Below are 117,685 nucleotides of genomic sequence, written 5' to 3'. Positions count from 1 at the left end.
GACCCTCTGTTCCCCAGTTCCCCGCCCTATCTGTATCTTCCCGAGCTCACGGGGGTCTTGTGAGATTCCCTCATTAATATCTGTGAAGCCCGTTGAGATTCTCAGATGGGAGGTGCCACAGAAGTGAAAAATCTCATGATTACTGATCTGGAACAGCGCGGAAGCACTCTGGACTTGGAAATCCCCAGCTGTTCAATTGCTGCAGGCCAGCAGCCCGCCAGCTTGATTTCTGAGCCACACGGGGTTGGGGTTGCTTTGTGCAAGAAGGAAAGCTCCAGGGCTGACAAGTACGTGATCCCCGGGAACAAATGCGTGACGCTCAGACACCCCTCCTCCCCCGCCTCCAGTTACATCCCTGGCAGGGGACAGCAATTCTCAGCTTCTCTTTCCAGGGTTATTTTGGGCTGAGGCTGCGGCAAAGCTTTGGCAAGCCCCCGGTGTCCTTGTTCAAAAAGAGGAGCTAGTTCGCCGCCCAGCACGCAGTGGAGGGAGGCGAGCGGGCGGCGAGGAGCCCCGGCGTCTCCTCGGCTCCCAGCTAAGTGTCCCCAGGAGTTTTGGAGGCGAGAGCCCGCCAAGCGCGGGCCGGGGCAGGGTGAGCCCGAGGCGGCGGGGGCGGCGCTCGATGCCCAGGAGCTGAAGCGAGGCGAGCCCCGCTCTGGAGGCAGGCGGCTGAGGGGGCTGGATTAAGCCTCGGCGGGCGGTCCCGGGCAGGCCAGGGCGAGGGGAGCCACGTTCCTGCGGCGGGCAGCGATGGAGGGGAGCCCCATCCCGGTGCTCACGGTGCAGACCGCCCCCTACCAGGACCAGAAGCCGACGGGCGGTGGGGGGCTGCGGCGGCCCACGGGGCTCTTCGAGAGCCAGCGCAACTACCTGCCCAACTTCGTGCAGAGCCTGCTCTCCTCCATCGACCTGCGCGACCGCCAGGGCTGCACCATGGTGGTGGGGAGCGACGGCAGGTACTTCAGCCGGACGGCCACCGAGATCGTCGTGCAGATGGCCGCGGCCAACGGGGTGAGCCAGCCCGAGCTGCAGCTCCCAGCCCTCGGCACCGCCGCACGCACTCGCCGCCCCCCCGGGCCCTCAGCGCCCCCCCCCGACCCATTGCCCCACTGCTCCCCCGGGCCCTCAGCGCTCCGCCCCCCCGACCCATTGCCCCACTGCTCCCCCGGGCCCTCAGCGCTCCGCCCCCCCCCCGACCCATTGCCCCACTGCTCCCCCGGGCCCTCAGCGCTCCGCCCCCCCCCCCGACCCATTGCCCCACTGCTCCCCCGGGCCCTCAGCGCTCCGCCCCCCCCCCGACCCATTGCCCCACTGCTCCCCCGGGCCCTCAGCGCTCCGCCCCCCCCCCGACCCATTGCCCCACTGCTCCCCCGGGCCCTCAGCGTCCCCTCCCCCCCCCCGACCCATTGCCCCACTGCTCCCCCGGGCCCTTAGCGTCCCCTCCCGACCCATTGCCCCACTGCTCCCCGGGCCCTCAGCGCTCCGCCCTCCCCCCGACCCATTGCCCCACTGCTCCCCCGGGCCCTCAGCGCTCCGCCCTCCCCCCGACCCATTGCCCCACTGCTCCCCCGGGCCCTCAGCGCTCCGCCCTCCCCCCGACCCATTGCCCCACTGCTCCCCTGGGCCCTCAGCGTCCCCTCCCCCCCCGACCCATTGCCCCACTGCTCCCCCGGGCCCTCAGCGCTCCGCCCTCCCCCCGACCCATTGCCCCACTGCTCCCCCGGGCCCTCAGCGTCCCCTGCCCCCCCCCGACCCATTGCCCCACTGCTCCCCCGGGCCCTCAGCGTCCCCTCCCCCTCCCCGACCCATTGCCCCACTGCTCCCCCGGGCCCTCAGCGTCCCCTCCCGCCCCCGACCCATTGCCCCACTGCTCCCCCGGGCCCTCAGCGTCCCCTCCCGCCCCCGACCCATTGCCCCACTGCTCCCCCGGGCCCTCAGCGCTCCGCCCCCCCCGACCCATTGCCTCACTGCTCCCCCGGGCCCTCAGCGTCCCCTCCCCCCCGACCCATTGCCCCGCTGCTCCCCCGGGCCCTCAGCGCTCCGCCCCCCCCGACCCATTGCCCCACTACTCCCCCGGGCCCTCAGCGTCCCCTCCCCCCCCGACCCATTGCCTCACTGCTCCCCCGGGCCCTCAGCATCCCCTCCCCCCCCCGACCCATTGCCCCACTGCTCCCCCGGGCCCTCAGCGTCCCCTCCCCCCCCCCCGACCCATTGCCTCACTGCTCCCCCGGGCCCTCAGCGCTCCGCCCCCCCCGACCCATTGCCTCACTGCTCCCCCGAGCCCTCAGCGCCCCCTCCCCCCTCCCCATTGCCCCACTGCTCCCCCGGGCCCTCAGCGCTCCGCCCCCCCCGACCCATTGCCTCACTGCTCCCCCGGGCCCTCAGCGTCCCCTCCCCCCCCCCGACCCATTGCTCCACTGCTCCCCCGGGCCCTCAGCCCCCCCATGCACTCGACACTCCCCCCACCCATTGCCCCTCTGTGCCCTCTGCTCCCCTGAGCTCTCGGCATCTCCCACCCATTGTTTTCTGCTCCCTCGAGCCCTCCCCCTGCCCCGCCGCATTCTTCACTCATTGCCCCCCCCATACGCTCTGCATCCCCCACCCATTGCTCCTCTGTGCCCTCTGCTCTCCTGGGGCCTCAGCACCCCACCTCTCTGCATCCTCTCATTGCCCCCTGTGCCTTTGGTACTCCCTACCCTCAGCACCCCGTTGCTACATGCCCTCTGCTGCCCTGTGCCCTCTGAATCCCCCATACCCACCCACTGCTCCCCTGTACCCACTGACCCCCTTGCTTTCTGCATCCCCTTACCCATCCAGAGCTTCCCTATCCTCCCACTGAGTCTTTGGGTCCTCTGGTTCCCACCATCCACCTATTTGCTACAGCCCTGTGGCCTCTGCCTCTCCTTGCCCCACTCCTGGCCTGTGTCATTTGCACTACCAATCATGCCTTGATCCACCCACTGTACCCCATGCCTTCTGCTCTCCACTTGGCACTCACCCACTGCAGCCTGTATCCTCTGCTCCCCAGCATCCACCCATTGAGTCCTCATGCCCTCTGTGTCCTGATCGTGCTGTTGCAGGTCCATGCCCTCTGCATCCCCTGCAGCGAGGGTTACTAGATAGCAACTGTGAAAAAAACGGGATAAGGCTGGGGGGTAATAGGCGCCTATATAAGAAAAAGTCCCAAAAAACAGGACTGTCCCTTTAAAAACGGGACAGCTGGTCACCCTACCTGCAGCTTCTGTGCTCCCTCCATTCCCTTCTGTGGCCCCTTCCGGCACTCATCCACCAACAGCAAATCCATGTCCTTTGCTCCCCACATGAACCCACTGCACCCCTATGCCCTCCATTTCCCCATGCCGCCTACATGCTGCAGTCCCTTGCCCTCACCTCAGCCCCACATTACAGCCTCATGACCTCTGTCCCTCATGTGCCCACTGCACCTCCTTGCCCTCTGCTCCCTCCACCTTTTGCATTCACATGTCCCCTGCTTCCCCCAGCCAACTTGTGCAGTCCTGGGTACTCCACTTCCCCACCATTCACAATCCCATGCTGTCTGCTTCTTCCTCTGCTCCCCCACCTGCCCACTGCAGCTCTGTGGCTTCCATTCCCCACCCTGCATAACCTTGTCACCACTGCTCCCCACACCCATTCACTGCACCCACCCATCCTTGTGGCAGTCAGGGGTGCTGAGAGCCATTGAACCAAACTGTAAACCGTGTATATGATGGAAACCACTTCAAGCCGGGGGGTGCAGTAGCATCCCCAGCACCCCTAGTACCGGCACCTATGGTGGCAGTGTGCTGTATCACGCGCTCAGTACCACCAATCTATCTAATCTGTCCACTTACTGCTAGGGTTGCCAATCCTCCAGAATTGGCCTGGAGTCTCCAGGAATTAAAGATTAATCTTTAATTAAAGATTATGTCATGTGGTTAAATCTCCAGGAATACGTCCAACCAAAATTGGCAACCCTACTTACTGCACCCCCCATTTTCTCTATGCCCATCCACCAAGAGCATTCCCCAACTACACCCTTTTGACTGTCATCCCTATGCCCATCCACATAGCACATCTCTATACCTTCCTTTGCTCCTTCACACATTACAACCCCTTATCCCCCACCTTCATCCATCAGCCTACTGTAGTCTCACTCTCCTTTCCCCCCCGTGTCTGCACTCATCTATGATTTCCTCCTCTTACTTTTCATCCTCACCTCCCTACACTAACCCTCCATTCTTTCCCCCTTCTCCACATACTGCATCTGCCCATTCCCTCCCTTGTCTGCCCCACCACTCATTGCACCCACGTTCTCCCTTTTCTGAATCTACTCTTCCCTCTTTAGCACCCCATCACCACTACACTCTTCTCCCCACTTCTGCACCCATTGCATCAACACTTGTTTCTCCTTATGCCATCCTTTGCCCATCCGTGGTCACCCTTCTCCCACACCCTTCACATATTATACCCACATTTCCCTCCTTCTTGTCAAAGATCCAAGCCATATTTCTCATCCACCTCTTCCATGTTTAAAAGCCCCCTTTCTGCACATCTCCCCCTTATTTCCCATAGATTTTTGTCTCAAGATGACAAAATGTAGTGTCATGACTTTATGGGGCTAGCTATAATTTAACTGTAATTTACTACTTTAGTAACAAAGAAGCAGAGACATGCCCAGAAACCCACTTATCAAAGGTAGTAATTTCCTCTGGTTTACCATAGATGGTCTGATGAGCATGTATTGCTTTCTTTGTCTCTAAATGTTATGTTTAATTTTGTTGTGGATTTTAATATTTTATGTGCTGGCGATAAGACAGATGATTTAAAACTGAGAGGAAAACATTTCAGTTGTATTTGGCTTTTCATCATCCCAATCTAGAATGATTTATTTATTTATTATTATTTTATTATTATTGTAATTTGTATTGCGGTAGCACTCAGTTGTCCCACTCAGGGATCAAGGCCCCATTGTGCTAGATTCTGTAATACGTATGACGGAAAGGTGGGCCGTGCCTCAAAGCACTTTTAATCTAATATCCCAGGCAAGTGGTAATGAGAAAAAGGAGCAGTCAGAATTAGAGACATCATATAAGAAGTGGGAAAATGCTTTTAGATGTGGGTGGTATTGAACAGATATTAAAAATGTAAAGGATTGTTACTTTTAATCTGACCTTTTCATATGCATATCTCATGCCTGAGCTGTATGCCTAATGCTGTCTGATATGCCCTTTAGGATGTGCCATGAGACTTCAGCAGGGTAGAGATTTTTGATATATAACCAGGGTGATCCTGAAAAACCACAGAAGCAGTGTTATCATGTCTTTGACTCCTTATTTTAGACTGAGGTTGGTATGGAAGCTGAGAAATGCTTTTTGACTCTGCATGAGGAAATTGAACCTTGTGGAATAACTAAAGATTCAGTAGGTGTATATCAAGTTTGTACTTATTGCAGGATGGATATTTTTCAAGAATGCTCAAGTAAAGTAAGTTGTTTTTCACAGTGAGAGCACTTACATGTTTTGACTTTGTGCTGTGTGTATATCACTATGAAAATAATTTCTTCTCTACTGTTTTTAGTCCTCAATGTATGGGGAAAAGACAAGAGTGGCAAACAAATTATTTATATTGACTGTGTTGCAGTTGCTTGCAATACATTCTGCTCTGTTCTCAAAAATCTCAGAGAAGCATAAGATGATCAATTCTTCTTCTGATGAATTATTTCACATGTACAAATGGGTACATATATTTATTCTGGAGATATCGGTTATGTAGCCCTGGTTAATGTTGCCTTGAAATTTCCACTGAAAGTAGGACTAAAATCCCTCCATTTTATATTTTAATTATTTATTTGACTCTCCAAATTTGTCACAATAACTTTTCAAGAAAGAGTTTAATTTTCTATGTAATCTTTAGTAGTAATTTACTAATTTTGGAAGAGAAAATCCTTTATGAAAATTTTAAACCTGCTTTTCAGTCCTTTCTTTGGGTTCTTTTAACTTTGAAAGTAAACGTTGTACACATTTCAAATTGTACCCAGTAATTCATTTTTACAATATCTCTGATGTGACATTAATATTTAAAAGTTATTTTGGTGAAAACATATTTTAGAAATGAGATTAGCAATCATGAGCTGATAGACATGAGAGATTTTGAAACAGACAGGTATTATGTACAAAGAGCTTACTGGAGGAGGGCTCTGGGCAGCGAGGGATTTTATGCAGTGGCACAGGGAGTATAGGGTGTGAGCAGAACTCTGGGGAGGCATGAGGATGAAAGCATCTATGGTGGTTAGCCATGGAGGAGTGTGTAGGGCTATGGAGACAGGCGGAACAAGGCTATGGTTAGGCATTTAGGATGACTGCTGGAGGAGAAGGCCGCAGAAAGGAGCTCTCCCTACCATTGCTGCCCAGGTGACCTGTTAGGGCTCCCCAAGCAAGGGAGTCCTGGTGTTCTGAGTCAGGAGCAGGATGCTGCGGCAGGAGCTCTCCCCTGTGTAACCTAGCTGGCTGCGACAGCCCAGATCCACAAAGATCACCTACCTTTCATTGAAATCAATAGATATTAGGAGCCTAAACACCTTTGTGGATAAACACCTTTGTGGATCTGGGTCTAGCTCCTCAAACACTAGTGTGAGCAAGCTAGCACCTTTCCTTTGGGGGAACCAGAGAACCCAGAGGAGATGGGGGCCTTGAGGCCTAAGGGTCTGACGAACTAGGAGGGTGAGCACCAGGAAGCAGAGGAGCTGGAGGATCAAGGATTGGTGAGCCAATGGTCCAGGTAGCACCTGGGGTAAGCTTCCCTGTTGGCCAGATTCCTGTGTTCCTGACTGTTTCTCTCCCATCCCTTCAGTCTCCCTGTCACATTCCCCATTCTGCTGTCCCTTTCCCACCCCAGCATTCTTTGATCTGGTAAGAATGGCCAGTGGAGACCCAATTTGACAAACTTGCTGTGCTTTGTTGGAGCAGAGCTTCCTTGCTGAATTATGGGAAATTTTGTCAGACACAGAGTTTGCTCTGTTACTGTCGCTCAAAGCTGTGTTTATCAGAGGACAAATTGCTCCTCACGATTCCCACAAATCCTTAGGTTTAAGGTTACTCTGATACATTCTCTGACAATGCAGTCATTACTACTCAAGGAGACCAACAGGTAAGGCTACACTGGCATTCAAATACCTTCCTGTCTCCACACACAATGACTCTTCACCTCCAGAGCAACCTTACGCATCCACTTCTTCTAATATCACAGAAAGCTTAATTATTAGTTTAGATTTTTGAGCTAATACTAACAATATGCTGTATACTTTTACAGTGAAAATATGTCTGCTGGTAAAGTATCCTAATCTTCCTGAGGACATAGCTTCTTTTGTTATTAGCCATGAAAGCAGGGGAGAGAAAGGGATCACTCCTGAAGGCAGAAGAGCCCCTTCCTTGGGAGAGAAGGAACTCACTCAAAGGAGAGGCAGTGATGTTGCAGGGAGAGAAGTGAGCTGCCCCGAGAAGGATCAAAGGAAACCTAGGGACGCCTTGATGAAATTGTATTCAGAGCTTTTACCCAGGCCAGAGTTCCAGGAGGGTGATGGCCAAATTGTGCTGTCAAACTCAGCTTGTATCTCTGCCATGGAGGAGGCACATCCAATCCCTATGGTAAATCATGCCTCCGGTATGTAAAATAATAAAAGATTTTCTTTTATCAGCTTTAAATGTGTTGTCATTCCGTGGCCTGGATGCCCCCTTGTTCTTGTTTTGTGAGTCACCCAGCATTCCATCTGTGCGTCCCACTACAGGGCAGCCACAATCTGGCTCACTCAGTGTTGTAGCCAATGTATACTTCTTTTGATTCTGAATTGTGTGTGACCAGAGTAGGGATGGGTTAGCCAGCAGTGGCTAGCTGCTGGTTGTGCTCTTGAGCAGCATGGGGAAGGCCCACCTGGGGCTGGCTAGTAATCACATCCTGCAAAGATACCTGGCTGATGGGCTGGATAGGGGGAAAAGAGACCCCACAGAGCCAGGATGCTGTGATTTGGCCATAAAAGCGATTGCAGGAGCAGAGAGAATCGTGTCCTGCTTTCTGCACCTGCTTGCTGCCTCAATAGCCATGTGAAAGAAGCCGTCTTTGCACTGCTATGTGGTAGGAGAACACTTCGAGCATGATCTTGCTTTCCTGCTTAGTGTAAGGGGACTGTTGCCCCCTTACTAACATTCAGTGGGGGTGTTTTGGTTGGCTAGCTCCCAGTACTAAAAGGGGAACGTCTATGGGAAACCAGGACCCTGAGACTGATAGTCCCCAGGAACAATGGGGAGAGGCCAATGCTCCAGGTCAGCCTGAATGACAGGGCGGGCAGGCTAATCAGAGAGGCAGGAGGCCAGGGAGGTCCTGTCCTCCGTGTGAGCTGGATTTGCCTGGGTCAGACAGAGTGGGGCCGAGCTAAGGAGAAAGCAGGGGCCCGAGCTAAGCTGGGGAGCAGGGCTGTGCCAGATCCAGGGGGACCAGAAAAGCAGCTCAGAGAGAGCAGACCCTGTCCTGGGAGCAGAGCTGCAGCCCCAAAGCCAGAGGCACAGCCCAGAGAGAGCAGACTTGCCCTGGGAGGAGAGCTGCAGCAACCGGAGCCAGAAAAGCAGCCCATGAAGCAGGTCAGTGCTGGGAGCAGAGTCACAGAAGCAGCCTGCAGAGCAGACCTGTCCTGGAGGCAGAGCAGCAAGAGCAGTGCAGAGACAGAGTGGTGCAGCTGGGGCTGGAGCTGGGTGCGGTGAGCAGCTGGGGAGAGCGAGGGGGACCCTGGGCAGCAGGCCCAGCTCAGGGAGACACCTCAGCCAAGAGGCTCTGCAGGCCAGGCTTGGATTGTAACCCCGACAGGGTGGGGACGACACTGGGAAGAAGGATCCTTCCACTTAGAGCCTGAGAGCGTGAGGCCACCACCAGAGCAAGTGTCCAACCCACAGCATCCCTGCAGCACAGCCAGGGCCTCAGAAGAAGGCTTGGGACTTAAAAGGAACAGACTGTGAACTGCCCTGACATTCCAGAGACACTGTTTGTGAAGTTCCCTGCCACAGAGCGGGTTGATGTATTTCCTTTAACCCTTCCCATTTTTCCTTATTCTTTTTAAAATTAATTGTTGATTAAATAAATAGCATTTGCTTTAACTTGTATGTAATGATCAGTGGGTCAGAGAAGTGCCCAGTGCAGAGAGAGTACTCCGGAGTGGGGACACCCTAGCCCCTCTCCTAGGTGACCACAGCAGGGTTGGAGGTTGAGCCCCCCAGGAATCCTGGGCCCAGCCTGTCACACTTAGTAATGCTTGAGTTTAGCAGTTTAACTTTAACTTGCCTGCCTGCTGCCTTGGGTATTGGTTCCCTTCGTTTGACCCTTTTACCCCACTCCTGTCCCTGTTATTTCATTAATTGTCCCCCAGATTTATTTGGTGTCCAGGTCCTGTGGATCCCCCTCTTAGGCTGGGGGGGGATCCTTTAGCAGTGGGCAGGCTTTGCCCGCCCACTTCCCGGATCCCAATAGGATTACTCTTCGGTAGCCATCTGGCCCGACCCTGTCACAGACCCCAAACAGCAATTCAAAGTTGAATTCTTTAACCAGGTGCTAGATTGTGCCTTGGGTATTTTCCAGTTGTCTTTTTAATACAACATTGTTTGTATTTTCCATGATCTTTCATGTAAACCTAGCACCCTGCTGGTACTGTATAAATAATTAATACTATCTCTGCCCCTCGTTGTAGCATGCTGCTTCGCCATACAAAAGCAGGGGAGGCCATAGTAAAGGATATGAAAGCAGAGATCCACAGTGTTCAGGACATAATCTACTTGCTTCATGTGTTTTCAAGTTTAATTGACTGAAGCATGTGAGAGATTACTGGGAGAATAAAAAAAACATTAAGTGACTCCATGTTAATCTACTGTATTGTCTGAAAATGCACAGCTGCATGTGGTGGCAATGTTTAAAAGTAATCTGGCAAAATATTTGTTAGGGTAGCCATTCTTTCAGCCTTAAGTTTGCTAAAAGTCCGGTCTTTGTCCTGCTGCAGATGCTAAATACAAAATTACAGAAACTAATATGGAATACAGTACAGAGTGTAGTATTATAAAGAACTTTAAATGATTCTAGTCTTGCAGCAGTTGAAATCTTTGAGTGCCAGAGGTACGGTTTTCATGCCATAGCAGTATCAAGTGATGTGAGGGGCGTATTATCTGTGCTTTAATTAGAAATGGGTAAATGAGCACCGGTTTGACTTTTCCAAACCAGATTATTAAATGTCAGGTCAATAAATCTGAGAATCGATTATTTAAAGAGAATTAAATGTCAGTTTAATGTTTGCTTCTGACACACAACAGGCAACATCTGTGACAAGATATGGGGGTGTGTGTGTGTGCGCCTGAAATACCTGGATGAAGAGGCTCCATGGGGATGATTAGTATACGAGTGCTGTTTAGTTCTTCGCAGACTTCAGGCCCTTTTCATAGGGGCACTTCACTCAAGGATTCAAGAGATGAGTTCTTCGTAGGGGGATCATTATTGATATACAGCACAAATATTTAGCTATCAGCACTTGTATATTCACTTCAACATAATTAATGTAGAAATGAGATGCCTGTATTCAGGGGTGCTGGAACAATTTGTATAGTGGGGGTGCTGAGAGACATTGAACCAAACTGTAAACCCCATATATGATGGAAACCAGTTCAAGCCAGGGGGTGCAGCACCTGTCGATCCAGCACCTGTGCCTGTATTACTTCTTGAGAGTAAGGAATTTACTCAGATTAATGTTAATAATGGGAATTAAAGCATCCATTTCAATGGGAGAATAGAATCTGCAGTGTCAGGTAAACAGAAATACATATAAATGACAAAGACGTAAAAAGATCACACTGTATAATACATTAATTGTGCATTCATGTTGAATATATTTCCTTTGTTTAATATTAAAATAACTTGTTTTTGTGTACAAAAACAGCAAAACACAAAACTTCAGGAATATAGAACTGGACGTATATGTTGATGTAATCTACCCTGATCTGCAATAGATATGCACTCATAGTTGAACACTTCCATAGATTCAGCCTTGTTCTCATGCATTTTGTGAAGTATAATTCCTGTCAACTCCCTTTGGCTTGTATATATGCAACTCTGTTTAAAAGCTGGCACACATCTCTGACAGCTGTAGTTGGAAGATTGAATCATTGCCATAGATGGCAGCCTTTCTACCCGCTTCATTAGTTTTTAAAATAAAGGGGGGAGGGGGACTGAGATGCAAAACAGACAATTTTTAATATGTGTTTTCCACATGCCTCTGTGTTCCTTAAAGAAATATTCATACATAAAGATTGTGGAGGCTAGCAGAAAGTTTGTTGCAATCTGTCAAGCAATTCTGTGTATTTTCTCAAACCCCTCAGTGTTGTTTGGCAGTTGCGGTTAAGTGACAACACCAATATAAGGATCTTGAGAGAAGTGGCATGCTTTCTAAAAGCAGCCTTACAGACAGAAAAGAAGCCATAAAAGGACAGAATCTAATTCAAAACAACTCAGAATATTTCTCTATTTCTGCTTATAATTAGTTGCATGGTACTGGGTGGAATAAAGCAGTAGGTGGTCTAGCAGTAAATATGCTGGCCTTTCCTCTGGCAAACCTGGGTCTGAAATGTTTATTTAGATTCTGGTGGTTTCAACTTGTCTCCTGGTGGATGAAGTTTTTTAGCCTGTCTGTTTTCTAAGGGGAAAAAAAGCATCTGTCAAAAATCAGGCAACAATAAGTGGAAGCTATTTTGCAGGGCAAAATGGCTTCCTTGTTCTGTCCCAGAGGGATTGTATTTCAGCAGTTAAGCATAGGGAAAATGGAAAGTGTTCGTGAAGCAGTTTGAATTCCCAAACTGTTGAATGAAGGAAATGATAATATAGCACCTTTCACTTGAGGATCACAGAATGCCTTAAAAGGTGGGGAAAGTACTATATGGCCATAAAGTAGCTTTTGTCAGTTAGTGAAACATCCGTTTTGTTTCACATTGAGTGAACTAAAAGGTCCAACCTGGAAAAAATGTACTTTTAGTACTGCCCTCTATAGTTTGTTAATCAGCAGTGAAGTGATAGCATTTCAAATGATGGCACTTGGAAGAAGACTGTTTTATTCTGCCATCTGAAAGAGGTTGCAGGGGAGTCCAGCAGTGATGCAGTTAATTCAAAGGCTGATAGCGTCTGAGAGAATCCCACAAAAACAAATAGATTCATGTAACTCCAACAACATGCACCAATGACACTCACTGTAAGGTTTAGGAATAAATAAAGTTGTGTTCTCCCACTCTCTTGCTGATAGCACAAATGACCAGCTGTGTTTATATGTAGTACTTGCACGAAGTTCCACATTTGTGAAGGCTGATTTTAATTACTCAGTTTTAGGATCATGTATGGAAGGACTGATCTCATGAAGCTGGAATAGAAAGCACGTTGTTCAAAACATCTATTAAGCAGATACAAAATTCAGTATCATATTCATATTAAATGCACATATACTGCTTCCAGTATGGCTGGTTAAAAACAATTTTCAGTTGAAAAGCTGTTTTTCAACAGAAAATTGGGATTTTAACTAAATGAACATTTTCACAGCTAGTGTCTGCTTTCATGGAAACTTTTGACTTTACATTGAAAAAAATGAAAATCTCAGCACATGTGGTTTTTTGTTTTGTTTGTTTGGGGACAAAAGTGTTTGTTTATTTTTGTTTTCATCAGTATTTTCTGCAGTTCTAGTAGGGTAGATATGTATTTTGTTAAGGAATAAAACACTCCGTGAAGACTTTCTATAGTTAATAATCACAACTTTGAAATCTTTTTTCTTCCCCTGCCTCCCCCTCCCCCAACAAAAACATGTACGGTCTCCATGAATATCAGCAGCATAAAATTGTGGGGGGAAATGTGAAGTTAATATCCAAATCAAATCTCAAGATAGAAAGATCAGTTAATCAAATGTAAAGTTCTGAACAGTTTAAAAGCACAAAGCTGTGATGGACAGTGAAAAAGAAGTGTCAAACCACTTGTAAGAGTTGAAAAAAGTATCTTGTGCTTAGTTTAGCTGTTGAACATTCCAATTTACATAATCTGTTTTTTGCTAAAATAATCCACAGAAGCACACGTTAGGTGAGTGAATTTCTAAGCCTTATCAAAGTACATCTGCACAGATTTTATAGAGTTGAATGGTCCCAGCCTGTTGAACTGGGTCCAAAATGAATGAAGAGTCAGGGTTTTTCCACCTTCTACAAATAACTGACCTATCAACCAGTAGCAAAAGTTGAATTAGCATCCAATTATCTCTGTTACATTCCTCAGAGAGTTCAAATATTCCAAGATACAAAATTCCAGAGTGCTTGGCACTGAAAAGCTGGGGAATTTTTTTTCCCCAATGTGATATATAACCAAGGATCTCTGTTGAAAGAATTTCAGGCAGGACCAGAGTACAGGAAGCAAGGTTCCTTATGGAATACAGTGTATCCAACATCTGTAGTAGAAGTGACTTGCTATCCTGCTCACTTTACTGGTGTCTGATACTGTACCATGAATTACAATTCCCTATTGCAGCTCTAACTAATGCTATTGAAAAAGAATAAAGACATGATGGTGCCCACAACTTTGATTTGAAAAGCTGTGACAGCTTCATTTCCCATTTAATCATGAATTTTCATTTAAGAAGAAAAAGAGTACTTGTGGCACCTTAGAGACTAACAAATTTATTTGAGCATAAGCTTTCGTGAGCTACAGCTCACTTCATCGGATACATGAAAGCTTATGCTCAAATAAATTTGTTAGTCTCTAAGGTGCCACAAGTACTCCTTTTCTTTTTGCGGATACAGACTAACACGGCAGCTACTCTGAAGCCTTTAAGAAGAGACATTGCTTCGTATACTTTTCTCACAACCTTCTGAGGTTCATTACCTAAAACCAGGGTTTGTTCAGAAGGAAAAGTCTCACTAGTACTAGCAACCTTTAAAGTGTTTTGGACTATGCCTCTCAAATGTTTTGGGGGTGAAATTCTGGTTCCAGGATTTCAGCCCTCGTCTTTTGCCCATCCCGTCTGTCTACCTCTCTTTTCTTCTTTAATTTTTCATCTCTAGGAGTAAGTTTTCCATTACTTCCTCCATCAGAACTTCCTGTGGAAGAATAGACTGACTGCTGGCTTGCCCCCTTGTGGCTGGATTTGGTGTAGCAGTTCTGTGTTCTCTAGTGCCCCCGCCGACCATCGCTCCAGTCCTGCGGTGGTCTCTTGTCTTGTGACTTGGCCCTCTGGCCAGGTCATATTTAAGTCCCCACCTTCCAGGGTAATGGAAAGTCAAATAAACAAAAGTCCAACAAATAATTCCCAGACCTTCTGTCAGGTGACTCTGGACTCAGTCGTCACATCCTTCCTCTAGGCTTGGAATTGTCCTTCTCTCCTTATGTCAGGTGGCTTTACACCACTTTACACCCCATCACACCTGCCCTGTGTTCTTCACTTTCTCTATTCCTCTCCATATGCAGCACTCTCCATTTTTTACCTCTAGGCACTTCTGTATAGATCTGGTTGGAAAATTGAAAAATGCAGTTTCAGCAATTTTTTGTAGGAAAGGTCAGTTTTGACAAATTTCTTGACACAATTTTTAAAAAAGGTTTCAGAAGTGTTGAAACATACCATTTTAACATTTTTTGAATCAAAATGTTTGGTTTTCTCATTCAAACATAAAAATATGTTGAAATTATTGAAATGAAACTTTTCAATTGACCTGAACCAATTTTGCCCTCTGGATTTTTGGTTCATGAACATTTTTGAAATGTTGACTTTTCATCTTAATTCAGAATGGGAAACATTTCCAAAATTCTGAAAATGTTTCATGAGATTGGAGAATTGTTTCCCGCCCAGCTCTAGTTCTGTACTCTCCTTCCTTCCTTCCTTCCTCAATCACTCAATCCTACTGTACCCCACATTCTCCCCTTTGTCTCTCCAAAATTCAGTCTTCCATGCACGTACTGTGAACTGCCATGCAGGGAGAGGGAGCTGACAGGGCCATGACAGTTCTTTCCGCATGGAATGGTGGGCAAGCTAAGGGGGGCAAACTAAGGGAAGCATGTCTCCTCTTCTGTCCTTCTCTGCCTTTAGAGTGGGAGGGAAAGGGAGGGGAGAGGGAGGCAGGTGAGGGAACAGATCTTAATATAGAGGAGACAAGATAAGGGACATCTCTACTTCACTGTATGCTGCTGCTGCTTCCCATGCTGGTAGGAACGATGGGAGCCCCAGGAACTTCAATTGCTCCCACTTCAGGCAGGAGACTGGTGAGTTCCCATTTCAGCAGCTAGTTAGGATAGGTTATTTATACTTTCCCCAAGCCAGAGAAGGGGACAGGAGACAGAGCTCTCCTGCTTTTAGCAGGGGAGGGGGAGCTGTACTTCTTTGTACTACCTCTTCTTTCAGAGAGACACTGACTGGCATTTTTAAAATGAGTCAGTTTAAAAAAAAAAAATCAAGCTGGCAACATCCCTTTAATGTTCTGCATGCAAATGCCTCATTATTTGTCTGTGACATTAACCTCTTCCCACTGATTTTATCATCTGCCTGTTTTCCGTTGAATAGAACTCTTTTATAAAATGCCTGTACATATATTTATGATTGATTCCTGGATTATATTTCTAATGAGCTGAAACTGTGGTGTCTATCTAGGAATGAGAATAAGGTTTTTGAAATTGTAACCTTGGGGTGGATTTTCAGTTAATACTGACTGCGTTGAGTCCATGTTTAATAACTGCCCCCTGAAAAGTTGTTGTATTTTAAGAATGGACAGGAACTTCTTGTGTTCAAAGATAGCTTGGGGTTCACACTCTTTTCAGCAGGACTAGCCAAAGAGTGACCCCGCAGGCCAAATGCAGGTCACTGTGTTCTACAGCCAGGGCATTGGTGTCCTTATCTTCGATATAGAGGTATGACTCACAGAGATGTAGGCCCTAGCATGCCATGATCTCCTTGATCCAGCTGAAAGGCCACTTCGTGAAAGGCAGTTGCTATCTGCTCTCGATTATGCTAATTAAAGCCCCAGCCCTGCAATCGGATCCACACAGTTGACGTTTGCACTTGTGTGAGGCCCCATGGATTTTCTTGGGGTTCTGTGTAGGTGCATAGTTCTGCCTGTGTGAATCCAACAGCAGGAGTGGGGCCTAAATATTGTTCTTGGCAATGGCCAGTGTGACCCTCCAAAGTTTGGGTGTCCCTGCTTTACTGTCTACTTAAGACCAAATCCTGCTCATAGACTGCAGTGGAGTTACTCCAGCTTCCCAGCTGTGTAACTGAAAGCAGAATTTGGTCAATAGTGTCTAAAAAGTCTAATTTGTACATGTTTAGGTATAAGTATGCGATCCAAATAATGAAATAGTCATGCAAAAATACTTTACAATTTGTGTAAGTTAATTAAGTATTTCAGCAAATTACACAGGTGAAGTTAATGAATTTTTACTGAGGGTTACATATTTTTTAAGGTGAAGGTCAAATTCAGTCTTATCATGTATTAATTTAAGTTTTATCTTTGAAAGAAATATTTGTTTGCGAGGAGTCGCCAGTTTGACTACATATGGCTACTTCACACTGTAGAATTCAAAACGTTGTCTGTCATCAGCAGGGGTCTACAGATTTAACTTCCAAAATTCTTAGTTATACAGTAGTTGTTCCAGAGCTAGCTTAAATACTGGCATTATATGTCTTGCGCTTCCAGCCACGTTGGGAATTGAGTCATGTTTCTATATATTAGATATACATATATAGGTATAATTATTTAGCAAGTTGATATCATTCCGAGATGAAATGCCAGCATCACTCAAATGTAATTAGACTTATTTTTCTGGTTCATTTAGATTGGAAGATTGGTTATTGGCCAGAATGGCATCTTATCCACACCTGCTGTTTCATGTATTATCCGAAAGATCAAAGCAGCTGGCGGAATTATTCTAACAGCTAGTCACAGTCCTGGAGGACCTGGAGGAGAATTTGGAGTCAAGTTTAATGTTTCCAATGGAGGTAGGTGTTTTTATAACACATTACATCACTGTATCTCAGAAAGGTAGAAATACCTTGTGTGATGGGGCAAGGCCAGATGGCTATAGAAAAGTAGTGAGAGAGAGATCTATTAGCTCCAGGCTAAACAAATCCCTAGTACCAGGATAAGTGAAATGGCAGCTGCTCCAGGTCAATTAAGACACCTGGGGCCAATTAAGAACTTTCCAGAAGGCAGGGAGAAGGCTAGGTTGATTGGGATACCTGAAGCCAATCGGGCTGGCTGAAACTAGTTAAAAGCCTCCTAGTTAGTCAGGTGGGTATGCATGTCAGGAGCTGTGGGAGGAAGTTGCACTGTTGGAGAGGCTGAGTAGTACACACCATATCAGGCACAAGGAAGGAGGCCCTGAGGTAAAGGTGAAGTGGATTTGAGGAAGTGAGGGCTGCTATGGGGGAAGTAGCCCAGGGAATTGTACATGTTTCAAAAAGGTCAGTTACCATAGCTGATATTATTAGGGTCCCTGGGCTGGAGCCCGGAGTAGAGGGTGGGTCCGGGCTCCCCCCCCCCCGGCCACCTTTGTCCCCTGATTAATCACCGAGACTGGGAGACAACAGAGACTGTGCAAGGAAGGATAACTTCTCCTCACCTCCCTCGCTGGCTTATGATGAAAATGGCTCAGTAGACTGTGACCCTTGTCTCTAGAGAGAGAAGGGTTACATGCAGGGTCACAGTGAGCCTCTGAGGCTAGCAAAATCCACCAGGAAACGCGGGACCCACGGAGGCAAGGACAGAGCTTTGATAAGGATAGCCAGATTGTTATAACTATTTGTTTTCCTGTTATATGGATTTTTCAGTGTTAGTAGAATGCTAAATAGTTTTCAATATTAGGAGAGGTTTTGTGTATATATATTTTTATATGAAAAAAAAATCTAATATGTCCTGAACCTACACCTCTCAGTTAGTTCAGCTCCCTCTGAAGTCAATACGTGTTCTATGTACAGAAGGGCTGCTGGATTTGTCATCCTGTTTTTTAGACTGTACTTAGTCTGTCAGTGGATGTATGATAGGCCTGCCAAATTCATGGCTATGAAAAATGTGTCACGGACCGTGAAATCTGGTATCCCCCGTAAAATCTGTATAATATATGGTAAAAGCACACAAAAGACCAAATTTCACAGGGGAGACCAGTGTTTCTCAAATTGGGGGTCCTGACCCAAAAGGGAGTTGCAAGGTGTCTCAAGGTTATTTTAGGGGGGTTGCAATATTGCTACCATTACTGCTGTGCTGCCTTCGGAGCTGGGCAGCTTGAGAGCAGCAGCTGTTGGTCTGGCGCCCCACTCTGAAGGCAGTGCCCTGCCAGCAGCAGAGCAGAAGTAAGGGTGGCAATACCATACCATGCCACCCTTACTTCTGCGCTGCTGCCTTCAGAGCTGGGCATCCGGAAAGTAGCAGCTGTTGACTGAGGGCCCAGATCTGCAGGCAGCAGCGCGGAAGTAAGGGTGGCAATACCATACCATGCTATCCTTACCTCTGTGCTGCCTCTGGAAGTGGTGCTACTTTCAGAGCTGGGCTCCTGGCCAGCAGCCGGCGCTCTCCAGTTGCCCAGCTCTGAAGGCAGCGCTGCCGCCAGCAGCAGCGCGGAAGTAAGGGTAGCAGTATCGCAACCTTCCTGCAATAATCTTGTGACCCTGCCCCACAACTCCTTTTTGGGTCAGGACCCCTACAATTACAACACCATGAAATGTCAGATTTAAAAAACTTAAATCATGAAATTTATGATTTTTAAATCCTATGACCATGAAATTGACCAGAATGGACCATGAATTTGGTAGGGCCCTAGTGATAGGGTGTACCAAGTCTACTCTGCCCCCTGCTGGAGGATTTGTCACCCTGGCACCCCTCCTGCTTAGAAAAGCCATTCCGTCTCAGGTACCAACAAGACTGGGTCCTAGAAGGGCTGAGAGGAGGACACAGCCAATCAGGAACCACCAGTTGAAATTAAGAAGGCTTGCCTGCATTACCAAAGGGGAAGTAGTGGATGAAGCTGAGGTAGGAGAGGAAAATCTCAGTCCTAACACAAAGCCCCAGGCCTGCGTCTGGGCCAGGGCCTAACCATCAGACTGCATCTTCACTTAAGTGGTGCAACAGACTGGGTATTTTGTTTTGAAGTTTAAAGGGCCAGGTGGCCAATTCTTTGAGTTTAACTTTAATTTCTTTTTAGAAGAGTACTGAAAACTTGCAGCCTGAGACACCTTGCTCCAGGCGAGCTATCACTCACTTTATGGAACTTAACATTATGGAGTCCTATTCTACTCACATTTCCATCATACATATATTGGCATTTGCTTTAAGGTTGGGAGTTTCAAAAGCACCTAAGGGACTGTGCCCTTGTCTTCCTGTATGGGAACAAACTATATTGGTATAAGTACATTTAAACTAGTATAACTTCACCCACACAAAGGGTTGTACTGCTTTAAATACACTGGTACAGTTAAAGTGATATAATTTGTGTGTAGACAAGAGATGAGACTTTAGCTAGTACTGTCAGTCTAGTCCCTCATTTTCTTAAGCATGGACATTCACCTGTAAAGATCATTTTATTACTTTGTTTTATGCTTCCATAATACATCATAACAATGATTAATAATACTTTGTACTTTATAGTGCTTTTTCATCTGAAAATCTCCTATCCTTTACAAAAGTGAATGTTGTTATTAGAACTGGGCAAAATTTTCAACTGAAATTTGTTGGCAAAAAATGCAGATTCGGTGACACTGAAGTGATTCATGAATTTCTGTTTGTGTCGAAAGAAAGAGGGAAATTCTGAAAAAGTCAATATTTTGTTTCAACATTTGCAAACATTAGCATTTTGACTTTTCAATTTGAAACAACTTCTTGTTTAGAAATGTCCTTCAGTTTTATTATAAAACCCCCACAACTTTTAAAAATGCTCAAGATCAAAATGAAATGTTTGTGTCAGTTAGAATGAAACATTTAATTTGACCTGAAACAAATTTATTATTTATTTATTTTTGAACTGCCAGCAAGCTAAAATATCAGTTTGTTTACCCAGCTTTATTTATTATCTTCATGTTCAAGGTGGGGAAACTTAGGGCTTTTCTACGCACATCAGTTGAATCACACTAAAAGTGTGATGTAAAACCAGTTCAACTTTGTGCATAGCCCATGTCTGAATCCCAGAGAGGTTAAGTGGCTTGCCTAACATCAGACATCAAGTCAGTGGGAGCGTCAGGACTAAAGCACAAAAGTCTCATGCCTTAACCACTGGGCACACTGTCTCAGCAAACTGAAATCCTCTCCCCCGAGAATCTGCTTGACAGATGCATAACAGTTGGAGTTTTTTTCTTTTGCCTGCTTTGGTATTTTAAGCAAAATCCATATAGTTTATTAAGCTTTAAAAATAAAACTTTCCTCAAGAACAGATGAGACAGACCAATTATTCTCATTAGTCAACAAGGGCATAATAAAAAGTAATAGGCTTAAGTTGCAGCTGGGAAAATATAGGTTAAGTATTAAGAAAAACTTTCTAACTATGAGAACAGTTAGGCAGTAGAGCAAGCTGCCAGGGGAGGCTGTGGTATCACTTCAGCTGGAAATATTATCACTAGACACCCATCTATCAAGAGTGATTTAGGACTAATGAAATCTGTCCTGACTCTCCGGAGGGGTTGGAATGAAATGAGCAGAGGTCTCTTCCTAGCTAAATGATTGTATTATAACAAGAAGTTAAGCAATCATTGTCTGTATTGCTACCACAATCCCTTGTAGAATATTGTGCATTACACTTACCTTATGTGGCATGATTGATACCCTAATTTTATGGCAAAGCTGCACTGAATTCAACAACATTACTGGGAATGGTGTGCAATTAGAAGTAAAAGAGGTGTATGAAGGTGCTGAAGCAATGTCTTTAAGGGAGCAAAAAGCGTCATTTTTCAGAGCAGAACTATGCTTTAATATTATAGATTCATAGATTTTAAGACCATAAGTGACCATTGTGATAATAAAAACTGACCTGTATAAAAAAACAACAGAACCTCACCTAGCAATTTCTGCATTAAGCCCATGACTTCTGTTTGAGCTATAGTATATCTTTTTAAAATATACCTAGTTTTAAAAACTAGCAAATCAGTTAATATACAATTGCGATGTGAATTATATTCTTTGATTAACATGTTTACTCCAGATCAATTTGTATGTTAACAAATTAAGGAATTTTGAATTTCTAACACAAATGTGTGTTGTTGAACAGTCAGAGATGTTCTGCAGGTAAATGTTACTATAAAACTGGTGAACCAAATGCATTTTTTTAAATTTAGGCCAAAGGGCAATAAGGTTATTTAAAACTCTCAGATATTTGAGCTTCATACATGTGTCAAAATTGAACTGAGTTGGACAGAAGAAGTACATTGCACTCTGCTATCCTGGACCTGAATTTACTTTTGACTTTTTAAGCACATCTTTGCAGCATTTGCAAAAATGGATAAGCAATTCATGAAATACCAGTTTTATTTCAACACGCACATTGAGATTTACTGAAGAGTATCCACGAGTGGCAGATTTCTTTAGCAATACATCCAAATGATCATGGCTCCCCCCCCCCCCCCGAAAATGATTTATTTGTATGTTTTTTATTAGTAAAAAAAAAAAAATCAGAAAAATATATTCTGGTTTCAGTGTTCGGTTTCTTACAGAAACGTATTAACTCTGTGTTTTGCTTTAAGTGGAAAAAAAATCTGTATTTTACTCCAGCCATTTTTTCTGGGCTTATTTATTTTGAGCACATCAGAGCGGTTTGCAGTCGATTACAATAGAGAACAGATTCTTTTTGTATTTGGAAAGTGAGCCATTGTCAGATAAAAGCTTCTTAATGTTTGTCTTCCAGGACCTGCCCCAGATACTGTTTCAGACAAAATCTATCAAATCAGCAAAACCCTTGAAGAATATGCCATTTGCCCCGATCTCAGAGTTGACTTATCTCGGCTGGGAAGACAAGAATTTGATCTGGAGAACAAATTCAAACCTTTCCGAGGTACCAGTCTGTCTTTTTATCCAAGTTGTATGCTAAATCCATAGATTCTGTTTATAAAAAGAGTTGCCACAGAATGACAATAATGTAAGTATTTAAACAGTGCTTAGATTATTCTTCACAGTGCCTTAAAGACATTAATCCTCACAACACCCTGCAGAATAGGTAAGTAAATCTCATCTCTATTTTTACAGATGGGGAAATTGAGGCAAAGAGTCCTGTGGCACCTTATAGACTAACAGACGTATAGGAGCATGAGCTTTTTGCCACTTTTACAGATCCAGACTAACATGGCTACCCCTCTGAAGCTTGAGGCTAAGAGTTGGTGTATTAAAGCCCCAGTGCAGCAAAACACTGAAGCACATGCTTAACTTTAAGTGTGAGCATCCATTCTATTATGGTCAAACACATGCCTAAAGCAATTTGCTAGGTAGGCCCCAATTCAACAATTCTAAGTGCCAGAGGGACACTCTTATAGCCCCAGCTAGAGTGTTGTTTGACTACACTTCCCCCCCTGAAAAGGTTCATGTCTGAGAGCTGTGGCATGCCCTCCACTCTCAGACTCCAAATATGGAGGTGGTTCAGCACCACATGAGATCAGGTCTAAGTGTACTAGTTAATATCTAAGGCATTGATTCGGCACATGCTTAACTTTAAGCATGAGAGTAATCCCAATGGCCAAGTTGGATAGGATGTCCTGTTGTTAAACTGTTCTGTAAGTTATGAAGGAATGAGACATTTGGCTTGTGTATGGGATACCTGTACAGTTCGGACTGATGTGTTAAATAAGTCCCATTCCCTAGATGGGTCTTGGTGTGTCACATACAGCAGCATTTCCCAGTGGGTCATGGGAATGTTTTAGGTGAGCTGCAGGCCTAGTGCTCTGGGAAGGCCCCCTGTGTGGGTGTGTTTCAGGGCAAGCCCGCCGGCACCCACACTGCAACAGCAGGTCTTGTCCCCTGGGGCTGGGGCTAGAGCTGGGGCTGCAGTCTGGACATGGCTGCTTGGTGCACAGCATCGCAGTGCCAGTGGTGCCAATTCAGATATTTCTTGGGGGGAAAGGGGAGCAAATTTTCAGATTGGAATTTAAATATACAATAAAAAACAACTTGATGGACAATTTTTGAGTACTTCTACATAGTACTTCAAACCAGTTAGCTTCCCATTGAAAAACCACAGAGCATTAGAAACTACAGAGGAGCGCCACAAGCCCCTGTGCTCACCCCTTTCTGGGACCCCCCTTTCTATACCCTTCCCAGAGCCTCATCTCCCTTACCCCCCTCCCAGCTGGCTTCAGGCTTCCTTGAGGGAAGGAATTTTAGGGTCTTCCTCTCTGCCCCACAGCCAGGCCTGCTCCCCTGTGACCCAGGGACCTCTTGGTACTAATGGGCAGAGGGCACAGTGGTGCATAAGTGTTACTGGGATCCCCGGGGTCTGGGTATCTACATACTAATTCAACAAAGAGTGTCACAAAGTCTCTACTGAAAGCCTGTGTCACATTGATCATCATAATCATTAGAAAATGTATGTAGGGATAATATGGAAGGAGTTATGGATATATACGGAAGGTTATGTTCTTAAGGTCAGTGACTTGGGGCTGGTCACCAAAAGGTGATTAGTCAAGTTTTCTTTCAGGAAAGAGATGTCTGTCTGTCTGGCAATTAGTAAACTGCGTACTATATGGTTCACAGTGGATGCCCATATGCAGTTTGAGCTAAATGCTAATGAGGGGATTGTGACATCTTCCAGAGAGGGAGTTTACAGAAAGAAATAAACCGGCAGGAGGGATCTATAGTGAAAAATATGGATTTTTGGACTATAACTGTAGGTACCACGGCTCACTCTGCATCCTTCACTGAGGGGACAGGCAGGGCTTGTTTTATAGATGGAGGATCACAGCTGGTCTAGCTGTTTGATGCTGGGAGAGAGACTTTGAGTGAGCTACCCTTTATGAGATAGGGAAATGTCTTGCTAGTTAAGTTTAGCTCTCAAAAGCATGTGTGATTTTATTTTATATGTAACCATTTGTTTCCATTAATTCTACTTTCTTTGTCTTAAATCTCTGTTCTTTGTTAAATAAACTTCTTGTTTTTACTATAAACATATCTGAGTGCTGTGTGATCAATGGAGGCATAATTTAAGGTGTAACTGGTGCATAATCTAAGGTGTAACTGGTAAGAGAGGGTGTATTGTTCCCTTTGGAGCTGATCTGGGAATGCTGTGAGTGGTCCAGTGGATCAGGGGTGGGCACTCCAGGGGGATGCTTTGAGGACGCAGGGATTGGTGTGTGCCTATTGCTAACCTGTACAGAGGCCAAGGCAGTGCTTGTGTTACCAGAGGCTAGTGCTGTTGGGAATAGACTCACAACAGGCACAGACAAGGCTTCCTCACCCTAAGGGGAGGTGCTACGGAGGTACCTCACAACCCTGGGTACCCCCGGGGAAGCATCAGAGTGGCATAGTTGGCAGGATCTACACTCTGTTTGCTAGTTAGCTAAGGATCATGCTCCAGGCACTTTATATACCAAATAATACAGATACTGAGAGATTCACTCTTGCAGAGGTTGCAAACAAATAAAGAAAAAGGTTATGGTTTCTTATTTTCAATTTGTTTATTTTGGGCAAAGGAAACAGCACAAAAGAAGGACAACCCCCCTTCTGCCATACAGCCAGTTCTGCTCCCCACCCTTCCTCCTCATCTCCGGGAGGGAGTTGCTATTGTAACAGGCAGTAGTGCATGGACAGGGCATCTTTTCCCCAGTGGTGCCAGCACAGGCTCCGTCTTCCCCCCAGCCCCATGCTGCAGCTCCCTACCTTCCCCACCCCTCCATCACTTGCCACTGCAGAGTGAATGCAGGGCAGGCTTGATTTCAATTGCGCCCCTCCTCTGCACTGGGCTGGGATTAGTGGTGCCAAGGCAGAGGGTGCTGCCTTCGGGTGGTTGGTGCCCCCTTGGCAGAGTGAGGAGAAAGAGCAGGATGCTGGCTTATAATTCCCCTCCCACCCCCCCCAAGTTTGGACCTTAGGAAGTCAGATAAAAAGACAAATTTCAGTTGGTGGGTTGCCTTTTTCTTGGTGTCGTTCTTCTCTAGGATGATCAATACCTTCACAGCTTTAAGACCAGTCCTGTTTAGTTTGATCCATTTTTATTTGTTGATGCCAATGGAAAAAGTTGGCAAAATATATTTTGAATGTAAAACAAAGTTTTTATTTCTAAGTATTGTATTTTATTGAAATACATTCACAGTAATACAGACCCTTAATTCATTCTGGTCCTGCAGTTCTTAAGCAGGCAAAGCTCCATCGATTTACACGGGAGTTGAGGCCTTATCCAAACCCCATTGAAATCAATGGGAGTCTTTCAATTGACTTAAGCAGAATTTGGATCAAGCTTTTGATTCCAAGGTGTTGCATGATCTGGTCTTGTTTAGTGTGTAAATAGATTGTTTAGGTGTCTTTGGAGAGAGGTTAGTGCTCAGTTTGTCCATCTGTCTATGTGATCAACTCTAGTAATTTCTTCTATCTCCCCAGTTGAAATAGTGGATTCAGTGGATATCTACCTCAATCTGCTTCGAACTATCTTTGACTTTAACATGATCAGAAGCTTGCTGACTGGACCCAATCAGCTTAAGATAAGAATTGATGCCATGAACGGAGGTAGGACCGTGAGTCTCTGTGGCAAGAAAAGTTAAAACATACCCAATACTGTAAACTATTTCAGGGTATTTTATTATGATGTAGTGCTAGTATCCGCAAAAAGAAAAGGAGGACTTGTGGCACCTTAGAGACTAACAAATTTATTTGAGCGTAAGCTTTTGTGAGCTACAGCTCACTTCATCGGATGCATGCACTGCTGTAGCTCACGAAAGCTTATGCTCAAATAAATTTTTTTAGTCTCTAAGGTGCCACAAGTCCTCCTTTTCTTTTTGAGGATTTGGTTGATCACTGTAGCAAAAACAGCTTGTGGAATAAAGGTATCACAGTGCATATTAAAAAAGAGAGAACTTATTAAAGGAATGTGCTCTCTTGATAGTAATTGTTCATTACAGTCTATATATAGCATATTTGTTCAGAAATTATAATGTGGTTTATAAATCATTGCATATTGTGTTTAAAATTACAAGATATGGACCTTTTATATAATTGAAGGCTGTGAATAAGAAAGATATACTGTGTGTGTGGAGAGAGAGACTTTTTCATCTTTAGGTGACTAACTCAAATCTGTTGCAGGATTTTAGTGAATTCATCGCCGTCTGAATTTTTATGGGTTCTTTATGCACAGTTATAATAAACATTATGAACATACCATTACAATTTACATTAATTTGTACTCATTGGTCGTCTCAACAGAGGCAGAAGGCTGGATATGGCGACTGAACGACCTTCTTCAGGTCAAGGTGCAGGAAAGTTTACACTGATGTTGTTCAGTAGATATCGAAAACCTTGGGATTTATTTATGATTCCTTTAATGAGCATTAAGCTTAAAAGATTGTTCTCTCTTTATTTAGAAGAGAATGGTGGAGAGGAGCAGTTTGACAGGTGGCTGTGCATCACGCTCACTAGCTAATAAATGCAGTTTGTATTTTTAACAGCTCCATTTTCATTTAAAATTTTTTTCTGGGATTTGATGGTAGGGGATTTGGCATTAATATTTAATAATACTCAAGAGATTTTTTCAATACAAATTCTGTGGCTGAGGAATGGAGTTAGTAAAATTTTAGTTACTGGTTTAGATGGTCAAACTGTGCATAATGAAAGTGCATCAACACCAGGAAAAGGTGGCTTTTTATCACATTAGCTAGGATGTGATGACTAACGTGGTAAAATAATGTGGACAAGGCAATTATAATTTTAATGTGTGTTATCAGCTCAAGGTAAACACTCCCAATGTGTTTGTTCCCTTAATATTTACCTTGCGTTGATAACACATGTTAAAACTACAACTGCTTTGTCCAGGATTTTACCATGAGTTTGTTACTATGCATTAGCTAACACTATTTTTTCCTAGTGAAGACAAGGCCGAAGTATGTATGATAACTGTGTGTGGTTGACCAACATAGGGGATAAGAGCCTACTACTGTTACCAGCTAACAGAGTTACTCAGTAGCAAAAGCATGGATGTCTACTATCTGAGCTAACAGAGTTCCCACTGATAACCCTAGAGGGAGGAGGGGGAATTACACAGTGTTCAGTGAAATATTTGTTTTTCTGTCAGTTGGTATGACAGAGATGTGTGTACAATGCGAATGCACTAGTTAAGTCTTCTATTAAGTTTCCATGTTGCTGTGAATATTGGAATTTGAAGTGTGTATGCTCTTGAAAATCGATTGCAAATTCTTTTTGTAGTTATGGGACCCTATGTAAGGAAAGTCCTGTGTGATGAATTAGGAGCTCCTGCAAATTCTGCAATAAACTGTATTCCTCTGGAGGATTTTGGTGGGCAACTTCCTGACCCAAACTTAACATACGCAACTACCCTGCTGGAGGCTATGAAAGGAGGAGAATATGGATTTGGAGCTGCTTTTGATGCTGATGGAGTAAGTATTACAGCCAATCTGGGTTTTGGATCAAGGATGTCATCTTTGCTAGTGCATCTGTTAGACATTGAAGCATAATAGGCCCAATTTTGAGGATGCAGTTATTTGCATGCACAGATGATAGCAGTTGTTCCCACAAATCACGTCCAAATGATATCATTTGTGCCCTCAGTTGATTGCCCCTGCAAATTTGTAGGTCAGGCTGAGGGGACACTAAATATTTGGCCCAATTTGTCTTAGTGTTTGCATAACTTCACAGATAGTCTCCCTCATTTACATATGCTGAATTTTTTCTATCTTAGTAACTGGCAACTGAATGAAGTTAATTTTGGCTGAGATTCTAAAATTCCTTTTGTGCTTCAGCTAAGTGAATTTTCTGCACTTAAGACAGGCACTGAATCACAAGCTCTGTGTTTGTTTTTGTTTTTTAAATCTTGTGTTCTTGCTACCAGCAATATAAACAGCAAAGTATTATAGCAATAACTTGGTGTCCTCTCAAGACAGGTGTATATGTGGTGAGAGAGAGGTGGGGAGGAAAAGGACAAAGAGGCTATTGAGGTACAAAAGCTATATACTGTTGTCAATATTCAGTTGATACAAATTAACTGCCTGTCTCTGGCTTGTACATATCATCAGCAAAAAGATTATCTTACACTAGGGTAGCCACAAGCCCACCAAAATGCCATGTAGGAGACTGGAAACAGGGAGCATCTTGGAATTTTCATTCATTGGGCTGGAAGGAGATGTGGTTTGATAGGGAGATGATAAGCTTGCAGTGATGAGGTACTCCACCTGATTTCTCTCTGACATTTTCTCTTTCTTGTCTCTTCAGGACCGCTATATGATCCTAGGTCAAAATGGTTTCTTTGTGAACCCTTCTGATTCACTGGCAATTATTGCCGCCAATCTTTCTTGCATTCCATATTTCCGTCAGATGGGTGTTCGAGGGTTCGGTAGAAGCATGCCTACCAGCACAGCACTGGACAGGTAAGGGAGCAAGTTTTATTTTTATCACCATGGTCTTGACATTAGTTGTGACTTCTTAAATCTTTGATATTGTTGCCCCTTTTCAAGGCAAGCAGCTAGTCAAATTTTGGAGCCCTGGGGTTTTCCAGTTGGAAGTAGAAATTGATGGAGTCTGGTATTCTCTTTGATGCCATCTTGTTCATTTACAAGAAATGTGCAAAATTCTGCTTTTCTGAACGTGGGAGGAACTAATAACAAAAGGAGCAGTATTTTAGTTTATAGCCCCAAGTCTCTTTAGCCAACACACCTTGTCCAAAAACACTCTCTCCAGCTTTTCCCAGGGTCACTTTGTTCTCCTAGGTTACTGCTTGTCTTTTGTGCTTTTTAGCCTCTGCCTCTCTATCTGTTCTTGTCTGCTCTCAGTTTTTGTGTGTTCTCTCTCCCCCACCTACCCACACACCTGCTGTCAATACTAAGTGGAACCCAATGCCCACAAGGTGCTACTTTCTGGGCAAACTCTATTAGACCTTGTTTTAGGTGTGCCCACTTAACTGTCTCTTATAACTATCTTAAATGAAGGGCATCAGTTTGAATGAGGATTTAACACAACCCATAACAAATTTCACCAAGCTCATGTGGCAGCCTACAAAACTGTGAAATCTTGCGATCGGGCTTTCTAAAATTTTTGACAACTTTTGATTGAGGTTTTTAGGGTGAACTTATTGGTAAATAATTGCTTAACTGGAGAAACCAATGCACCTTTTTTTGCATTATGCATGTTCCCTGTGGCCAGTCATCCCTGCTTTTGGTCAGTATCCATGAATTGAGGATCTTTACAAGTTTTCAGTTTGAATAAACAACTAAACCATAACTGAATTACACAATCTCCTGCCTCTGCAAAACGGGATTGGGAATTAGTCTGTTCTTGGATATCTCCAGATATACTTGATACTGCCTGCTTCTGGTTAGACTGGAAATACGGTGATACCCAGAAACTTTGTGGTATTTTGGTGCTTCCATTTCCAAAAGGAAATCAAAAGTATGTAAAAATGAAAACGTATTTTAAGTTATAAAACCTTCACATATCTCAAAATTTTGCTTCAACTTTCAAGTAGCTTGGATAAAATAATAGTCTAGTTTGCCCGTCCTTCATTAGGACGGAAACAGCTCAAAACCTGAGGCAAAGCAGACAGGCAGGAAACAGGAAATAACCATTTGACTTCTTTCTGGATCAACAAGCATTTACCAGTAATTCCTGACCATAATTACTTTAGTCCATTTCCTAATAAATATTGGTTTAAGACTAAACCCGACAGTCCTACTTATAATATTTATAAAAGTTAGAGAGCGAGAGAAAGATGAAGGCCTAATGCAACACTAAGTGAACATTTAAAAAGATTATAAATAATCAGTTGTGATATAGCATTTATTATTCCAACCAGCTGGAATCTGAACAGGTGGTGTCCAAGCATATATTATCCTAGGACTGATAAATAAGTGGCTGTCTATACCAAATGGTGTCTAGTCGGGAAACAGTGGTTTTAAAAATGAAATATTAATAGCATGAAAAGATTAATGGCAATCCAAAAACCAAGGATAGTAATACAGTGTGGTCCCTACTCATGGGACTTTTGAAACTGACAACGGCTTTTAAAGTTGACAGTTCACATGCCCTTGATGGTTGATGGATTTTTCAAAGAAGTTTTCCCTACTGTACATAAATGTTGAGCCTTTAAGGAAATTACGCAGTATTTTCAGGTTTCCCTCTCTCCGGCCCCAAACACACACTCCGTGTAGGTCTCTGAAAATTCCCCTTGGTAAAATGGAATCTATCTTTTTCATGAGATACCATGGTTTCATTAAAAGGAAATAGAGAAGAGTCATGTTGGACCTACAGTTCGGGATTTCTAGGACATTTTAAACACATTTGCCCCCCCCCCCGCCCCCCCGGCTCCGCGCGCATGTAGTAGCTAAATGTATTAGAGGCTATGAACGTACTGAAGTCCACCTCAGCAACACTCTCAGCAGTTGATGTAGATTCTTGACCATGTTTACTTGATCTGTTGGTTTCCAGATGGTCTCAAGTGAGTTACTGCTTAATTTGTTTCAACATTACCAGTGTTATTTTTATGGGGCTAAGGCTTATTTTAAAAAATAGAACAGAGTGGTTGATAATGATGGAAGTTAGTTAAAGATGTACATATTTTCCCAGCCATTCCTACAAATGTTTATTAACATTAGGTCTAGTTACTGCATACATGGTGCATGTGATTTTTGTTTCTTGTTTGTTTGCTTTTGCTTTAGGGTTGTTTTTGTTTTCCTTGAAGATTGAAAGACTACAAGTGCTAGAAGCTGGAGTCCTCTAGTTCTCCACTTTCCATTGTGGCTTAAGACAGTCTAAATTGCTTGATTTCTCTTACTGACTTGCTAGAGCTCTGAGATCCTGTGGTTCAAGTGCGTTGTCCTGATTAATATGTGTGATTTTTTTTTAAAGGGCTACTTTACTGAGTGCACATGTTGAAACCGTTTCTTTAGGACTCCAAGCTAGACTTTAAAGTTGAACTGAGGTTTAATAATAAATGGTCATTACTTTATCTACTGCAAATCACTTTTTCCATGTGTGTGCTAAGTACGTGCATTGGAACACTGCAAGCAATATCACAAATGCCTTTTCCAAAGAAGAGTTCCCTGAATGAATGGCCAAGCCATCACTGATTCCAAGTTTTACAGTGAAACTTGCCTTAAATGACCACCCAAGTTACAGCAAAAATTGGTTGTATAGAAGAGGCAATCTTTACAATGTTTTAGAAAACTTGTATCTGAAATCTTTGTGCATACTCTGAAGTGGTTTTTAAGACTGGGGTTACTTAGGGAAGTAGTATTTTATGTAGATTTCACTGTGAGCCAGATTCTAATTTCATTTACAACCGTGTACGTTAGGAAAAATTCTGTTGAAGTCAATGGAATTATACCAATGTAAAATGGGTGGAAGAAAGTAGAGAATCAAGCCCTATATGTTTACAGCATGTTTACTTCCATTGTTGTGGGTTAAATGGCTAACTTGAAAGAAAAACTATAGAAACTCACCTATTGTGTAGCCTATGCATGATCATAGAACTGGGAAAGGTGTTGCCTTTTTGAAGGCAAAGTGCATTCCCTGTACAGTCACAAAAGAGAACCTAAAAATCAAATTTGTGCAGTTCTACATGGGAGTAGGGAAAAATATGGTATTTAATATTAATCTTTATTATCTTAGTATGTAAATAGAGAAGAAATTGCCATTCTTAATAAATTAATATTTAAAAGATGTAACTTTTTGTCTATTGTGGGAGATAGACTGTGCAGAATGAACAAATATATCTTTTGTTGGTCCTTTTTATGCCTTTCTGGTGGGCTGGCCTGCCATACTCAGGGGAGAACTCTGATAAAACCATGTTTCGTATTCACTCATAAAACTGTTTGTGTGCTCATGCACGGGAAAGGAAACCAGGAGTAATTAAAGTGTATACCATGAACATTAGTGCTGGCAGAAGATGAGGAAATGATCTCATGCCTGTCCTTAGAAGATGACAACTGTGTCATATGCTGTTAGTTACTATAAGAAATATGAATTGTTAAGGCTTAAGAGTAAAAGCTCCAAGATGGCCTTGTAGGTCTTGGTTAAAATAGGCTTCCACGTCTCTCCTGACACCTCCTTGATCCAGCAAGATCAGAATTCAGTGTCCACAAAGCGAATCTTGCATTTGTAATTAACATACACTTTTCATCTATATTGTTTGGGAGCAGAGGTTCACCACAGAGAATCCTCTGTGCTAAAAATGTGATAGCATAATATATTTTCTGTGAATATTCATCCTATCCCTATAATCAAAATGATGACTAAAACCAGAGCATAACACATGTATTCCCTTATATTCTGCACTGTGACTGTAATTATATATTCATTATCCTACCATCATAAACAAAAGACAGAACTGCAGCACCTCTTAAAATGATAGTCTCTCTCCACCAGTTTTTACAGGATGGGAAGAGAGAAAGGTCTGGGTCTTGGAAATGTTATGCAGAACTGGATATGCATGTCAAGAGAGAATGTGGAGTCAAAAAGATGATAGCCAGGGTCTGTAGCTGGGTCTGGTCGAAGCAGCAAAAGCAGCAGTGGGGAGAGCGTCAAGGTAAAAAAGAGAAGTTAGGAATAAGGGCCTGATTTTACTTCCACTGAAGTTTGTGGCAAAGCTCCCAGTGACTTCAGTGGAATCGGATCCTAAGAAAGGGACTTTCTAAACTGGTCCATGCTACAAAAAAAAGTGTGGATTTTGTTGAGGGGATGAAAGACAATTTGGGCTAATTCTTTTTTCATCCTAAATGGTTTGCCTATCTATACTAATAAGTAATATCTCTTCTTCCTGGTATCAACTAGAATGATTAGGTATAAAATAAAAAGAAAAGGAGTACTTGTGGCACCTTAGAGACTAACCAATTTATTTGAGCATAAGCTTTCGTGAGCTACAGCTCACTTCATCGGAATAATGAAGTAACAAAATGCTCGTTACATTGGCCAAGGAAAAGCACCAGGAGGCCTTGTAGCGCTACCCAGTTGCGCTGAGGATGTGTATGTGTGAATATATGCCTTCAGTTGGCCAACCATCTCTACTGTCCAGTTTATGGGAGGGGCGGAGCCATGGTGCTGTCTCCTCAGAGAGAGAGAGGATCAACTCAGTAGTACCCCTACACGTCTAGAACATGGGGACTGTGATTCTTGACAGCTCTTATGGAGGCAATGCTAACGTGTGATGGTGGGCAGTCCATAGTTCCTCTCTGTAATCACGTCTGTCCTTATGGTGCAGCCACATGAAGACCAGCCACAGTTTAGTGTAAATAATTACCTTTGAAGCATTCCTTTTATTTTATAAAGACCCCTTATGGTATGTGAAACATTCCAAAGGATTTAGAAAGTTAGATGCAGCCATGTTAATGTGTTCTCTTCTGTATGTGGAGCTGTGTTTAATAGTTTTTCACTGTGTATTATTAAACTTAAACAGAAGGAAGCGGTAATCCAGAGGACTTAATGTTGCTTAGGAATACGGTACTAACAAATGGAACACTGGATTACAAGAGAATTCAGTTAAGATGTTTAAATAGAGGCCCTTGACATATGTTTGGTTGAAGTGATTGTTTGAATACACTAATATGTACTTTGGGGAAAGTGTAGCAGTTGACAGGAAGCATCTGCTTTAATGTGATCCAACATCAACAGGATTGTGGCAGTGTCTACCTCCTGAGACTCCATACATCAGGCTTCATTTCTCTGGCAACACTTGCCTTGGTGTGCGTTGTGTATAAAATGAAGGTACACCCTGTTTACCAAACCTTTATCATAACAAAGTGTACTTCAGTGTCTAATTTCTGCACAGCCGGCAGATCCAAAGCAAACAGAACACTGACATTTAGCTAATGCTCTCTGAAATGAGTGCCTCCAGATAAGTAAAAGTGGTTTCTATATGAAAGAGAAAGTTGGGTAGATTTGAAAGGCAGAATAGACAGTCTAGTAGTTACAGCAGAAGAGCAAGGGTCAGGGAATTATGGAGTTAAAAGCACCATTGCAACCCTCTAGCACATCTGTAAAATGCCGTACGTCTGCACACAAGTGTTTGCAGTGATGCACAGAGGTTCACACTACCACGGTGCTTGCGTTTGCTCTGAGCAAAGCTAAGCGTGCCTCTGCAGCTGTTGAAGTGCCACTGTAGACAGCAAGTGCCAACGTGCCATGGCAAGGGTGCAGCTAAGCCTCCTAGTACAATCCCACAATGTTCCTACCCGCTGCTTAGTAATAGCTTTGGCAAAAATCTATCCAAGAGTTCTTCATTATACCTACCGTATGGGTTTTTGCTGTCTTTTGGTCCTTCTACAGCTTGTAGTTTCTTCATGATTCCTTTTTTCTGTCTTATTTCCTGTATATTTTAAGTATTATCTAGCTTTAATTAAGGAGAAAAGCTACCCAGCATAAAGGACACTGTTGAGACTGAGAATCCTAAACTCTAGCACCCTTCCCTGAATGGCATTTGATTTTAAAATGTCCTTTATGTTGAATAACGAGTGGGCCCTTCCCAAATTAAGACTGCAAGTAGGTTAAAATCCCACTTTCCATGTGCATGACATCTCAATGGAGATGTGAGTGTGATTTGAGTATATATGCAAGTCGGGACCTTGTTTCTGAACACACTACCAAAGAAAGATAAGTCAGTCTCACGCTCTCTCTCTTATCTGCAGTAGAGTTGCGGTACATTTTTTAAGATGTCTGTCTCCAGCTAAGTCAATTGTATAGTGCTTTTAAATTAGACTGAGCAGAAGCACTAATGGAAATATTACTGTCAGAAAGTTGGTTAATCAGAAGGACAATTGCACCAAGCCTTCAAAAACATAGTTCAGTACATTCAAGGAATAATGTATAAAAACTGGGGCCCCTAAAACTTGATATCACAAACTTTTATGTTAGCATATGTACTACTGATGCAAACTAGGTGCTGCTATTCTTTTTTTAAAGGGCACTAGAGCACTGAATTAAAAATATCTGCATAGTGCAAGTCCTATATACGCCTATATACCTTATAAACAAATGTAAAATTTCATTGTACCAGCTGTCATTCACATTAAGGAGATAATTGTTTTGGTTAGACAAAAATAACCTGTCAAAGAGGATTTAAAGAGAGAGAGAATTTCATTTCAACTAATTTCTTCTCTAGCAACGCATGTTGGTTTTGCTTGGTGGTATCTATCTGCCATTGTATGTTATATATTATGCTGGCAACAGATCCCATTATTGTTTCATCAGTGGATGTTTCTTAAATATGCAGATAGAGTGGTAATGATCTATATATTCTAAATGTGTCCAAGGGAGCAAATCCAACTCCTCTTTGATGCAGGATGTGATATGTGCAGTGTGATATGTGATAATGTGCAGTGATATGTGCAGTGTGTTACATCTAGTTAGATGTTTGCCTGGATAGGCCTGCTGTGTTTTTGGCTGTCTGTCCACAGCCTCATTATCCTAGTTTGTACTGATGAACACATTCCTTCATGCCATGGTCATGGCAGTGCACATTTCGGATGTATATGGGTTTTTTTCCCCTTCCTTAAGAGATTAGTTTTCAGGCAAATATTTAATGACCATGCCCTTTCAGTCAAGGACACTCCTTAAGTTTCAACTGCAAACTAATAGCCTTTCAGAACTGAAGAAACATATCTGCAGTGTGAGATTCCACGTGGAAACAGGACTTCTCACCCTGCTTCAGAGAAAGATGTTTTGATTTCTTTGTAATGTTGGTTTGAATGTTGATTCAAAGCAGCTGTAATAGGCCAAGAATTCCCTGGGCAACTGTTGACAGTTCCCTTGTACACTTGCCCAAGCCTCATAAAACCCAGAGCAGGCAGAATTTGTTCGAGTTCTTCTGCATTTCATCATAATTTTTTCTAAATCTGTAGTCACCTGTCACACATTAAAAGAGAGTGGAACAGCCTGAAGTCACAATTAGTCTGTTTTATGGTGAACTTTGGGTTTAGTTATTTTCTGACAAATGAAGAAAAAAATAATTTGAGAGCCAACTCCACAGAAGTGAATGGTATGAAAAAATAGGGTGTTTCCCCCTTTTATATTTTAGTTGTTACCATCTAACCATTCAGAATAATCCTTCTAGCACTGCTGTCCCCAATATCACAATGGACTGAGGGGGAGTGGTCATTGTGCTTGTGCAATTTAAGCTGTGCTGAGGATGAGGGTTTATTCATAACGTGGTCCAGGACAGTTGTAGGAATGCCACCAAATGTATTCTTAGTCAGAGGTGAGAATGAGTGTCTTTGAACATCTTGGAAATTTCCACAAGGAGTGGATTGTGATCAACTGTGCATCTTGGGTTCTGCAATGGCTGCACTATGCAGATGCAGCTCCTAGGAAGAAAGGGGCTGAATCCAAAGACAGCATACTGCAGGAGTGTATGATTTTTGGATTGTGTGCGTTACTAGGGCTAAGTTTTTTTTTTTTCATTTTTATTACCTAGCAGCAGAATAAGGAAGAGTAAGTCCCTCCCCTCCCACCAACCTCCCTACTTGGGTCTGAGTTTGGTGAAAAACAGACTTCATTGTAAGCAAGAGAGCAGGAGATGCTCCCTATGTGCTGGCCAGAATAGCTGGCTAGGTGTGAGGGGGAAGTAAGCTGGGCTTTTCCAGGGACTTCCATAAATTACTGTCTCTACCATTCTGCAAACCAATAGGGGAGCAGAGGAGGAACTGCTACTCTGAGGCACAATTCCTTCCTGGGCTGCGACCAGTGTGGTGCAGCCATCCAATGTCCCTTACTCAGAGCTGAGCCTGAACGTTCAGTCTAGCCCAGAATAATGATGTACTATCATTGGGCACTCCCAGCTTTCAGGACTGACCTCGGATATTAGATCATGGCGTGTACTCAAAAATTTCCTGAGTTAAGAGGCAAGGAAAGGGTTGAGACAGAGTAAATGTACGAGAAAACATGGACTTGATCTGCCTCAAGGTTAGGATTTGGATAGGGTCTGCTTATACACTTTAAATTCCTATAGGAGCAAGACTGGGCCGTCATTGGGACAGGAAATACAAAAAAGCTGTGTAAGGAGCTGTGTTTAAAACTAGCTGTGTAAGGAGCATGTTTTTTTCTCTAAATGCATTTTCTCAACCGTTAGCATGTTGCACTGTTAAGTGTGCCTGTATTAAGAAATGCTCCCCTTTGACCTTCCCACATACATTTTTCATTAGCTGTAATGGGCTGCACCTTGTATACATTAACTGGGAAAACCAGCCTTTCACTATGTATTCTGATGAGACTGCATATGGCAGTGGACGGATAGGTAGTTAATAGAAGATCTGTAATCTTCCTAATGCTGTACCTGTCTTATTGTCTTTCAGTAAATTTGTGTTACCATGAATGTACCGCAGGTGTTCCTATGGATCTACTGCCAAAAGGCCAATAGTGGTTTAATAAAAAAAAGACACAAATTAAGGAATGTAACAGAAAAGCAAATTGATATGCCAGCCCACCCTGTGTTTGTGAATAAAACAGAGGTTAAAACAAAGGGCCCCGCTCCTTCAAAGGCTTATTAACTCTTACTATGGACAGCTTGCTGTCACAAGCACTAGGGTTTTCTCCAATGAACAGAACAGAACAGATGGCAGCCTAGAGTGTCTCCCACTGCAGATAAACAATATTATTTGAAGAGGTTTTGGGAGTTGTCCCTAGGCCAAATCTTGCTTTACAGCCAGTTTACCCTGAAGGAAGGCTCTGTCCCTGCACGTTTGAGGCTCATTCCTTAGGAACAAGAAGTTGTCTGCTGCATCTCTTATGGGCTAAATCTGAGGAGGCCAAACAGCCACCCTGGTAGGGATGGAGCTATGAAAGGAGTCAGGGGAGTTGTAGCAGAAATTCTGTACTGAGAAGTTGCTGGTGAGAGGTCACTTTTTGTGGAGAATGGGTATCTCCTTTTTTAATTTGGGGTATGAGCTACCCATTACACTGTGTTTATGTGAGCCTGAAAAAAAGCTGATTCATTCTATAGTTTTGACTTCTTCATTTGTAATAAGTTACAATTAAAATCAAATCATTTTCCTCCTTTCCTTTCCAAACCGCGAACCTCCACAAGGATTCTGTTCAATTCACACAGAAACCTGTCTGTTTCATCTCTCTCTAAAATCCTCAGGATGTTTTCGTAAAGGAATAAATGGGCTAGTTTGATTTAAAGGCAGATAGTCCAGGTGGAACATCAAGTAGTACGGTATGGTCTTGCCGACACTGCTGATTATTCCAGTGCTCTTGTCGTCACTGTGATTTATGACAGGCGAGTTTATACAAAAGCATGAAGTTGTTTGTTCAAATGGTGTCCGTGTTTTTCTACCCTTTCCTCTTCTCTCTTCCTCCTCATGTGTTTGCTTCCAAGGCTGACTGACCTCCGGGGTTTGAGAAGCTGCAATGTGTTCTCCTATTCTTTATCCGAGCAGCCCTTGTTCTCTCTGAATCACAGGGTGGACAAACAAAGATTTCATATAATTTGAGAGGTAGTGGGGCAGAGATACTGTGGAACTAACCTTTAAGTGTATATCTAAATCTATAGATTTTTTTTTTAAGTATTCTACCCTAAAATATACTTCAGCTTACAGCACTCTTCCTACAGTGTTTTGGGCCACGTATTGTGGATTTGGTGGGATCTGTGCAGACTTATTCTGCATCTTTGTCAGGGTACACCTGGGCATGTTCCTTTTGGAACCAGCTGGCATCATCAAGGTATGTCTATACAAGCAAATAATTGTTGGTCATACATCCATTCCCAGTGTGAGGTCTTTTTCTTCTGATCGCTTCCTCTGGCTAAGACTTACAAATTTTTAAATGAAGCACCATTGGCCTTATCTGAAAAACTGATGATCTGGAGTTAAAAACGGAGGTTAAAGTACAGAGGGGTGGGGTGGGGGTAGAAAAGAGGGAACACAACTCTCCCCTCCTCTAAAAGGAAGGGGGAGTGCTTATGGTTTGGATAACCTCATATCTCCCTGTTTTCCTTTGCCAGCACAATGAGAGCTCCCCTCCTGTTTTCAATCTACTTTAGCCAGTTAGGCAAAAGAGTAAAGTGCTGTCAATATAATAATAAAACGTTTTTGTATTTATAGAGCACCTAGCTGCTGAGGATCTGAGAGTTTACAGTGAGTGACTCTGGCATAGAATATAAAATGATTTGTCTGTCTGACTTTGAGAGGTGAGAGGAATCTTCATGCACATACTGTTCCTAGCTAATGTTTTGTTTTCTTACAGTACAGATGCCCAGGTGGCCTCTGTGACCTCTCAGGAAAGCCCAGTATAGACAAAAACAAATATTTGCCAAGTTCTCAGCACCCCTTCACTTGAGTTAATGTATTGTTGTTCTTTAGTTTCTTCTATGCACGGATGACTCTTGTGTGCTTTCCAGAAGCCTTGAAATAGAAATTAAAGACACCTGCCAGCTTGCCTTTAACGAAAACATTCTTCTTTGCTGTTCTCTGCTTACATGCACTGGATTAACTCCTACATTGTGCCTGACACAGGAGTCCGCCACAGGAGAAAGGAATCTGAAAAGGATGCAGGGTGGTAGTCCAGCGGTGTGCAGTAGATTAGCAAAGACAGCCATTTTCTAGGTGTATGGGCCATAGAGCTAAGGCAGAGTCACAGACTGTGCTCTTGGGAATGGGGCAGTTATGGAATACCTAATCTAGCTGGTCACAGCGGCTAAAAGGGGGGGGTCACTTCTCTCTTAGAGCAGGGAGTAGCCTTTGTGCTGTGCAACCTAGGTGGTCCTCAGAGGTTGGAATGGGCCCAGAGCTCTTGAAGGACTTACGTTGTCATGCACTGGAATTTATGAATCACAGGCATCCGCTCTTCTTGTAATCCTTTCCCTTCCTGCCAGTAAGGGGTTAAAAGACTGCAACTAAGGGCAGAAATAGAAGTGAATGCTGTTGAAAAGTGATTCAAACGAATGGTCAATGAATGGCATAAAATAGCCTTAAGAATTACTGCTGAACAGCTATTGTACCCAGTTGCATCCCTGCCAAATGGTCAAATTTTGCTTCACTTGTGCTATGAACTCTGTGCAGTCAGACATCAGAGCCATTGTTGATCTATGGTACGTCTGTGCAGTTTTGCATAAGAGGAATGGTGAGCTCTGAACCAAGTGGTTTTATTGTCTGCAAACCACAAATGCTATTAGAAGATGTTTCTGCCAAAACACCTCTCTCTGTCTTGTTGTTTATTCTTATCAATGTTTGCATTTTCAATTTGTTTTTACCAAATTAACACATACTGTACCTTGTCTCCATCTGTGTCCTTGCTTTTGAAACCGCCATGTGCCTGTTACTGTATATGTCAACAGCTGCTTATAGTGGTTCTATAAGAGCTTTTGTGTATGGAATGATTCAGATTTCACAAGGCAGAGGGGCACAAGATCTCTGTCCTGAACGAAATACTCCCTTGGGGAGTCACTTCTAGTAACATTTATGGAAGAAGGCACAAAGTCATCCATTATGGAATTGAATCCTGAACCGGTGGCAAACGCAACTTGAGAATAGTGCTTGGTGTGGCACATCCCAATGACTCCACCTGTTGGGATCCCGCACACTTAACAAAACAAACCTCCAAGGAGAAAAAGCTAAATCCTGTACAAGCTGCACCTTGTGCAAAACTTTCCAATATGTTCATAAGCGAAACAGATTAAAATGCTCTTAGCTAACAAAATAGTTTTTGTTCTGGGTTTTCCAACTGAGAAATGGCAACCCTGGAAATATAGTATTGTAGAGAGGACCTCTCTATGGTATTTTCATTTATTTGCACGTTGTACCCCAGGGAGGCTTAATTGCATTGGAGGGATTGGAAGTAATTTACTGCACCCATTTAGGGATTTAGCCTACACACTCACCCTCCCGGCCTGGCCAGCCCACTCTCTCTGTGGCTCTACCTACTCTCCACCCAATTGCTCCTCCCAAAGGCAGCATCTAGCCTGCAGCCTCTGTGCTCTCTTGAATGCTGGGGGCTGCAATTGTGACAAGCCTGCATTACCACACAGGGGAGCCTTGCCCCTTCCTACTCCCTGCACAACTGCATAAAGGCTAGTCACAGTTTAGCCAGCAGCAATTATGCATGGTGGCATTTGCGGAATTGGTCATTATGCCCCAACCTCTTGATGTCTCTGAAAGATTCCCATTAATGCTTTAGGGACCTATGCATATCCCTCCTGGAGAAAATAAGACACTCTATGCCCAGCCCTCCTAATATGACTACAGTACACGCAGGCATAACAAGTGATCATATTAAAAACTGGTGGTCCACCAAAGGTTTGCTCGGGAAAGCACTTTTCAGAAGCACAAAGGTGGGAATGGGAAAGGAACCAGTTATCTTATTTTCATGAGAAGCCAAGTGGTAGTGGTTCATTTCCAGGTTCTTGGAATAGCAGGAAAAAGCAGTGTTCTTTGGAGTTAGACTTTGCATTTCCCTTAGGGGTTATTCATTCTTCTTTGAGTCTTTGTCCAGGATGATCCTACTAATGGTGCGCAAGTGCCGTTTGTGGTCGGGGCTGGAATCTTTTGACCTGCAGCATCTGCTGGGACTGTTGCCTGTTCCCTGTGTGTGCTTGTGCCTCTCTACCAGAAAGCCTATAGGGCAGCGTGGCCCAACCACCTTTCAGTGCCCGCTTACCTCCTGTGGCAGCGAGACAGAACTCAGCAGTGCCCACCTGCTACTCCATCACACCCTTTCATCAAATCAGTTTGTAAATATCAAAAACTAAACTAAACATGGTAATTAAGGAACTTTTTCTGCCCTGTTGGCAGCCTCTTTTTTGTTGTTCTTTTCTTCAAATTTATTAATAATTTTTTTCCTTCTTCTGACTACTACTCTGTGCTGAGGCACCTTCCTGCCTAATAGCTGAGCCTAAATCCTCCAGCTTCAACCCATGCCTGCTGTGTGACAGACTTATTCCTTAGCTGATAGACCCAGTCAATACCTTTTCTGTTTGCGTGTGAGCCATGTCCTTGACCATATCTCCGTATGCTTATTCTTCTCACAGAATTCACCGCTCCAGAGATGCAAAAGCTATCAGTGTAGAGTATTACTACTTTTGGCCTACTTACAGTTCCAGCAGTAGTGACTGACCATCTGAGATGGCAAGGCATATGCATCTACCAATATCTGGATGATAGTTTTTTCCAGGGGGAAATCCTCACAAAAAGTGTCCTGCACCCCGTGCACAGTCATCAGATTGGTTCACTCTCTAGAACTGAGAGTGAATTACAGGAACTCATCCCTCTCTTTCTTACCTAGCTCTAGAAACTATAGGGCTTGTCTAGATTTCAAGTTGACAATGAGATAGGAAACAATGAGCTGGCAGATCACCTCAGCAGATGGTACTCAGCCAGTCAGGAGTAGTTGCTGAAGGACTCCATTGTCAAACTTGTATTCCACAGATGGGGCTTCCCTGTGATAGACCTCTTTGCCAACAGGAACAAAAAATGCTGTCTTTTCTGCTCCAGGCCAGGTACCAACCCAGGATACCAACATGCTTTCCTCATACAAGGTTTTCTTTCCTCCTCTCCCCCTAATGCCCAAGATCATAAGGAAGATCAGGCAGGATGCAGCTACAACAGTACCTATAGCCCTTTATTGGCTTACAGGCCACAGCACTTATCCACACAGTTGTCAGTCTCTCTCTTCAATCTGTCAGACTTACTCTCCCAAAATCAGGGACGAATTCTCCACCCAGACCCCATGTCTCTACATCTGACTATTTGGAAGTTGGCTGGTTGAGCACAACAAACAGGGATTGTTTCATAGAAGTCCAAAAAAACCTGAGACAAAGCAGGAAACCTTCTACAAGATCAGTCTACAGATCAAAGTGGAAGAGAGTTTCCATCTGGGCTTCACAACAAAGACCTATTGGAAAATTGTCTATGACCAAGATTATGGACTATATCTTCCAGGTCAAGCTCTCAGGCCTCACCCTCAGCTCTACAAGGGTCCTTTTAGCTACCATTTCAGCATGTCACCCTTGCATCCAAATTTATATGGTTTTTTCTCATCCCCCTATTTCCAAATTGCTCTAAAAGGTCTGGTTCAAGCCTATTTTCCCCCCCTCTTCCATTTGGGAGTCTCACTATCCTGGGATCTTAATGTAGTTCTTATGGGCCTTGTGGAACTCCATTGATCCCCATCTCTTAGTGTTGTTTCTACCATCACACTCACAAAACTGGCTTCCTAGTAGCTATCACTTCAGCCAGGAAAGTTAACAAGATTCAAGCACTAATGGCAGACCCTGTTATACTCTTTTCCATGGGGATAAAGTTGTTCTGAGACACCACCCTAAGTTCATCACCAAATAGTGTCTGACCTTTGTTTAAACCAAATAATCAACCTCCCTGTTTTCTTCCCCAAACTACACTCAAATGTGGAAAAAAAAATCCCCGTACTTTGGATGTTTCCAGAACCCTTCTTTATTATTTAGAAAGGACAAAGACTTGAAGGAGAGAACAGCTAGTTACCTTACAGTAATTGGTTCTCCAAGATGCTTTTTCTATGTGGATCCCCCACCTGCCCTCCATCCCTGCTCCTTCAGAGTCCATATCTGCTCAGATCCTGAGTTAGTGAAGGAACTGAAAAGCAGTTGGGTCACTCTTCCCTATATGCCCTCAGCTGTGAGGGAGGTACAGGGATGTTCAGGGCATGGATACTATTAGTCAAAAGATTCTGATCTCATGTTCATGAGGTGCATGCGCACCTAGAGTGGAATCCACATGGACAAATATCTTGAGGAACCACAGTTTTCATTAGGTAAATAACTGTTCTTTTCTGGGTGTGTTCATAGCATGCTGTTTTTCTATATAAACTTGCACATTGTTCAAGTTTCCTCAAATCTATTTCTACACATCAAAAATGTTTTCCCTCCCCTAAAAAAAGCAAAGCTTTTCAGCTTATCGTTATTTACACAGATCTGTCTGACTTGGCATCAGATTTTTTTTTTCTCCCTCAGTAAGCAATAGTGTTTGTGTCTATGAGATGCCAGACTGGGTGATGAATTCCTTGGAAGTACGTGTTTAGCACAACATAATACTTTTTCTCGATTTTTTTTTAAACATTTATTTGTTTTGTTTGTTTAATCAAATGGCTGACTTTTATTCATTGTGGCCTCAATTCAAGCAAGGTACTAAAGTATATGTCTAGCTTTAGGCATATGAAATGTCCTATTGATTTGAACATGCTTACATACTTTGCTGAATTGGGCCCTGTCTGCTTTTTTTACCATTGGCCCTATTTTCAGTTAGAAAATTGTAAGACGTAGGAAGAAATTAAATTTTACATAAGTTGTTGGTGCATTGCAATAGCTCTTCCAACCCTTCCTTTCTTCTTTCTTCTCCCATTGTATTAGGTGGCATCCTCATGCACACTCCACCCCCTGTGCCCTACCTAAAAGACTTCTAGTGCTGAAAAGAAGTCCTAAAAATTTCAGGTGGAGCCAGGGGAGGATTCCCCTGGTACAGGCACTGCAGAAACCAGCTATAAGGCTACCGCAGGAGAACCTGTTTGTAAACCCCAGCATAGGGAATTAGCTGGGATGGGATAGGGGTGGGAGAGTCATAGGAGAAGGAATGCACTGTGCAGCGCCTGTGGAGATTCTGGACAGAGATGCAGCCCATAGCACAACCCAGGGAGGCTGCCAGAATTTAGAGAGCCCCTCAGGGATATCCAAGTTATGCTGGGGGCACCTTACCCCTGCCTGACCATACATACCTAGTCTGGACTGGGAGTTCTGTGCTGTGCCTCCTAGACACAACACAGAATCTCGTCCCTGGTCTCTTTTCTCATTCCTTGTTCTATCATGTCTGATTCTCCTACCTGTGCTCATATTGAATAGTGCATACATAGCAAATAATTCCTTTGAAATGGATGGGGGTACCCAGGGTGTCAAAGATTGCTCAATGTGACTAAGGGTGGCAGAATCTGACCTTTCCTGATCAATGTGTAATATTAATGTAAAGGGATTTTTCTGTAATTTAAAATAATTTATAATTAAAAAGATACAATAAGTTAAAATGAACTAATTCGTTACGGTTGAATGACAAATGTATTTATTACTGTGCTGAGATAATTAAAATGCTAGAAGTAATTTCCAAAAAACTGGGTTTTTTTTAATTCTTAAACACAAGTAAGTCAGCATTTTTTAAAATTATATTTCTATTCTGGTTACAAACCCCCTAAACTCTGTTAGTTGCACCCATTCCCAACTCAGTTCTGAGCATTTGCTCCAGAATAAAACCCATCAGAAGGTTTCAAGAGCTGAGATTTTTTTTTTTTAAAGACCACAGCTGAGATTTTGCCAGAATCCTTCAATTTGTACTATGGGTCACAACGCTTTCAAGCGGATAGCTTTATCCAGGTTGTTTGTCCTTTGTCAGTGCCAGACATTATAGCCTGGTATGTCAGTTTCCTGTTTAGAGCAAAGTTTAAGGGTACAGAGTCATGTGTTTTCTTAGTGTGATGTGCTTATTTACAAAGTGTACACAGACCTATTTCCTTTAACAGAGGTGGTCACAAACTGCATGGAGACAACTCCTTCTTCCAAAAACCTAAACTGAAGAACCAAGAGGCTGCTGAGGATATGTCTATACTTCAGCTAAAAAGCTGCTGCTGGCCTGTGCCAGCTCGCTCAGGCTAAGGGGCTGTTTAATTGTGATGTAGACATTCGGACTTGGACTGCAGCCTGAGCTTAGGGACCCTCCCATCTCTGAGAATCCTAAAGCTCAGGCTCCATCTGGGCCTGAATGTTTACACTGCAATTAAACATCCCTTTAATGTGAACTCATGTCAACTGGCATGGGCCAGCCGAGGGTGTTCAATTGCAATGTAGACATACCCTTAAGTGCTTAGGCTTTTGAGGTCTTAGGCCTCTGTCTTTCCTGGAATCTACTCCCTTTTCTTGCTTGAGCCCCTGGGCTTTACCTAGGGAAACCTTAGCCCAGAGCTGCTCACCTAGGACTACACTTCGAAGGTGAGCCTGAGCATCAAGCCCCTTTTTATGCAGCTGCTTTGCAATAGAAAAGAACCTTGGAAGAGGTTTGGCTTCTCAGACAAAGGGTGTTTGACTCCACACGATCCTCTTAATGACATCCTAGATCTGGTCAGAGTTACTTCTTGAGTATTTATACATGAGTGACTCATAACATGCAGGACATTATCACCTTTCACCATAACAGTAAGTTCATGTCCTGATCCTTGTGGTGTACTGTGGCAACCAAGCCTTCTGCTGTGTCTGTGTGAATGTGAATCCAAGGATGTCCGCTCCTTGCACTGATCTGCTTAGTTAATGTTCTTAGTGAAAATACATTTACTGCCCCTGTGCATTTAGGGCCTCTGCATCACTCTAGGCCTGGTTTACAGCTAAAACTAGGTTGACCTAGCTACATCATTGAGGGCTGTGAAAAGTTTCATTCCCTATATGAAATAGGTAGGTCGACCTAACCCCACCGTAGATGCAGCTAGATCAATGGAAGAATTCTACCATCGACCTAGCTACCACCTCCCAAATGGGCAGATTTTTTACTACAGCGATGGAAAAATCTTCAGCACTGGAGCAAGTGCTACACTATACCTATGCTGCTGAAGTGCGTGTAGTGTAGACATACCCTTAAGTCCTATTTTGGAACTACTCATGGGAATTGGACTGGGGTTCAGTGCCCACACAAGATACCTCTGCCCCTCCTGTGGAAAGGACCTTCATACCAACCCTGCATCGAGGGTGACAGTAGTGGTAGGCTAAGGGAGGAGCTGTGGGGTCCACTTTTACGTGAATCTCTTGTTCCAGGGATACGAGGAAAATGGCACAAAGAGGTTGCACCTGTGGCTCCAGCCTCACAAGGTATGTTTTACACTTTGAGCCAAAGGTGTAAATTCCAGCTCGAGGGGACAATCATAGAATATCAGGATTAGAAGAGACCTCAGGAGGTCATCTAGTCCAAGCCCCTGCTCAAAGCAGGACCAATCCCCAATTTTTGCCCCAAATCCCTAAATGGCCCCCTCAAGGATTGAACTCACAACCCTGGGTTTAGCAGGCCAATGCTCAAACCACTGAGCTATCCCTCCCCCCCATGTCCATGCTAGCTACTTGAGGCAACTAGTCGCATGAGAGGGGCTAGCCACCCCAATGTACATGCCTTTCATCTTGGATGGGATTGTATGCAGGGAGGCTAGCCCCTCCCACACTTGCACTGTGGTTGCTACATGCTGGTTTTAGTGGACTAGCTCTATCAGTGCTAATGTAAGTATGCCTCCTCCAGCTGGGAATTATGCCTTAGCTCGAGGTATAGGCATACATGTAGGCTATAGACATGCCTGTGTGTGTCTCTAGCACTGGCCCTGGGTTGGGTGGAATCAAGTGCCTAGCACTCTGACAGCACTACATACGCAGAGCTGAATTTATTTAGGCTTTATGCAGGTGAATTGATTGTCATCCTTAGGGACTGAGATGGAGAGGTGCCAGGTCCTGGGGATCAGGATAGAAACGACCGTTCCATCCCTTTACAAAGCGTGTATGGTACAGTAAAGCCTAGGTACAGGACTTGGATCAGTTTTACATGTGTTGTACTGGGAGATATTTGTACCATATGACTGAATATGGGTGTACAGTATTTGTGTGTAAGAAAATTTGAAGGCAGCCAGTGCTGGATATAGAACTATATATTCACAAAATAAGCTCTAGACAGCAGCAATGAATATAAGTAACTCACAGAGCCATGCCTGTGAGAGATTAGTGAGAGTGCATTCACCAAAGTTTTAAAATGATCGTGATGATGGTGAGAAGTTTTTCAAATCTGTCATTACAGAATACAAGAGAAATTCAATAAACTCGAAACCCCCAAAGGGGGAGATTTTTATTTTATTTTTTTGTTTTAGAAATTTAAAGCCAAGGGCCAAACTTTCATACAAAAGCTCATATCCTTGAAGTGTACACAAACAAATGTTGCTTAGCCCTGGTTGCGTTTGGAATGAATATGCTCCTTGTAGCTCTAATAAGTGTCTTGTGTATGTTTTTTTCTGTGTATTAAAAGGTCATGCATTGTTTATGACACAGATGTGTAATGCTTATATGGCTTTGCTTTTCTCCTGGGACTCATTTTTGGTGAAAGCTTTTACGCACAGAAAAAGCCCAACTTGTAAGTAATAGGCGGGAGAAAATGTTCAGATGATAATTTGGCACAACACTAATTTTTCAAAGACTTCAGGGACCCCACTGAAGAAAATGAATTGAAATGGTACATGAAATAATTTAACAAAATGACATGATTTATGTTTTGTTAATAGTTATTAAAGAAAATCCTAGAAACCCTTTTTTTTAAAAAAAAACAACAACCCACCACAAATCTACTATTTCTCAAGTCAGTAACAAATCCTCACCCCGTAACTTGTTTCTGTATATTTGTGCTGCTTGGAGGAAACATTTTAGAATTGGAACTTTGAAGAAAAAAATGCAGACAAGGTGCGACAAAATGTTTCTAAAGTCTTGGTAACTGAACAAAGTGTCTGCTACCATTTGTTTTTTATTTAAAGTATAGATTTTGATCTTGTATGCAACTGTTATATTTCATACAAAAATATCGTATGGTAGAAAACAAGAGGAAAGAGAACTCACTGTCTACCAAATATTTCATTCTGTCCAGTGCTCCTGGAAGTCCTGCCAGTGATAGCAGTTTTCATCTTCTCTCAGTGAAATGTCCTAGTTATCTGTTCTCTGTGTTAGGACTCAGCATTCCATCCCCTTTTGCTTAATAAATTAGAGGCGGGAGGGAGTATGACTGTAAAACTTGACCATATATGGGGGGGCAGACTTTGTTTAGTTCTACTCCTTTCAGTATATACGCTTGCATCCTTTTAAGGGAACATGCTGCGTGCGGAGTGAGAATATCCAGAAGTAGAACATCCATTTCACACAATTGCTTCTGCTGCTGCTGTGTTGCTGCTGCTGTGAATTTCTTACAGACCATTAGTGTTACATAATTAAATGAAAATAAAGATGAGAGTCAGAGGGCAAGACTCTGAAATGAGACCAAACGAAAAGAAAGAAAGAAGTTAGCTGTATAGTTCAGGGAACACACTGCCCAGAATTTTAAAAGTATCTACTATCTGCATTTTTATGCTTAGTACCATACCCTTCATCATGAGGATCAATTTTGCAATCCTCGTCCCATGCTCCAAGGGATTCTAAGGATGGTAAAGCACTCATGAAAGAGTGGGAGAAGATTTGAAATGGTCGTATTGCACATAGGCTCAGCAAACATGTCAGGAAGGGCTAGCCTGGTTGTGACTAGTAGTAGTGGATTGCATTGCCCTGTGGGGTATCTGAGTTTGAATCTAGCCACAGCTGTTAGCTTCCTCAGATACTCAGAAGGGGGTGAATTGCAGCTGTTTTGCTGTCCAGGGGTGAGTGCATGTGTGTGGAGTCTACTGTTTCATATCTATATTTTAGGTATTAGTGCTAACATTTTTCATGTTTTTGTTGGAGTGGCATGAAACTTAAACAGTGTCAGAATTCTGAGCCCAAGAGGTTTTACTCTTCAAAAGTATTGTGTAGGCTCTCAAGGTTCCGTCCAGCCCTACATTTCTCTGATTCTGTAATTATGCTGCAAACATAGCCAGGGTGTTATTGAATCTTTCAATTTTTTCTTCTCATTGGAAATTAGTGAATACTTGAAATAGATGTAATTTTATTTGCTGCCGGGATTCAATGGAAATACATTTAACTCAATAGGATCAGGGAATTCTCTGATCGGAAACCAATCTTTTCCTTGTACACCATTAAGCACTCATAAATTCCCCCTCTGCTTTGAACAGTTTGTGCATGTGCACATGCATGCACGCACTGGATATGTTCCAAATTTACCTCTTTCCTGGAATGTTTGTGTTTTGTTGTTAATTTAAGTAAAAACTAAACATATCCCTCAGCCACATCTTTGTCCTGAGCTTAGTTGTTCCTTGGACATTATTCTGCAGCAATTTTCTGTCCCTGTCCTGTATTCCCTAGATGTTAAAGAGAGACTAAAAGCTTGTCTACAGGAGGACACTCAGAAAAATTAATCCAAATTAACTAAAAGTGTGAGTAGGCCTGGTCTACGCTGGGGGGGGGGGAGGTCGATCTAAGATATGCAACTTCAGCTACGAGAATATGGTAGCTGAAATCGACGTATCTTAGATTGACTTAGAATCACTTACTTCAGGTCCTCGCAGCGCGGGATCGACGGCTGCCGCTCCCCCGTCGACTCTGCTTCCGCCTCTCGCCCTGGTGGAGTTCCGGAGTCGACAGCAGAGCGATCGGGGATCGATTTATCGTGTCTACACTAGACGTGATAAATCGATCCCCGATAGATCGATCACTACCTACCGATCCGGCGGGTAGTGTAGACGTGGCCTTAGTCAGATTAGTTAAACCACATTAAATCTCTGTTTGGACACACTCATTCAGAATTAGTGTCCTTAATTTGGTTTAGTTTAATTCACTTTGGAACTGAATTAAGATAAATTTAGTTAAGCCCACTTTAATTCTGAATGAGGGTGTCCACATAGGATTTTAATGCAATTTAACTAATCCATTTTAAATTCCCACTTTTAGTTCATTTGGATTAATTTTTTTGAGTTTCCCCATGTAGACAGAGCCTCTAAACCTTGGGAAGGACCAGCCCGATCAGACATCAAAGTGAGTCAGCAAAAATAACCCTTCATTTCTATGCTGGTTTTAAGATCTTGAGAACACAGCAGGCTGACTCAATAAAGGAGCCCTGCAACCCCATGCCGGATCCTAGAAACTGCCATCCTCATGGGAGGCCATATATTAACTCTTGAAAAATGCTGTCTGACTGGAGCATAGATTTTAACATTGGAGGCAAATTGGGGAAGGACAGAAAACTAAGAAGTCTAACTTCACATCACGTTATTCCTATTTTGGAATTCCATTCAAAAGCTAATTACTCTTTGTGAAGCAAATGACAATGTTTGGCTTTGAGAATGTTTTTGAACATGCTTTACTTTACCTTGAAGCCTACAAACTTTTAGGATTTGTCTAGAGGAGGAAAAGAGGTAAAGGTTTGCCAACATATGTATAATCTATAGACCCTTTTTCCAAATGAAGTCATTTCCCAAATCTAAAAGTGTGTTTTGAGCATCTTTAGTTAGGAAAAAGACTGAAGAAGTTAAAAGAAAAACTAATGCATTTGTATCAATCTTTAGTTTATAGGAGAGAAGGCATTTATCCTCATAAACCTTTTTGGCTAAATGACGGTTGTGTTAACTGGACATTAGATTAAAATTAACACAGAGGCTGCCCTCTAAAATGCTAAGTACCTTCAACCACTGTTGACTTCGCTGGGAGCTGAAGGCGTACAACAACATGAGGCCTGAAGCTGTACCTAGACCATGAAACCAGTCATATTGTACACTCCACCCCATGGCTCTCTGCAGTTGAACAGCACTGAAAAATGTGTTGCTGAGGTGCATGTGTACATTTGCCAGGAGCATTTTCAGGCCTTCTCTCCCATGTGCCTGTCAGGATATTTTTAATGTGCAGCTGACACCTGCAGGTTGAAAAAGTCGAGCGAGAGAGAGACATGCAGTAAATACTTTTAAAATGATTCTTTTCTTAATCCTTCTTTCTTTCCGCAAGTTAAGTAATCATTTCTGAATGGGATCAAAGTTGGGTTGGTTTTACTACATTCAGTACTTCACCTACAGTGGAAAAAAAATCAATCTTCTGATTTACCAGATTTAGAGAATTTTATCAAGGAAAGGTCCACCCTAGGCTTTGACTCTTATCTTTAGAGTAAACTGATACAGAGACTTTGTCAGGGATCCAGCTGACTGATAAGAATTGACAGTGGTTTATTTTGAGAAGTCGTCAAATTTTAATGGGGCTCCAAGAACGTTAGCTTAGTCCCTGTCATTTGTGATGTGTGAGTTATGTGTGTTCTCTACAGTTTTTTTTATGGCTGCATAAAAAATACATTGGACCAGATTCTCCTTGGATGTTCACCCATAAAAATCAGGAGTCTGAAGTTGGAAAAATTATGTCAGTGCAAACCCAAAGTAAATGAGAGCCTGCTCAGGCCCAGTCTGCGCATAGGCCGTTTGTAGTTCTTTCCATGTAATATGATCTGTTGTCTCCAATGGGCAGCAAAGTGCGAGAGAAAGATGTCAGTTTTCATTAGCCCGTGTAAATAAAATGAGAAATACTTTCAATGGAAGTTGATCTGGTTTCTCAGTTTAAGCAGGACTATATTTGTATTTCTTATACCGGAACAAAATAATGTTGAATATGTATTTCCCACCTCCACGCTTCCGTCCCCCCTGCATCATGCCAGTTACATGCCCTGTGTATGGCCATGAAACCCAAAGAAGAAGAATATTTGGCATAAGTGGATGGGTGATTGTAAAATAAAGGGTCCAGCTAATTGCTGATGAAGGAGGACAAGCAATGTTTCCATATCAGCCTGTCCCCCTTTGGTAGCAATCAGAATTCGCCATTAAAAATCATTCTCCAGTATCAAATTTTCCAGACTAGATTCTGATCTCCATTATTACCGAGTAACTTCATCTGCCTTCAGTGGCGTTACCCCAGTGTAACAGAAGTCAGAATCTGGGCTTACAGCTCTGTCTTGGCATTCAAATCTTCAGGGATGCCTTTTCCTAATGAATAAGTATCTTGAGCCCCTTCTCCCATATGCCTGATATGGTTCTGTTTGTATTTAATTTCATAAAACATTTGAAGACTTATCAAGCTAGGCTGAGACAATATTAGCCCTTCTGCTGTACAACTTTACAATAGGTTTTATTCATATTTTAACCGGCTTTTATTACCTTCCCCATGAAAAAGCTGCTTGTTTAGGTTTCATTTGTTGCAAAAATGTATGTTACTGTCAAATGTAAATGTCACTTTGTTTCAGAATATTTTTCTTCTGTGATTATTATTACAGTGTACTGGGTGCAGATTTAGGTTAATGTAAAATAGCCTTGATTCTTAAATCACTATAATTTGGGTGATAGTCTTCATACAATTTAGGTCCAGTATGTAAAGGCTCTCTCCCCCTGTTCAGCAAGAGCTAACAAATACTTCATGCAGATGTCTAAGGAAAACCTCATAGTGGAGTCTTACTGATGTAGTGAACATTTAGGTAGAAACAAGACAAGTGAGAATAAGCGTTTGAAGTCTATCCCATTATGTGTCTGAGAAGACATTAACCAGAATACTCCCAGTTTTGTTGTATTCCTTTTAAACAATTCATACCCACAGAGCATATACACAAGGTAAAATCAAGGGTTCTGCTATTCATGAATCGAGTGGCTTCAGCTCAAGCTGACAAGGAAAATTAACCTTTGGTATAAAAAAAAAATCTAAATACAAATGTGCTTGAACTTCCAAATTCCGAACTAACTTTTGGATCAAGGGGTTGGAATGGGCCCAATTATGGCCCCACTTCAGCAAAGTAATGAAATGCATGCCTAACTTTAAGCATGCGAGTAGCCCCATTGACTTCAGTGGGACTAATCTCATGCTAAAGAACTGTGCTGAATTGGGACCTATCAGAATGTTATTTCTGATTATTTTACAGAGTAATGTATCATTATTTGATACTTTTTGTTTAAAATGGGATATTTGGGCTCATGCCACTCTAGATACTCACTGCAAGAGAATAGTTTCACCATAAAACCAAAATGGATTATCTTTATGATCTCTGCTTTGACTGACAAAAGAGGGGCTGGTTTGTAGCATTTTGCCAGTTCAGGCTTTTAGGGTCATATGCAACGTGTGGCATAAATGACGGTGTGTGTTACACATCAGTAAGTTGGTGCAATTTACACACCAGAGGGATAGAAGGGTAGAGTTGGAACAAGGAAAGTAACCTTCTTATGCTGTCTTATCAGTTGCTTTTCCTGATGTAATGCTCCACCCTTCTACCCACTCGGTATGTAAGTTATGCCAAGTTAAACTCATTCTGATGTGTAACTTACATTGCCTTTCACTTTGGCTCTCCATCTGCATTTGCGAAAATCATCTCCAGTAGGATCAAAACTACGATTCAGGGCATATCTCTCAAGCTCCTAGTGCTGCTGTATGGCACACAGACACCTCGAGTTATGAATGTGATGCAAGATATTTTCCACCCTCCTGTTTCTATCTTCTTTCTTCTGTGTGTCCCTTTTACCTCTCCCACTTTTTGATCTGGACTTTCTCTCCTCTTCTTCCACGCTTTGTTCTGTACCTTTCAACTTCCCTCTTTTGTTTCCTGTTTCCCTTACTTTCTTGCCCTCTTCCCCTCTCATATCTCTGTATTCATATTTTCTTCGTTGGTCTGCCTTGCCACCGGCTTACTTCACTCCCATCAGCTCTCTACTTGTGGCTTATTAGCAGATAGGAACTAGAGTAGAACAAAGAACGAGACCTGTGGTGTGGATAACACAGTGGACAACATTTGGGACTGGAAGGCAGCAACACCTAACAACTAAACATATCCAGAAAAGTGTTTCCAATACACCCTATTTAAGGATGGGGATATAAATGTGGGGAATTTCTTCCTGACTCTCTGGTAGGTAGTCATTTTATGCCCAGAAACATCAGCTTTAGGGCCATTTCAAGCAAATTTGGGCCCCCTGTGTAACCATGCAACTGAATCCATCCAAAGGCAGGCCCCAAGATTCAGCTTGCAAATTTATCCCCACACCCCTCTGCCTTAAACTGCTGTTCTCAGATAGCTTGAGCAGGGATTGTGGGAGGTTGGTCTTCCACAGTTGGGAAGAGTGACAGAAAATGTGTCTAGAATTGGTATGTTGGTCTGTGTTTTGGCAGGATGCTGAGGAAGCAGTGGATGAAGGTTCCCAATAAGCAAAGTTTGCCATATATGCCCTGTGATCAAGGGGGCTGTGGTAAAGTGGGAGACAGCCTGATTCTCCAGGACACTCAACTTGTTATCTCCCTTCTCTGTTTCAGTTCCTCGTGAGGAAATTCAGGAATCCACTCATTGACCTATTTGCATCTCACATCACTGCAAGGTGCCCTCCTTTTTCTCCCTACAGAAGGACCCAAGGGTAATAGGCGCAGATGCTGTCTCCCAGAGGCGGCCAGTAAGCCGCCTACACCTTTCCTCATCTCCTCCTGCTACCCAGAACTATCCAGAAGATCCGGAGGGAAAGGGTGCTATTAGTATTAGTAGCTCTTTACTGGCCAAGGAGGCTCTGGTTTTTTTAGTCCCCTCAATGTGGGTCACTCTGACCCCACTGTCCCCCTTTAAGACAGTATCTGCTCTCCCAGGGACCAGAGCCACAGTACCTGAGGCTACCTGCCTGGCTTTTGAGCAGTCTTGCATGAGAGGGGATACGAGGAAGGCATAATAGTCACTCTGCTGGCATCTAGAAAAACTTCCACAATTCCTTCTGACTCTGGCACTTGGTGGAAGTTCAAGCCATAGAACGAGAAATGTAGTTTCTCTCCTCCTACACCATTTGTATTGCAGATCTTGGAGCTCTTGCAGGAGGGCCAGATCCAGGGTGACACAGTTTCACTGTTAAAATGTCAAGTGGCTGCACTAAATAGCATACTTTCGTCCGCAGACAGGGGGGCTCTGCATCCCTTTGAGCCCATCAGGAAGGTGTCTATGTATTTCCTCTCCATCCAGGTGTCCCTCCTGATGGCCATTGCCACCTTCCAGAATGTGTTAGAGCTTGGGGTCCTCCCTTTTCAGGAACAGTACTGCACGTTCCACAATGATATAGTTGTTCTTTGAACAGGTCCAGCCTGTATCCCAAAAATTAACTCAGTTTATCGCACAGACAGATCATGCTCCCCTCTTTTTGTCCAGAGCCATCACACCCAAGAGAGAAACTCGGGTGTACATTGGATGTTGATAGCACCCCTCAAGCGCTACATCTGCCACACACAGGTTTTTTGTAAGTCCAACACTCTATTCATTTTCTACCATCCAGTATCTTAAGAAAAGAGCTTCAAGATGGATGAAACGGTGCATCCAGGCACGAAGGCTACAAGCCAGAATCTCTCTAGCAGCCAGCATCAAAGCCGCCTCATTGAGAGTGGTCACACCCCCCTGGGCAAAGAATTCTTGTCCTCCATAGCATAATATCTGTAGGACAGCCACCTGGTCATCCATTCACATAATCTCAAAATTTTGCAATTTGCCTTTGGTGGGAGGATGCATCACAGTGCGGTGACCCATCAGTAGAAAAGGAATTTTAAAACTCTTTATATAGTTCTGTTAGACTCCATGAAAGCACACTGCTATATAATTCCCATTGGTTAACAGATCTGTGGACTTTGTAGATGGAAGAGAATAGGAACACTTACCTTGAGTTAGTGACAGTTTCCGTTCTCTTAAGTTGAAAGGTCCAGGGGTCTGAACCTCCCTCGTTTGGAGTATTTCTTTGGCCAGTAGGATAAAAAGTCCTGTTTGGTTCTTTCAAATTGATTCATGAAGTTATGCTCTGCTGTAGGAATTCAGTTTATTGCTATAGTGCTTCTAAACTTATTAGCAAGTTTCAGTCCACAGGGGATAGTATTCTTTGCTATGGAAGCTGTCTCAACTGACAGGCTTTTCAGTACAGCTGGCCATGCTCGCCCCTGTCAGTGGCTGACGGATGTAGTTCTGCCTGTGTAGTTGCATGCAGATTGACTGGTTAGCAGATGTGCATACCTTGTAACTCAGGGAAAACACATTTTTGGTATGTCGAAATAAATGTTCTAATTCTGCTCTGTAGGAGAACCAGCCGCAGTTCTTGTCTTGATCATCTCCTCATAGTGATTAATTTGCAGGGGTGGAAGCAATGGAAATTTTCTCCTCTGATCATTGTCTCTGGCTCTGAATGTTCAATAACTTCCTGGATAGCAAATATTTGTTTCCTTCCTCTATAAATATTTTCCTGTTTTGCATTCTTGTTTGCTAAATCTGTTGAACATGTTATTCCCCTTTTGATGGGGATTTTGATGCGCTCTCTTTACTGCAGTTAAGAAACTTTTGTGTGGCTTCTTCTAAGAATTTAATATATGGCTTTTGGAGCAGTCATTTCCATCAGCTGGCTATATGTTGCATAAAGATACGTTTCTTATTTTATGGGCTCTCACTTCACTGCCCTTTAACTCCATGAAGTGACAGTGGAAAAAGGAGAGGCTGCTCAGGTTTCACTATGCCTTTCATAATTCTGAACTTCAGCCCTTAGAGGACAGCACACAAGGATGTGGAAAATGGGACCATTTTACGGCAGATTTGAAGCTACACAGCAAATCTGAAAATAGATATTGGATGCCAGAGATGTGTTTCTGTTTCTGAGGTGAACAGCAAAAGATAAAAGACTACATTGAAGAGCTTTTTACTTTTCTGAAGGAATCTGTAGTCACTGCAAAAGTGGTATTCAAAAATGTTTTTGAAAGACCTCCAGAATCATCAGAACTTTAATTTTTTAACATAAGTTAAGGTCCACCAGTGGAAACAAATTACACTCATGAGTTCCACATTTCTTCAAAGCTGTGCTGTCTAAAAGGCATATTCTCATCGCAATGCACAGGGATTGAACTCCCACGGATGCTGCGAGCTACACGTTCCCAACCCTTTGATGAAGCTATAGCCATGCATTATTAGCAGTGTGTCATGGTCTTCCAAAGCTAATGCAGCCATACTTAATTGGAATTCATTTGCAAATTGGATACTATTAATTTAGGCTTAAATAGAGACTGGGAGTGGCTAAGTCATTATGCAAGGTAGCCTATTTCCCCTTGTTTTTTCCTAACCCCTTCTCCCCCCCCCCAGATGTTCTGGTTAAACTTGGATTTATGCTGGAAATGGCCCACCTTGATTATCATACACATTGTAAGGAGAGTGGTCAGTTTGGATGAGCTATTACCAGCAGGAGAGTGAGTTTGTGTGTGTAGGGGGTGGGGGGGTGAGAAAACCTGGATTTGTGCTGGAAATGGCCCACCTTGATTATCATGCACATTGTAGGGAGAAAGAAAAGGAGTACTTGTGGCACCTTAGAGACTAACCAATTTATTTGAGCATGAGCTTTCGTGAGCTACAGCTCACTTCATCAGATGTGATGAAGTGAGCTGTAGCTCACGAAAGCTCATGCTCAAATAAATTGGTTAGTCTCTAAGGTGCCACAAGTACTCCTTTTCTTTTTGCGAATACAGACTAACACGGCTGTTCCTCTGAAACCTGTCATTGTAGGGAGAGTGGTCACTTTGGATAAGCTATTACCAGCAGGAGAGTGGGGTGGGAGGAGGTATTGTTTCATGGTCTCTGTGTATATAATGTCTTCTGCAGTTTCCACAGTATGCATCCGATGAAGTGAGCTGTAGCTCACGAAAGCCTATGCTCAAATAAATTGGTTAGTCTCTAAGGTGCCACAAGTACTCCTTTTCTTTTTGCAAATACAGACTAACACGGCAGTTACTCTGATACTTAACATTGAAGCTCATCTCTTTATTCTCCTTTTGTAGCTCTAAGAGTAGGGGAGATTTATTTTGAACATTATTATTTGTATTATAGTGGCCGCTAAATGCCCATTTGGAATCGAGGCCCTATTGTGCTAAGTAACATAGTGAGACACTCTCTGCTCTGAAGAGTTTACAGTCTACATAGATTAGATATACAACAGGTGGGAGGAAAAAAAGAGAGCCAGAAAGGTGGAGTGACTTGCCCCAAGTCACACAGAATGGCTAGGATTAGGACTCAAGGCTGCTGGCTCCGAGGCTACTTCCTTATCCACTAGCTCATGTTGCCTCATTAACCTAACACTGTCTAACTCTTTCTTCTTTAGTACAGTGAAACAGAAAAAACAAAATCTGATATAGATTTTTATTTATACCTCTTTATCTCCTTTCAAGCCAGTCAAGACCAGGAGGGAAAAAAAGCTTTAGGAAACAAATCTAGCATTTCGCACCATAAACTTATTATTATACTTAAGGTTTTTTTTGTTTTAGAGGCTTGGTTTAAAATAAAAGTAAGGCCAACAAAATCAGCATCTTTATTTGCAATGCTGGCCTGGTGAATGGAAATGTCTGAACTAGCATAACAACCCCTGGAAACTTGTGCTGGTGGTTGAGAGGGGTCTTGGAAGCAGTTCATCCTTTGTGAAGGACTAACGTGATCATCCCAGGGTCAGGGAATTTGGAATAGCACAAGTGAGAGAATTTCCTGTCCCCAAACACTGTCAGCTGTGGGGACACAAGACCTTGGAAACATTTGCAAGCACAGTAGTGCCTTGGGATATTGTTAGGGCTGCCTCAAGAGATTTTTCTGCTCTTAGCAAATCGGGAACATCTGCCCTTCCTAGCCCATAGTTATTGTCACAGTAAACAGAGTTTAAATATTTTTCTGTACCTGATCTTCTGCTGACCTAAGTGGCCGCCTGTTCAGCTCTGTATGATATAATCTGCTTCATATGATGGTATATTTTAAAGGCCATCAGTGTGGGTAGTGCTGTACAAACAAAGAAAGACGTAGTTCTGCTCCAAGAAGCTCAGTGTCTAGATCAGGGGTCGGCAACCTATGGCACGAGTGCCAAAGACTGCACGCAAGCCAATTTTTAACGGCATGCTGCTGTCTGCCGGGGACAGCAGCATGCAATTAAAAATCCCGCCCAGCCCGGCCCACTCTTCTCCACCCACCGCTCTCTCCTTGTAGGGCAGGCAAGCTTGCCTCTTCCCCCAGCGTGCAGGGTTCCTGCCCCTCCCTGCGGCCAATCGGCTGACGGCCCTTGCTACAGAGGGGGAGAGGGAAAAGCGGAGCTGCAGCATGCTCTCTGCTCCGGGGACCTTGGGGAAGGGGGTGGAAGCGGCATATCCCCTCCAGCCCCCTGCCGTGAGCCACTCCAGGCAGGGGGCTGGAGCACCCCCATGACCCCAGCCCACACCCCCAGCCCTCTGCCCTGACCCCTGCACCCCCCCCTCACAATCCCAGCCCTGACTCCGGCATCCCCCACACATACCCAGCCCCCTGCCCTGACTTCTGCACCCTCCTCACACACCCTCAGTACCCCCACACCCCAGGCCCTGACTCTTGCACCCCCCACATCCCCACCACCACCCTGAGCAGCAAACGGGAGCTCCTGCACACACACACACACACACACCTTCCCACCTGCACCCCTCGCACCAAATGGGAGCTGCCCAGGTAAGTGCTCCATACCCAAACCTCCTGCCCCAACCCTGAGCCCCCTCCCTCATTCTAGCTCCTGGCCAGACCCTGCACCCCAACCCCCAGCCTGCTCCTTCACCCCCAGCCCTGTTCTCAGTGCACTCCCACCCTCATCTCAGTGCAGAGAGAGGAAGAGAATGGGCCAGAACCAGGGAGAAGGTAGGTAGCTACTCTATGTGGACAGGGCTGGGACTCCAGACCGGCAGCGGGATGAGCGGGTCCAGCAGCCGGGATGCTGGCCGGCAGGAGCCGGCAGACAGAACCCCAGACCAGCAGCGGGCTGAGCCGCTCAGCCCACTGCTGGTATGGGGTCCTGGCTGCTGGCCCCGCTCAGCCCACTGCCAGTCTGGGTCTCTGGCTGCCGGCCCCTTGCCAGCCGGGGTCCCAGCCGCAGGCCCCGCTGCCGGCCTAGGTGAACGGAACCCCAGGCTGGCAGCGGGCTGGCGGTGTAAGATCAGCATTTTAATTTAATTTTAAATGAAGCTTCTTAAACATTTTGAAAACCTTGCTTACATACAACAATAGTTTAGTTGTATAATAGACTTATAGAGAGAAACCTTCTAAAAAACGTTAAAATGTATTACTGGCACGCAAAACCTTAAATTAAAGTGAATAAATGAAGACTCCGCACACCACTTCTAAAAGGTTGCCGACCCTTGGTCTATATCAAACACAGGGTAAACAAGTTGAGGATCGAGCCTCCTACTGGTGCCTTTTCTGTTCAAGTCCCCTTCTCCTTCGTGGATAATTCTTACGTTTTATCTGAAGTAAAAAAGTAACAGTATTTTCCCAGTGAGGTGCAATGATTTAGTTGCTTTTGTGCCTGAGAAACGTTAGAGCATGGCCATTCATTTACCTTTTGTCTGCTACAGGTGTGCTACTTAAATGTGATGAGGTTTAGCGAGTCTGTCACTTGTGGGAGAAGTTATGTCTCCAAAAGAATTGATTTTTGGTTTTCATATCCAGTCTTTGCCGGGGCACCCCAGACATCAGGTGGTGACTGCTGGAAGAAATATGTCAGAAGATCATTGGCTTTAATCACCCACACTAATCAATTCACCTTTACAGTTTAGGATTGGGGTGATCATCACAATGTAAAGCATGTCAAGAGAAGAATTGTTGATTTGTATACTTGGTGTATTTGAATGCTGTATTCTGCATGGTTTCTATCTTCTAGAAAGAAGGGACAAGCTTTTTCAGGGGAAATGGCTCTCTTGGGGCATTTTGACTGTTTTGTCTTGTTTCTGTTTGGAGAAGCCATGGGCTACGATGCCTGGCGCAGCTTAGGCCCTGATTCTGCAGGTGACTCAATGTGCACAGACCCCTGTGCCTGCATGGAGCCCCATCGATATCTGTGGGTCTCTGTGTAGGTGCCCATATGGAATCACTTACAAGATCAGAGCTAAAGCTGCTTGCTGTTTTTCAGATTAAAAATATTTAATAAAAGAGGCCCTTTTTAAAAGTCAAAAATTTTCGTGAAAAAATATTTTTCAAACTTTTCATTTTTTTTCCTGACAAAATTGTAAAATGAAAAATGGAGCCATGCTTTCAGTTTTTGTCTTTTTGGTTTTCTGTTTCCCTCCTCCCTCACTTCCTTTGTCAGTGGCAAGTGGAAAAGGAAGGTGGGAAAAAATGAAAAAGGGTTAGATAGGAAAACCAAAAAATTAACATTTTCAAAAAGAAAAATTTTGAAGCAAAAATTTGATTAAACCTTTTGTGAAAATATCAAATAAAGTAAACCCATTCTGAAACAGAATGAAAAAGGCTTAGACATTTTTATATTCTTCACAATTTTTCCCCCATATATCAACCTGCTCTAATTCAGGACCTCAGAGAGTTTGCCCTTCTAGTCTCTTTTCTTTGTTCATTATCTTTAGTTTGCTTGACTCTTGAAGGAAGGAAGAAGAGAAGGAAGAGGTCTGATGTGTTTATCTGATCGAGAAGAGAAATGCGGATTGGAATCTTTTTTAATGTTTATGTTGAATTTAAAGGGAAATTTGTTAGCCCTGTTGTGGCAAGTAACATGCAAAAATGACTATAACTAAATTAGATGAGAGAGAAACAAAATATTTCTCTTTAGTTTGTTTACTTTGTGTTTGGCAATACTCTGAGTATACCAAGTTTTTCCATTTCCTTCTTTATAGTCAGTTTTCCTTGTTTTGTGTAACTCTTCTACAAAGCAAGAGGGGAGAATATTTTTTTAAAAATAGGAAATATTATTTAAGCATAAAATCTGGCAAGGGGGTTATGGGGCATATGTGTAACTGAAACACTTTAAACTATATTTAATTTGGCTAGATATAAAATTGGAAGTGTCCCTTTAATTTTACTGGACAGGTTTTTTAAGCATTGACGGATCAAAGAATCTTCCGAGAAAAACACTTATATGAGATTTCATTCATAAATACAAAAATGAGTTTTTAATTGGGAATTTGGAAAAGTAAATGGATCTCTTTGCTAGCAAACTGGTGACAATTAACAGGTTGGAAATTTTGGGTGGGTTTGACTTAGGCCAGGTCTACACTATAAATTTACATCAGCATAACTACATTGCTTAGGGGTGTTAAAAAATCCACACCCCTGAGTGACACAGTTATACCCACCTAACCCCTGACGTAGACAACGCTATGTTGACAGGAGGGCTACTCCCGCTGACAGAGCTACTGCCTCTCACAGAGGTGGATTAACTATGCCGATGGGAGAAGCTCTCCCGTTGGTATAGTAGCATCTTCGCTGAGGTGCTACAATGGCACAGCTGCAGCAGTGCATCTGCCCTTAGGGATATCGGTCCTAATTGCTTTCAATAGGACTTTTAGGCACTTTTTATACATTCTACCTTTTGATACTCGATTTACGGATGTGAAGAATCTATTTTTATCCCTGCCCAAAAAATTATCCACTCTTTAAAATTTGATTGGTGGTGTTTAAAAAATAGTGCATCACTTTGATTTACATGTGAGTTGTAAGAGCTGGGGTATGACAGCCATCTGTGCCTACAATTGGAGCACTGGCTGCTGTTGGATCTACTGCCCTTCAAAGGAACAGAGATGTGTCAGAGGTAAAAAGCCATAGGGTTCTAGGTGGAGCGGCAAGTGTTAATGGACAGAACTCTGAATCAGCTGGGCCTTGTTAGCCTCCTAGAAAGGCACCTGGAGCAGTTATAAAGGGGGAGAAGACAGCTGCTAGGGATGGCTCAATAGCCAGGCTGCTGGTCAGAGGGCAAGGACTGGCTGACTGTACTGGATTCTAGTTAACCTTTGTGAACAAGAAGGAATTTAAAGACTGCTCTTTGTGCTCTTCTGCTACAAGATGGGAGTTGAAAATTGATTTTAAGTCTGTGCTTTTCCCTTCTCCTGGAGCAAGAGAGATCCACAGATTCCGCCAGCTCTTCCTTTGGAGCAAGAAAGGATTTAAAGATGATATTTCTTTTTTTTTTTTTGTTCAACCTGTCTAAGGGATCTTTGTGTCTCTGCTTCCTGGAGAGGATCCAGGAACTGTGCCAGTAGACAACTATCTGAACTCCAGGGTCCTCCCTCAGGAACAGGAACTGTCTCTTTCGGTGTTTGTACTGCACCCGCCACAATGGAGTCCTCATCCCAATGGGTACCTTTGAGTGCTACTATAATATAAATATTTAATAATAAAGACTGTGGTCTGGAGGACTGAATAGAGCTCAGGGGACAGGGTGGCCAGAGATCATGGAAGACCTGCCAGACTGTTGCCTTAGTTTGGGGCTCAAGATTGGAACTCCAAAGCACTGGATGGGCTGGAGTTCTTTTCTTTCCCTGGTATCAAGGAACTGCATGAAGCTGACTCTGTTACAGGAATTGGAGGGTATTTATTCGATAGCATATAATTGGTCTTTGATCAGAGAGACTCCTTGTTGATCACTTCTTTGGTATTAGCCCGACAAAGGGATTTTATGTCTAACTTTTTTATGAAAAAAGAATTGCTCTAGACAAGAGACTCATCTTTTTGTATATGCAGCTAAACCTAGGTGAAGCCAATCATCAAGGCCTTTACACACATGCTTCACTTGACTTTCATGAGCAGTCCCATTGATTTCACTACTCCTGACTACAAGCTTAAGCACTCATGTTGGTATTTGCAAGTTCAGATCCTTAATGATCTTCTTCACCTAGATATGGCTACATTTGAAAAAAGATGAATTGTTTGAATCTTGAACATTGCTTTCTTCTGTGGGATTGGGACCTAAAAGCAGATGATAATGCACAAGATTAACTGTGTTTATTACTTTAATAAAATGAGCAATAAAAAGATGCAGGGTTTTTTTTAATGGAATATACAGACTAAGGCACCAATCCTACAAACACTCAACATGCACATAACTTTACTGACATGAGTAGGTATGCCTATGATTAAGTGTCTCAAAGACTGGAACCTAACTTCATATGTTGAGGGTGTTTCTAGAGAGATAATGCCATGTATTGAGCAAGTCACATTGCTTGACTATCTCTCAAATCCCATTCTTCTTCTTAAAAAATAGTAGACAGAAAATCCCAGACCCAGAATGAAAACAAGCAGACAGTTAGCAATAAAGAGAGAAGCAACATTAAATTCTCATAAGTCCTCAGTTGGGTCCTAGGAGGAGAATGTATTTTATATTCTATTTGAGAAAGCTAATAAAGGAATAGTTTATTTTTTAAAAAATTTCTGGCAGTTTGAGCATTTATTTATTCAGTGTGATTTATAAAATAATAAATGCCCATCCCATGCTCCAGGCATCTCTACAAAATGTTCACATAAAATCATACAATAAACTGCTCTGCCCATTCCTATTGTTGTGACTAACCATTACGCCCTGACAAAAAATCAGGGCACTAATAAAGCTCCTCAGACTGAGTTTCCCATAAATACACAAATAAAGACAAGCTTTGCATGGTGCCCAGAGGGTTAACACAACCAAGCTCTGGATGAAATAAATTCCACTCAAGGGTCCTTTGTGCAGTCATTCCCTTTTGTTTACATCAAAGTCCATTTCTAAATGTGTTTGAGGTATGGTAAGACCCAGAACATCACTCCCCTGTAGCAATTGTTGTGAAATCTTACATCCACATCTAAGTGAATGCACAGTCTTAATCATGGTATTTTATTGTTTTAGGGTGGCAAAGGCACTGAAAGTCCCTGTGTATGAAACACCAACAGGCTGGAGGTTTTTTTCAAATCTGATGGATTCTGGACGATGCTCACTTTGTGGAGAAGAAAGCTTTGGCACTGGTAAGAAATCCAGTAACAATGTTTGCCATAGAACCTTAAATCTGCTTATTCTGTTGTGGGATATTGGGCACCAACCTCTTTATTCAGTGGTAGGAAGACTCGGCAAATTAATTCCCTGGCATAATTGACCATGGACCCTCGAAAGTTCAAATTTGAATAGGTGACCTTTAAGCTCTGGGTGCCACGTAACCTGTGTTATGAAATATCAGAGTTTCAGTAGCAAAAACAGTAGGCCAAACTCGTTCTGAGGGGGTGGGTAAGCTGCTTGCCATTCCATCCTAGAATGGCACAGGACCCAGAAAAATTTCTCCTGGTCCTACTGCAAAAACAATTTTTTCTTCACTGGCTGTGCCAGCAATTTGATGGATTTTGTGCATGTGTATATGGTCATTATGTGTATTTATTATGAGTATCTGTGCATTAAACTGAACCTGTTGCGGGTGTCTCTGTTTAGGACATTGTCTGGTTTTCCAATGGTTCTAGTGACAGAAAGAACTTTGTAATAAAACTACTTCAATGTCATCCAGTCAGTAGCCACATTTTCCCAAAGAAATTGTCCCTCCTCTACCTCATTAGTTAATGAAGCCAATTAGTGACATACAGAATGCAAAGCAAATATGAATAGCCCATCAGGAACATAGGATTGCTAGTTCCAGCACATTCTGCAAACATGTGAAACATCTATCTATGCAATCTGTAAGTTTTGCATTTAAAGGTATTTGTGGGATATGGAAATAACTGAATAAATTCCACTGTGTGTTTGTCTCTTCCTTATTCCTAAATATGTTGAGGAGTGCATCTCACTGCAGTTCTCCCCCCCCCCCCCCCAAAAAAAAAAGTCTTGACTCTGGATAACGGTGGTAGCATAGAAGTACATCTGAATAGCTAGACTGTTAGTCTGTAAGTTAATTATTTTGTATTTTGGTAAGAATTCTAGGAAGTTCTTTGATGTTTGGAATGATTTCTCTGTTATAGATTTTCATAGAAAAGCAAACACCAAGCATTCATGTGACTGTTTTTCAAAGGGCAGCCTACACAGTCCTTGGACCTTAGAGGACTCAGAAAAGAGGGGGCATTTTAAAGGAAACTGGGAAGTTTATTTCCTTTCAGAATATGTTCTCATTTGTCTCTGCCCAAGTTCTCTGGATACTGAGGCTTCAGCTGGGTGGCCAGACCCGAGATTTTTCAACCAGATGGCTATCTAATGTTATACCATTCATCTAGTGCTCCTCTCCCTGTTTCTAAATGTCAATAGGTTCTCTCTTCCCTCCAAGGTCAGTCACACGTCTGCAGCCTTCCCATGGGACTCTTGTGCCCCCCTGGCCACTGATCCAGCAAAATAACCTCATCAGCACCTGAATTGATAGGAAAGCCCCATGCATGGGTGGTGGAGGGTTGGCTTGCTTGTGGCTGGAATTTTCGAAGGAGCCTAAGAGAGTCAGGCACCCAACTACCATTGACTTTCAATGGATTTGAGCACCCAACTGCCTTAGGCCTCTTTGAAAATACTAGCCTATGTGACCAACAGGCGTAGAGTTTTCCCTGCCATACTCAAGTCAATCTGTGGAGTTAGTATAGTGGTGGTTCCACACTGTGGACAGGTCTGAGCCCTTACTGACTTCCAATATCTTATACCCTTAAGTTGAAAGGTATTTGAATAAATTATAGTGACAACCCCCCCATTCAGTCTTTAGAGGAGGTTTTGGAACAAATTGATAAACTAAACAGTAATAAGTCACCAAGACCAGATGGGAGGAAGGAACTCAAATGTGAAATTGCAGAACTACTAACGGTAGTTTTTAACCTATCATTTAAATCAGCTTCTGTACCAAATGACTGGAGGATAGCTAATGTGATGCCAATTTTTTAAAAAGGCTCCAGAGGTGATCCCGGCAATTACAGGCCAGTAAGCCTGACTGCAGTTCCAGACAAACTGGTTGAAACTATAGTAAAGAACAAAGTTGTCAGACACATAGATGAATATAATTTGTTGGGGGAAAATCAACATGGTTTTTGTAAAGGGAAATCATGCCTCACCAATCATGCATACTAGAATTATTTGAGGGGGTCAACAAGCATGTGGACAAGGGGGATCCAGTGGATATAGCGTACTTAGATTTTCAGAAAGCCTTTGACAAGGTCCCTGACCAAAGGCTCTGTAGCAAACTAAAGTGTCATGGGATAAGAGGGAAGGTCCTCTCATGGATTAGTAACTGGTTAAAAGATAGGAAACAAAGGGTAGGAATAAATGGTCAGTTTTCAGAATGGAGAGAGGTAAATAGTGGTGTCCCCCAGGGATCTGTACTGGGACCAGTATTTTTCAACATATTCCTAAATGATCTGGGAAGAGGGGTAAACAGGTGGCAAATTTGCAGATGATACAAAACTACTCAAGATAGTTAAGTCCCAGGCAGACTGCGAAGAACTACAAAAGGATCTCTCAAAACTGGGTGACTGGGCAACAAAATGGCAGATGAAATTCAATGTTGATAAATGCAAAGTAGTGCACATTGGAAAACATAATCCCAACTATACATATAAAATAGTGAGGTCTAAATTAGCTGTTACCACTCAAAAAGAGATCTTGGAGTCATTATAGATAGTTCTCTGAAAACATCCACTCACTGTGCAGCGGCAGTCAAAAAGGTGAACTGAATGTTGGGAATCATTAAGAAAGTGATAGATAATAAGACAGAAAATATCATATTGCCGCTATATAAATCCATGGTATGCCTTCACCTTGAATACAGTGTGCAGATATGGTTGCCCCATCTCAAAAAAGCTATATTGGAATTGGAAAAGGTTGAAAAAAGGGCAACAAAATGATTAGGGTTATGGAACAGCTTCCGTATTAGGAGAGATTAATAAGACTGGGACTTTTCAGCTTGAAAAAGAGACTACTAAGGGGGGGAAATGATAGAGATCTATAAAATTGTGACTGGTGTAGAGAAAGTAAATAAGGAAGTGTTATTTACTCTTTCTCATAAAACAAGAACTAGGGGTCACCAAATGAAATTAATAGGCAGCAGGTTTAAAACAAATAAAAGGAAGTATTTTTTTTCACACAACACACAGTCAACCTGTGGAACTCCTTACCAGAGGATGTTGTAAAGGCCAAGACTATAGCAGGGTTCAAAAAAGAACTAGATACGTTCATGGAGGATAGGTCCATCCATAGGCTATTAGTCAAGATGGGCAGAGATGGTGTCCCTAGCATCTGTTTGTCCAGAACCTGGGAATGGGCGACCGGATGGATCACTTGATGATTACCTATTCTGTTCCCTCTGGGGCACCTGACATTGGCCACTGTCGGAAGACAGGCTACTGGGCTAGATGGACCTTTGGTCTAACCCAATATGGTCATTCTTATATTCTTATGTTCAGCCTCCCTCCCACATGACAATGAACCATGCCAGTGTGGTTCCTGACTCATTCACAAGTGGTAAGGACTGCAGCCAGCAGAAACTGCAGATATGCCCCAGAACTATTACTTTCCATTGCACACAGAAAGGGGAAGGATTTTGGTCACTTGCCATTTTAAAGGAACAGCACCAGGAAAAATACATGATTATGCTGTAAAAAAATAAAAACTAACAACAGTATTTCCATAGCATGTGAATATGCATGACGTACCCTTGGAGACTGGGTTTTGCTAAGGATAGTGCTGGCCAATGAGTGTCCTGAGCACAGATGGTCTGTAACCATACAGGTCATTGGGAAGTTCTGAGGCACACAGAAGCAGCATATTGTGGAATGTCAGCCCTTTCAAAGGACCCACGTGCATGGATCTCAAGGGCTATGCTGGGGTGGGCAAACTACGTCCTGCAGGCCGGATCCTGGCTGCCGGCCATTTTAATCCAGCCCTCAAGCTCCCATTGGGGAGTGGGGGCTGGGGTTTGCCCCCTTCCGGCTCTCCAGCTGGGGAGCAGGGTCGGGGGCTGCTCCACACGACTCCCAGAAGCCAGGGCATGGCCCTCCTTCAGCTCCTATGTTCTCCAATGGCCCCCTCCAGTGCTTCATGTGGGAGCCGGAGAAGGGACATACCACTGCTTCTGGGACCTGCATGAGGTAAGCGCTGCCCAGAGCCTGCACCCCTTGAGACTCCCCCCATGCTCCTAACCCTTACCCCGATCCCCCTCCTGCCCTCTAAACCCCTCAATCCCAGCCTGGAACACCCTCCTACACCCCAAACCCCTCACCCCCAGCCAGAGCCTGCACCCCTTCCCTCCCCCAACTCCCTGCCCCAGCCCAGAGCCCCCTCTCGCACCCTGAACTCCTCATTTCTGGCCCCTCCTTAGAGCCCGCATCCCCAACCAGAGCCCTCCCTCACCCCAACCCCAATTTTGTGAGCATTCATGGCCCACCTTACCATTTCTATTCCCAGATGTGGCCCTCGGGCCAAAAAGTTTGCCCACCCGTAGGTTATGCTGACTCTGATTGGAATATAGATGGCGTTTCTTATGTGTAGGTGGGGGTGCCATTGCACAAATTGCCTCAAGCAGCCTGTGGGATGGCTGCTGCTTGAGTTCCACAACCTGTGCATCCTGGCCTACTAACTGTGGAGCACCTGCAGCAGTCCCCAAGCACTGCCAAAAATGTACTCCAGTCCTGAGCCACCACCTCAGGGTACTCAAGCCACTGGATGCTCAGGCGACTTGGGTACAGTCAAATACTAGCTTTGAAAGGCCGCATGGTGCCCAGTTCCCACTTGAACTGCTAGATTGCACCCACATGGCTCTTTGCATTAACCAAGTTATGAAATGTTATGTCTGCATCTCGCTGCCTCAGTTTCTCCATCTGCCAATTGATTTTAATAAGTCTTGTCTATCTGATGTGACATGAAACTTGTTTGTAAAACACGTTGAAATCTTCAGATGAACAGTGCTTTATAAATGCAAAGTGTTTTATTAATAAGTATGTGTATTATTACTCTGAGCCTTTTCTCTTTTACGTAGTGTCCTAGACTACCTTGCCCTTCACCAGTTTCTGCTTGCACTGGGAATTTGATTCTGTGTTAAGACTTTCTCCTTAATGATCTCACTGTAGAGATAGGAAACTTGGCAGTTCTTTAGTTTTCAGAATTTCATATTTAAAGGAATCTACCATCCAGTTGGCCAACACAATGACCTTGCTACTCTGTAAAAGCAAGAGGGATATTACAGACCTGCATCTAAATTATCACATTTATTGTCATACTAACCTGACAGCACTTAAAAGTGAATGGTTCTATGTCCAGGTAATACAACCCAGCTGTAGTTCCCAAATAATGCAATCCCCTGGTGTTATAACAAAAACAGATTTTGCAGTGGCCAGTAAATAAAAGCAAATTTTCTGCTATAAAAGGACAAAAGATTTTGAAAATATCCCATAGGGCTGTGTTTCCCAGACTTGTTTTCTGGCAGCTAATCTTGGAGTTGAACCAATGCATTAAAAACTTCTTCCATTTTTGTAGTAGTGTGGAGAATTTGTCAGATGAGGTTAGTAATTTGCTGTATTATGAGTAATACCCAAGACACAGTTCAGAGAAAGGCAACAGCAGCAATTCTTATCTAAGTTTCATCAGCAAACTATTAATCAGAATTAGGAAATCTATGTACTTGATGTATCTTGCTTATATCCACCTTGGCAAATGCTGCATCTCATTTTCACATGTTTTCGTACTTCAGCTCTAAACTTCCATATGTCAGCAACATCGGAGGCTTTCTGCCACAAGCTTAATAGAAAAGCTAAGAGTGGTAGAGTAGATGTTTTATTGCTATTAAAAAGACCTAAAGAGCTGTATGCGGGTCTCAATTACACTAGTGTAAAACCAGAGTAATTCCATTAGCTTAAATGGTGTAACAGAGATAAGAATGTGGCCCCAAAAATCTTAGTTTCCTTAAAATATCAGCAAGCTGTGGACCACTGGAAGAGGAAGAATTTGTAAGGTACAAGGGAAGTGCAAACAAAATAATTTCCCATTGAGGCTAAACATTTTTTTCAGTTTGATTTTGTGTTTAAAAATTGCATTTGGAGAAATAATGTCCCTGATAGCATTGACTAGCGTAATTTGGGAGAAAACAAGAAGATATTTATTTTAATGCATATTATTATTAATTTAAAATAGTGCTCTGAGCTCTTACTCGGTATTGAGGCCCTATTGTAGTAGGAGACACAGTCTCTGCCCCAGACAGCTTATAATACCAGATCTATTAGAACAGGACAATTTTTGCACCAGTTGACACTCTTTGCAAGCTCGTTCTGTGGGATTACACTTCAGTGTAAAACTGCATGGTATTTGGACTATTTAAATTGAGTAGTTATTATTGCCTTAATTAGGCATGCCAAAGGTTAGTTAAGTATAAGAGAATAGACACAAATGTGTTATCTCTGCTATTAAGCTGCCCTTCCTGCCTTTCAGCCCGTCTCTTCATTGAAGCACAGGCCAGAATTCACTAGTGTTTCAGGGTTTTTCAAAGAAAGAATTATACAGAATTAAACCCTGTTGTTGTGCATCTTTAATTTGATTAGGTTACAAAAATAGTGCAGATCTTATATTCTTTCTTACCCATATGCTGATCCATGGCTACTGGACAACCGATTAGCATGATGTAGAATGTGTGAACTGAAGTGTAAGCTATGTCTGCTCAGTATGGCACTCTGTCCCCTCAGTGGTGGGTGGACCATATAGCGATGGTGAGTCCCACCTAGATATGACCCTGGATAAGAGGGGTTGGTCTATTAGCTCAGGCAGTAGGGGCTCCTGTATTAAGATTGAGAGGTCCCAGCTTTGATCGGTGCCAACAATCCACCCAGGGACGTTGGCATTACAAAAGTAAAGATACCATTAGTCAAACTGAGGTGGGAAATGGCAACTGGCTTCATCCAAAACACTGCATGTTTTTCAGCTAGGTCAGTAGGAATAATTGAGAGGTAGAAGGCCAAGAAAACCAGAGGGTATAATAAGTTAAGTACACATTCAACTAGCAGAAGTAATGGTTTTAAATCTGCAAAAAGAAATAAGGGCAATGAATAAAACAAACATGTATGGAAATAATAAGCCAACCTGTGGCTGACAGAAATGCTGAGGAAGGGAAAGCAGTGTTAAAAGATGAGAGAGAATGACCAACAGATTTTGAGAGATGCCAACGGTGTAGTAGGGTTTGTTTTTATTGTAAAAGAAAATGACTGCTGCTGTACACACAGAATTATTGTTGTACTCCGAACAGGCTGGCATTTTTACTGGTAACTTTGGATTCTGGAGAATCTGCATTGCTTTCAGTTTTTCCATCCACGCTATTGCCACCACTTTTCTTTCCTCCATTCCCCCTTTTTCCGTAGTGGCACCATGCTGTTTGTCCTCCTGAAGGACGTGCAAAGGTCACAGAACATGCCAAAGCTGCTACGTGGATCAGAAGAATGATACGTGTGTACGCTCACCCCTCTTCATGGAAATTTATGAGCTCAGGCCATGCCAACATAAGGCTTGGAACATACAGAGGCCATTCCAAAAATTCCTCTGCCCATGTTTCATGGGACCATTTTGGTTCAATAAAATGCACATGAAGTATTTGGTAAATCAAAATGCAACTCATCTGTGCTATCTAGTTCAGATTTCATGCAGATAGGATGATGTACAGGGCATTTTGCTGAATGAATAATGTACACATTTTACTATATGTGTCTAACAAATTGTGCTGTGTAAGTGGTTATGTAATAAAGGAATGTATGATTTGTTACGCCAGATCAGATCATTGATGGATTTAGCTGTATACCCTGCCTTTGTTTGTTGCTAATATCGTATAAGTGTTTGTACAGCCCTCCCATAATTGTAATATCTGAAAGCCTAATACTTGATGTTTCAGTGCCTGGGCCCAGCAGTCCTGTCTAGCCCATAACAACATACATGGGGTAGAAGGTGAGGCTCCTTTCTGATCTTCTGGTGAATAGCTTATTCCTAGGGCCCTACCAAATTCATGGCCATGAAAAATGCGTCACGGACTGTGAAATCTGGTCTCACGGGGGAGACCAGCATTTCTCAAATTGGGGGTCGTGATCACAGATGCCGACTTTTCAATGTGCTGGGGAGTGCTGTCCCCTGGCTCTGCCCCTACTCCACCCCTTCCTCCAAAGCCCTGCCCCTGCCCTGCCTTTTCCTACCCCTGCCCTGCCTCTTCCTGCCCCATTCTGTCCCCTCCCCAGCACGCTGCATCCTCGCTCTGCCCTCTCTCTCCCAAAGCCTCCTGCACACTGTGAAACAGCTGATCACGGTGGGCAGGAGGTGCAGGGGGGGAGGGGGAGGGGGAGGTGCTGATCAGCGGGGCCACCAGTGGGTGTCAAACACTGCACGGTGTGGGGGAGCTGATGGTGGGGCTGCCAGTGAGTGCTCAGCACCCATAATTTTTTCCCCATGGGTTCTCCAGCTCCAGAGCACCCACGCAGTTGGCGCCTATGGTCGTGACCCAAAAGAGAGTTTCGGGATGGTCACAAGATTATTTTAGGGGGGTCGTGGTATTGCTACCCTTACTTCTGCACTGCCTTCAGAGCTGGACAGCTGGAGAGCGGTACCTGTTGGTCAGGTACCCAGCTCTGAAGGCAGCGCCCTGCCTGCAGCAGCACAGAAGTAAGGGTGGGCATACCATACCATGCCACTAGGGTTGGCAGGCATCTGGTTTTTGACTGGAATGCCTGGTCAAAAAGGGATCCTCATGGCTCTGGTTGGCACTGCCAACTGGGCCATTAAAAGTCCGGTTGGAGGCACTGCGGGGTCTCGGGGCTAAGGCAAGCTCCCTGCCGACTGCCCTAGCTCCGCTTTGGACCCGGAAGCAGCTGCCAGGTCCTTGTGGCCTCTAGGCGCATGGGCAGCCAGGGAGGCTCTGAGTTCTGTCCCTGCCCCGAGGGCCAGCTCTGCAGCTCCCATTGGCTGGGAACCATGACCAATGGGAGCTGCAGGGGCAGAGCCTGCGGGCATGAGGGCAATGCGCAGAGCCTCCCCGGCTGCCCAAGTGCCTAGGGGCTGCAGTAGAGTGACCAGGCAGCAAGTGTGAACAATCGGGATGGGGTGGGGGTAATAAGCACCTATATAAGATAAAGTCCCAAATATTGGGGCTGTCCCTGTAAAATCAGGACACCTGGTCACCCTAGGCTGCAGGGACCTGGTGGCTGCTTCCTGGGAGCCGTGGTAAGTGCCGTTGGGACCCCACAGAGCTCAACCCCCTCACCCGCTCCTGAGCCTCCTCCTGCACCCCAACCCCCTGCCCCAGCCTGGAGTCCCCTCCTGCACCAAACTCCCTCCTGCATCTCGAACCCCTCATCCCGGCCCCACTCAAGAGCCCACACCCCCAGCTGGAGCCCACATCTCCCTCCTGCACTCCAAACCCCTTGGCCCAAGCCTGGAGCTGCCTCCTGTACCCCAAACCCCTCATCCCTGGCTCCACCCCAGAGCCCGCACCCCCATCCCGCACCCCAACCCCCTGTCTGAGCCTGGTGAAAGTGAGTGAAGGTGGGGGAGAGTGAGCGACAGAGGGAACAGCGATGGAGTGAGCGGGGGAAGGGCCTCAGAGAAGGGTGGGGCAGGAGTGTTCAGTTTTATGCCATTAGAAAGTTAGCAACCCTACATGCCACTCTTACTTCTGCGTTGCTTCCTTCAGAGCTGGGAAGCCAGAGAGCGGTGGCTGCTTAATGGGGGACCAGCTCTACAGGCAGCAGCGCAGAATTAAGGGAGGCAAGACCATTCCAGGCCACCCTCACTTCTGCGCTGCTGCTGGTGGCGACGCTGCCTTCAGAGCTGGGCTCCCAGCCAGCAGCTGCCATGCGAGACCTGCCCAGCTCCGAAGGCAGCGCCACCCCCAGCAGCAGCGCAGAAGTGAGGGTGGCAGCACCGCAAGCCCCCTACAATAGCCTCGAAACCCTACGTCAGAGTTGGCACGTACGAGCAGCAGTGCATCAGTTTACATTGGGACAACTATATACCTTCATAATGTAGAAAAAGACAGGTATCTTATTACATGGAAGCACAGGATTTTACACAATATTGTAGAAAGCAACAAAATTGCAAACTGATCTTGGTATTGCAGGATTTATGTTCCGTTTGTTTTTTTTCACGCAGGGAATTTTATCCTCTATGTTTGTTTGGCTTTGGGGCTAGAGGATTTTGCTGAATGTTTTTCAGTGACACGGAATATCCCTCAGGCAGATTGTCCAATCAGCTGCCCTTATGGCCGTCTAATCAGGGTAGGCAGGTAGACTATGCAGTGATTTCATAAAGGAGGCAGAGCTTCATGTGGACCATGCCTGCTCGGAGCAAGCCTAGCCACTGTGCCATTAAATGTCTCCATTGGTGCAATGCCAGCGTAGACAGCAAGTGGTGACACGACAGAGCTGCCATGCTGCAATTAGTCCTAGCAACACCTTCCCCGGGCACTGCTTGGCTTTGTCTTTCCATTCAAGTCTCCGTCGTCGAGTAACATAAAGTCAAGTTTTCTGGAAGCATGCCTCTTAGACCTCATTGCATTCCCATTCTCACCAGTATCTACTCTCTTGCAATTTCTGCCTAACCTAACTGCTTCAGAAGAAGCATGTTGCAGGTTGGCCCAAGGCAGATGTCAGGGCAATTATGAACATCTGGGCAGACAAGGAGATGCAGTTGCAGCTGAACTCTGTAATTTGGAGAATTCTGCTTAATTACTAGGAGAGGGCTAATATGATCTGGCCCAGTTCTGGGAAACAGTCCTAATTATGTATATCATCCTGCACAATGGTGAGCAGGAATCACAATGGTTAAGAATGTAATAACATTTACACTCTTGGGAGCCAAGTAATTTCCCATCTTTTGTTGAATTTTAATAATGTGGATTCTGACGTGTCTGGCTCTCTCTCTCTCTTCCTTACAATCTTTTAAACAATTATTTTGGCTTTCAGTCTGGAAAATGTCTGTTATTGTTTTACTGTATCAAAAAAACCAAATTGACATGAACTGCTCTATGCTTCTCATCTGGAACTGTTGTTTGCATTTTCATTGCTGTATCTGCTAATAAATGTGCATTACTTATTTCTTTTTTTAGGGTCTGACCACATCCGAGAGAAGGATGGACTCTGGGCTGTGCTAGTCTGGCTTTCAATCATAGCAGCTCGAAAGCAGAGTGTGGAAGAGATTGTCAGAGATCACTGGACAAAATTTGGCCGCCACTATTATTGCAGGTGCAGATAATTGTTACAAAACACAGTAGGCTAGTATGTTCCTAGGACAATTCTGGGGCAAGTTTGGCTTGATTAGCATTGTTGCTATTAATAGTGAAATGCATTTAGCAGCACTTCAGGTGTATGCACAGAATGAAAATCTGCCGTAGATTGAACAGCGTTCTTAGGGATGTTAGTGGTCTAAGTCTCAGCTTTAACTTGAACCAGACTGGCTTGAAGCATAAGTTAAAAAACCAGCGCAGTTTACTCAGCTCTTCGTCTTTCAAAGATAGATAAATTGAGTGCCAGGCACTCTATTGTATGTGGGCCTTTTTGACAGGACCAACATCCTGCCTGCTCTCTATGAGGGGTGAAATTCATGGTCCTGCCCAAGGTCTACGCACTTTTAAACTCCTACATATGATCTCAAAATAGGGCTTAAGTGTGACTCATGGGGTGCGTAGGCGTTGGGCTGGCCCTCTCTTCAGGGTGAATGTTTACCCAACAGAGATTAAGGAATCCATAAAACGTTTTGTTCCTTAGCAAAGTTCTTTCTCTACCCCTGACTATTGACCATGCAGTGTGCCAGTTGGTTGCTGCCTTGCAGCCCAGAGTTGGCTACATATTAATGGTGTGTTTCAGAGTAACAGCCATGTTAGTCTGTATTCGCAAAAAGAAAAGGAGTACTTGTGGCACCTTAGAGACTAACCAATTTATTTGAGCATAAGCTTTCGTGAGCTACAGCTCACTTCGTCGGATGCATACTGTGGAAAATACAGAGGATGTTTTTATACACACAAACCATGAAAAAATGGGTGTTTATCACTACAAAATGTTTTCTCTCCCCCCACCCCACTCTCCTGCTGGTAATAGCAGATAAGCAGGAGAGTGGGGTGGGGGGAAAGAAAACCTTTTGTAGTGATAAACACCCATTTTTTCATGGTTTGTGTGTATAAAAACATCCTCTGTATTTTCCACAGTATGCATCCGACGAAGTGAGCTGTAGCTCACGAAAGCTTATGCTCAAATAAATTGGTTAGTCTCTAAGGTGCCACAAGTACTCCTTTTCTTTTTATTAATGGTGTGGTATTTATGTGGCGTGTAACAGATCTCTTTGTGTAAACTGTGTTGTTTGAAAGCAAGTTGTTGTTGTTGCTAATAACATCTCAAAATGTAAAAGTATATCAGTATTTTCTAAGTGGGTTCTGCTAATGCACTGAGGCAGGTGGTTGGTTATTCCAGCTGAAAATAAAAGAGGCGGGAGTGGCTTTCTGAAGGGAAAATATTCAGTGTGTGGTTTGAACAGCCCTGAGATAGAAACGCTAAGGGCAGCCAAGACTGGGGAGAAGGCTAGAGCTGATAACCTTGTTCTCTTATTGTTAATTTCTTTGCTGCTAACGCCAGACTCCCAGCAGGAGACGACTTTTTGACTCTACACAGTCTGCAGACTTTGTGTTAGTGGCCCAACAAGAGAGCACAGATGTGTCAAGGGGGACAGGGGTTGAGGGTGGACCTGTCTTTTAAGCATATAAGTGCATTAACCACTTAGGGCACACAGTTTTCTCTTAAACTTAATTGACAGATTTGCACATTTCATGGAATGGAGGACTTAGGAGCACAAAAGTGTGTAAGTAAATGGAAGAGCTGTTTTCATTTGCACTAGGCACTTCAGTTGCATGCCTGGTTTTCCATGTCTGCAGTAAATTACTAATTGTGAGCATCTCATGCTCTATGCAAAAAGAATCTTTCTGCTGGGTGGAGTTTACTTATTTCTTCATACTACTTTTCGTTTTATTCCTACATGCAAGATTTGATTATGAAGCATTGGAACCCAGAACAGCATATTTCATAATGAGAGACCTGGAGGCTTTGATCATTGACAAATCTTTCAGTAATCAGCAGTTTGCTGTTGGGAATAATGTCTACCGTGTGGAAAAAACAGACAGCTTTGAATATGTGGATCCTGTAGATGGCACTGTGACCAAAAGACAGGTATGAAAGCAACAAAAATAATCTTTTCAAAGATAATGGGGAGGTGTGTATGGGGGAGAGGGGAGCCATAATGTTTTACAATGATACACACTACTTTTATAGTTATTAACTCAAGGAGAGGAAAAAACCCAGTTTTTACTTGTAGAAGCATGATTTTCTGTGGTTCGTGTAACATACTTGTTGGTACATAGCAGTACTTTCCCCCATTTAAGAACACCTGATAGTGGAGAAAACAGTTAACTTGCACTCAGTGCACATCAGTCGCATAGGATGTAAGCAAGGGAGAATTTTACCAACACAGTGGAGCTCAGGTAATAGCAAGTTGCCTAAGAACCCTAAGAACAAAGCATGGTTTCAAGAAGAAATGAAAATCCTTCCTTTTGCTGTTTTCACTCCTTCCAATTCAAACTGAAAACATCTGCTGCCTTAAACTACAGTCCAAACTCAATCTTTTGCTCTACAAAATTCATGACATGGTCAATACTAGTAATATTTTTTTTTCCTGGTGGAAATGTGTATAAAGAGACACTGTGTGAATATAAAGGTTTCAGAGTAGCAGCCGTGTTAGTCTGTATCCGCAAAAAGGAAAGGAGTACTTGTGGCACTTTAGAGACTAACAAATTTTGAAAGCTTACGCTCAAATAAAATTGTTAGTCTCTAAGGTGCTACAAGTACTCCTTTTCTTTTTACTGTGAATATAAAGTGTGACTTGTATTTAAATATATTCTTTTTTTCATGATTTTCTCTTTCCTAGATTAGAATAAATCCATGTTGAGATTAATTTTTGGCAAGAACTCTTATTCTGGGTTTTCCTCTTCCTTGTCATTTTCTCTTTGTTCTTCAAATGTTAACCATTTTTTATTCCTAAAAATATACCGTCTCTTAATATATATAATCAGATCATCCCAGATCATAGCATATATTTGTATGTGTCATACAAAATGCTCGTAATCTTCTACTGCATATATCCTTCAGCACCTCTTCTTGACTTGACTAGCTTGTGAAACAATCTAGCCACTGGTACTGACCCTACAACCAACATTCTTCCCTGCTGTTTGGTTTCTCGGTTCTGGACCTTTCTCACAGTCACATGTGATTGGCGCTAAACTCTGCATTTACTGCTATATCTTTCAGGGGATTTTTTTTTCCAAAGTGTTCAGAGTTGGTTTCATGGATTTTAACAACTAAAATGAAGGAACATCTTCATCAGGTCTTGTAAATAAGTAATGTAAAAAATACATTAACTTTTGCAACTCGTGCCAGCCTTGTACTTTCAATCTCCTGATACAGCATGTTAGGGTTTTTTCACAGGGTGTGATCAGACCCCACAACCCTTCTGTGAAAAATAATCCATCTCCAAGGACTTTGCATAGAATCTTACAGAAAATGTCCTCAATGGGGTATTGCAAATATAGTCCAGGTACATGCTAAACCAAACTCCAGATTGTCCTAATTATTGTGGTTTGTGAATGATCTTGACCTGACCAGGCCCTTGCAAATCCTACTGTACAGTCTTGGAATAAGACCTCATTACCAGTTGTGCTCTGGTATTGAATCGTTACTGAGAAATACAGAGGCACCATTTGACAAAAGCCAAATTATCCATGTTGACGACAGGGTCCAATGTATCGTAACCTGTCGATGAAAACTCCTGATCCTTTTAATTAGAGATCTGTGAACTGGCACTGGATATTTTCCTACTCCTGTCTTTGTTTCTGAATGGAAGAGGTTATCCATGTAGTTTGAGTTTTTTGTTTTTGAATGTGTAGTGAGGAAGCAGACATTGGAAAAGTTGGAAAAAGTTCTTTCATTCACATGCCCACAGATAGGGCCAAAATTCTTCTTTCCTCAGAATGAGATTTCAGTGCTGCCTCGGAGATAAGGCTTTTCCTGTCAAAATATTCAGTGCAGTCTGCTGTGCATTTGGGACATTTAAGTGTCAGTTGAGGAGCAAATAAAACCACATTAGGGCATAATACTTGGAAGTAAAACCACAGCCATTTTATATGGGTTTGACGTGTGTGTGTGTGGCTGTATATGTACGTTATTGTTACTGGGCCACATGCTTTGCTAGTGTATCTCCATACATATTGTACCTCTAAATAGTGCTTCAAAATGTTAAACTGAAACATACCCATAGGTTTGCATGCCTGAATCTTGCTTGTGTTCTACTTTAGTTGTAAGAATGACAAGAAAAACAGCAAATGATAGTTAGCACATATGTAGCAGTTTAATTCTACATGAGAATTAAACAATGCTTTACAAACACGAATAAATTAATGGTTAATTTGATTGGAATGTAATACAAGAGTGACCATCTCTGTGAAGTCAATTGTAATTCCATTTACACAGCAAGGCCTACCTCTGTCACATCAGCTCCAAAATCAGTGGATCAAATTCTCTGCTGGTGTATGCATTGCATTGGATGGGATACCTTCAAGGAACTCAGAGGCACTGCAGGAAGTCATGCTGACGATTCAGTATGCCAGCAAACAATTGGCCCCACTGGCTTTTGGAGCTGATGTGACAGAGGCAGGGTTGTTTTCTGATATATTTTTTAAATCAGCTCTTCTAGCACAGCATAGCACCAAGCTATCCTTGTACCTTCATTACTTCTGCGAGCATTACAGGCTGACTGGTCCTTAGTCGTGCACTGCTTAGAAAGTCCATCCCAGTGCTTTTAAACATCTCCTTCATTAGGAAGGATTCCCATCTGCTAGATCATTGAAACCAACATGCTATACTGTCTACAAAGTTGATTTTTTTCATATTTTATTAGCTTTTTAGCCATGAAAAATTTGGTCTTGTGGCAGAGTTTCCATGCAGCTCATATACATTCACTAGCATATTTAGGATGCCTAAAATAAATGTCCGCAGATGTTCAGTGTGAAAACTATATCCAGTCTTCTAGCAACTTCCTCCCGGAAGTTATCAACCCATCTGATTTCTCACAAGATGATACTGTTTTCATTGATGACAATAATAACTTTCAGTTATAAGAGAGGATTTACTTCCTCTTATGGGTCTCCCAGTTTATCCTTTTTTTCTTTTAGACTATAAATTCTACATTCAAAGGGAATGTTTTCATTTTGTTTTGTACAGGATCAGAGAAATAATATATAATTAATAATTAATAGACAGTTGGATTTACAACAATATATCTGCCAGTGCGCCCATGTTAGGTAGGAGAATAACATCATGCCACACAGTACTTATATTGTACATTATTCCATCAGTTTCCTCTCCCCCTACTAATATTTTCTCCTAATTAAAGTTCAGATCCATCAAAAAACAAAACTCCAGTCTCCTTTAGACTTTGTATCTTATAAGAAAAAGGAAACTCAGTGTTCATTTTTACAGAGAGCGGCACTGCAGTCTTCAACATTTTAAAATTCATGCTTGTTCACGTTTCACTTAGTAACAATTATTTGTTATTAAATATTTTAATTCATGGCGTGCCAGATGCAATGGGGCAAGATTCTAGAAAATAAAGGGGATGTATCAAAACTGAATGGGTCTTTTATTCTTTTCTGTGAGCTTACTGAGTGAAAGCCTTGCTGGTTCTAGAACCACCCTGAACTTTTCAGGGACAAGGTTGGAATCAAGATTTCACAGTTGGACACACTATAAATAATGAGCCCAAAGCCTAGATGCAAACCACATAAACTCTGAAGTGTTTAGATATTGTATGGGAATTATACAGTTTGGGGGGTCATCTCTAGTTTGATGTTGAAAGTCAGTATCTAAAGGTTGTTGTTACCTTATTAAGTTATTTCTTCCTGGCATGTAACCCTGTTGTTTTAAGGAGTAGACCCTGGTGTGTCTTTGTAGTGCCCCTGTTCGGAGTATTCTCAGCTGTGCTGCAGGAATTCTAAGCCTTCTAGACATGTATCAGCTGTTATTCCCCCATTTGTGAGAGTCTGTGTGGTCGAGCATCTGTCACTAGATAATACAAAATGAGGAAGAAAATAGCTGCAAAATAGCATAGGAAGTAAATACAGGGAGATGCGTGTCTGTGAGTGAGAGAGAGAGAGAGAGAATTCCAAGTACTAGAAATGCTGGTCGTATTACATTACCAGGCGGCTCTGTAGTTGGGGGAGCAGTTTGTATCAGATTGTGAGTGTGTGTTTTGGAAAGCATACATACGCTTTCTTCCAAAGACCATCTTCCAAAGACCATTAATGAGTAAATGAGCTTTCAGAGCCTCCTGTATTAAATGAAACAGTCATTCCCCAGTGCTGTTGCTGCTACACAAGATACAGTGTGCGGGGAGCGTATTTAAGCAGTCTTACGAGCCTTGTCATGCTGGCGGTCAGTAGAGTTGGTTGAATACTGCAAAATGGTACTTGCAAACATTCCTTGGAATTAAACCTATACATGACCTTGGATGCTGCTCATGGCCCCGTTTATTCACTTTCTGCCAATATTTGTGACAATACTTTTGGGTTTTTGGAGCCTGGAAAGTTTAAATGACAATAATGTTATATACCTTGAGCTACCTGTTCCATATCTGACATTCTTCCAAAATACAGGCCCAGTTGTGCAAGGATCCCTTTAATCCAGGGATCTCAAACTCAAATCACCACAAGGGCCACATGAGGACAAGTACATTGGCCGAGGGCTGCATCACTGATACCTTTTCATACAAAGATCATAGAATCATAGACTATCAGGGTTGGAAGGGACCTCAGGAGGTCATCTAGTCCAACCCCCTGCTGAAAGCAGGACCAATCCCCAATTTTTGCCCCAGATCCCAAATGGCCCCCTCAAGGATTGAACTCACAACCCTGGGTTTAGCAGGCCAATGCTCAAACCACTGAGCTACCCCTCCCCACAAGATACAAAAACCCCGCCTCTGGCCCTGCCCCCACCCCCACTCTACCCCTTCCATGAGGCTCAGCCCCTGCCCCACCTCTTCCCACCCCTTCCCCAAATCCCCAGCCCTGCTTCTTCTCCACCTCCTCCCCTGAGCGTGCCATGTCCCCGCTCCTCCCCCCTCCATCCTGGGAAGTCCTAAGTGCCGCCAAACAGCTGTTTGGGAGGTAGACGGAGGAGGTAGGCAGAGGAGCAGGGATGCGGAGCATGGGGGGGCGGGAGGTGAGGGGAGCTATGGCGGACTGCAGGAAATAACTCTGCAGGCTGCATGCGGCCCGCGGGCCACGTGTTTGAGACCCCTGCTTTAATCTGTCTTCCTCCTCATGGTAATATAATTGAAGGGAATCAGCACCCACCAAGAAGCATTCAGCAGCTCACATGAATGGGACATAAATAATTTTTGTGGACACCTGGGGTGAAATCCTGGTCAAAACTCCCATTGGCTTTACTGGGGCCAGGGTTTCACGCCAGAACTCTACAATTGTCTTAGCTAAACAAATTCTGGAGAGAGAAAACAAATGGCTAATGTGCTACTCTCTCCTCCGTTTGCCTGAAGTTCCCATGCTATTGGAAAAGCCCATTTTAAACCTTTTTTCTTAACATTACCTATTTGTGGTGTTCTGTCACATAGGTTGTGCATACTGAAAATACTAGGTGAATAAACGTTGCCCAGAAATTTGAAAAACTGGACATCAATGTTTGTACTAGTAACTAAAAGGATTATTAATAGAATCACAGAAGTTTGAGATGGAAAATACCTATTAGGTCATCTAATCCAACTCTTTACTGAGGTGGGATTTATTCCTATTACATATTTTCTCGCGTTAATGGCTAGTATCAACCAAACAATTCTTTATATGGTGCTAGAAATGCTTCAGCACATACCTGAACAAACAAAAAAGTTCCATTAATATTTTAGCTTGTTGGAGCTCTGCTTTGTTAAGATCACTGGCTTCTCAAGCAAGTCCTGGTGGAAGAGGAAGAGTCAAATACCATTTCTCTTCTCTGAATTCTGAATGACTTACTCCGCCTCAGGCAGATGAAAAAAGGAGCTTGTCCTGCACACAATGCCATGGAGAACAACAGGATTGGTGGGAGGGAGGGGGCGAGGGAAGAAAACACAGTGACTTGGCAGAGAGGGGACCTAGCCATCCCTTTCCCCTGAGTAAACAGTACTGTTTTCAGGGCCTTTTTGTCCTAAATTCTTGTATTTTCTCTTTCCTCCACCTCCTCCAAATGGTCTGATCTGCAAGTTCTGACTAAGGCCTCTGTTACTCTCAGGAGAGTGATATTGCATAGGGTCACCTAGGGGAAATGGGGGGCGTTTTCAGTGCTAGCCCTTAAGCTGCAAACAATTCAGCAAGTAACCCTCCCCCGTTTGGTGAAATCTGGGTCACACAACCACGCTTTCCCAGATGCATTGTGGTTGGAGGGGGTCACCGTGTATTGCAAGCAGCATTGAGAAAAGTGGGTGGGGGTGGTGGCTTCCTGTTTGGCTCCTTTTCTCCACAACCCGGTCCCGCTTTTGTAAAAAACAAACTATTTGGGGGGCTTTACGCTGGTGCTGTCCTCAAGCACCATCCAGGTTGGTAGGGGAAAGGGGGGCTTTTCTCAAGTTCCAACCTGTAATCCCAAGGATGTTTTCACAAAAGCTGCAGGACAAGATCTCTCACCCATGCCTCATAGCCTTTCTCACCATGGCTGGAGCAGCAGCAACAATGGGGATATTGCTTTCACTAAGGTCTAACCTAGTCAGCAAACAGCAGTGACCTTTTAAATGTTCAAAGGCATAACCCACCACCATTCTGCACTTGCTCAACCTATGGTTGAATCAGTCCTTACTGCTGTCCAGGCTGCGGGTGTACAGCTTCATGAGCCATGGGAGAAAGGGGTAGGCTGAGTCTCCCAGGATCACGATTGGCATTTCAACATCACCAATGGTTATTTTGCAGTCTGGAAAGAGAGTTCCTGCTTGCAGCTTTCTGAACAGACCTGTGTTCCTAAAGATGCACACGTCATGCACCTTTCCCAACCATCCCACACTGATGTCGGTGAAACAGCCCCTGTGATCCACCAGTGCTTGCAACGCACTGTAGACATGGCCTAAGAGAGCCTATGCTGGCCAGACAGCTTCCACCATGGCTGGAGCACACCACTGTCTCCTGCACTCTTATTCCTACCTCTGCAAGGTTATCTTTTGGGGCCACATCAGTATCTGCCCTTTCTTTGAGCCTGCACAATAAGCAGCAGAAAATGGGGGGAAATCCTGTTTTTGTTTTGGGGGTTTTTTCAGCCAGATTTTCAGCCTGAGTCTCCTCATGCTGCTGTAAATCTGGAATACTTCAATGGAATTACATCAGTTAAAATGGTCGTGAGAAGGGAGGGAGTCTCTGTGTGAGTACCACACTCAAAGAGCACAATGGTGCACAACCGGAATAATAATAATAATAACACTTCTGGGCGAGTATCGGAAAAGAAAACCACCCTGACTCAAAAATAAAAATCGGAACCATCTGCAACTATTCTTGGCTGGAGTCTGACATGGGCAAGGTTTATTCCGGAGGGGAAAATAATTTGCCTAGTTCATATCCACATCCTGGTCTTGCCTTTCCTCAGGTTAATCTGAACAATCACTCCCACCAATGCAGAGGCTAAACAGTCTGGTGATGGACCCAGAGGGCTTGTGGAAAATTGAGTTACATGACAAAGACAGCAACTTGGCAATCACTGTAGATTGGTCAATTTTTGTTGTTGTCGTCGTCGTCATCATAATCATTTTATTTGTATTTCCATAGTCACGGACCAAGACCTCATTGGGCTAGGTGCTGTACAAATACAGAACAAAAAGACAGTCCCTGCCCCAAAAGCTTACAATCTAATTATACAATGTTCAGTATCATGTGAATGATGTGTGATTAAACCCTCAGGGTTTTGTTTACTAGAATACAGTACCCTGAACTGAATGCCCCAAGTAGTTAAATTAAAGATTTGCTTTTAAATACAGCTACTTTAATGTTTAACTTCACAAAGTCTTGGCAGGTATAGCTGAGAGAAGGGGTCATTGCTTAAAACATGGAGGTGCAGTAGCTGGAAATAGTTTAAAAACAGGCTGCCACAGAATTGATAGCTGTGAGAGGCATTTTCTTTTGGAGGGAAGAGTGCTTGCGAAGGAGGACTTGCACACTTCCTGTATTTCCATTTGATGTGAAAATAGTAATTGACTCAGGCTTGGTCCACACCACCAACTTATGCTGGTATAACTGCATTGCTCAGGGATGTGGAAAATTGCCTGAGCAACACAGTTACACCGACCTAATTCCTGGTGTACACAGTGCTATATCAACAGGAGGGCTTCTCCTGTTGACAGCTACCATCTCTTGGGGAGGTGGAGTAACTATGCCAACAGGAGAAGTGTTCCTGTCAGCGTAGATAGTGTGTTTGCTAAGCACTACAGTGGTGTAGCTACAGTGCTGTAATGTAGACAAGCTCTCGGACACTAATTCCCTCAGTATCACGACGTCTTCTGAGAGATCAGATGTTATCTTAGATACTGTAGTGTGTTATGGTGTGGTTTTCTGGCCTTGCTCTTTTGACTTTTTATCCTCAACTTTCTTTTCAACCCCTGATACAAACAACGAACACACTTCATCCCATGGATTGGGTTTGAGGATGATGTCCTGCGCAATTGATGCACCATGGTCAATAGCATATTTTCTTATAAATGATGCAAGAGCTCCTTTATCATTATTGGCTGTCATTTTACTATTTACAGCATTTTGCCAGGTTAACCACTTGTGACGTAAGTTCTGGACTGGAACAGCAGATGACAAAGGCATGACTTGATCTCCTATTTGCCAATCATTGTTTCTAATATCTTTGTCGAAGTGCAACGTTTGCCGTGTGCTTTGTTTTTCCCAATTCTTTTTCCACCATACAGATGTACCTGTTTCAAATGCTCTCCCCGGCGAGTCCTTTCAGGTCTTAATCACAGACTACCCTGCTTCAGGTCTCCTTCACCACCACCATGTTTTATTGTGTTGTTCCAACCAGATACCACCTGTAGGGCTATTTACATATATTTACAGTCCACCAGCGAGTTCCCCTGCTTGCTTCTGGGGAAAGGAACAGAACTAGCAGCACCTAGGCCTACCTGCCTCTGCCTTCCTTCAGGATCTCAGCTCTCTGCTCAGCACTTCCTTCCTCTCATTTTTAATGCTCCTAGCTGCTGGGATTGCCTCCACCCTCAAATTAGCCCCCAGCTGTAGCTTTACCTAGTTAATTGATCTTCCAGTTAGGTCCCAATTAACGTATATTGGTGGGCCTTTGAGTGACAGGGTGCTGAGTTCACTCCTGGCTGACTCAGCACACTCTGTTACACTCATGTAATTTTTGCATAAAGACATAAATTTTTACTCCTTCAATGCGCTTACTGATAGTTTCCCACAGTAAGAGCTCTGGCATCCGCATTCCCTTCCCGTCTTTACTTCAAAGCAAGAATGATTTGTTGCACAAGGGAGTCACTGAAATCTCCATGAGAACTAATGGAATGAGGCAATCCCAATCTTTTCCATTTATCGCACCAAACCCAATTATCAGGATGAAATTGAGGAATATGTTGCCATTTTTAGTGTATATCACACCCTTAACCTTGAATTTGAGATTCCTGTTGAATCAGAATGAGATCTGTATTATACAAATTAGCGACAGTGCTGAGAAAGCAGAGAGGGATAACATTTGCAGCTCAAGTGAACTAATCAGAATGTGAGCATCCACAAAAAGGTTTGATGAACTTTAATTAATGCACTTTACATTCACACCTTTAGTTTAAGAGACTTAAGTGTTCTGAGTGTCCCCTTGTAGACATGCCCTGAGACACTCATAACCACATCTTCATGTACATTCCCTGAGGGATATGAAAATATGTTATCTGTTGTGTACTCTGCTGACTCCTTTGGTTCCATGGTCCCCTAGCTTTCTCATATGCACTTTGCTTCTGCCTGACATGTCACCTGTCGTGTTACTACATGACATCCCATTGGGATATCGGTGTAATGCTGGCACATAAGAGAAAAACAGCTTCCAGAAAGCTAGCAGTTAAATTGTATAATTTTATTATTACAACTGCTGATGTTATTCTTACTGTAGCAACTGGATGCTTCCCTAGACATCAAGCTTCCATTGTGCTCAGCACGGTACATTCATTAGTGAGAAAACCCTTGCCCTGTAGAGCTTATGGTCTAAACAGACAATATGGAGGGTGGGAGAAAGGAAGTATTATTATCCACATTTTACAGATGGGGCACTGAGGCTCAGAGTGATTAAGTGAATTGCCTGAAGTAACACAGGAGGAGCCAAGATCTGAACTGAGATAATCCTTCCTCGCTCTCGATTTTGGATTATAATTTTGCAAAGTCATTACGGCCACCCATATATTCTTCTTTCTTTTTGCAGGGACTGCGAATTATTTTCTCAGATGCCTCGAGGCTCATCTTCAGACTTAGTGCTTCTAGCAGTGTACGAGCTACCCTCAGAATCTATGCAGAAAGCTATGAAAGGGATCCCAGCAAACATGACAAGGAGTCGCAGGTAAATCAATGAGCACGACTTTAAGCTTTGGAAAAACAATCAAGTGTCATTTCTTGCTGTGGTAAGGCCCCTGAATAGGCCAATGGCAGGTGCTCTCAAAATTGTTGAATAAAATGGTAGGGTTTTTCCCAATTAAAAGCAAAGCATACTGAAATGTTGTGTCCGAGCAGATACATAAGCTTGGTGTTGTTCCAGGAAGTGTCAAGGAGGTTGGGTTTTGATTTGGAAAGCTTGTTCTTAAACTTTTAAGAGAACAGCTCCAGAGGTGACAATAGGAGCAGGAGAGTGAGAGCAGTGACAGTGGTACAGATTGATTATGTAAGCTAAGAAGAACGTTCTGCAGAAGGCAGGCGGATGCCCTAGATCAGTGCAGGCCAACCACGTGGAGAGGGCAAAGGGGAAGGTAGTAGTAGGATATTTCTGTGAATTATTAATCTTTTAAATTAGGCAACCTATTCAAAATTACACACCAAAATCTACATTAAAAGAACATTATGGTTGCAGAGTCCAAGCACACGCAAGTTAGGAAATCCCAGAATTAAGGGCTGCCTTTGCAACCTTAATTTGGCACCTTGTGCATATGCATTATGATACTGTCTTTAATTACCCTGTGCTGTCTCTCCCGCAACAACTCCTCATCCCATACCCTAACTCCTCCCCGCCACCCCTGCCCCTGGCTGCTCTTCACCAGACCTAAGCTTCATCCCCCTGAGGCCACTCATGTCAGTTCCAGTCTCCTTTTCCAGCCAGTCCCAGTCTCTCCTTTAGGGCTCCTCGAGTAAATCCCAGTACGCTGAGTTACCATCCCACTCTTCCTCTGCAAGCTTCTTATCCCAGTCTCCTTGCCCAGCCAGTCCCAAGCTCCTCCACCCATTCCTGGCTTCTTGTGCCCTCTCTGACTCTGTGCTCTCAGCTTCCAGCAGCCATTCCCTGGCTTCTTACCCCAGGATCCTTGACCCAGTCTATTGCCTCTGTTCTTCCTCTTTCCCCTCTGCATTTGCATCTGGCTGCCTCCTCCTCCATGCTGCCTGTGCACTAGGGGCATGTAGGGCACAGGAAAGACCATTTCCCTACTCCCAGTTCTGTTCCCTGGCACTACAGAAGCCCCTGGCAGCAAGAAGCAGCAGTTCCAGAGAAAGTCCTCTCTGCCCCTGCAGCCGTGGGCTGGAGCATGCCTAGCATGGCAAAGAATTTAGCTGCCAAACTCTTACAAGTCTCTACAGACATTTTTCAAAGGTTCTAGAGCTTCTCAACAAAGCAGCTGTGATTTTTTTTAACATGATCAAACAATGTATTATTCCCTAATCTTGTTTTCAGAAACAGCTGTTTTAGCTGAAACTTGGCAACAAAAATAAAATAAAATAAAATAAATCCGTCTGAGACAGACACCTTGCATAGAACATGTCAGTTTGGCAAAATTATAAGCAACCGAAAACAGGGTCTTATACTGGAAAGCGTCAGGCACCGTTAACTATAGATTGTGCTACCAGCTCCACCTATAATATCCAGAAGCAACTGAAATTTCTAAGAAATACTTTGTCCTTACTTGTCCCTGCAGGCCTTCTTGCCATCTTATGTAGGGTTGAATGGGGTTAGATTGACTTTGTCCAAGCCATATCTATTCTCAGGGAGGGAGGGAGAGAGAGAGAGAGAGAGAGAGAGAGAGCAGTGTATCTGATCTCTTGCCCCCCCCCTTTTTTTTAAATGAATGTAAAGCATATTAAATCAGACTGGCAGCAGTGGAGAACGAAGCCCTGTTTATCCACAGAACAGAGGCCTGGGCTCCCCTGCACCAGTCACTCCCCAATGTGCTTCAGTTTTGGTCTAGAGAGACCATCCCTTTTCAGTCTCCATATTGACTGAATCCTTGACCTCTCTGCTGAGAAGTGTAAGGAAGGTGGCACTTTATTGCCAGTTGCATTGCCGAGTGAATTCGGTTATAAAGGAGACTGGCTGTCGTACTATAAATCAAGTTGTTGAACAGGAGCATTTCTATGGCTTATTCCAGGGGAGATCAAAAAGCTAGTCTGGAATTCACACTGCCTATTACTCAGGGGGTGGGGAAGAAAGTACTGGCTTAAAAAACTCACTTATAGCAGACCAGCGGAAGGTTCCCTCTATCTAATAAACTTAAAATAAATCATTAGATAACATACTTCCCCTGTGACAGCAGCAGATACATTTCAGACTGGAGGTTTTCTGCCTTTTTCCCCCTCCTCCCCAAAATTGGACACTAGTGACACTCCGTGCTGTGTTTATAAATAAGGCTACGGTTTAGTCATGGGTATTTTTACTGGTCACCGGCAATAAACAAAAATTCACCGCCTGTGACCTGTCCATGACTTGTACTATATACCCCTGACGAAATCTTAGCTGGGGATCGGGGAGTGGGTGGAGGGTGGAAGTGCTGCTCTGGGAGTTGGGGGACTGTTGCTGGGGAGCCAGTGGCACCAGCTGCTGGGGGCCACCAAGCAGCAACTGCTCCAACCGCCCCCGGGGCTGCCTACCTGCTACTGTTCCAGCTGCCCCCGGGACCACTGCTCAGGCAGTCCCTGGGGCCAGCCGCACAGGTGGCTGCTCAGGCAGTCCCTGGGGCCAGCCGCACAGGTGGCTGCTCAGGCAGTCCCTGGGGCCAGCTCCCGCGGGCTGCCTGAGCGGCAAATGGTGCTGCTGGCCCCAGGGCCGCTCCAGCAGCACTGGTGCAGCTCACTGCAGGGCCACCCAGCCACTCCAGCAGCAGCCGGTGTGGCTGTCTCTGGGGCCACCTGAACAGCTGGCCCCCAGGGTCATCTGCGTGGTGGCCCTGTGGTCAGCCACACTGGCCGCTGCAGGAGTCACGGAGGTCGTGGAAAGTCATGGAACCCATGACTTCCCTGACAGACACAGAGCCCTATTTATAAATCGTTTTGAAGCTTACATTTACATGATTATAAGCTCTTTGAGGTAGGGACTGTCACTTACTATATGTTTGTGCAGTGTCTAACACAATGAGGCACCTAAGTGCTAATGCAATGTAAATACAGTATTTAATAATAATAATAATTATTATTATTTATTATTTATTGCACTGCAGGGAAAGGCGAGAGAGGCAGGAATGAACTTTGGTCTTTAAAGGGAACTCCAGGTGTCTTTGAGCTTCTGCTGAGTTTTTGCTAGCACTCTAATCTGAGTTATAAGTGAACATTTTTTTAAAAAAAGAATTCCTTGTCAAGCAGATTGTCTGGGGATCACTTAGCTAATGCTTCACAGTGATTCCTCACAATAAAAGTACAGTTGGAAATAGTACAGAGTCCAAGCAACTTCTGGATTCCTTATAAGGGAGAAATTTGTAGTGGTCTGAGAGTCATCTCATAATCATAATCAAAAACGTTTTCTAAAGAAGAATTAAGGTTGAGAGGGTTTCATTGGAGTCCAGCTGATACCAAAAAAACCTTAATATTATACTTTGTTTGCAGTTCTCTGATTTTTACCAAACTTTCCAAGAAAACTCTACTGTAGGATGAGGTGCAGCATGTGAGTTTTTGGGAAGATCTTTCATTTTGTTAAATGAAAAGGGGTTGAAAACTGGATTTATAATGAGGGAGAAGCTTTAGCCTTAACTGTAGTAAGGCTACTATGCCTCTATAGTCATTACAGGGAATGCACATTATCAAAAGTCCCAAGAAAAAAAACACAAGTGCATCATGTTTTTAATCTATAAAAGTTTCCAGTTTAAACAATAAAGTTAAAGCCTCTTTTAATCCCATTTTATTACTGCAAAATATTTGTTTTAAAATAATGAATAAACGGTTTTATCTCTCCACAGAGTTTTTTTGCTAATTTTATTTCTGAAAATACATCACTATATACTTGTGGCTATCTGAGGTTATGACATGATTTAGCCAGCCAGTGTATATGGGTTAATAAATGTGTTTTAAATGGGGGAAAGACCTACGGTAAAATACCATTTTGACTCCTTCCACACTGCCCAGCTAAACTTGGTTATAGCACAGATTGGTAACAATTGTAATTAAACTGTGTTTACGCATAGGTATTAAACAACGTTGTTGCCCTTTGTAGGCAGAGCCTAAATCAAGTGAAAATATGTCAGTGGAGGGGACAGAGCTAAGTGTTGATTTCCACTCCGGACCCATCTGAGATGTCTGCAATGTACATTTAGCAACTTTGCAGTCTATGAAACAAACACAAATGTCTGACCATATTTCCTGTCTACCACATCCTGACAAAAAGAATGATTCCACCCTACCAAAATGATTTATTCTCTAATGCTTTATAAAGTACACTAGAAAACAGTAAGGAATGTTCTGCCAGTCTTCAGTGCTGAATTAATTAAACTTTCTGACCCTCTTAATTACAAAAGGAGAAAGTGCTTCTTATAATGGAATAGCTTCTGTAACAATGAATTGTTCAATATTAAATGTTTTAAGGCAAGTAAGTGGAGAAGGGAGAGAGACATTGAGCTGGATTTAAGTTTGTATCCTTTTAAAAAAATGTTCTGAAGTGAATGTTCGATGTTTAACACTTAATATTTTTACATGAATGGAAAGTCACAAATGTTCTAAGTGAAGTTAGTGTTTGTGAAAATACCGGATTGGAGAACTGGAGATAAATGTCATCCTGACAATTCCCTGGATGTGTGCCAGCATGGGGAACAGCAACACAGGCATCAGACTACCCTGCCCTTGTGTATTATCTCTGTTCTAGAAGTTAACTCTGGAGGTGGGAGTAGGTCCTTTTCCATGCATATTCAATCCAATCCAGAGACTGCCACTAATGGTGCCAGTTATGGTGACATGGACACCTCTCCACTAAAACCTGAACTGGAACTACCATCTGATTTTATACAGGCCACTGAACTGGTCAGATTATAGCAATTTTTTTTCACTAATGATCCAGGTTGAATTTGAGAGGCAACCCTAGAGGTGAAAAAAGAAGTCATCTCTCTGGTCATCCAGTCCCCTCAGTATTCATTGATAGTCGTAATTTATGCTGTTTGGTGCTGGGCAGAAAAAGAAAAGCCTTCTGATTTTACAGAAGTTTCATCTCATTTTTGCAACAGCTGCAGTAGAATGAACTGTTGTGTACAAAGTACTTTAGTCTTGTCTTCATAAAGCTAGTTCATGTCAATATGGGTTACCATAGATAGGTGAGAGCGCCATCTAATGGTAGGAGGCATTTAACCTAGAGCTCCTTTTTGGTGACTAGGTAATGCATATGTATATGTGAATGTCCAGTAAAATAACAAAACAAAAGAACAGGTGTTCTACCTTTGTAGATTTAGGGCCAAATAGTGGCCTCACTCCTCTTTGGCGTATTGAGGACGCTGTGGAGCTATGGAATTAGAGACGCTCTGAAGCATGTTGCATGTGCAGAATCAATGCAAGTAGAATGTTTTCAACCCCACCAACCTGACATGTCTCCTGGGGGTCATGGAGCACCGTCAGTTGGGCTAGCCTGTCTGAAGCCCAGCACTCAAAGGAGCATTATTATGCCAACTTCTGTGCAGATTCATGAAGGATAGTAGAAAGAGGATCACTGTCACCTCCTCCCCCCCCGGCACACACATGCTGGAGCACATAGAATTTCCACCTCAACGCTATCGATAAATACTCCCTCTTTCTTCTAATCCCATGGTGGAGTACACTTTCCAGTGTGAGTTTTCCCAAAGCCAGATGCTTCACCGACTACAGTAAGACAGTATGGACTGGGAGGGTCACTGATCCTTACCTTCAACCAGGCAATGAGCTCCATTTAAAGGGAGTAAATCATTCTACTTTCAAGTAATACCCAAATGAAAATGAAATACCCAGTAATTCTACTTGCAAGTAATACCCAATTAGCAAATGAAAGCTTAATAATTGTACAGCAGAACATCAGTGACCATAGGTGGAAACATTCACACCACAATGAGTAGGTAATAAATAAGGAAATCCCTTTGTCAGAGAGACAATATTGTTGTGCAGCCATGGGTAGAATCTTTTGTTACTGGTGTACTTTGCTCCCACTAAGGGGAATAGGAATTATATGCATGCATCAAGAGGAGATGTGACAGAATTTCAGTTCTGCAACTTCCTTTTGTTTAACCAGTATTTCCTATCTATTTCCAGTTACAGTGGAGTGATCAACAGGAATTCAAAGGGCAAACAAGACTTTGGAGACTGTTCATTTTTGTTTTAGTTTAATTGCCTTTCTTACTTAGCCTGATTTTCATATGTATCTTTTGTATCAATGCACTCTCACTGAGGCAGCCAATCAGAATCTACCCTGTTGTTTGTGCCATACTTTTGTGCATTGCAAACCAAATCACAGTATTATTTATTGACTTTCTGCTGCTTGGCTGCCGAGGTGTTAGAGGTGGTTGAACTACTTCAGACAAAAGGGCCACATTATTCCAATATCCCTTAATCAAGCCTTTTATTTATTTTGACATTTGAAAATGCTCAACTTTTTTTAAAATACGTTTTTCATTGCCACATGCTTCTGCACACACAGATTCCAGCTGATATCAGAAACAGAAGATCCAAAACACCATGAGACGATTTGCATGCCTTAACCATGAGCAAGAAGTATTGCAATCTTGTGAGAGAGACTATAGTCAAGTTTGTTTCAGCAGAGTTTTACAGATTCATAATGTTCAGCTACTGTGAATAAGACTCTCATAAGCATCCCAACTTTTATGTTCCCATTCAAACCAAGATAATCTTCCAGTTTTTCTGAAGTTTCACCATTTTGCTTCTCTTCTCCTTTTACATTCCCATCCCAGACAATGCACTTTTCTTTTGATAAGTAGCATTCAAACTGAGATAAAATATGTTTATTATCAGTTCCAGAATCCACATATATTCTTTATAGCACATTACTAGATACATATTACCAAGATTCACCAAGATAGTGTGAAGGATTTCATTTCTATCAAAAAAGATGTGGAATAATGATTCTCTTAAGATTAAGCAGAATTACTTGTTCAGAATTCAATGTAATCTGTTATACTCCTACAGGAAACAATAATTCCTGAATGTCACTCAGGATGAAATCCACCCCACTGCAGGGGGCCTTCAGAAAACCCTCTGCACCACTTAATCATCCCATTAGATCAGAACATATAAATGATAGTCAAGATTTTCAAAAATAGAAATGTAACTTTAGGCTCCTGGTTTTGAAAATTTTGGCCACTGTTATTAGCAAACATCTGACATAGACCAGCTTAATATGGCAGCTACAAATACCAAGAGTTTCTTTCGAGAAGTAAAACATATCAATTAGGAAAATTAACAGTTGTATACCTAGACTTCTGAAAAATTGTACACCTACAGCTAGAGTGGTTGCGATTATTCCCATAGACCTCAAAAATCAATTGGTATTTTCAGGGGGAGTGGGGACTCACTAAAAAGCCTGGAAGATTTGTTAAAATGAAACACAAAACAAGCTATGTGATTCACTCTGCAAGCATGCTTATACTTCAAACACAGTAAAGCAGATTCACAGAACTGCAAGCTTTCAAGTAAGACAAGAACACAATAACTGAGTCTACATTCCACTAACAAGTGTCAGCCTCAATACAGATATACTTCTGCCAACTTATTTGGCATGTTACAAAGCTTCAAACAGACCAAACTAAACATGGTAAATGCATACTTACGTACTTGATTGATGTAGGGGATCAGTAAAATTCATTTAAAAGTTGACAACATTCTTAATTCAACTGTTCCCTTTTCTATGATTTTTATTTCCACAGTTTTTCACTATTTTGATGCAAGAAACTGTAACACAATCTCCTTCACAAACATGGATTTCAGATAGAAATCTGGCTACGTAAAAGATTTAAGATTATGTTCCATCGGTCACATTTCAGCCTATTCTTCCCATTCTGGGCTCCACCTATAACCTTTGTATTTGGGACCAGTTATGTTGGCTAAGTAATGGAATGGTTCCATAGCCTCTCTGAATTGTCAATTATAATCCATTAGTTTTTGTCCTTGTTTGGTTCTAGTTCTTTGGTAATAGATCAATCCTGATTTTCCCTGAATCATAGATAATATTGTCCTCAGTCAATAATCTGTCAGTTCTTCTGAAATCTTTTCAACTGCTTTTTTTAAATTGAGTGCCTCTTTGTAGACACCCTTGTTATGTATAATGGGTATTATGATTTGATCAAAGACCTCCCTGTGTTCAGTGCAAACTTCAGCATCCTTACAGAGAGACCATCATCTGGAGAGTTGCACCATGTTATTGAGAATTGAGCTGGTAGTTTTTTTTTGTTTAACATTGAAACTTTACCTTTTTTCCCCCTAAACTCTAGTTGGGATCCTTTTAAAATCCACCAGCCAGGAGGCTGATATTTGCAGAAGGAATTTTTACTTCTACATTGTGCTTTAGGACCGTTAGGTGGTGTTATGTCTCAACAAGGAAAAGAGCAACTCTATGTCAGAAATGTAGTTTGATTGCACCTGACAAGCTCTCGTACTTTCCATTTCATTTTTGTCAACAGAGCAGATGACAAAGGACCATAGCTAATTGTCCTACATTTCTCTGGATTCTCAGATAGCATTTCAGCAACTTGGACACAATATGGTATTGTCATAAATATAAAGGGAAGGGTAACCACCCTTCTGTATACAGTGCTATAAAATCCCTCCTGACCAGAGGCAAAGTCCTTTTACCCTGTAAAGGGTAACCTGGCTGGCACCTGACCCAAAATGACCAATGAGGGGACAAGATACTTTCAAATCTGGGCGGGGGGGAAGGCTTTTGTCTGTCTGTGTGATACCTTTGCCGGGAACCGATCAAGGATGCAAGCCCTCAACTCCTGTAGTTAGTAAGTAATCTAGCTCGAAAATGTGTTAGGTTTTCTTTGTTTTGGCTTGTGAAATTCGCTGTGCTGGAGGAAATGTGTATTCCTGTGTTTTGTGTCTTTTTGTAACTTAAGGTTTTGCCTAGAAGGATTCTCTGTGTTTTAAATCTGACTGCATGTGGGATTCTCTTCCATTTTAATCTTACAGAGTTGTTCTTTTTTCGTTTCTTTGTGCTTCTAATAAAGTTCTGTTTTTTAAGAATCTGATTGGGGGTTTTAGTATCCCTAAAATCCCAAGGTTGGTCTGTGCTCATCTTGTCTATTCTCAAGCCACCCCAGGAAAGGGGGTGTAGGGCTTGGGGGAATATTAGGGGGGGAGATAGGTTTCCAAGTGGCCCTCCCTAAATGTTTGTTTGAATCACTTGGTGGTGGCAGTGTTCACTTTTGTACTAATCCAAAGTACAAAGGAGAATTTGTGCCTTGGGAAGTTTTTAACCAAAGCTGATAAAAATAAGCTTAGGGGGTCTTTCATGCGGGTCCCCACATCTGTACCCTAGAGTTCAGAGTGGGGAGGGAACCCTGATAGGTGTTCTGCAATTTTCTTTCCAGATGTAGAATCAGCAGCAATACGTAGAAATGCTTTTAGCTGTTGTTGGGTCATTTCTGATGTCTGAACAACCAACTTGTGGTCTTTTGATTCTTTAGTTTTTTCCCCAGTGTTTCTTCTGATTCTGTCTTTGTAGCATCTAGTAGAAGAGCTGTGAGTTTAAATCTGTCCAGAATAATATATCCATGGTGAAATGCTTCAATCGCTTCTTTAAATTTCTGATTTTATGCTACATTGAAGATGATGATGTCAGCATAAAAGAAAAATGCAACTTTCATATCCGGTTCCAGTCTTTGCCTTTCAGATGTTTTTGTGACATAATTATCAATTGATCTTGGCCACTGTTTGGAGTGTTGAAGACACTGCTCCTGAATTAAGCTGATGTTGAAGAGCTCCCAGAAAAGTTTGGACTTATAATATCAGCATAGCTATGTTTGACTATGACAATGACACCTGTGGTCTTTCACTTACAAGATTATCAGAAGTCATTAGTGTTCTGCTCTTCCACTTCAATAGCATGAAACTTTGGCAATGGTACATTTGGAAGAAAATTCTTAGCTGTGCTCAGTATTATCTAGGTGCAGCTAGCAGGAGTGAACTGTGAAGAATCTGGTGGCTCACTGCTTTGGCGTCTCGTTCTACACAGGCCCTGGCATTGTTTAAAGCAGCCTTGGGGCTGCTCTAAATTATCCAAACTGGAAATGGTCCCAAGGAGCCATTTCTTCAGCTTGGGCTAGCTAGAGCACAAGAGGGCTCTGGCTGTGCCCCTAACATGCCAGCTGTTTGCCAGTCAGGGAGATCTGTTGCCTTTCCAGCCTCTTAGCCTTTTACAGTTATAGCTTCCTTTTCAAAGGTTACAGCTTCAATGATTGTACCCTTGTAGCTAGGCAAAAGAACGGTTAATAAAAGTCTCTTTTGCTTCAGTTAATAAATAGGCCATAAAAGTGGTGTGACAGATCAACAGAGCTATCAATGAACTTAAGGGTCATTAAAAACTTATTTTTAGTACAGTGTGCTCACTCAATTAATCTGTTATACTTTTCACCAAGGTTAAATTTATCATAACCAAATGTTTGATAAACAGGAAAAATGAAACATGCCAATACACATAAAAGTCCAAGGGATAAAACAAGAATAATAAAACGTGCTGATACCTAAAAGTCCAAGGTTCTAGATAAAAGTGAGCATGCAGTCCCTGTGAAATAAATTGGCCGAGATTGCTTCTTGGCTTACTAGCAGGAGCTAAGGAGGGGACCCTGTGTTCCATAACCATTCACTCTCTCCTACTAGCTAGCCAGGAAGTGACCTTTGCAACAGTGCATAAGATTTAGAAGCAGAGGCACTAATTAAAATAACCAATCCTCAGTGAGTGACCAAAATAAATTAGAGAAAATTTACTTGCTATTTAAGCATTTTTAATTCAGAGCACTAAAGAAAACCTGAAGAAGAGACCTGAAGAAGAGTTCTAAAGCTTGTCTCTCTCTCTCTCTTTCTCTCCAACAGAAGTGAGTCCAACAAAAGTTATTATCTTTCTCTCTCTAAGGCTGCTTTCTGGCTAAGTAGGAAGAAGATGTTAAAGGCAAAGGCCCAGACCCTCAAAGGTATTTGTGCTCCTAACTTCTGTCGAATGGGAGTTAGGTGCCTAAGTACCTTTGAGGATCTGGGCCCTGGAGACCAATTCTTTGGCTTTTATTAGCCAGCCAAGAAGCAGCCTCTGCCAAATTATTCTTTATCATTCATTAGCCATAAGCAGTGCATGCTTGCTTTCATCTAGAACCTTGAACTTTTATGTATTGGCACATTCTTTTTCTTCTGTTTTACCAAGCAATTAGTTATGCTAAATTTAACCGAGGTGAAAAGGATAACAGATCAATTGAGTGGGTGTAACGGACTCAAAATAAGGTTTGGTGACCCGTATGTTCACATGTAGCTTCAGTTTCTGACTCGCCTCATATTTATTGCCTATTAATAAATCATGACAGAAGGCTAATATTTACTTGTGCTTTACCTAGCTACCTGGGTACAATCATGGAAGTTGGATAAGGTTTTAAATCTAAAGGGGAAAAAATTACAGTCCATATGCAGAATCTCTTTGATTTGTTGTCATGGTTAATAAAATGTTATTTCAAACACCAGTGTCATGCTGGTATTGTACAGGGCATGTACAGGAAACAGTGCAGCAAAAAGGTTAGGTTGCTTCAAATATCTGCTCATTTTTATTCACAGTACATTGTTATTTATTATATGTATTGAAGTTGTACCTAGGGGCCACAGTTGTGGACCTGGAGCACATTGTGTCAGGTGCTGTACAAATATAGAACAACATGGATCACAAATATAAATGTATTTTCCAGGGACATACTTGAATTAAATGCTTGGCTATGCTAACTAGCTACAGAAGAATCCAATAGCAGCATGCAACCACATTGCATTGCATGTCTGTTTTTCTTGTGAAAGAGAATTCTTTCAAATAAGAACCCTACTGGGAAAAGTTCCATAGAATGTAATAAGGGTGAAACAACACATTTCTATATATTTAATAAGATATAGCAATAATTCTAAGAAATAGTAGAATTTAATAGAGAACATGTCCTTTCTATTGGTGTTTTGAAGTAATCTATAAAGTCATATAGTAGGTGTACAGTTTAATATTGAAATGTATAGGATGGTTGAAAAAGTCCATACAAAGTTTTTCTACTTACTATTAAATAATATGGGACTTTTTAAAAGGATTAATGAGAGGTAGGGCATTTTCAGCTGTTTGCTCATGATCTTATATAACTCAGCATTTTCCATGTCATTCAAATAATTTAGCTTCCATGTCATTCCAAATAATTTAGGTCACCTTACAGTGTGCCATATTGAGAATAGTTTGAAACAAAAAAAGCATTTCCAGACCATTTTCTTTTCCAGACACATTTTAAAAATACATCTGTCTGGTGACAATGATTATAGAAGATCTCATGAATCATGGATTTCACTTGCCTATCTCTCCTTAGAAAAATCAGCACTTGTTCCAGAAGAGTGAGTTCTGCTGGCTCTTGCTGCTGTAGCTCTGGTTAGAAGTCAGCAGCTGGGTCTGTGTAACTGTTTTAACATCTGGAAAACTCTGAAGGGTCATTTGGTCTAATAGTAAGTCAAGTACCCTAAACCCCGTACAACAGCCACATGAAATATAGCTGATTACGCAATGGATCTCTACCCTACTGTGACATTCATTTAATAACTGGCTAGTTTGGATTTTTGTTGTTGTTTTTCTGTGGGCTGATAGGAGATGAAATAAAAAGGTTAGTGCAGATGGCAGTGTGTGTATACACAACTTATCCTGTGTCATAAAGTTGTTCTACCATGTTCACTTGGGTACATTTTAAGATGAGAAAACCCTATAAATACAAAGCCTGGCACAATGTTTTGAAGGGTTTTTTTTTTCCTGCTAAATGTAGCGTAACATCACAAGAAAAAAACTCTAACAAACACAAAAGCAGGTGTTTGAACTTATGTAAAAGAAGTTATAAGTATTATCTGGTGTTCTTAAAAATGCTTTGAATCCCAAGGTGGGAGTATTCTCTCATAAGAATATAAGAACAGCCACACTGGGTCAGACCAGTGGTCCATCTAGTCCAGTCCTGTCTTCCTAGTGTGGCCAATGTCATAGGGAAAGAACAGAACAGGGCAATTTCTGAGTGATCCATCCCCTATCGTCCAGTCCCAACATCTGGCAGTCAGAGGCTTAGGGACATCTAGAGCAGCGATTCTCAAACTGTGGGTCAGAACCCAAAGTGGGTCACAATCCCATTTTAATGGGGTCGCCAGGGTTGGCTTAAACTTGTTGGGACCCGGGGCTGAAGCTCGAACCCCACCGCCTGGGGCCAAAGCCTGAGGGTTTCAGCCTTGGGCAGCAGTGGAGCTCAGGTTACCGGCCCCCTGGCTGGGGCTGAATCCCTTGGGCGGTGGGGCTCAGGTTTTCGTCCTCCCTCCTGGGCCATGTAGTAATTTTTATTGTCAAAAGGGGGTTGCGGTGCAATGAAGTGTGAGAACCCCTGATCTAGAGCATGGGGTTGTGTCCCTGACTATCTTGGCTAATGGCCATTGATGGACCTATCCTCCATGAACTAGTCTAATTCTTTTTTGAACCCAGTTATAGTATTAGCCTTCACAATTTCTCCTGTCAACGAATTCCACTGGTGTGTGTTGTGTGAAGAAGTACTTCCTTTTGCTTATTTTAAACCTGCTCCCTATTAATTTCATTTGGTGACCTCTGGCTCTTGTATTATGAGAAGGAGTAAATACTCTTCCTGATTCACTTTCTCCATGCCAGTCATGATTTTATAGACCTCTATCATATCCCCCCTTAGTTGTCTCTTCTCCAAACTGAACAGTCCCAGTCTTTTTAATCTCACCTCATATGAAAGCTATTCCATACCTCTAATCATTTTTGTTGGCCTTCTTGCTTCCTCTTCCAATTCTAATATATCTTTTTTGGGATGGGGTGACCAGAACTGCATGCAGTTGTCAAGGTGTGGGTGTGCCATGTATTTAAATAATGGCATTATATTTACTGTGTTGTTATCAATCACTTTCCTAATGGTTCCTAACATTCTGTTAGCTTTTTAGACTGTTGCTGAACACTGAGCAGATATTTTCAGAGAACTATCCACAATGACTCCAAGATCTTTCTCAAGTGGTAACAGCTAATTTAGACCCCATAATTTTGCATGTACAGTTGGGATTATGTTTTTTAATGTGCATTACTTTGCACTTATTAACATTGAATTCCATCTGCCATTTTGTTGCCTACTCATCCAATGTTGCAAGATCCCTTTGGGCTTTCATGGCTTTAACTTTTCCAGAACTTTTCTGGAGACATAAATCAAAGTATTTGTTTTGTCAGAGATGAAATTACTTTGCTAGCATGGTCACCTGAGGTTTACGTTAGATTAGAGAGGGAATTTTAGAGCTGTGCTAAACATTCATTCCTAAACCAGGCAAAACTCATGTAGGTTTGGACGGCCTTACAAACGACACTCAGACCAGATTAGTCAAAAGGTTTACTAAGATTCATGCACTTTTCAAGCTAACCTGGGCTAATTATGATTTTTCATCAGAATAGCACACAATTTGTTTTTGAAGGGGAGGGACATTGCCCACATTTGACATAAACCAAGTGAAATTTTGCCGCAAAGATGAGATTTTCCCACAAAGTTTAAAATATCAGCCCATCTGGACTGAGTTCAAAGAAAATATTTGCACAAAGCCAAACCTCTGAATCTGCTCAGCTTTTAACAAGCCCTTGGGTGCAGTTTAGAATGCTGTGAAGCCTTGATCCTTTGCAAATGGATTATAGTTTTCGGGGAAAACATAACTGAGAATGTGGAGATGGAGAAAGGCAGTTGGATGGGAGTTCTGCAAGACAGGGCAGAATAAAAATGCAGTGAGCCAGGCAGCCTCTACAATGGATGACACATCTCTCAAGGCTCCAGTACAAATAATCCACAAGCAAAGGGCACCAGGCATTGTCACTTGTCAGATACATGCATGTTTGAGATATCTATTGGTATGTCTAGTTTGTGAGAGGTGTGATGTTTTCCCTGGCAATCACGGATTTAGAGATATATTCTCCAGTGGTTCTTAACTGAGCCAAACTCTCACTGAAGTTAATAGAAGCTTTGTTCGATTTACAGACTGTACAACTTTGTTGTTGCATACTGTTTTATGGATAACAATGCATTTCAAACAATGCAGTTTTTATTAAGTAGTTTGTTTGTGGTGTATCCAGGCACACTTTTAATGTCATTTTGAGTTCAACTTTTAATAATAGAGCTTTACACTTTTTAAAAGTAGAAATAAAATTTGAAAAACACTTTAAATGTGGTAATCTTGACTAACCTAAGGCTTTCAGCCAAAGCAGAGAGTGGGTTGTTTTGTTTGTTTGCTTTCTTATTTAAATTTGTCATTTTATTGCTCATGAAGGTGGTAAAACTGGGTAGGGTCCTGTGATCTGTTTTTATCTTTCAGTCCTCTCCGGAGTGAAAAATTCTCTCTTTTTTTATCTGGGAGAGGGAGGCCCTAGGAAAGCCACTTCCAGGGACTGGGTCACAGAGAGAGCCCGGAGCCAATAAGAGGGCATAGATGCTTCTGTGCCCCCCTGAAGGTATCCAAGATCCAGGTGGTCTGTGGGCACCTGTGTTTCTTCCATGGTGGGACAATGCCCCTCTGCCCAAGTACATTTGTGGTGATTCTTCTCTATTGCAGGTATAGCTGTTTAGAGGAATGAGCTTTCCCTACTTACAGAGCATAGGAGCTGGCTCGTTTTGTTTTTTCATTTTGTAGCATTTTCAAGAAATGTTAACTTTGATGCTCTTCATATTAATGTATTGTATAAAATGTATGAACTCTTTACCCTGTGTGGTGTTGTCTAATCATTGTGCAATTAGAAGTGGATCCACAGATAGGAAAGGAATAGTAATATCCCACTGATCACTGGCCAGGTTTCTGAATAAATGAATATGGCCATAAACTCTGTTGAAATCAGTGGCAGCATAAACAGAGATGTTATTTCATCACTCTTACCTGATAAGGTTTTCATTTTATTCGTTTTGTTTAGGCATCTAGACAAAAAAACACTCCCACTTAGACACAAACTGTAAGGTTGTTAAAGTTGTAAATAGAGATCTATAAACTGAAACTGCAAGGGAAATACCTCTTTGACCTATGCAGTATAAGTGCAAGTAATAATGTTTTAGTCATATAAATATTTTTATGACTCCTACTAAGATACCTGCCTCAGTATCTGTGTCATTGAGTTCTTCAGTTTAACAATGTAGTGTATGAAAATACCGTTTGGTTATAGTTTCAACTCAGCTTCATAAATAATTCCAGGTTTGAGACTTCCACATGGTTTTATATTGCATATTTCACACAGAGCTCTCCATTACTCTTGGTGTGTGGTGAGGTTATCATTACAACATCTGGGGTTTGCACGTTCTGCATAGCTTAACTACTTTAGACCCAGTATAACATTTCATATTATTAGTTAACACTGTGTTGAACAAGGGAAAAATCAATAACAGATTTTTAAAAAGTGTTCATTGACTTTTCTTCTTAAAGTGGCTCACTGTATTCCTTTTCTTCTAGGCTGTGCTGAGTCCTCTCATAGCCATTGCACTGAAAATATCTCAGATCCATGAGAGGACAGGGCGGAAGGGACCCACTGTCATCACCTGAATCTACAAAGGATCATTAACCCAGGGCCAAAAGAGAGAGGGCAAGGAAGAGAGATGACCTTGCTAAACCACGTTAGCTGTTTGTGCCTAGTATGGCTTTAAAAGTTTTTTGGGGGTGGGGGTGGGAAGAAAAATTCAGTTTAATATTGATCAAATTCAGTTGCATTAATTGCCAGAGACAACAGTGTACTGACTTCTGTTTTAGAGCAACAATATCTTTTTGTCCAAAAAAATAAATAAAAATAACCAAAGAAAAAGCCCTTAACCTTTGAACGTTGCAAAATGCCAGTATGACAGGAAGGGCTGACCTTTGTATTTTCTTTCCCCTTCGAGTGTTATGATAAAGTAAGAAGAATTTTGGACTTGGGAAGAAGGGGGAAATGGTCTACAATGCAAACATGTTTTTTGGTGAATACAGTTTATGGTTCTTGTCAGCTTCTTGTTGGTTTAGGAAGAAATCATCAGCGTGTCTGAGGTACGGGGCAGCATACTAGTCTTTGCGAAGGGTGCATTTGCATACTCCGTTTGTTCCTTTCTCATCTGCACCCTTAGCCAGCTTGCAGATCCACACCAGCAGCAGAACTGTGCACACATTTGAAAATGAATGAAATGAAAGATGAATGAAATGAAAGACTCCCAATGAAAGATGCCAGTGCTTCCTTTTTTTTGGTTTAGAAGTGTAACAGTGTGACTCATGTCTCTCTCTAGGTTTCCCTGAAATTGACTCTTCCTTTTTTTTAAAGGAGGGTAATTATTTTTATTGAAGCCAAAATATGATTAATGTTTTAGTCACGGGGGCATCAGTTGCCTTTTGCAATATCCCTCATGTTCATAAGCATGTCCTGCTGGTGCTTACTGGGCTTGGAGGGTACTGTTGCAAGTTCAGCATATTTTCCATAAATGTGTTATCATAGAAAGATTTTAAAGATTACATACCTATGTTCATACTTATCAGGAATGGATGTAATACGGAAGAGGGAATGAATTAAATGAAATACTTGGCTGATTCACTAGTTGAGCTCAGAGTCTATTAGATTCTTTAAAGTAGAGTTCATAGGATAAAGAGCTGGGGAGAAGGGACTTGACATGAATGAGAGAAGCATATGTACACTTGTGGTTTTTTTGCTTGTGAAATGCTGCTGCAGCTCTAGTTATGGTTCATTGCTTTGTACTGAACAAGAACACAAACACTTTGTGCATGTGACTTGTTTGAATGTTTTGCTTCCTTGGGAACAGCGTGTGGTCACTTGTCATATCATTTGTTGAGTTGGCTTTGTGCAATTTGAGACTTTGCAGCATGTACAATTCATATTGCAACCCATCAAGATTTCAGTGCAATTTAGATAATATTGCAGTGCAGGAAGTTGCTTTGTTTTCTTTTGACACTTCTGTCAAAAATTGCTATGACATTTATTATCTAATAAAGTGGATTGCTATATTTCTGTCTTAATACCTAATTGTTGACAAAACACACTGTGCTTTCATCCATTCAAATAAAGCTGCCTTTAATAGAATTACATTATCTACTTAATTCATTCTAAATAAATAAGACACTGATGTTTTCACACAATATTTTACTACAGTATTATTTAATATTTGAATAAATCAAGAGATTCCATGGCTTGAATTCATTTTATAAAGGATTGTGGAAGGCATCAGAAGGTCCCTGCATCTTCACCACAATTCGGGTGTCCAAATTTAAATGTACTCTTCTTTAAAGAGGGCATGTTTATCTAGACCTAACCTACAGTGCTTCATATAGGGCAAACTCCTCCACTGTTGGTTTAGACTTGTGCAGATTTGGCCTAGACTGTGAGAGAAATTTCCCTTCAAAATGCTGAACCACTCAGCTCGTCATATGTTGGCAAATCCTACTGAAAATGGGCCAACCAAGAATTTGAAAAGTTCTTATTGTTATAAGACCTCAGATGATTAAATAATCTTTGACCTGATCACCTGGCAGAGGTGAGTTTGAAAACCAATTTAGGTTTCCCATTGTCTTAGCCTCTGGAGACTGGGATTGCTGAAAACAAGATGTACTGTACCCACCCACTATAAAAGAGACGGGAAAGCCTTGCTAAACTGCCACTGACCATATCCAGTAAATACTCCACCAGACTTCTCTGTTCTAGGAAAGGCATGATAGCATTAGCCGCAGTAGGTGGCAGTCAGGATTCAGGAAAAAATGAAGCAGAATTGGAAAGTTCTCAAAAGGAAAATACTGGGTCTAATTTTGCATTATGTTTTATTAGTAATGGAGTTGCACTGATGTAAAACTGGGGTAATGCACTTGAGAATAAGATGATCTCTGTGTATGATTTTTAATAGTTATCTTGCAAAACTGTTGTAAAACTGTTACCATCCTCAACACAAAACCTACTCTCTAGTCCTTTGTAATACTGATTGATGATAACGATAAAACTGATTATTAATACGATTGATATTCTCCACCCAAAAAATTACTTGTCATGTACAAGATGATGAGTAAAACTTTGTAAGGCTGACTCACGATGTGTATATCTCTGTATCTGATTTGTTCAAGGAAGGACTGTGACCACAGTCTCATTAATCATGCACTTAATGTACAGAGATGTTTTACTTGAAAATAGTTGAGAGCTTAATGGTTAGAAGCTAATGTCTGGGGAAATGGCAACATGTCCACCACCTCTTACAAGGATAGTGTTACTCTTTGCAAGGCTGCTAGAGTGAGGGGCTTGACGAGAAAAAGTCCTGTCCCCCCCTCTACTCCTACTGTTGGGTTAAGTGGTTGGGCTGGTCCATGGGTTGCAGCCTCTACACTGTCAAGGCAGTTTTGAAATAACTGTACTAGTATCTATTTGGACATCCTTTCTGTTTCCCGAACAGTTGGGTTTGTCATACAAACAGCATGTAGTCTAAGAGCACACTCCCAGCCTGCAAGGGTGAAAAGGCCGGGGGGGGGGAGGGAGGGGAAGCTATTTTGGAAGAGAAACTCCTAGAGAATAAGGGGGAGTGGGCAGCAAGGTACCAAGGGGTCTTTGCAGAGGGGTGACCAGGACAGAGGGATGGGGTCCCAGAAACAAAGAGATGGAGGCCAGAGGAAAGGGAATGGGGGAGACTTGGGGAAGAAATGAGTTTGTGGACCCAGCTGGAAAGAGAGAGGGAAAGGTTCAAGGAAGGGAAGATAAATGAGGAAGGGACAAAAAGAAGTGGAAACTAAAAGAGGTAGCAAGTAGACCATGCAAAAGTAGTGTGGAAGATGGAAGAAGAAAGACAGAAAGAAGTAAAAACATGGAAGGGTAGAGAGAACAAGAACTATTAACTTGTGTGCAATAGCAGGGAGAAGACCAACTAGCAAAAACTTGTCATTCTGTTCAATTATATCAAACTGTGTATAATTATATTATTAAAGTGCCATCCATTCGTTGACATAACACATTAGTAACCTCCCTTCACTTATTGAAGATAAATAACAGACTTAAACCTTTTTTTTTTTTTTAAATCATGAACCGGTGGCTTATGGTATAAAATATTTAACAATGTACGTAAGGCACAAAACCTGGCAAAGATGTTTCATTTTAAAGAATACTCAGTACTAACATGGTAGTGGCGGAGCAGTCCTAGGCTTGAGGGTGCAGAGGTGAGGAATACCCCACCAATTCCCCCAACTTTTATTCTTCAGCCATACCTGAGGAGCTGGCCCCATATGTCCAATGCACTGCACTGAAATGTAAAAAAATTTCCCTTTCAGCATGAATAAATTACCGTCAAAGAAAAATGCTTGGCCTCACGCCTAGGAACTACGCATCTCAGCACTGAGGATAGTGATAGGATGGGAATAGCATTATTGCATTATTGTTCAGGAGGCTAGGGCAGAAAAGTCCTATTCCTTGAACCCTTGTTTTGAATTCTTCATATCTTTACAAATAAAGAAAATCCCTTTTAATCCAAAACTTCTCATGGCTGGTCATGCCAAAGGTAAATTTGTTTTGGAAAGTTTGAGTAAAATTAATTCAGCCATTTAAAACCTTTCTGCTTTTAAAAAGATTGTTGACATTTATTCACTCATGCAGTCACCCACATCATTTCCATTCAGCTTCTAACTAAGCAGTGAAAGTATATACATGAAAGACAGATTGAGTCGAGCAAAATAGTCCCTCTTAACCTGAACTTGTCTTACATCCCGGTTAGCCCTCCTTCCCTCCACACCTTAACCCCTGTTGCTGTTTGAAGACGCAGTGAGCAGTCCATTTATCCTTGAAAGGGTCTGGAGCCCTTAAGAGCCTACAATAGAATCACAGGACTGGAAGGGACCTGAGAAGTCATCTAGTGCAGTCCCCTGCACTTATGGCAGGACTAAGTATTATCTAGACCATCTCTGACAGGTGTTTGTCTAACTGCTCTTAAAAACCCCCAGTGATGGAGATTCCACAACCTCCCTAGGCAATTTATTCCAGTGCTTAACCACCCTGACATTTCCTAATGTCCAGCCTAAACCTCCCTTGCTGCACTTTAAGCCCATTGTTTCTTATCCTATCCTCAGAGGTTAAGAAGAACAATTTTTCTCCCTCCTCCTTGTAACAACCTTTTATGTACTTGAAAATTATCTTGTCCCCTCTGTCTTTTCTCCAGACTAAACAAACCCATTTTTTTCAGTCTTCCCTCATAGATCATGTTTTCTAGACCTTTAATCATCGTTGTTGCATTTCTCTAGTCCAGTCCCCTGCACGCAATACTTGCAATGTATTGAGGTTGGTGTGGCCACAGAAAGGCTAGTAAAATTCTTAAGCCCTTTTTGGATTTCCCCTGAAATGTTAGGGAAGAATTCAGAATCTTAGTTCTTGCCCAGAACTGCCCAAGAAACAGGGCCACAAAGCAGATGCAAGGAAGGTGTCCTCTGCCTCATTACCAGTCTGCTCTGTGGGTCAGTCAGAACTGGTGGCCAGCTGGCACGTCCTCCCTACCCCATGGGACGGTGGACCCCAAGTTTGGCGCTCTCAAAGAAGCCACTGTTTATCTGAAGCCTTGTTTACATGGAGTTTCATCTGCCTATCAAACACTAGATCAGTGGTTTTCAACCTGTAATCTGCAGACCCTGGGGGTCCAGAGACTATATCTAAGATTTCCAAAGGGGTCCGCACCTCCTTCTGAAATTTTTTTATGGGTTTGCAAATGAAAAAATAAAGTTGAAAAGCACTGTACTAGATAAAGGGGTTAGTGCTGTATTCAGATAAAGGAGAATTTAGAAGTCAGGCCTGTGTTAGCAGGGCACTTTGAACCAGGAATATATCCATAAATATGTACCTTCCAGCATTCTAACCAGCCACTTTATGTTCCAGTGTGTGTGTGGGGGTGGGGCGGGGAATCTGTACCTAAAAATGGTGCAATTCTTCATGAGCTACAGCAGAAGTGAGTCAATAATTGAATTAAAGTGTGCCATTCTGAAAAGTCACACTGAAAATGGCATTCTGGGCTTCCATGTTTGTTTTTCACTGATTTCCAGATAAAATGTGCTCAATTCAAAAGTAAAAAAAAAAAAAAAAAAATGGGGGGGGGGATATCAAATCCTGACCCATTGAAGTCAATAGCAATACTGCTGTTGACTTCAGCGGAACCAGGATTTTACTCCGGTAGTTTTTCTAACTGTCAGCCCTGCATGCTCAACCTAGGGCTGAGAATCAAGCTTGAATCTTGCCTCACATTTAATGAATGTCTTCCCTCAGCAACACATATACAACCCCATAGTTGTCAGCATCCTGCAGCATGAACATGACTAAAATGCAGTAAAAACATACCTTTGTCACTAAAGCCAGCTGTTCCGACTCTGAATACATTCAGGAAGCAGGTCTCTTGAGTAAAAAGGTATCATTTACCACGGTCACTTCTCAGAGGAAACCCTCTCTTTAACTGCTTTTGAAATAACATGTAAAGGTTCCCATTTCTCCTGGTTTTTATTCTCCCCCACTTTAGAATGTGCAGCTTTTTAATCATTTAAAAAATCTTTTTACATAGATCCTGTTTGTCTTTCTCCATCTTTCCAATTATAGTATTTATCCTGTCATTGTTTTCTTTTGAATGTGTTTAGTCTCTTTCTCTCCATTGTTTTTCCTTTTTTTCTGTCCTTTAACTCTACCTCTTTTAATGTGTCATTTCCTGTATAATTATTTCCATTTTTAACCTTATGTTCTCCTCTCCCCTTTTTCTGGGCACACCGTCTACCCCTCCCTACTCCTTTGACTCCCCAAGGAAAACATGTCTCACCTCCCATTTCTTTGTCATTCTTCTCAATCACATCCTCTATTTCCCTTCTTCTCCCATCAAGGGAAAGGCTATATTTCAAATCAGAAAATAATCCTCGAGGAGGAAGAATTGATTTATTTTGCAGTTGATTTTCTCCATGTTTTCAGTTTCTACAATGATTTGTAGCCAGCCCACTCTTGCCTCTTCTGATACATGAGCGTAAAGAAAGATTGATAAAGCATCTTATCCTGTTCATGTTGTCTTCATAAAGGGCAAAACTCTAATTGAACTCAGTGATGCAGGATCAGGCCCAAATAGAGCCTTACTTCTTTGGCACTGAGTTTGTGAACAGTGCAATGGAAGCAGCTAACCTTATAGCTATGAAGACAATGCCTAAAGAAATGGCTCATAGAAGGCTTTTTTCTGCAAACAATCTGTATTATTCTTTCAGGAGCTGTGCTATGAAACTGGCGTCTTCTCATTAGTGTGCAGCAATGACTGAGCTCAGCTTGGGTGTTGTATATCCCTCTGGAAGTATGGAAACCTCATTTCTAGTTCAGACTTGGTTTGAAAAAATTTATTGAAATAAACAGATGAATTCAATGCAATATTAAAGTATCGGCTATTAACACAAAGTAAAGCAGTTATCTCCAAATACTCATGGTAGAAAAATACCCAACTATTAGCTTATGAATTAATAATCTTCCAGATCAGCAAATATGAATGGAAAAACAAATGGGAACTTGCACCAAAAGATGAGATGCGAGAAAGAGATTTAAATTAATAAATAGAGGAACATTAAGTAGCAGCACTAACATTTTCCTTCCAGTGTAAAAAATAATGGCTTCTATACACTGGTAGCCAGCGTATCAAGGTACAGTACAGTCATTTATATCTCAAGAGCATTTTCACTCAACATCTTGATGGGCTGACGTGAGCACAAAATGAAATACTGGCTATGAAAAGGAAATTAGCCAGTTGGATATTTGGTATGAAAAAATCTTTCATAAACAGATCATCTAGAGACATTGGACAGAGTACAATGAATGTATTTGGTACTGGCTTTTTTGTGTGAGCATAGAGAAATGTGAAAACAAACTGCTCTGATGTTGGCTTGAGCCAACAATTATGAGCTATACTTAATATCATTAGCAAAGTCTTTAAAGGCCAGAGAATGCTGTTCTTGTTTTAAAATACTGGGAACCTCCTTAAATAACCTCTCTAATGCCACATGAATGGATTGTGGTCAATGCTGTCCCCAGGCAACTGTTGCACCCTGTAGTATAATACAGTAGTATTATATAGCACTGGCCCATGTCTTTTCCAGCACCACTTTACACATTCAGTGTCTTATCCACTGACTTTGTCTCGGAATAACTGGCGTGCTTTGGTCCTTCTAAAGTCCCTTCACAGTTCATATTATTAGCAACTGACTCCGGGCCTGGGTGCATGACAAGCGCCTGAGACTCCTCCTGTACTCGAGTCATGCTCAGCTGTTGGCTGCTGCTGCACAGACATTTCGTACGATGGCGGTTGTTCCTCCTGAAGGCTAGTTTCATCTATGAATTCCATGCTGCTTCCAGTGTACAGCGGCGGAGGGATGTTGTAGAGCTCTTCCTCTCTTGCTGAAAGGGAGAGTGGTATTGGGAAAGTCAGCTTTCCCGGATCAATGCTATCTTCATAGCACGGAGGGTAGAAATCAGGCCTGAAAAATAATCACACCGAAAAGATTCACTAGTTAGAAGAGATTTATATAAGCTGGGCCTGGTTAGATATGTGTGCTTTTGTCACCTTGTCACAGTTTATCTGAGATTTAAAATATAAACTGAAGAAATGAAATCTGGCTAAGAAGGACTAGATCAGCTGAACACATATGAAACAGATTTGCTGATCAGCATCCTGTGACTTTCTCTAAAGTGTGCCATTTAAAATAATTTTAAATATCAGCCTCAGCCTCAGAAGTGAATTTAATTGACAAGGTTTCCTGACTGTCATGCAAATATCACCCACCAAGTGTCTATAGTGCAGCAGCTTCCGTAAAGGGCACTCGGATTGGAAAAGGGAGTATATTTCCTGCCAAGCTGATTGCATGGCGATTATTTTCCGCTCTCCACAGATTTTTAAGTGCTATCCATATTCTCTTGGTTATCAAACCAGGGTTTGTGATGCGATGTATTTATAGAGCTGTTCCAGAACATATTGTCAGTGTTTATGGTGGTGTTACCACAACAGACAGCAAGAGTCATTTGTATCCAAAGACTCTGTTACAAACTTTGCCAGGCCTAGGGCCAACCAGTTTAAGAAACTGCCTATCAGAAAGCATCAGACTTCACTCAGAAATAGCAGGGATATTTACACAGAAACCTCAAGCATAGACCATATAGGAAATTGTGAATCATTCCATTGCTTTGGCCTCCCTGGAAGACCGTGCTGAGGAGCAATACAAAACATGGGCACAGGTTGTCTATTACGGTGATCCAGCTGGGCCTGCTGCGCTCCTGAGATAGCTCCACTGAGGCCGGAGGAGTTGTGCCTGCTCTCCCCAGGAATTTGTCCCCGTGTGTGTAATCACGGAGAATAGTTTTTCAGGGATACAATCAATGTACAGGGTAGATCACCTAAACTGCTGCTGTTACGGTCCTAACTGCAATCCACCGCATATGAAATGTTCAGGCTCCTGTTCTATGCCCATACAAATAGAATAAAAAGCCTTATACTGGCTACAGGTTACTCTTCTTTGATATAATGCTATGTCATTTATTTCTCTTGAGGATACATTTACCAAATGCAACACCTAGTTTGCCCACGCATACATTGCAGTACGTACCTGTCTATGGTGTTGATGTGCATTTCTCTATGGCTGGGATTTCTCTGGAAAATATAGAACAGGTTGGTTTTTTTTCTGACTTCATGGCACATGCTCCAGAAAATCCCAGTCGCAACGAGTAAGAACCCCAACGGTAGCAGAGAATAAGCAACGAGCAGATTATTCCCACATCTGCACAAAAGGGAGCCTGTGGAAATGCAAAAGGCTCCCATGCAAATAATAGAGAAGCCAGTTAAGAGCACAAAGAGACGAAAGAGACAGAAAAACTTTTTTGGCATCTTCATGGTTAAACACAGCATCTAGTTCCTTCTCCCTCACGCTCACACTTTCTCTCTCCGCTGTGCTTCCTACTTGCATTCGTCAAGGTTTTATGCACTTCAGGATCAACTGGCCTTTGGACAATTAAGAGAAGCAGGCAGTTATACAATACTCATTAACTCATCGAAGTTGCCATAATATCTTTAGGGATTAATTTATAATTATAAGGCTGCTTTAAGGGGGGGGGGGGGAATTCTTCCTGTGTCATTTCTTTGCCAGTGTAAGCTTTGAAAACCATTGATGCATACTGTGCTTCTCAATGAGTTAAACATTAGGGTTTGGGTTTGAATAGAAACCACCAACCTTGCCAGCTTTGGGGCAATGCTTTCTAGCACTGACAGTTTCTTTAAAAAAACCCAACCTCCATTGTTCCTAATTCTCTGTTAAAAGCTTGAAGAAAAAATGTGTGTCTACTGATTATGAATTCTTTCTTTCACTCTTCCCAACTGAATGTTAAATGACTGTGGCATTTCTTATTGCTCACTTTCTAGTTTCCACCCCAGGACCATCAATGATCAATAAAAATTACACACATTCAACAAAACAGTCTAAGGGTGGTGTAAGTTTGGTTCTTCTCCTCTTCCCCAAATTCAGCTCCATGTTGATTATTTTTTCTTTGCTCTGTCTTCTTTCTCCTAGCATCAGCTATTGACTTAGGAGCCTATTTTTAAAGGTAATTAGGTGCGTAAAGATATAGATAGGCACCTTCTGGGATTTTCAAAAGCTCCTAGGCCCCTAACACCCACTGAAATCATTTGTTTAATAATGCCACTTTGTCTTTCAGTGGGGAGGAGAATTAACCATACCGTGCCAAGAAATGTAGTCAACTCTTTCCCGCCTAGCGTCTTTAATCAAAACTGGATGTCATTCTAAAAGATAGGCTTTAGTTCAGCCATGGTTGGGCTCAGTGCAGGAACTAATGGGTATAATTCTATGGCCTGTCACACTAGGGATCACACATAAGGGATCCTTTCTGGCCTTAAGTCTATGAGAGTGATTCTTTCTTCCACTATAGCCCCTGTATGCCGCTGCCATGGTATATAGGGGTCATAAAAGCCTCACAAGTCCTGGCACAGGGGCCATGCCCAGTGGGGAGAAAGGAGCATATTGGATAGGGGAGGGGCTATAGCACATGCCACTGTGGCCATTCTGCACATCTCCAGAGTGTGGAGCTGCCCACGGCTGCCCAAGTAGGGTGACAAATTACAGTATCTCCTGTGGCTTCCTAAATTACTCTGGGTTGTTTTGATGTCTGACCAGCTCAGGGCCCCAAAGGCACAAAGGTCATCTTTGCTTCAACCCTTCCCCAAGGCGCAGCACACAATCTCACCCTATGACTCTATTCATGTATTGTTTGGTGGTTTAATTATGATTGTTTATTAGCATTGTATTTTACCTGTGTGGGCATGACCCCAAACACTTTGCCAGGGGTTCTTGATAAATAATATGCTTATTTGTTTATTTTGTCACAAAGCTGCCATACATTCTGGTGAAAAAATGTGCTTTTCAGCCCTCTCCCACTGTGTCAGGTTATCTACTCAACCAGCTCCAAAACAGGTCAGTGCAGCTGATTTTTGTACCAACTATGAGAAGGTGTTTTGAGGTTGTTTCATTTGCTGTGATACCAAAGGTGGCAAAAGCCTTTCTTAACTGAGCAAAGCATTCACATAAAGAGCTGTCGGGGCCAGTTTTTACTGCAAAGTTAACTCAGGTTATAATGCAAATCTTCCTGTTAACTCAACGCCCATCCACACACACAAACCCCACACTCAAGTGCGGTGGCGCTATTCACTCAAGTTGGTTGGCACAATTGGCCTGCTAACACGACCACTCAGTAATGTGAATGCAGACTAGTGTCACTGGAGTGCTGCCAGTCCTCCAGTGCCTTCCCACAATTCCCCATACTCATATTTTCTTGCTCTCTTCCTATTCCATCGATCTAGCCTGGACGTCACCTTCACTGCCCACAGATGAAACAAAGTCCTAATTGTACAGCAAACCTCCTCCGTCACAGAGCCAACAATTGACTTGCCAAAACCAAACTAATCCATAACATTCTGGGGTGGCCAGATTCCAGATAGCAATAGTAACCTGCTTTGGAAGTGTTATGGCCAGACATGATAAGGGGGGCTTCATCACCCACTAAAAACTGCATCAGTGGCCACCACTCCTCCAGCTCTGCATGCAGCTTATGTGCTCTTCTTAACAAAGCATACCACCTCTTTCCCATGATGTCGAGCCACTGCTGAAATGCCTGCCACTGCATCTTACGCCTTGCATCTTCCCCCTGTTCACAGGCTCCCACACTACGCTGCAAAAAAATTCTTAGCATGGCTCAGCTTACTGCAATGCTAAGAATGATGGGATGCGCCCGCAGCAGACAGTATAAGTGAATAGAGTGGCAGTGTGGATACAGGGCATTAAACCAATTAAAGTATTATTCTGCCATGTCCCTGCTCTCACTCAAGCTAGGCAAACATTGGAGAAATCAAGTGTAGATCACTCGAGCTAACTTTCCAGTAAAGATACTCTGCGTGTTGTT

General features: G+C 42.7%; 1 protein-coding gene across 1 annotated transcript; it reads left to right on the top strand.

The window, feature by feature from the left end:
• The first annotated feature begins 339 nt into the window (after positions 1–339).
• PGM5 (phosphoglucomutase 5) lies at positions 340–107,293 on the top strand. The gene is made up of 11 exons (XM_048849350.2): positions 340–1,011; positions 16,861–17,023; positions 21,907–22,053; positions 25,581–25,706; positions 27,396–27,586; positions 28,419–28,573; positions 65,433–65,548; positions 76,591–76,726; positions 78,514–78,697; positions 89,024–89,158; positions 105,691–107,293. Exons 1-11 carry the CDS (start codon positions 751–753, stop codon positions 105,778–105,780), a joined length of 1,704 nt encoding a protein of 567 aa, XP_048705307.2. The 5' UTR covers positions 340–750; the 3' UTR covers positions 105,781–107,293.
• The last annotated feature ends 10,392 nt before the right edge of the window (positions 107,294–117,685 follow it).

This window comes from Caretta caretta, chromosome 5 (genome assembly GCF_965140235.1).
Source record: "Caretta caretta isolate rCarCar2 chromosome 5, rCarCar1.hap1, whole genome shotgun sequence".
NCBI lineage: Eukaryota > Metazoa > Chordata > Testudines > Cheloniidae > Caretta > Caretta caretta.
This window is presented reverse-complemented; position numbering and strand designations above follow the sequence as displayed.

Excerpts from the sequence above, each read along its gene's own strand:
- PGM5 (XM_048849350.2), top strand. The coding sequence starts at position 751 with ATGGAGGGGAGCCCCATCCCGGTGCTCACGGTGCAGACCGCCCCCTAC. Across the intron at positions 25,707-27,395 it reads AATTGATGCCATGAACGGAG|TTATGGGACCCTATGTAAGG; the intron begins GTAGGACCGTGA and ends TTCTTTTTGTAG. Across the intron at positions 65,549-76,590 it reads AGAAGAAAGCTTTGGCACTG|GGTCTGACCACATCCGAGAG; the intron begins GTAAGAAATCCA and ends TTCTTTTTTTAG.